Source organism: Chionomys nivalis, chromosome 1 (genome assembly GCF_950005125.1).
Source record: "Chionomys nivalis chromosome 1, mChiNiv1.1, whole genome shotgun sequence".
Lineage (NCBI taxonomy): Eukaryota > Metazoa > Chordata > Mammalia > Rodentia > Cricetidae > Chionomys > Chionomys nivalis.
In genome coordinates this window covers 186,758,581-186,902,759 of record NC_080086.1, presented here as the reverse complement: position 1 = coordinate 186,902,759, position 144,179 = coordinate 186,758,581, and the positions used below count along the sequence as shown (strand labels likewise).

The window sequence follows — 144,179 nt, the reverse complement described above, 5'->3', positions numbered from 1 at the left end:
AAGCATGGGTGATGATGTGTCTGCCACAAGCTGGGATTCTGACCAATTATGGTATGCTTTTAGGCGGTGTTTGTTAGAGGCCCAACACTAACAACTGCAGAAGAGGAGCTCCCAGCCACCAAGAATGTGGAACTAGGCTTTTTGGTGGTCTCTATTGTAGATTCTCTGAGAGAGCAGTGGGGAGAGAGAGAGAGACAGACAGAGACAGAGACAGAGACAGAGAGAGACAGAGAGAGAAATGGGAGCTTTTGCAGGAGTGAACTTGAAGTCCCAGCTGAACATAGCAGCCTTTTTGAGTATATGGGCACCAGTTCAAATCTGGCTACTTCCTGTTGGCATGGAATGATGTGGGGAGTAGGAATCAGTGGCTTCACACTCCTTGGGAGGTGTAGGTGAAGAAGCATTCAGCTAACTGCCATCCTGGAGACCTCAGTCATCCATTACAGGAGGAAGTAGAAAAGGCAAGTTGATAGGAGAAAAAAATAGATTATTAATACCAGCTGTATAAATGGAGCTAGCCATGGGAAGAGTGAGGAGTGTCAGGAAGAGTGGAATGGTAATGTGCCCTGGGTGTATTGGTGAAATTCTTCAATTTGTGGAATGACTCAATATGAATTTCCACCAGGTCAGATTCCTTGATAGAGTAGTAGCTCTCTTTCCCCAACATGCAGATGTCTGTAAACAGCTGGAAAAGATTTACACCTTTGTGTCATATCAGAGGCTATGCCTTTGGGTTAAAAAGCACGAAATTTTTCCTATGTCTAGAGAGCCTGGTTTTAGCCGATGAAGCATACCTCTTAGTCTATACTTGTTAGACAGCCATGGGAAATTTAAAAATTTTGAGCTTGTAAACAGTCAGTGCTCATTCAGTTTATCAGAACTCCGCATAGCAATGCTAAATCTCTGAACATCTGAAATAATATAATTTCAGTGTAATAATAGCGTAGAAAGGGACAAAAGTCTGAAACATTTTGTATCTTAAAACATTCTTGCGTTCCTTTAGTGTGGAGTTCCAACTGAGAACTGATTTCCTTTTCTATAAAGCCTATGAACAAGGTAAACCTGTCTGTATTTTTAATAAGAAGCAGAACTAATGAACTAATGAACTACCAAAGTGACTATAGCCTTGTGGGGAGGTGGCTGTTAAACGGGCAAAGCTAGACATCAAACGTCATCAGATCCGAGAAGGATAAATTTCACCTGAGTAAGCAGAAGTGAAGAAACCTCTAAATCTATTCAAATGACAAGGGTCACAGGCCACCTAGACAGCTATCCCAGTTTCCCCCATGGCTGTAGGGCACACACATCCCATGGAAGTATCCATCTTCAGCTGACAGTCCCAGAAGAGCTGACAGATTTTCCTGTAGACTAGGAATTTGGGGAGACTGGCTTACCTTGTCTTGACAAAGCAGGGTAATCAATTCCCCAGTGTCCTTCTTGTCCACAGTATGGACACTTTTGTCAGCATTGAGGTGAAAAACAGTTTTTTTTTTTTCTGCCCTGTGGCCAACTTTGCCACATTTGAAACAAGTTGCAGGTGGAAGTTCTTCTGTTCCCATCCCTCTTCTTTGGAGAAGATAGGGTGCTGCCAGGAGCTGCCATGTCTCTATCATGAAAAGCTTAGCTTTTTTATTAAACATTTTAAATGCCATATTCTCAGATCTCTGAAGCATTTGAGGATCAATATTTGGTAATTATATCTAAACTTGACAAATATTGTTTGTCTCTAGCTACTTGTTTTAAGCTTAATTTGAGAACATGTATGTAAGCTAAATCTGAACATACCAAAGAAGTTAATCAGTTATGAGGTGACTGATCGTTAATGCGTATGTCTTAAAAGATTATGATTTCACAGCTTTATTCATATTAAGGTTAATAACAATTTCTGAATTGAAGCTCTGTTTTTATTTAATATTAAGATGAGACTTTTAACTCATAAACACAGTCCACAAAGAGACTTGAATCTTTCATGATTCTTTTATAGTATACCACTATAGAACACAACAATTTTCCATATGACTTAGTTTCCCAGACTAGGAACAGGTTAACAATATTAGTAAAAGCAAGGAGATTAGACATACATTCCTAAGTTGGTCTTTGTTAGCCTGAAGAAAGCTGAGGTGGAGAGACCTTTTGCCAGACTGCTTAGGCTTAATGTTTTTCTACATTTTAAGATAAGAATACCCCAGTCTCTGGTATTTACCTGTGGTCCTAAGTTTTTATTTCAAGAATGAAGATATAGAGCACAATCATATTTGTAGAATGGTGTGAGAGATCCTTCTGTTTATGTGTTGCTTCTATTGGATAACGAATAAAAAAAACTGGTTTTGGCCTATAGCAGAGCTGGGCAGGGGAAACTAAGCTGAATGCGGGGAGAAAGGAGGCAGAGTCAAAGAGAAGCCATGGAGCTACCGGAGACAGATACTGGGAACTTTACTCAGTAAGCCACAGCCACTTGGTGATATACAGATTAATAGAAATGAGTTAAATTAATATGAGTTAGCCAGTAAGAAGCTAGAGCTAATGGGCCCAGCAGTGGTTTAATTAATATGGTTTCTGTGTGATTACTTTGGGGCTGAGCAACTGGGAACCAACAAGCGACTTCCTCCAAGAGTAGAAGACAAAACTAAGTTTCAACAGTGTAAACCATTCACTGTCTCTAAAATCAACAGCAAGGGAGTTACACTTGCATTACAAAATATGACTGCCAACAAGATACTTCCCTGTACATGAATGCATGGAGGTGTATCATTAATACCTCAGTAAACCAGCATTGTTTTAAATTCTATTTTTCATGAAACATGTTTTCAGGACAGAACAGAAATTATCATACAGAATTCCATCCTAATCCAAAATATCCTGGAGACCTGATGTCTCCTTGGTAGGCCCATTTCATGTGGTCACCTTTAATCATGATAGCAGTAAAGTCACATGAGCTCTCTCTTCTCCAACCTTAGTAAAATTGGAGAATTTCCATGTGACTACACTTAATTAAGGTGGTGGTAAACTATGTGTTGTTTTCCAGAGCAGTTTCAATTCAGAGTGACAAATTTTACAAGATTTAAGTTAAGATTTTTTTTACAGATTTTTTTTAACCATATCCGATTTCCTTAGCTTTTTTTTCTAAATAAGATAGAACAGCATAAAATAACTTTAATATTATTTATACCCACATGACATATGAATCTCTGTTACTGTGTCAGATTCAGGAGTCAGAAATCCCAGAGGCAAATTCTGAGCCCAGGCAGCTAATTGCAATAGTAACAGCTGAGATATTACCAAGACATACAGAAAACAGTAAAATCATGCACCCAAGACCAACAGAAACAAGCATTCAGTAGTCACATACATATTTACACACCCAACAGAGCCTGATATAATTCTGTGTGGCTCCATTGTCCACAGGAAAACATACAGTTACAGATCCACACATACTTATAAAATAGGACCTTTCTAACGGTAAGACAAACAAAACTTTCCATGGGAAACAGACATTGTTATAAATTATATAGATTTTAAACCATGCCAGGTGAGCAACTTAGAAACCTTGAAATAAAAATTTGCAGTTTGCTCTTAAGATACAGGGGAAGCATACAAAGGAGTTACAGAAAAAATGTTTTTTTAGGAGTGAGAAAGTGGTACCTTGGACACGTAGCAGAGCGAGTTTGTTTGCAGAAGCAGCAGTCAATAATTTGTGAGAATTTGGAAATCAAGTTCACTAATCTTGACCACTGATTTGTACTGAGGTCAAGATGATAAAATCTGAGTTCATGGAAGAATAGAGAGAGGGTCACAGAGTGGAACACTGTGCGAGTGTGCTTCTGTAAGTTTCAAGTGCAAGTTGAATGGAATGTGAGTTGCAGGATTACAGGTAGGAACTGAGAAATAGTGTAGTACGTCAGTAGTCTAGGTACATGGTGAAAGAAAGCCAGGAAGGAGCAGAAGGCAAGAGAGGTGTCTAGGTGAGTCTGCAGGCCACAAGAGTCAGAGCCACATGGAGAATACATCAGGCTAGAGTTTAAACTGTGAGTCTCCCAGGCTGCTGGGAGAGGGGAGTGAGCAGCAAGATGCCCATGTGGACTGTAGGAGCCAGACAAACACACATGTGTCCATATGGAAAGTCACATAGGAAAATTCAGACTCTAAATTTTGGAATTAAATTAAGTCATAGACAAATGACTTTGGTGCCTCTGAGTACCAGCCTCAGCATCCTGTTAGGGTTCAGATGGAGGCTTACAGCAAGCAGAATTGGCAAAAGGGGTCTGAGGGTGAAAGAATCAGCCATACAAGTCTCCTTTTCATGTATCTTTATTCTCCAAAAAAAGTTCTCCTTCAATGTTCTCTCTCAATTCCACAAGGTTTTCAGTTTATATGCCCACACGGGCACAATTTAGTAATTGTCTGGCAATGGCAAGCATGTTAGATGTGCATTATTCAAGGCCAAGATGAGAGATAAGACTGAAAAAGTGAGTGCCTGTTACCCTACTCCTATGAAGCACCCAGGCATATCTGAAAAGGATAGAGGAAGGATCTATGATTTATTTTTATATATTTGTTTTTTTATTTATTCATCTCTTTTTTATTGATATTTTTTATTTAGCTCTACATTTTTCTCTGCTCCCCTTCCTGCCTCTCCCCTCTACCTACAACCCTCTCCCAAGGTCCCCATGCTCCCAGTTTACTCAGGAGATCTTGTCTTTTTCTACTTCCCATGTAGATTAGATCTATGTTAGTCTTTCTTAGTGTCCTCATTGTTGTCTAAGTTCTCTGGATTGTGGTTTGTAGGCTGGTTTTCTTTGCTTTATGTTTAAAAACCACATGAGTGGTTTTGTGAGTATATGTGATATGAGTGAGTATATGTGATAATTCTCTTCCTGTGTCTGGGTTACCTCACTCAAAATGTTTTCTAGCTCCATCCATTTTCCTGCAAAATTCAAGCTGTTGTTATGTTTTCTGCTGTGTAGTACTCCCTTGTGTAAATATACCACATTTTTCTTATCCATTCCTTGGTCAAGGGGCATTTAGTTTGTTTAAAGGTTCTGACTATGACAAACAATGCTTCTATGAAATAGGTGAGCACATGACCTTGTGGCACGATTGAGCATCCTTTAGATTATATACCCAAAAGTGGTATTACTGGGTCTTGAGGAAGGTTGTTTCCTAATTTTCTGAGAAATCACCACACTGACATCCAAGGGAGCTGTACCAGCTTGCACTCGCACCAGCAATGGAGGAGTGTTCCCTTTACCCCACAACCCCTCCAGCATAAGTTGTCATCAGTGTTTTTGATCTTGGCTATTCTTACAAGTGTAAGATGGAATCTCAGAATTCTTTTGATTTTCATTTCTCTGATGACTAAGGAACATTTCCTTAAGTGTCTTTCAGCTACTTTAGATTCCTCTGTTCAAAGTTCTGTTTAGATCTGTACTCCATTTTTAAATTGGATTATTTGTTCTTTTGATGACCAGTTTCTTGAGTTCTTTGTATATTTTGGAGATCAGACCTCTGTCTGATGTGGGGTTAGTGAAGATCTTTTCCCATTCTGTAGGCTGTTATTTGTCTTGTTGACCATGTTCTTTGCTTTATTTTACAGAAGCTTCTTCAGGAGGTCCCATTTATTGTTTCTGTCAGTGTCTGTGCTGCTTGGGTTATATCTAGGAAGTGGTCTCCTGTGCCAGTGCATCCAAGTGTACTTCCTATTTTCTCCTCTATAAGGTTCAGTGTGAGTGGCTTTATGTTGAGGACTTTGATCCATTTGGACTTGAGTTTTGTTCATGGTGATAAATATGGACCTATTTTCATTCTTCTACATGTTGATATCCAGTTATGTTAGCATCATTTGTTAAATGTGCTTTCTTTTTACTATTTGATATTTTTTGCTTCTTTGTCAAAATCAGGTGTTCGAAGGAGTGGGGATTAATATCCGGGTCTTCTATTCAGTTCCATTGGTCCTCCTGTCTGTTTTTGTGCCAATACCAGGGTGTTTTCAGTACTGTAGCTCTGTAGAAGAGTTTGAAGTCAGGGATTGTGATGTCTCCAGAAGTTTTTTTATTGTACAGAATTGTTTTGGCTATCCTGGGATTTTGCTTTTCCATATGAAGTTGAGTACTCTTCTTTCGAGGTCTGTGAAGAACTTTTTCTGGGATTTTGATGGGCATTGCATTGAATCTTTAAGGTCTATGATTTCTAAGAGAGAAAGGGGAGTTTGTATGTTAACTACACATGGGTGGTTTGTTAAGCTATAAGTTTTTTGGTAATTGACAAATGTAGAAAAAGTGGAGAGAATGCAATAATGTGTACACTCTCCAAGAACTTCTTCAGCTTCTTTCCAGGGTGGCCACTGGGAATACAGTGCCGTGGTAACAATGGTAACTAGCATGAGCCTCAGAAGGGAAATGGATGGTGCTTGATTTGCGTTGGCATTTTGACCAAATGTTAGCTTATTAGAAGGAATCTCTTAGCACTAGATCAAAGTGAAAAGCTGGGGCTATGTAAAATCAAGAGACTGCCACTTCCAACCATGGGCTAAGCACTTGTATCCACTAATGCCCAGATGAGAAGGAAGTTCTTTCTCTGGGACTGGTTTACCGATCTAAGCTTTGTCCTGTATCTCTAGGGATAGAATCACAAACAACTAATTTCCTAGACTAAGATCTTGTGTCCAATGAAACTGAGCTGAAGGTAAGTACAGACTACTGGTAGCTAATTAGAGCAGGGGCCAGTAGGTTGTCCTTTCCTGAGTCAGCTGTTGGAGAATTCCAGCCTCCTCATGGTCCTGCTTCTTAGTGAGCAGGACATGCTGTGCCTCCTACTCAGTGCCTGTCTTTTGAGGTTCCAAGTACAGTCTGTTTGCAAGGCTTCTCTCCTTGTTGAATGTGCATTCAACAAGATAATTGGGGCGGGGGGCTAGCTTTATGTAGATTTGACTATGAGAACAAAGATTTCATTGACTGAGTGAATACTTTCACACCAGGGCCCATCAGTGTGTGAAAAGGTCATCCAGTTACCAGTACAGATGGGAGTTATGCTCAATAATTGATTAATACACTGCTGAGGGTTTGAGGATGGATCCTACTATGGAAAAAGAGAGCATGTTGGCTTCACAAGGATTTTACAGAAATGACAGTACCTATTCAAAAGAAAGGTATCCCCAAAGTTCTGCAAGTCAGGTTTCCTTCACTGGAATGAGTGATTCCCTTGGGTCAGTCTAAAGACTTTGTCAGCTGTGTTGTCACTGTGTAGTCCTGGGAACCACGGCAATATGTACCTTGTTGAGGACCAGATCAGCAGATTTTATAAGGAAGAACAGGCATGTGCTAGGCATGAGGCAGCTGACCTCTCTGGTTCTGACTCCCACGTAGTAACAAACATAAGGATGGGGTATTTATACAGTTTAGATGGGAGATCAGACAAAAACAGACAAAGAGCACAGATCTGTTGTATATGGGCAGAATCCCAGCATGGCCAGACTAAATGACAGGAAAGCCTATTGAGTAAAAAGGTAGTGTGAGTAGCTTTCGGCGGGCCATAACTTTTGTGTGTGCCACTAAGAGAAGACATCAGGAATTAGTGCAAGATCAGGAGTTAGTGCAAGAGATTTTCTGGGGATGAGGAGACTGAAAGTGTCAAAGATCATCTTGTAGTGGAAACAAGAGAGGCAGATACACAGCAGGAGCAAAGTGGAAACCCCAAGTGAACATGTATAAATAAATTTTACATGAAATATAGGATTATATGTTATATATACACTAAAAATTTAAGCTTAAGTTTAAAATTTTATGTATAAAAATTCTTGATTTTTTTCATTATTCTAATCATATGATATTTTGGAAAATTGGCTCAACACAAAGATAATATTTAGATATTAAAGAAATGACTGAAAGAACTTTAAAAATACTAGTTATTCTTAAGAATTAACTTTCTTGTCATACAATGTCAACCTGATCCAACTTCTCATTTGCCTAGTCAGTTTCTGCTTTCAAAGAACATTTGTCTCTGTAATTTTCAAATTTTTCTCATTCTTTATTGAGAGAGTAACCTGACAGTTTTTGTAGGAGTTAGAGCATGTGCCTCTATCTATCTGTCATTTCTACTTTCATGTCTCCCTTCATCTTTCCATTTCTATTAAAAAAGAAAGATGAAAGTAATTGATACATTAAATACTGAGAATGCAAGTGAATGATGAATTCAGAGGAAGCTATGGGGTATGTTTCTGGAGCAGTAGTTTTCTGGGTCCATATGGCCAACATACATCAACATTGTGTGATTGTTAGGAAAAGTAGTTTGGGTATGAATTTTATATTTAACTAGGAAACAGTAACATTTGAGGTTTGTCACTATATGAATTTTATTGTTGAGAAGAGCTTCAGAGTTGAAGGATTCCCTTTGGGGAGGCTTTTAGTTTATATAATGCTGGCACAAGACCCAGGGATGACAATATTCCACGGTAAAGGAAGGATTTTGGGTAGCCTATAAATTTGTGTCTTTCATCTGCATGGGAATCTTTATCTGATACCATTTTAAAATATAAAATGTACCCAACTTTCTTCTACAAATTTATTTTGTACATGTATCTATATAGTCCAACATTACTAATATGTGAGATTGTCTACACAAATTACATTAGGTAACACTAAGAATATTTGACAACATTTACTTATTTCTTTAAATCAAAATTATTTAGTGTTCCCATTACAGACCAGGAAACTTTAGAGTAAAAGAAGGAACTCCAAGGTGTAAGAACCATATGTCTCCCAACTTCTAAAAGCTGACTGTCCTGAGCCTTTTATTTCAAACTGCTTTTTTAAGCCCTCTCTCTTCATAGATGGACAATGTGAAAAACTGGCATTTTCCACAAATCAATATGACATGTCAAAAGAACTCGCTTCTTATTTATAATTTTGAAAGTATTTTATTTAAAGAGAAAACTTCTAGATGTGGTATAATAAAATTGAGTAGTATATAAAGTTACTGCATTTGTGGTAAAGGAAGAGTATGTCTCCAACCATCCATAATCACAAACACTTTCCTCACAACATAAATTCAATACCCAAACACTTCTTATTCTTTCTCTTTTTTATTTTCAACACTTATCCACAAAAGTATTTTTAGTAATCTTACCACTAGTCAGATAACTTTTCGAAGACAGAGCTACTTTCCTCAGATGTAAATGCTTTGCATGTAACAGAATAAATGTCTTCTCTTAGGATGATATCATAGTTTTATTTCACATTGATACTGTCTTAAGTTTGCCCCAGGATTAAGCATAGGCTACTTTTATATGTATTAGTCACACAAACAGAACAAGTGCCAAATGTGAAGAGTAACGGGAGCTAGGTTGTGAGATGACTTTAGAATGTTATGGTAAAGCATATGCATAGCGCAATTGATGCTCTGGGCTCAGTCACAAGCTCAAGCAAAGAAGGAGAAGACTGAAAAGAAAAAGAAGAGAAAGGAAGAAGACATAAAGAAGAAGGAAAAGGAGGAGGAGGGAGAGAAAGAGACAATGAGGCCTGTACACAATAGAGTAGGAACAGGAGGGGGAGGAGGGAGAGGAAGAGGGACAGTGAGGACTGTACACAGTGGAGTAGGAACAGGAGGGAGAGGAGGAGGAGGAGGAGAAAGAGGGACAATAAGGACTGTACACAATAGAGATGTTTTTGACTTCCTGGTCATGTTAACACACAGTCTCATACATAGAGAAGTATGTCTTTTTCAGTTCACTCTATTGGAAAATTGGTTTCATTGGTCCTATGATAAAAATTCTGCTTTTCCAGAAAGCATCTCTCTTTTTTAAAATATAAAAAAAAACCCACAAAAATGAAAATTAAAACAAATGGGTAAAAGATCAGTAAGACAAAACAAAAAACAAGCAAAGCCCAAACAAAGAAAAATGAATAGAAGCACACACAAAAATATCATTGAGCTCCTTGGTGTTGGTCAACTACTCCTGGGCTTGGAGATTGTTCTCTAATATGGCTGATAAACACAGTCACACTCTGTTGGAGAAACTTGATTTTTTTTTCTTCTGCTAGTACCTATTAATTGTAGATAACATTTTTTTTAATTAAGGCTTCAATCTCTTTGCCCAAATTCCCCTCTCAGTAATGGGACCATGTCTAGCTTAAACCTCTGCAAGACTTGTCTATGTTGTCAAAGTCAGAAATTCTCTTGTATTTCTTAATATCACCCACATTTTGTTAACTGATCTGCAATATTATCCAAGACACACAAAATAGCACAAAGACTCTTCTTTTTTTCTTAGTAAGAAACCAGTCTGCAAAATTTTCTCAGGAAATATAGACTATGTTGTGTTCATTTTGTGAGTTTAGGCCGTGTTGGAGTCTCATAGTTCATTAAACTCTGATGCTACCCACTAGGTAAAATGCCTAAAAATTCATTTATAGTTTGCAGAATGTGATAACTCTGAGAAAGTTATTCCAACTTTGATATCTGTTACAGGGCTTATAAGAATAAAGTGTTTGAATTAGTTACAATTACAATTAATTACAGTTATAATATTTTTATCTGTTATCATAACTATAGAAAACTATAATTATAACTATCTATTCTTCAACTCCGTCAAAGCCTCCAGAAGGATATGATATTACCTAAGTAAACAGGAAGTACATTGTAAACAACTTCCAGAACTCTAGAATTGACAGAGATATCTTGCTGCCTGGAAAGTCACCTAAAGATTTTCTGTAACATTGGGGCATCCATCTTCAGCCTACAAGCCATAGTATCCAGGCGACGTTTTCATGATGCAGGAAATTTCAAAAACAGTTCCACCTATATTATATTATTAGCTAATAGCAAGAATGTGTTAGTTGCAATGAAGGTTCTTAATTTTTTTATTTTTATAGAATATATTATATTTTAAAATGATAACATAATATCATAGAAACTTGGGTTTTCTGTTAATTTTTATTATAAATTTAATGAATGGTGGAATAGTCAGTTCTGTATGATTGATGCACTCATTATGTAAATGTATTCTGTTAAGAATGTTTCCACGTTATAGATGGATATTGGCTACAAAAAATTGTTGTGACACATGGTCTTAATGTGTTGGATGTTATAAAGTAGACCTCACTAGCTCAGAACTGCATATAATAAAGGGTTCTTTATTTAGGGGTAGACTGACAGTTCAACAGTCCTCTGCACAAGCGGGAAACAGGAAGAACCAAATTTAGCAGCAGCAGCAGAGAGAGAGAGAGAGAGAGAGAGAGAGAGAGAGAGAGAGAGAGAGGTTGTGCAAGCTTTATATCTGCATTTACAATACAACAGACCACACCCAAGTGGGCAGGTATATTAAAGCTATTGACTGAAGGAATTCCCACAGCATCTCCCTCTTTTATCTAAATAAGAGATTTCTAAGCCTAATATAAAACTATATGCAATAAGAACAAATACTGAGTATAAAAACTAAAAAAAAAGTATAAACAATAAACATAATCAAGCATATACAATATCAAGCAAAAAATATGCTAAGTGTTTTAATAGTTATCATATCCTAAGTCTTACATTAAAAATGGCTTGGCTAGGTTATGAGAGGAAAGTAACTAAAACTATATAGTCTTCAACCCCATCAAAGACCTGAGAAGGGAAGTAATATTACTTGAATAAACAGGAAGTAAAAACAACTTCCAAAATGTGCAAAAAATTACAGAGACTACTGACTACCTGAGCAACCACCCAATGTCTCATTTGCAACATTGGAATAATCAACTTTGGCTAAGGCCTAGAGTAATTGACAAACAACTTTCAGAGGCAGGACAATTTTCAAAACCATCTTACCCTGTCTTGTCAAGGTTTGGCAGTCTTTTTTTCTTGTATCCTGCTTGTCCTTTCCGGACACCATATATTTTGTCAGTGTTCAAGGCATGGACAGTTCTTTGTCCAAAGGCCAGTTTTGCCAAGAAGAAAACAAGTTCCAAATGGAGTGTCTTCAGTACCCAACATTCTCTCAGGAATATATCAATGCTGCCAGGGATCAACAGAACCCTAAGTTATTTAAATGCCATAGTCCATAGTTTTTTTTTTTTTTCAAAGTGGTTAAAGATTACCTGTTTATGAGGAACAAAATATCTATGCATCTAAAACACCTGACCAGTCTAAATATAAGTATGACAAATATGGATGAATATTGACTTATAATTCTTAATACCTATGTAGCTTAAAGACTAAGACTTCATATTAGAATATTAAACAATCTTTAAACATTAGTGCAGCAAACAAAGGCAATGACTTCAAAACATAAACAATGTATAAGTATCTTGATCAGAGGTAGAAATGTATAGTGCACTATGATAAACATATCCTGAAATTGTATTAATATACAAATTGTCTTAAGCAGAGGTAGAAGCATGCATTTGTATAATATGACAAAATAACTTTGCATAGGTGTATAGATATTATAAACAAAATAGAAGCATATTCAATATAAAAATACAATTTTAATATGTATTAATATATAAGAATCTATACCAATGTAAATTGTCTATAAATAATAGTTGACAAGTATTCACTTTATTACTCACTACTATTATTAGTGTGAGAAAGATCACACTAATCTACCTGTTATCACATCTAATTTCTCTTTTTCTTTTTCAAAGAGATTCCTGAGCCTACAAAATTTCCACTCCAAGTACCAACCCTACACCAGTTATAATGAATCTCTAATTGATGTCCCTAACTCTGAGGATAAACTTTGTTCAGATAAGGGACATTGTCTTCTAGAATTACTTCCAGCTGTCATGGGGGTGATCTTCTTTCTACGGGATCCTGTAAAACTAAAATGATGGTTAAGCTTCAAGATTACTGTTTGGTATAATTGCAAATAGTCTCTGAGTATTTGGTAGGGTTTTTCTGAAGTTCTTATTTGAAGTTCTGGCTAGAACGTTATAATAAGATGCACCATTTCATCTAACCAAGTTGGAATCATTTAAGTAGCTGGTACTGGTACCCAAAACTGATTTTAAAGTAGCACTATCTGCATCATTACATCATACCAATCAAGTAGAATTGTTGTTTTGTGGTCCCTTTTACCTTCTGGAAATTTCAAAGATTACTGCAGAAAAATTTATTGTTTATTGTGGAAATTTTAAACATTATTCATATAGACATATATTCAACAAAAGGTAAAATAGAGACAAAAATAAGTATGGAGAGAAGTAAAATTTTTTTTCTAAATATTTTCTTCTCTATTAACCAAACCAGATGACCCATGACATGAGATAGAAACTCTGAGTTTTCCTTTTAAGAACATACCTGGATTTAAAGAAGGATAGCTATTGTCCAACTCCAAAGCCAGATTTAATTTTTAAGTAGAGAAACGTGCATGTTCAGGTAATAAAATTTTACCCTGCAGATGATATGTAATTATAAGTCAGATTTCTTTTGGCTTGGTGATTCTTTCTGGATGGATAGCTATCTTTTCTCCTTTAGGAATCTGTTTTCAGAGGCCGCTAGTTCATTTCCTGATTACCCTGACTCAAAATAATCACTCAGAAAGTGTATTAATTAAATTACTGTTTGTCCTATTAGCTCTAGCTTCTTATTGACTAGCTTTCATATCTTACACTAATCCATCTCCATTAATCTGTGCATCAGCACGAGGTTTTAGCATACCAGCAAAGATTCAGCAGGCTCCAGTGGAGGCATTTGTCTCTGGTGACAGCTATATGGCTTCTCACTGACTCTGCCCACTCTCCAGCATTCAGTTTAGTTTCCCAACCTAGCTTTATTCTTCTATATTACAGACCAAAACGGCTTCTTTATTCATTAACCAATAAAGACAACAAATATACAGAAGGACTTCCCACACCATTTCCCCTTTTCTGTTCAAACAAAAAGGAAGGTTTTAACTTTAACATAGTAAAAATACATATAACAAAAAAGGTATCAAGCAAAAATTACAGTGGTATAGGAGGTCCTTTTGTCTTTGTGTCACTTTCATTGATTAATAAAGAAACTGCTTTGGGCCTGTTGATAGAGCAGAACTTAGGTAGGTGGGGGAAAATGGCATGCTGGGAGGAAGAAAGCAGAGAGAGAGAGAGAGAGAGAGAGAGAGAGAGAGAGACCATGGGGCCACCAGAGACAAACACTGGGAATTTTACCTGGTTAGCCACTGCCACATGGCAATACACAGATTAATAAAAATGGCTTAAATTAAGATATAAGAATTAGCCAATAAGAAACTACAACTAATGGGCCAAACAGTAATTTAATTAATACAGTTTCAGTGTGGTTATTTCAGAGCTAAGCTAGCCAGGCGCCTGGGACAAAAAAGCAACATTACAGTTACAATATTTTTATCTGTTATCATAACTAAGGAAAACTATACTTATAACTATCTATTTTTTCAGCTCCATCAAAGACTCAAGAAGGATATAATATTACCTAAGAAAACAGGAAGTACAATGTAAACAACTTCCAAAACTCTAGAATTGACAGAGATATCTTGCTGCCTGGAAAGTCACCCAGAGATTTTCTGTAACATAAGGGCACCCATCTTCAGCCTACAGGCCATAGTATCCAGGCGACGTTTTCATGATGCAGGAAATTTCAAAAACAGTTCCACATATATTGGCAGTTTGTCAGTCACTTTTTTCTATGCATCCTGCAGAATGTCTAACAGACTCTTTTTGTTCTTTCATGAAGCAGGGACCCCAAAGGACTCTTTTATCTTTAGGCAAGTTCAGCAGTCATCTCACTGTGGGTCCTGCATGTTCAGTTCATACATCATAACATCAAGCAGTCCAGTCAAGAGCAGTTTCTTGCCCAAATGGCTAACAAACTCCATAAGGATCATCTTTGATGTCCATCATCCTCTTGAAGTAGATTGGTGCTGCCAAGAGCAGATGTGTCTCATTGTCATGAAAGTCCTAAGTTCGTAAAACATTTAAATGCCATATTCTGTTAGTTTTTGAAAGATTTGAAGAATACCTATCTAACTGATACATATATATAAATATATATGTATCAATTATATATCATCACTAGCAAACTTGATGATTATAGATTCTTATCTATTAATTTGTATTTTAAATGATCTGCACAAATACAATACCTTATTCAAAATCAGAAATATATATACAATGAAATTGATCTTAAATTTGTATCAATAAACCAAGATCCACCAATGCAAATCTCTATAGCATATCCCCCTTTAAATATAATGAAACATTTATATACATTATTTGGGAATATGGGGGTAGTGCTCTCCAAACTGCTTCCTGTATTTTGTTTGGCAAAATATTTTGGGCGGTTTTCACTGTGACACTTTGGGGGCCTTTGGTCAATCAAATCACATTTGTATAGAAAAAATCCACAGGTTCTCATCCTCTATGGAAACAAAATAAGAACCTCTTTTACAAAGCAACAAATCCTTAGACCCAAATTTTGAATTCAAGATACCTTTAAAACATACATGTTGGGTTATCTTAGCAGTACCCAGAATCAAGTGTCTCTCTGCCATCAAAAAATTCAAAGAAAACATAATCCAGACTTTCTGTGTATATCCCATCTTTATGTGGTTTATTTTTTTACTCTATTACTTTTTCTACAAGTTTAATATTTATTTTCTTTTCTTTGCTACTTTAAGCTATAACTGTCTCTACTCTTTTATATTATAACTATCTACACTTTTCTCTCTCTCTCTCTCTCTCTCTCTCTCTCTCTCTCTCTCTCTCTCATACATTTATCCAACACTGTGACCCATTTAGAAGTCTTTTCCATCTGGATTTGTCTTTATTGCATATCTGTAATTATCTTTTGATGAGGAGTGCTTTAACTTTTTTAATGCTAAGCTGTCTATGACCAAGGCTGCTTTGTCTTTTGGCTCTGCCCAGTCCAACATGGTGGAGGTCTGTTTACTGCCTCTGTGAGTTGTGCACACTGCCCCAGTCTGAGGTATATAGTAAGTCTGTGTTATTCCATTAAGCAGTCTGTAATATGCTGCTCACAAACCCCATTTAAATGCTCTGTAGCTGGACCTCCCAAAAAAGTCAGAATTGTTCATGCAACTAGCATGAACCAGGAAGCCTTCTTAAAGGAACCGTGAAGTTTTTGCAGCTACTGATGAGTTGGGAAACCTTCTCTTAAAAGAATTGTGTCTCTGCTTTCTTCTAGCAAACAGAGCCCACCTGAGAAAATGCTGCTACTAAAAAGAACTCTGTTCTTTTGTGTCTAGAATTCCTTCCTGAGCTTTCTCAAGTTTTACATGAATGTAGTAAGCCCCATGTTGGTGCATGAGTTTGTAGTCAGAGGCCACTCATTCATTCCCTGCTGCTCTGACTTGAAGTAATCATTCAGAAACTATATTATTTGCAATATTGTTTGGCCAGTAGCTTAAGCATATCTTTAGATATCTCTTACATCTTAAATTAACCCATTTATATTATTTTATATTTTAATCAAGAGGCTCTTAGCCTCCTGGCAAGACTTCAGCTGTTGGATCACATCTTTCTCCTCTGGCAGCTACATGATGTCTCCCTGACTCCCTACACTTTCTCCCTGCATTCAGTTTAGTTTTTCCTAGCTCTACTCTGTCCTATCATAGGCCAAAACAGCTTCTTTATCTATTAACCAGTAAAAACAACACATATACAGAAGGAATTCTCACACCAGGCATCTAGATGTTCAAGGTCTCTCACCTCTTTGAAAATGAGTGTTTTCATGCAAAGACAAGAACAGAACCCTGTCCCAACCCTTATGAGGTTTCCTTACCACCTGTATTATTGTCATCTCTGTGGATGAGTTGTTGTCATTTCTTATAATCAAAAGGTTTCTCTTTTTCAAATAAAATCTTTATTTATTTTGATGGTAGTCATAGCTTTTCTTCTTCTGTGAAAAAACAAAACACAAAACAAAACAAAAAAAAAACAAAAAAAAAAAACCCAAAAAACAAAAACAAAAAAACTCTTTTCAGCATAGCGCATCCTCTGGTTTCTACTGTGAGGTCAACACATCCTTGAAATACACTGGCTGGTTCAGTTCAGAAATTCCTTCTATTATCAAATGTTTCTCTCTGCTGCTGGGATTCCTTGAGCCTCCTTATTCTTTATGGAAAGATGAGTGTGCTATCTGTCCATTCCTGCAACCCCATGATGCAGGACAATCAAGACAATATAGGAAGTCAAGTTAAAGCAGGAACTCAGTTTATTACTGTGAACATCCTCTTATAAAGGTTAAGTGACATCCTGTAATATAAGGGCACCTTCAGCCAATGAGAGGCAGCCAAACCTTTCCTCTGGCTGGAGGGGTACCTAGCTTTTGCTGCCTCATCCCCACTCAAACTCGAGCCAGGGTTTTGTTTTTTTGTTTGTTTGGTTTTTTTGTTTTTTGTTTTTTTTTTTTTTTTTTTTTCTGTTCTATAGGCTATGAGGTACAGGCCCTGAGATAAGTTTTGCCCAACACCTTCCTCTTTTGTTTTATATCCCACTTTCTATCCCAGTCACCAGGCCAGGATAGGCCACCAGGAAGAGAATATGGGTTAGGGCCACCCCTATCTGGAGTTTCAGCCTAGACACCTTCAAATTGAGAGTTCATCTATGGGGTGAGATGTATCAAGCTTATCATAATGTACTCAAAGGGTCATGTACCTGTTGTATCTGTTTTTGGAATGCTTGCTTCAGCCTTTGGAAATTGCATAAGCCAAAAAGATCAATAAACAACCATCAGCCCAATTAGGGAAGAGATGAGTGTGGTAAACCATGGAGACCAATTAAACCAGGTCTCATAGGGGTTCCTTGACTTAAATGAATCAATATCTTTTCTTGTAACTATCCCAGAATGATCTGCAAAGAAGCAACATTCTTCCCCAAGTGCCCTGCAAATTCCTCCCTGTTCCGTAAACAGCAAGTCCAAGCCTCTACTATTTTGTAAGGTTACCCTTGCTAAGGAATTCAAAGACTTTTGCAAATAACATGATGCAGTCTTTGTCTTTTTAAATTATGTCCAGTCCAGTCTGCTTACATCCCCAGAAAGAACAATAGTAATCAGGAGCCGCCTCCCCAACTCACCCCAGCAGTTTCTAATAGCAGAGGCAGCCTGGTTGCTACCTGGGCATACATAAAGGGTGTCTGCAGGAGGCCATTTCTCCTAAGGACATGAGAACACCCAGGCTCATTAGGATAAGATGCCTGGGGTAGGGTGCACCCCTGAGAGCCTCCACATTCAGGTCTTCCTTTGATCCCCTGAATCCAGTCTCCCACAACCCAGCTCCCATACACCAAATCGCAGAGGTCAAACATCAGGTCAGGCTGCCACGGCCAGAATGTCATCTGAGAAGTCTGGTTTAGGATCCCTCCAGTGCCAGAGCTTGCCATCTCACCTTCTGTGGCTGGTGGAGGCTTGCTACCTGGACCTTGAACCCTGTGAGAAGAATTAACATGATTATGGAGAGCCATCTGAAATAGATAAACAGGCAAAACTATCCTCAAGGGTTAAGCTACCTTGGGCAATGATTATTTTTCTTTTCTTGTGTTTGAATTTAAAATTTGTCTACCATAATCTCTTTCTTTATTTGTTGGTCATCATGGTCTTCCCCATTGCCCTGAGGGGAGGGGAGAAATTTTAAGTTATAAGTGGGTAGCCATATAGGCATTTCCTCTCTGGGAAGACACATCTATATCCTCAGTCCTGTGTCAACAAGGAATTTGGGCCCCTCCATTGATTAGTGAGAGGATCCTTTCACCTAACCTTTAGACAGAGCTTCATTGGTAGGGATCCCCAATGTTTCTGGAATCTATTTTCTTCATCTAATTTTTGAAAATTTAAAATATTGATGGTTATTAATGCCTTTTGCAGTTGTAAATGGGGGAGACTTCTCCCCCTTTTTGTTTCTTAAGGACCTCTTTGAGATATTGGTGATGTCTTTTGACAGTTGCTTGAGCCTGAGGGTTATATGGGATCCCAATGGTTTGGGATATATTCCATCTCTGGAAGAATTCCTTTAATGTTCTACTTATAAAAGCCGTCATCAGTCTTGACCTGTTGTGGTAGCCCCAGTGTAGCAAAACATTTTAAGAAGTGGCTTTTGGCATGGGTTGACTTTTCCACTGAGTGGGCAGTAACTCAGCATGCCTCAGAGTTCGTGTCTATGGTCACAAACATATATTTTAATTTGCTAAACAGAGAGTAATGTGTTACATCTGTTTGCCAGATGATATTGAGTCCTAACCCTCTTGGGTTCATCCCTGGCCCTTGTAAAGGGGGAAAGGGGATGCAGAGAAACTGTTGGCAAGTCTTACGTGTATCAGCAATTCTTTTTAATTCTTTTTCAGGAATCTGGAGATAATAGGTTTCTGAGTCCTCTCCAGTTGACATGAGTTAAGTCATGCATTTGGGTAGCATTTTGTATGGGTAGAGTTGAAACCTCCCCCTGAAGCTGCAACATCCAAGGCAGCATTCCATTGGGAAATGAGGCCAGGGAGGTTTTGGTGTCCTCTGAGATGTTGAATATATATGGGTTTTTTTCTAACTTCTGAGAGCGATATGATTTATATCATCAAGGCAGAAATAGCATTAGCACCCAATCTGATATAGGCATAAGGTAAGTGTGGCAGTAGGTTCATCACATAAGAGCTGTCTGAATAGAGGTTGCAGGGTTCTGGGACCTCTTGTAGAGCAATATATATGGCCATCAATTCCTTATATTGAGCGATCCTCCAGAAGGGAGAATTTTGGTAATCCTTGTCTTGGTCACCCCCTGCAGGGAAAACTCCAAAAGTGGCCCCATTCTTCCCACCATCTGTGCAAACAGTGAGTGCTTGGGGCAGGAGCCTAGAAGAAAAGACTAAGGGAACTCTCCAGTGTAGTTCTTGATATAGTTTCACTAACCAGGACTCCCCAAAGTAGATGTTAAGTTGGGAGTATAGCTTCCAGCTCCCCGCATCCATCCCAGCCAACCTGGTCAGGAGTTGTATTGGTCTGGACTTCAAGTTAGATTGCAATTTAAAAAGGTTTTAAGTGCCCGTGTAAGGACGTTTGAAATCGGCTAGGAATTGCAAGAAACCCACTTTAAATGCATGCCTCTGCAGCATCGAGTCAGTAGAAACATACGTTTAATCTATATGGGGTAAATGAGAAATTGGGAGGGAACGTCTTCTGGCACCCAAATCCCATCTCAGCAAGAGGCCCTGTCCCTGCCACCAGTCAGAGTTTGTGCATGGCCCATGACTCCAAGAAAAGCCTGAAAAAATGAATGGGTCACTCCAAGACCCTACCCCACATGCAGTTTAAAAAAGAAACTCACCAAGTGAAGCCCAACTTGCCTGGTGGAGCACGCGTGCAGAAAGGCCCATTCTCCTGCGTGGCCTCAAACAGCGGGCCCTGGGGCCGGGCATTGGGACACTCCATGTGATAAGTAAAGATAATAAGGAAGAGGGCAGCTCCGCCGCCGGTGCAAGAAATCCAATTAGGTCAAATCAAACCAAATCAAAATGCCCATCGTTTTATTAAGAATGATGCTCCCGGGTGGTTGAGCGCATAGTGAGGATAGCAGGGAGCCCATGAAGACCTCTGGGAGCTCACTTAAATACTCTGTGGGAGTGGTCCTGACCCCACCCCCCAAGAGGTCAGGACCTGGCATGCTGGGATTTGGAGTCCAGACCAATATAACTTCCAGGTCAGGTTGGCTGGGATGGATGCAAGAGGCCAGGGGCTATGCTCCCAATTTAATAGTGGATGTCCAAGGTCACCAGAAATCACTCAAGGGCAAGGCTTAATCAAGAACAATGTCTGGCTGTCCAATCTAAATCCTTAATTTTGAATGGAATTATTAATTTAGAGGGATCTTTTCCATAATGCTGGAGGGACATGTCCCTGATTTTTATGACCATTATCAGTTATTTGATCGACTAGAGGATGCACTCTGGGAGTTCCCCCAGGGTGGTGTGTACCCAATCTAGTGGTTGTGTCTGCTGAACAATGGCAGCCAGCATGGTCTTTTTCCCTAATAATATCCATCCTTGGATTGGAATGTTAGGATTATATCTCGCCAAAGAAGCCTGATGGAGCTTGTTGACGAATTCAGTGAGTGCCTGATGGCCCTCAGGGGCCAAGGAAATGATTTCATAATGTTGCTCCTCTTTTAGGAGATCATATAACACATCTAATCTCCCAGCCTCTACAGGCAACCAGGCCCTTACCCAGTTCATTTCCCACAGTATCTTTTGTAATCCTGATAAAATGAGTGGCTCAGGCAGGATTCATTAAGGTCTATTCACTTTGGCTTGAGTGAGTGTTAACTGGGATCCCAATATATGAAATGGGGGTACATTTTTATTTTGTTTGGGGCTATTTTAAAGTCATGTTGTTGGAGGATATCAACAATAGTAGTTGCCCAGGGAGCTAGCTCTGATTCCTCCAAATGCCCAATGATTAAATCATCCATATAAACATATAGGAGGATATTATCTTTGTCAAAATAAAGAGAGAGAATACTATACAAATATTGTTGGCAAAAGGTTAGACTATTGGCCATCTCATGTGGGAAAATAGCCCATTTATATCTCTCATCATGTCGAAAGGAGTTAAATGTAAGAATGGAAAAGGAGAACTATTCATAATCCTCCTCATGAAGAGAAATTGAGAAGAAGCATTCCTTTAGATCAATTACAGTGAGGTAAAACTGGAGGAGATTGCTGGAACCCAAAGTTAGCCCCTTAAAGTGACCCCTACTAGCTCCATACAGGCATTGATTGCACATAGGTCCTGTAACTTTCTCATGGTCATTAGACTTATGTATCACAAACACAGGGCTGTTCCAGGGGCTCATCGAGGGCCTTGTCCATCCTTCTTTAAGAGATTTCTAGAGATTTCCTTGAGAATCTTAAGTTTATATAATGGTCACTGTTCTACCCATACCAGCTTACCAAGTGCCCACCTATTGAGGGGACCCTCAGGGCAATGTCTACTTTTAAGGGTGAATCCAGGTATCAGGTGTCTTCCTGATGACACCTTTAAAGGTTTTATCAGCACCAATGGATGAATGGATCCTGCATACAATGAATGTTGAGACATTTGACTATAATACTGATGCTTGGGCAGGAGATGCAATTTCCAATGGTATGAGGAGACATCAAAATATCCAATGTTTTAATTGTGGTTGAATGGGACATCTGAGAAGGTACTATAGACAAGGCATTCTCTGTGTGAGGACAGTCCATTGATATCTCTTAGTAGGCTGAGAATTATTACAAGTAGGCACTGCAGAGGAAATTTTTTCTCTGTACTTTTCTTATAAATGTATAGTGAAGAAACAATCTTTTAAATCAATAACTATGAGGCCATCCTTTAGGCAATAGGGAAGAAAAAGGTATTCCAGATTGTAGAGGGCACATAGATTGAATCACCTTCTTGACAGCTCTTAGAACTGCCACCATTCTCCATTTTCTAGATCTTTTAACAATAAATGCAGGAGAATTCCAAGGGCTTATTGATTCTTCAATATGGTAAGCACCTCATTGCTTCTGTACAAGTTATTCTAATGCCTGCAGTTTGATTTCAATTAAAGGTCATTGTTTAACCCATATTGGTTTCTTTTCTCAGGTAACCATTTTAAAGGTAGGCATGGTACCTCTGAAGGTTTGCTAGTTGTTTTGTGTTCTTGTACAGCCTGAATGGCTGGTTACCTTTTTTTTTTATAGTACCTTATAATATCCTTCAGAGAAACATGAGTTCCTGGAACTGCAAGATGGTTGATCTGAGTAGTCCCTTGCTATAGGAGATCATAAACCCATAAATCCAGTGCAATATTAGCTACATAGGTCCTCAGCCTTCCTCACTGTTATTCTAGTCATATGCTTTCAAATCATCTCATGTTTTGTTTCCTAGGAATTGAGCATCTGTCTCTTGAAGAGGTCAATTCAGAAGCCAAGATTCTGGAGTACTGACAGTCATATCTGCACCCATGTCCAGTCATCCCTCAATTACAATGTTATTTATACACACTTTTAGTTTTCATCTTTGATCATTTATCTGTCTGTCAAAATATACATTTTCTATTTCCTATTGGAAATTTTGATTTTATCCTCCATGTTTATTTCATCATCCAGAATAATATGGGGGTTTAGAGTAGGCACTAGATATTTTAGTTTTCACAGTAAAACATGTCCTCCACAGTGAATGGGAATGACTGTACCATGACTAACCTGGGGGCCTGAGGGAAGCCCCCCCAAAGAGTTTCCCAATGGTATCAGGTTTCCTTTTTTTGCCTTTTGTTGATCTACACACATTGGTCCATTGTCAGCCTTTGCCATATCTTCTACATAATCCAAAAGATTGAGACCCTCTTTTTCCTAGTTCTTGAATCCTGTCTCAAGCATTAAGGTAAGGCTACTATGTGACATGGGGACAAGATGTGCTCATCATAGATCCTGTGGGTCAGCATAAATGACCTCATTAAGAATTTGGTCTTGGAAAGTCTCAAATTCTTTTGTTCTTCCCTGTTCTAAATTTTTTGCCTGTTCTCAGTAGTAGAATTTCCACAGTAGTTGTGGCATGTATTCCAGAACTGCTGAAACTAATCAAAGCTGTATGGGATAGGCTTATTGCTGGAAGCCAATGTCTTTACCATTCCCTTAACAAAAGGTGAATGCAAGTCATAAGATATTACTACTTTCTTGATTTCTTTTAGATCGTTCATACCCATAGGTTTCCATCTACATTCTTTAGATGCTTTTGTATATGTAGTTCTTGATAGTTTGTCAAAGGTGTTTACAGAGTAAGTAGCTAAAACTCTTGGTAAGTCATCTCTGACTCTGACAATTACTGGCAATGTTGAATCCTTTCCTTGTACCTTCTCCCTGATCATCAGTTCTGGTAATTTCCTCAATCATTTCAAAACTTTTACTACTCTCTTTTGTAAAGCCTGAATCTCCTGACCTGTGGATATTTCTAATGATTTTATGACTCACATAATCTATTGTCCTCATTCTGCATATATGATTCCAAGGTATGGAATTTTTCCATTAAGGATATCTTCTCATCTTTGGATATTGTTTGGATGACATGCAGAAGGCCTTCCTGGAGAGATACTCTATCTGCTGACTTATCATAACTTTTAACAGATTTCAATTGTCAAATTAAACAGTATGAATCTTTTCAGATAATTTCTCAGCACCCTTTGACATGGATTGAATTTTGTCTGTCAAATTAATGTTATCCTTTTCAATGGTATTAATTTTTTCAGCTAACTTTTGATTTTTGGTGGTATTAATCCTGTCAGCCAGCCGTTCATTATTAGTTGGTAAAACACTATATCATTTCTTAAAGTGCCTGGTTCTTGGCTCTGTTATCAAACCATTTTCTTAACAAGATAATATGAAAAACAAAGATAAGTTCCAGTATTAAACAAATGGATATATCAGAAAAACCAAATAAGCCTTGCAGAATACCATCCATACTATAAGCAAAAAGGTTATTGAATTCTTGGATAGTGATATCGTTTGCCATTTTATAACTTTAAAATTTGGTGATTATTAAATCAAATAAAGTTACCTCCTTTGTGACATTTCAGTAAATTCTTATAGATATAATCATCTTTATTGGCCAGCAGGCGTCATTTTTGTGGCCATGTGGCAGAAAGATGCGACAGTTGGCAGAGTATACGGTCCCACTCTGTTCTGCTTTGGCACCTGCTTTAATTCTGACAAATACGGTTGACAAATTTAGAGCAATTAAATCGATTCTATACACAGAGAGAGTTTTTTTTTTTCCGCCAGAATATCAAAGAACTCAGAGCTTGAAAGCTGGGAATACAAAGCAGAAGTTGTGCTAGTTGCCATGTGGCTGGGAAAGTGATGGAGTTGCCATGAGGTGGGCCCATCAACGGGTAGTTCCTTTGCAGTGAGGTTTTGGCAAACAAAACAAAACAAAACAAAAAAACAAAAAAGAAAATGCTTAGTGGGTCAAATCAATCTAGGTGGGTGGGGGTGGGAGATCTTCTGGGCTACAAACCTTTGGGGTTAGTCCCAGTAAGCATGGATCCATGTGGGGCTCAAGATATAGATGGATGCTATAAAGTTGTCCCACACTAGCTCAGAAGTTCTTTATTTAGGGATAGATTCACAAATCAATAGACTTTTGCACGAGTGGAGACAAGAAATGAATCCAGCACCAGCAGAGAGAGAGAGGCTACACAAACTTTATCAGACTATGCCTGAGTGGACTGGTAATGTAAAGGCTATTGACTGAAGTAGTTCCTAGAGCAATATCTATTATGCTATTATTTAAATATATGTTATGATTTAAATAACTATCCTCCAAAACTTAGAATACTTGGCTTACTTACTTACTTTCTTACTTTGATTGGTCTTGTATAAGAATTTAAGCTCTAATACAAGACCAATCAAAGTAAGAAAATGGGATACATTATGATGTAGGTCTGAGTACACATTAAATGTATACTACAAATCTAGTAGCATTTTGAAGGTTAATATGTTGTTATAGGAATATTACCTTGCTCACATAAAAAACTTCTAAAGTTTTATTGTATTATTTTTACATTATGTGTGCCCATGTAAATATGTATGAGGGTACCCATGAAGGTGAATGGAGGGTGTCAGATCCTTTGAGCTGTGATTACAGATCAACTACGTGTAGAAAAGGAAAGTTCCAAGATCACATGTGGTCTTTCTTGTTTGGAAAGTCAGAACATGTAGCTCATGATGCCTTCCAATTTCTGCTAGAGACCACCTGCCTATCCTTCCACTTAGCCACCAGTGGTTTCTTATTTAATCTACAATTGGTAATTAAGACAAGAATCAATGATTTCCATCACTATAGAAGAACATAGTGTTTGAAACTTGATTGTTTCCATTTATAAAACTTTAAATTAGTCATCTATTGCATCCTACATGATAGTTGAAAATAGAGGATCCCTGGGCCAGATCAAAAGGACTTTAGGTTTTATAGTGAAGCCTGTGGGTTTTGCATTCTGAAATTATTTAACCTTGCCCAAATCTCATAGATGGACCCTAAAAGGTGGGCAAAATATCAGAATATTGGCAATGAAGAACCCCTAGTTTCAGTATCGAGTATAAGCATGAATATGCTAACTTTCTGGAGTATATGAATCAGTATTTACCTCAAACAGTTAATAGTGCCACTATCACAAGAGATGACTAAGGTTTGTAAAAGAAACTACAAAGTTGCTGTATATCCAGCTAAATTTATGGAAAGAAGAGAATTGTAACATGAAAGAACTTGTTAATGACACAGAAAACTAGACACAATTCAAATAATCACAAAGAATATTAAAAGATTACCATAAATATAAGCAATTCATATTTTCAGAACACTATATTTTTAAAAATGAGTGTATTTTTACCAATACACAGTGTATGAAGGGCACTTAACTAATATGCAATGTGTTTAAAAGAAATGGAATAATGCAAAATTATTATAAGCTTATAAAAATAGCATATCCCGGGACAATAAACAACTGTTATATAACAGTTCACTGGCAAGCAGTTTATGAGAAATAGCAATGAAAATTGGAAAAAAAATTTAACTGAATAATATACCAATTTTCATTATAGCAAACTAAAGCACGGTTTAGAGAAAAAACAAGTGTTTTGAATCTTTATATGTAACAGATGAGCACTTGAGATGCAGAGGAAGGAGTAGGGATTTAAGGCTTGTTTTGCCTATACAGCAAGTTAGAAAACAGACTATAATGAATGCTGGGGCAGGGGTGGAATGAAAGAATGAGTATATAATTATAAAAAAAGGAGAAAGTTCTGAGGCAATGGGGCAACTTAGAAACCTAGGGAAAAAAAGAGCAAAGTAAGTCTAATACACATAGAAAAAGAAAAATAGTCAAGAAACAATGTAAACAGATAAGCATTAAGGATATTTTTAATCAAAAATTGATTCTTTGAAAACATAAAATATAGTATGATCTTAGTTAATCAGATTAAGGAAAGTATGATAGAAATGTGATGGATTCTCAAAGCATATCTTCCAGAAGTTAAAAATAATAAAGGAATTTTTTAAAAAATAATTATATGTGGAAAATGTTTAATTATTTAAAATACAACTTACTAAATTAACAGAATACAAAACAAAAACTGTGTGATCTGGGTTTGAGCAAAGATTTATTCAAAGAAATACATACAAAAGCAATTTCATTTCAATAAAGTTGCTAAGGTGCAGATTTGGAAAACTGTTATTTTCTACAAACACAGCTGTGAAGTCCTGCAGCATCTGTCACAGGCAAACAATAGGGAGTGCCACAAGGATGTTACACTGCTTAAGCTCGCTGTGTCTGTGGGGGCTTCTGATGAGCATCTCAGTGGGTGCCTGATGTTTACTCCCTGGGATAACTAATGGTGCCCAGTGCAGATTTGATCCAGTAACATGATGGATCTGTTGCACAGAGCACAGCAGTTGTGACTGATTGTACTGTCGCACTTAGGTTCCAGAAGACTGCTGTTGTGTGCTCTGTCCTCCTGACAGCCTCTCTGGCCCTCTTGCAGCCTTTTGGCACCATCCTATGACACAGCTTACAGAGAGATCCTTGGTCCAACCATCAACAAAGGACTGAATTCTCTCATCAATCTTGTAAGTTAGCAAGTGGTACTTTCCAATGATCTCGGAGATAATTGCTGATTGTTGTCATTTAAGAGACCCAGAACTGGAAGATACATGTAGGTCATGTCCAATTTCCTGGCCTACAGACACGATCCTTGTAAAAATGTTTTTAAGTCATCGAATTTAGAATAAAATCCTCATAAAGCAATAGGGAGCACATTTCAGTCCATGTTAATCTTGGAAGGTATGTAGAAAATCAAGTAGACTCTGCAATAGTAAACAAGGAGTAAATGCCACCCATACAGAAACAAGTAAACAAATAACAATAAACAAACTATATTTCAATTTTTAACAGAGAAGTTGAAGAAACGAGAAAAAAATAATCTTATGAATTAGATTTGTGTAGACAGTCAGGATCATGCTCATAAGTTGATCCTGGTAAAGTGTTAAGGAACTATTAGGCACTAAATCAAAAGCTCAATAAAGGTTTACAGTGTTTTATTTTAGAAATGGCTAGAGTATAATTTCTTAATATTTATATATTATACAAATATGAGTTAATATATACATAGGTAGGTCTAGCATACATCTTCGCTAAGTGTTAAGATATTTAGAGTCTTTTTCTTTTTTCTTTTTTCCCTCCTCCATTATTCTTTCACTCGAGTATCTTTTTTTCATGTGTTCATTTCTGTCCTCAGTAACCCAGCCTGGACATGACAATCTGTGTTTTTACATTAAAATAGTCATATTTAAATTAATCATTATCTTTGTGTATATTTACATCTGATTCTACACCTGAAATTATATTATAGTCATGTTGCAAACTATTGCACATGCATATAATACTAGCATATTGTAACTCCTTCCCATGTGTACATAGAGCCCCTGGAGTTATATAATCACAAACATGGTGTTCATTCACATCTGTACCTAATGTTCTCTTGCTTGTTTTGGTCTATGTTCTGCAAAATGCTATGCTAGATACATGTCTTTGCATTTTGTTTCTGTAGCTTAACAGCATCAATGGGAATAGTTTCAGCTGAACTTTAATTCTTTTTCTTTAGTGACTGCATACTAATATGTAATGCAGACCATGGCACAATAAATTGAATTGAATTATTAACCAAATTATTTCCATTTCTTCCCCTTAGTACAATATTGCCAAAAACAACATTATACACGTAAACTCACTTATTCATAGGGATTGTATTCCTATAAAAAGTTACAGCAGGTAGAAAGGTATAAATGAAAATATTTTAGCTTTCTGGTATAGTAAAATGTGTCTTTATGTTTCTTATGATTGAAGTCATTTATGTTGTCTTATTTTGCATTCTAAATGTTTATTTTTACAATCAAATTTAAAGTCATCACTAAGCAAGTCAGGGCAGAAACTCAAGGCAGGAACGTAGAGGCAGGAGGTGATACAGAGACCATGCAAAAAGTGTTGTTTATTAGATTACTTGTCAAGACTCGCTCAGCCTGCTTTCTTACACCATTCAGGTCTGCCAGCCCGGGGCAGAGGCACTATTGAAATGTTCTGAGCCCTCCCACATCAGTCACTAAATAAGAGAATTCACTATGGGTTTGCCCACGGGTCAGTTCAGTTGTGGGTCCTATTTCAAAATGACTCTAGCTCATGCCAATTTAACAAAACATTAATCAGCACTAATTTTTAATTTTAACAGTCTATTCTACTGTTTAAAGAATTATAACATCACTATTTTCAAAATAAAATATTGTCTTGGCTACCTTTCTCATTGCTGTGATTAAATATCTTGAAAAAAGCAACACAAGGGAGACAGGCTTTATTTTGTCTGAGAGTTGGATGGGTACCACTGAACTGGGAATTGAGGAAGCCAATTATAGTGCATCTAAAGTCCAGAAGCAGAGAAGAACTACTCATTCTCAGTTCACCTTCCCCTTTTTATGCAGTCCAGAACCTGAGCTCAGGGAATGGTGCTACTCACTTTTAATCATTTTATTACATTTTAAAGACCCTAGACATATAAAAGTATCTATGATCCATATAAATGGCTTTTGAAATTATCATATAATTATATCATTTTCCCCACTTGTACCCTCCCATGTACTCTTTCTAGCTCTTAAATTTATGGTTTCTTTTTCTTTAGTTGCTGATACTTAAATACACACATACAGTCACGTGCACATGCACGCATGTATATAATTAGATTTATATTTTTTCCTAAACACAATCTACATCTTTATTTTCTATTCCTGTGTGTAGGGGGGGCGTACACACATGACACAGCCTGCATTTATTCGGAGGACAATTTTTGGGAGTCAGTTCTCTGTTCCAACCACTTGGGTCCTGTGAATTGAACTCAAGTCCTCACTTTTGGTGGCAGGCACCTTTAATCACTGGAGCAATCTCGTGTTCCCTGGCTCACCATACACTACAGTGGATTTTCCCACCTCAGTTAACTAAATCAGATAATGCCTCACCAAAGCCTTGTCTTTAGTTGATTCCAAATCTTATCAACTTGACAACTGAGATTAATTATCATGATAGTTTACTGCAGCAGAATGATTTATTATGCCAATAATTGTATGTTTCATATTGAAGCATGAAGACATGACATACTTGAAAATATGTATGTGATTTTATACATATACACTGTTGTGGGGGCTGCGGGCCTCTTCCCACAGCCTGGCTCATGGCTGCCTGGCTAGCTTATGCCCCAAAATAACAACACACAAACTGTATTCATTTAAACACTGCTTGGCCTATGTCTATTCATGTGTGTAGCACCCCAAGGAGCGCTTACCGGGAAGATTCTAGCCTACGTCCATCCTGGGTCAGAGCTTCACCACATCTGCCTCAGAGAGCAGAGCTATGGTGTCTGTCTCTCAGAGGAGCTGCCCTGCATCTGAGCTCACTTCCTCTTCCTCCCAGCATTCTGTTCTGTTTACTCCACCCACCTATGTTCTAACCTATGAGGGCCAAGCAGTTTTTTTTTTTTTTTTTATTTTTAACCAATGACCTTCCTCCATCAATACACTTTCTTTATCTTTTGGTTCATTTCCCTGTCAATATTTTGTTTGTTTGATTATTGTGACTGTAGAGAAATATTTTGCTAACTGATAAGGCAAGTCAATATCAATCAGCACTATTGTTCTTTTTATCTTATATTGTTTTAGGGAGGGGTGAGGTAGGAGTAGCCAGGTGCAGCTTTTCTTTGGTATTTCTTCTCACACAATAATTTAAGATGATCTTGCTCCAAAATAAAGAGAAAATGAAAAAAAGAAACCAAAATTGTAACTGTTTTAACATTTGATGTATTAGTTTTTGAGAGAGAATATATTCTCCTAGTACAACTTCCCTCATAAACCCACAGTTCATATTGTCTTAGGACGTTTAAACAAAACTTCTTCATAGGTCACTTGTCTTGCTGAGTTTATTTGCAGCAACTGAACAGCCCTGGCCACTGTAGAGGAAGGAGCGATGTGTTTCTAAGGGTCTTTTCAGAGAAGTTTAAGTGAGAAAGGGAAAACTCACCTTGGATTCTAGTGGCACAGTTCCCTTGGCTGGAATCTTTGAGTGAAAAGAAGAAAAGGAAGAAATCATTAGGGCATCAGCACTTGCCTCTCTCTGCTTCCTGACAAGGATGCCATGAGAAGAAAAACCTTCTGCTCTCATTGCCACGTTCTTCCATTGTCATGGACTCTATCCCTTCTTAAGCCTCAAGCCAAAAACATATTCTTCTCTAAAGCACTGTCAGGGGTTGGCACAAAAAGGAAAAAGGGAATTGATATATTCTAATTTTCCCTTCTCATGTTTTATTGCCAATTAAGAGATAAGATACATATTTAAAACCATATTTGTCCACCCTTCTACATGACTTTGATGGAAGCTACTGTGTTATCAGTGTTGTGCTGCTTCACACAACATCTGATTACAGCAAAAAAAGGGGTGGAGTTCTACTTGTTGCCACTGATGTAATATCTGAATTATTGTGTTATATTTGCTAGGCTTTACAGACAATCATAAAAAAAATTACTAATACATTTGTTCAACTAGGTTTAGTGTTGCTATCTCAAGAAATATTTGCTTTTGAATTTTATTTAAAAGACTCCTACATCAATTCTTTTCTCAGATAATGCCTATGAAATCTTGAAACATTTTTTGACACTACTTTAGACAATAACAAGCATTTCACTCAAATTGTTTCTTCATATATTTTATTAAGTTGATACATTTCCCAATAAGGATTGATGGTTGCTCTGCTAGAGCAGGTGCTGAAGGGGGCAGCAGAGGGAGGACTCAGGGAACCCTAGAGATCAGAGTGGAGGAGGTGAAGGAGGGCTCTGGTAGCCTACTTGGGTTCCTTCTGAGCGTGATAGCTGTGAGTCCCTAGAAAAGAGCAGGCCTGGATTCAGTAAGGAAGGAGATGGGTGGGGCATAATGCCCAAGATTGAGGGCTGAAGAGGAGGAACCAGAGGAATCATGGATTTGTACCATGAGTGGTAGCCAAGCCCCAAGGGGACAGAGGTGCATAAGAATATTTTCATCTTAATACTGTTGAAAACATTTCATGATGCTACAGAGAAATATAACAAATTTTAAATAAACATTCACAACATAAGGTACATAATATAAATAAAGATTGAAAGTGGGACAAAATGACCTAACTTTGCTATGGGTTTTCTTCAGAATCACCTTAGAGTAACTAACTCTCTCTGTGTCTGTCTCTGTCTCTCTGTCTGTCTCTCTCTCTCACACACACACACAAACACACAATCTCTCTCTCATACACATGCACAAAACACAACTAGATTAAGATAATCACTCAAACATCTTTACTTAAATGATCAAATTTGCATTGTATTTTGTAAAATTGAGTTATAAAGAGAATACAACATAGAATATACAAGGTTAATTTAAAAGATTAGTTGACTGAATTATTTTTAGAAATAGAAATCTGTGCCTGTTGTATATTAATACTTTATAATACATACATGTTACTTGATTGCAGGAACAATCATTACTTCTTGGCTGGCTACTTCAATGAACAAAAATCACATAAAAATACTAAAAGTAACTTCTGAATTTTAAAGTCGTTTCTTTAAAACTATTAACATAAAGGGGTCTGGAAAGAGAAGCTCAGTGAGTCTCCTGCTGTTCTCCCAAAGGGCCTGAGTTTGTTTTCCTGCACCCACGTCTGGTATCTGAAAATCACCTGTAACTTCAGCTCCAAGATAATCAATATCCATTGCTGACCATGTGAGTACCTGAGCACATGCAGCCTTACACACACACACACACACACACACACACACACACACACACACACAAATAAAAACAGCAGAAGGAACTCAAAATCTCAGGTACCCTCTAATATGTGTCTGTCAAAAGGTAAAATATTTGCTGAGCCCTAAGAGGTTGCTTGTGGGTAGTTTTGAAAGTAGTCACATTTGTATGAATGTCCAGTGTCTGTAGCACTGAGAGGTCGCGTACGAAGTCCTCATTCACCGTGCAAGCAAAGATCACTCTGCATCTCCAGTCAAACTAAACAGACTCTTCAAAATAGGCTTTGTGGTTGGGTGTGCTGATAGGCTATCACTTGGGAGCCTGAGACAGGAGGACTATTAATAGGAGGCTAGTCTAGGCTATGTAGAAAGTCAAGGACAATGTCCCAGAAAGCCAAAAAAAGAAAAAAAAGAAAAAAAAAGGCAGCACTTTATTTATTTGCTTATTTATTTGCTTATTTATATTACTTTGCAATGGTTCATGTGAATCTTATCTTTTTCTTATTTAATCTTTGGCACCAATGGTTGCATTTTACCTGGATTCAGTATTTTATTTTTTGATTGTTCAATAATTTAATCTTTAGACATTTCAGACATTTTCATTTGCTTACAAATTATATCTTCCATTCATAAACAGGGTTTCCAGATACCATTCTGTTGAACACATAGCAACCCAGAAGTTGTTTTCTGCTCTTCAGAACCAACAAAATGAAGACTATAGAATGTAAAGAGATGTGACACCAATCTTCGTTATTCTCTGCCCAAACTGTGGGACCAAAGGAATGTGGCAATATTTCTGTGATATTTATGGTGCAGCTCATGTGGTATTTACTTATTTATTTGTTTATTTACTTTTTTTCAAGACAGGGTTTCTCTGTCATTTTGGAGTCTGTCCTGGAGCTAGCTTTTGTAGACCAGGCTGTCCTTGAACTAACAGAGATCTGCCTGCCTCTGCCCTCCAAGTGCTGGGATTAAAGGCATGAGCCACCACTGTCCAACTACATGTGGTATTTATAAAAGGGCTCTAAGCAATATCCTTTCCTACTTCATGTCCTTCTTTTCTCCCTTCTTCAAGTTGAGTATAAGATAGGTGTTTACTGATACAAAATGGCTACCAGAAGATTTGGACACATTTCAAATAGGTTGTTGTCCTGTTGAAACCAAAGAAAAGATCTTATTGTGGGAGTGAAGAAAACTTAGCACAGAAAGTCCTTCAATAGAGTTGTGGTTAACTGAAACCCTTAAAACTTATAAGCGAGGCACACATATTGTAAAAAAATACCATGGAATAAGCCTGAAGTTTGGAGTTTCCCAATGAGCCTTCTCCCATCTTCCTCTGAACCCTTCACTAGCTGATCATCTGGTCCTTCCTCTTCTTGTCGCCATGGATAACTACCTCTTATCCAGGACATCTCAAACTGGTTTCCAAGCTTCATCTTCTGTCCTGCCACAGGGATTAAATTCTATGTCCTTAGATAAATTCTATTGCGTTTCAGTTGTCTGTTCATTCGCCTTTCCTGTACTTTATTTTTAACACCTTTTAGAGTGGTGACTTTGTCTATGATTATATGCTCACATTATATCCACTCACATTATTATATAATTTTTCATCATGACTTAATATTTATACTTACATATGCTTATGTATGTTTACTAGTATTGTTTATCTGTGTAAAGACTAAACTTTATAAAAAAATACTCATTTTCTTTGCTTTCCATTTCATTTCAATGTTCACCAAATCATCTGACATCTTGTATTTGAAACATAAATTATATATTTCCAGGAAATAACATGACATCTGATTATTCCCCTCTCAATAAATATCTGGAGAATAATTATTAATTTTATTAATATTCAAGCTTTTCAACTTATAGAATATGGATAGCAATACATTAATATTTTTATATATTGATCTCAGAAATAAAATTGAAATATGAGTAGAACAAAATATGTGTATTCTAACATACTTTGTGTATATCATTTTAACTAGTGTTAAGAGTTACCAAGATGTTAGCATGGGTACCCGGCAGACTGGGAAAAGGGTTGTAGTGAAAAAGTTTGAGTCCCATCATGCATATAGTTTATTGCTTTCTTTTTTAATGGTAAGAGAACATCAAATTTTAAATAATTCAATTCAATTCAAATAATTCAAATATACCTTTCTCAAACACCTCAGCTTTATACTTCTAAAACATTGTATTCATTTCTTTGGCTGCTGTGACAAATAATCCCCTAATCAGTAGATTAAAACAACAATGTTTTACTTCCCAATTTTCACCATCAGAAGTCTAAAATGAAGGTGTCGCCAGGGCCACATGTCATTTAGGGACTCTAGGGAAATCTGCCTTTGCTTCTTTTGGTTTCCGATGGTTGCCAGATCCTTTGGCTTGCATGCATTTAGTTTCAGTCTGTATATCCATCTTCACAAATTCCTCCTTTGTCACCTCTTGTCTCTGTGTCTATTACTGGGATACTTACTTGCCAATGAAATAAGGGTCTGCATTTGTCTCAGGGTTACTATGGCTGTGATGAAACACCATGACCAGAAGCAACTGTGGAGGAAAGGGTTTGTTTGGCTCACACTTCACCTCACTGTTCATCAGTGAATACAGCCACGGCAAGAACTAAAATGGATGGGAAGGTGTAGGCAGCAGATGATGCAGAGGCCATGGAAGATTGCTTCTAATGAAACATTTCGCTTACTTTACCACCCAGGACCACCAAGGGCTGCACCACTTTCAATGGGCTGGGCCTGCCCACCTCCAACACTAAGTAAGAAAATGTTTTATAGGCCAATCTTAAGAAGGCACTCTCTGAGTTGAGGTTTCCTCCTGTCATGTGACTCTACCTTGTGTCAAGTTGACATAAGAGCCAGCATAATGTGGGTAATACAGGATCTTCTCTGTATCTCAGCATATATTTGGCTTAGCTACACTTGCAAGGACTCTTACTAAATAAGATGATATCCACCGCTAGTCATTAGGAGACTGACTACAGTGTTCTGTATAGCTTGGATAAGGGAAAATATGCTCTTTTCATAGACTGGATAATTCAATTAGGACGGTGCAGCTTGCCTGATGAGTACTGCCTGCTCTTGGCAATGTCCACTTTACTCCGGTGACTCCTCTTAACCCGTGTCGTATAAACTGTCCAATGCTCTGAATAAAACTGGCTATTGCAAGAGACTAGTTGGCCTCATTTATCTGTTCCGTTTGCCAAAGTCCTACTGCCGCTAGAGTGGTAAGCAGAAAAGAACAACTGAGAGCTCACTACTGATGTGCAAACATTAGTCAGAAAGACAGCACAGAGAATCACATGAATCTTTGGAAACCTCAACCCCGCTCACAATGACACACCTCCTCCAACAAGGCCAAATGTTTTATTCCTTTCCAAACTACTTCCTCTTCCTCAGCTGGGGACCAAGTATTCAACTAAGCGACCATTCTCTTTCAAATCACCACAGTGGGCAAAGCCGATGGTAGGTCTCCAACGACTGACCTACTTCTTCCAGCTATGCTTCATTTTCTAGTTTCTACTTCTTCCTAAGAGTGCTACCAAAAAACACATCTGCCAACCTGATCATCCACTGATATCTTAGATTCCTCTTGATCCACTCATTTTCCCAAAGCTCTGCTTCTAAACATTGTACTGAGGCCCAACCTTCAACATATGGCCTTTGGGGGAGGGGGGGTTTCATGCCTATAAACAGGCTCCAAGCATCTGGGACATACATAAGTAAAACCAGTCTCAGGAGAAGGTAAGTCATATATATAGTTTAGCTACAATCCTATGCATAGTATTTACTGTCTATTTCTTAAGTTAGAAATTTGAGAAATACTAACACAAGCTTAAATGTCAAGTATGAAATGTTTTCTCTTTCCCTGAGAATCTTACGAAGTGCAGGGGTCTCCATCTCCTATGTCTTTTACAATATGTTGTCGTGTTATAATAGCAGACTCAGCAGGCCAGGTGGCCAGCTGTCATTTTCGGGGATTACCCAGGTACCCGCCAGTCTCCCCCCAGTTCCTTTGGCTCACTTCCTCTGTATGCATCAAAGAGCTGTTTACTGTTCTGTGCATCTATTAAGCCATTTTCTTTTGATCTTCAGTCATGCTGTCCTTATATCACAAGTAGCACCATATGCTTCCTATTTTTTCCTGTACAACACAAGTAGAGACCATGAAGGCCAGTGCCCCGGGGCCGGAGAAGTCAGACAGCCAAAAGAGACTCCGAGAGCTTAGAGGGGAAGGACAAGTCACGTTAACTCAAGCACACAAGATGTTGTCCACAGTCTCTGTCCACACATTCTCAACAACAACAGAACCTTTGGAACTCCTCACAAAAACATCCAGGGAGTCCTTGTTTTTCCTTCATTTGGAAACGATGGGTTCATTTGCATGTATTCAAGGAGAACTGGAGAAGCCTTCGAGGAGAGAAGCTGGGCCCCTAGTACCAGCTCTGGTGTCTAAATGTCTTTGCTAAGTCATTTAACTTCTCTGAGGCTTCCACATGTCCATGCTTCTGCAGCTGACATCTCTTCTCTGTGGAATTCCCTGACCTCTTTGGCAGGCACGTTTGACTCATTAGAAGCACCAGACTTGGTATCTTTTCCTCTCAGAATCATCCCCTGGGCCTCCCACACCCACACATGAGCACTTAGATGCCCCTTCTGGGTCTTTCTGTGTTACCTTAACGTACTTTCCTACTCTGTTGCCTTCCTCTGCCCCTCCTCTGCCTAGAAGTTGCCAGAAATAGATATAAAAAACATTTCCTCTGCACATGTGCTTTGCTTGTGGAACTGATTGAAAAAATTTACTTCTTTGATTTTTTTTTTACAGAGGAAAACAAAGAGTTGTCAACATCAGTGGTTTCAATTTTTTAAATCCGGGAAAGCTGTTTTCCCGTTTTTTTTAAAAAAACAGTCACCGTGTGTGTGTGTGTGTGTGTGTGAGTGAGCACATGCACGGACTCGTGTGTGCATAGGTGTGAGCACTACTCACCTGTGTTTGGCCATATGGAGACGAGGGTTCACCTCTTGCTCTTCATCCTAATTGTTGAGAGTCCCTCAATGAACGTAGGGCTTACACTACATCTGTTGACCACTTATCCCTCAGGATCAACTTGTTGCTGCCTATTTCTTACAGAAATGGCTGGGCCTGGCTTATTATGGGTTCTGAGCATAGGTCCTCAAGATTGTGCAGCAAACGTTTTTTCCACTGAGCCATCTTTCTCATCTCATTGGTTAAAGATTTAGAAGACCAACACATGCAGAGAATGAGCACACAGCACTTTATTTGTGGAATGGTATTCCATCCACCTGTTCCCTGAGGTTTCCTTCTTCCATCAGGACCCTGGTGGTCAGAACAGCATAGTTAAAGCAATGTGGCCCCAAGTCAAGGTGGTTCAAGGCTGTTCAAGTTGGTTCAAAGAGGTTCATTGCCCTTGCAGCTGTAAAACTTCCATTCTGTGGAATTCCTCACTGAAAGTAAAAATGTTTTTTTTTTTTTTTTTTTTTTTTTTAGTTTTTTAATTTTTTTTAAATTTTTAATGGATTTTTCCTCAAATGTAAAGACACCAACCTGGTTCCCTGGAAAAGAGAATAGCACACTTCCCCAGCAGTGAGTCCCTTATCAATGACTCTGGTCCTCATTAGGAACACTGCCTCCACTGTACTGAATTCACTAAGGTACTGTTATGACATGTTTATTTTCCCATGTCTTTCCTGTCAGTCAGCTGCCACTTCTCCTGTGTCGTTTCACTGACCTAATAGCTCCCTTAGCTTCTCCCTCCTCCTCAAAACGCCACCTCCCCTCCCCCGTAACATGTTTTCCTCTTCCTAGATACTGTGAAAGAGAAAAATAGTTTGCTCAGTAGGGCTGTCCTCACCAAAGACTAAATACAACTTGAGAATGTTTGTGGCTCAGGCTGATGTTTTGTGGAGGCTGTGGAAAGTGTTGGAATTCATTTCTAGTTTCTATGCCTTTGGGGTTGGGGTTTCTAAAGGCATTGTTCAACATAAACCTGATATGTATGTTCTCTAGCAAAACCATCTTGATTCAATTTGAATGCTAAAATAGTTAATTCACTTTTTCTGAAAGCGTATCTCTAAAAATAATGGTGATTGATATTATAAAACAGAGGAGACTCCACACACATGCCATAGCGTGCATGCAGAGCTAGCTTTAGGGGGTCAATTCCTCCCTCCATGTTGGGTTCTAGACTCAGGTCATTAGGACTGCGTGGCAGGTATTTTTATCAGCTGAGCCTCTTACTAGCCCAAATTCATACGGTTTTTAAAGGTAACCGATGGAATATTTTAGTATGAACCCTCCATGTATCTTCACTTGTAAATTATACACAAATTCTTATAGTATGTCTTGTACCCTATAATACTAAACTCATAATTATGTGAAAACAAGCATATATGCTCATTTTAATACTTTCTGTATGTATTGCACTCCCTTGACACATACATACGCAAGCAAAATACCCTATTTATAGAACTCTGGTTTAGATATCTATGTGAGGATGTTAACTTTGATGTTAGTTGGAAAAATAAAACTCTGTGCAGACAAAAGATGATTTTCAAACATCAAATTTAGTTTCAGAGTCTAACATATAACATGATTGAGGTGCTTGAGAAATGCCTCATGAACACGTAATGAATGAGCGATGAGGATTAAGTAGTCCATAGGAAGCTTCACAATGTCCTAACTCAAGAACATGTTTTCACACATGTATATATTTCATTAGATCTTTATATCACTTATGAAGAAAGGTTACAGGGCACACTGGGATATCTATGGCGGGGCTTTGACCGAGGATTAAGGCATTCAGGTCTACTGGAAGGATGACTGTCATAGGATGTTTCCATCCATTCAAATTACTGTGTGCTACAACATGGGAAACTCAGGCGTAAGGAGATTTACAGCAGCAAGTGGGGCATTGACAGCCGTGGTGCCCAGCTTCTTGTGATTTCCTAAGCCAGGAAATATGAAGGGGGTGGAGAAACAGACAAACCAGTAGGGACACATTTGAATGGAGAGCATAGCTATGTAGGCCCTCTGGTATGAGTCGGCATACTGACCGTGGGCACTCTTGTAACCGCCCAACTGTAAAGCACCACCAATGTGCTGGTATTCCAGATGTACACCCAGCAGCCTGCTGCAAGGTTCTCCCTGTGTGCCTTGTAGGTCCTATGGCCTTCATGTGGTTAGCTAAGCCTACTTCTCTGGAGGGTTTCATCCTGTGGGCATTGTGCTGCTTACTACCCCTTAGACACAGAAATCTTTATTCCTCTAGTCTTCCTCTTTATCTCTGATTCTTTGCCTCCATTCTTACCACCGCTATTATTTATGATCTCATAATTGAACATGCCAGTGCTTCCAAAGTATTTCAATAGACAGTATTATTATGGGTGTTTTTATTTTTAAAAAACAAAACAAAACAATTTAAGACCCATGAGGTAGCTCTGAAGCTAAAAGACTTTGTCATCAAGCCTGACACGTGAATTTCATTCCATGACCCTGTGTGGTGGAAGGGGGTCTCTGCCCTCCACCCTGCTTTTCTGACATATGAATGCACACCTCCCCTTTCACCCCCAAATGTATTAAAACCCTAATTTCCAAGGTGTAAGCCTATGCTTTTGTCTGAAGGCTTGTGTGCCCCCCCCCCCCAGTTTCTTTTGCTGAATGCTGCTCTACAAGACATTAGAAAGGGAGGCTCGGGTGCGTGCTTACTTGTTGCTCTGAGAAAGCAAACTACAGTGTCGTTTTATAGGGCCACTTATGACATGACCTAATTACCTCTGCTAATACTGTCACATTGGGAATTAGGCTTTCAACACAGGAACTGGACGGGAAACATAAACACCCTATGACACGGAGCGAAAGAAGGAGATGTGGGCAGTGGGCTGCTCTCCAGGAGTCAAGCACAGTGGTCCGAATTAGCTCCTGCAGCAAGAAGGGAGGACGGCGAAGCTTGGGGAACTCTTGGGAGAACACACTTAACTCCTGAAGGGGCAGACAGGGGACTCATGACGTGGACTCCAGAGGGGAGCCTGGAGTTCACACACCTGGGCTTGAACCCCAGAAGGCTAGTGTAAGATTCATTGACACAACCGGTGTGAAGTACATGACATAATGGTTTTGAAGGTTTAGGTGCCTGGAAAACATTGTCCAGAGGCCCCATCAGCTATTTTTCGCCCCTGGTTTTGAGCCAGGGTCTCTCACTGGCCTGGATCTCCTGTAATTAGGCCGTGTTGTCTGGCCTCCCCTTCCCGTAGCATTGGGATAACAAGTGTGTGCCACCACGCCTGGCGTTTGAACATGTGCTCTGGTTAATTGAACTCACCAACTGAGCCCCAGCCTATCATCCATTATTTTGTTGTGGCCCTGGTGGTAGTCAATACCTTACACTCCACTTTATCAGGAAAATAAGTACTTCTGCTACATCACAGAGGAGCACTAATCTTGAAACTGCTTATTCTGTATTAATGCCTAGTAGTTGGCATTTCTCATTCCTTTATCTGTGAAAATGCCCTGTATGTGCTATTTTAAGTATACAAGTAACTGTGGCCAACCCTATTTGCGTTAGTGTGACACATAGCCTTTAAAGTTATTCCTCCTGTCTAGACACACTGCTAGACTCATTGGCCACCCTTTTCCATCTCCTCCCTCACCTCACCCTCTGCTACTCATTCTTCTCTCTTCTGCGATACCAATAGTTAATAACTGTAAACATTTACCACATGCCTGGCACTTTTCCAGCAGTGATAGAGCTGTAATATAACCTTATTGAGTCTCCATGGAGAACCTTAAACGACTTTCTCTTATTTTTTCTCCCTTTCTGAGGCAGCCAGAGCACAGGGTGTATGACTGACATACTCAAAGACACACAAGACCGAGACGCAGCCTTTGACCAACTTGGCGATACTACAACAGTCTTCCATTTGTTGCTAATTTTTTTTTTTTTTGGTTTTTTGAGACAGGGTTTCTCTGTGGTTTTGGAGTCTGTCCTGGAACTGGCTCTTGTAGACCAGGCTGGTCTCGAACTCACAGAGATCCGCCTGTCTCTGCCTCCCGAGTGCTGGGATTAAAGGCGTGCGCCACCACCGCCAGGCGTGTTCCTAATATTTTTATCTGAATTTTATTACTTCTCTGCCTGAGTAAGCCGCTTATATTTAATTCAAGGAGTCGTGGTGAAAAGGGATCAAGATTTCAGATGCTCAACTTCCCAGGAAAGTTAGGTATTGCATGCCATGTGTGCAAATGAAATAGGGTGTGCAATTCAACAAACAAATATTTATTGTCGAGATGGTTCTGTGGGAGAGAATGGCCTGTGCGCAAATGTAAAAGGCTGAGTGTGGAGAGTTAGCTGTACAGCCTGTAATTCTGGTGTTCCTGCAGGAAACATGCAAATAGCCACGGGTGTAAAAGTCAGCTGCCCTGCTGTATGCAGCCAGGAACAAGACATCCTGTTTCAAACAAGACAGAAGAGGTCAGACACCCGAGGTCATCTTCTGGCGTCCACTCAGGCACCATGGTGCACATGCTTGCTCAACCAAAGACAAAGGGAAAAAAAAAAGAAAAGAAAGAAAGAAATCATTAGAACTTTGTATCAGCAAGCTATCCCTTCTCCAGAACTGAACAAGGAAATACACACTAAGGGAGTAATAAGAACTTCCTAGAACTTTCTCACTAACTCTTGTAAGTAAAGATTATGTTGTAGAAAGCTCAAGTTTCTGTTTTTTTTTGTTTTGTTTTTGTTTTTTTCTTTTTTTATGCTGATGGTTTCTTCCTCACAGCTGACCTGCTCTGGACGAATGGATTCCTCGTAGTCTAGACCCTTGACACACTCTCAAGAGAGTTAGGGCACCTTTTACAACGTGAATCTCCAAGTTGAATTACAAAGGAGGGGGGGCATGCTTGTTAGCTGTAGGTCACTGAGTAAAATGTCATTTATCTTTCTGGGAACATAATCCAAATATCTGTCTTCAGAACCTTTGAAAGCTGATTTCTCAGGGTAATTGAATTCAAGTTTGAACACACTGGTTCTTTATAGGGGAGAAATGGATTTTTTCAGTCCGTTGAAAAGACCTTGAACATGGGGGACTCGTCTTGTCCTAGACAGTCCATCCATAGGCGTGCTCTTTTGAGAGTTCCTCAACAGAATTCTGCATTTAAACTCAATGAAAAAAGCCAGCATTAGTCAGATAAAGTACTTTATACTTAATTACCCTTGTTCATGGCCCGTTGGAGGCCGCTACAATCAGGACATTTCCTTTATAAACCCACAGCTCACAAACTCTTCACTTGTGACCACAGTTTAACTTTTCACAGAGGACCTGAATCCAGGGAGGCATTCAGCCTGTAGTGGGACTGATGTTCTCAAATATGTCACCCTTCCACAGCTGGGTGCCGCCAGTGGCTGTGTGTAAGGCAACTAACTGGTTTTACCGGACCAGGAATCCTGTTTGACTGCAGCAAAGAAGTCAAAAGTAGAGGGAAGATGAGGAGATTAAACAAGTACCTGGAACAAGGATTTAAATACATTTAAAAACAAATGGGTTTTCATATTACTAGAAAAGTCTGAGTGAGTGCAAGCATTACCACACACACATACACACACACACACACACACACACACACACTTTCTTGGTTTCAAAGGTTGTTTCCTTGGGGCATTCCTGTAGATTCAATAGTCCTTTGGTGGGCAGGATTGAAAATGAAATTGGGGGAACTTTCTCAGCATTGTAGGGGATTTCACAACTGCCAAGGCCAGCTCCCTCCCTGTTTTCCCAAAGCACCATGGACCTGGAGTGCAGCGCTTACACACCAGGCCTGTCCAGCTCTGGCCTCCTGACCCAGACAGATCCCTTCACAAGGGAGTGCAGGGCCAAGCCCAGGTCGAGCCGCCCCCAGTCGCGAGGCCTCCTGCCAAGAGTTCGAGGCCATTCCCATCCGGATATGATGAAAGGGAACCACAGAGAGAGAAGTGTTTGAAGAGTGCAGGAGTGGCAGCTTGAGGGTGAAAGAGAGGCACGAGTGGATCCTAAAGTCCTCCCAGAGCGGGGCTGGCCGAACTGAGCTGGCTGGAGGGAGGGGGCGGAGTGCGCGGAGTCAGCGCCGGCGGCTGCCACTGTCGCGGCCACTGCTGCGTCTGGCCTTAGCCCGGGGCGGCGGGACGTGGTCAGGCAGCCCGGACACGATGGGACCGCTTCCCGAGCTTTGCTGACTACCGGCGGCGGGAAGAAGGGGTTCAGATCGGCCTCGGAGGGGATGCCGAGGTAGGTGGAAGTAGCGCGTGGGGGAGAGGGGTCGGGTCCCCTCCCTAGGGTCGCTCTGCCTCCATGGTCCCGGAGCGTCCCCTCCCGCCCCGCGCGTCCCGCTCGCACCGTCCCCTAAGCTGCTTTCAAATCCTAACTTCCCCGGGGTGGAGTTGGAGGAGGGACACAGAGGGGGAGGGAATGGCCCGCCGCGGCAGCGTGCTGCTCTCTCTAAAAACAGTTCGTCCTTCTGTCCCTTTTGCTTTTCCCGCCAGAAGCAGTCAGTTTCCTGCCCCCAGCACCTAAGCAGCCCGGGTCGGTGTGCCCCGCGGGCGGCTGGAGGCGGCGGCGGCGCGGCGCGGGCTCGGAGCACGGCTCATGTCCGGTGCGGGCGAAGCCCTCGCTCCCGGGCCCGCGGGGCAGCAGTGCTCGGCCGAGGCGGGCGGCGGCCGGCTGGGCTCCCCGGCCCTCGGTGAGTGAGCGCTTGAGAATGGAGAGCTTCTGGGCTGGGGTTGAACGCATACCTACGGAAGGGGTGGTGGTGGTAGTGGTGGTGCTCGGGGGACGGGGGTCCAGCCTCGCAGTTGTGAACTTTTGCACACTACAAGTGACTTAAACGAGTTTGCCCAAGGATCCCTGCCCCAGATCAACAACCGGATAGGAGGGCGGGGTCCCTGGTCCCTCCACTCCCCCTTCCTTGTGAGAAACAAGATGACTAGATGGCTTCTACCTTCTGCCTGTGCATTTCTTGGTCTTCCTCTGGGGCTGGGGTGCGTGTAGAGGGAGCGAGGTCTCGAACCCTTAGTTCTTTTAAGTTCTTATGGCCTTTTCTCATTCAGGGCTGTCTATGCTCTCTAAACTAGCATGGGCTCTTCTCATCTTTCTGGTTCTTGTGGAGTACTCAGCCACCAGGTTAACCATTTGGGTTTCTGGGACCACTTGCTTTTGGAATGGCTCCTGCATATGCTTTTAATAACTTTTGTTTTGAAATAAACATGTTTTAAATGAATTGTGTTCCAGGAATGAATTAGCTCTTTTGTGTTCTTCCAAAGGGAAAAGGGTAATTTTGCTTCTGGGGAACTTCCATAACATTTTAAAACTTTGACTGTATCTTATTTGAAGGTTATAAACTTCAGTTACTCACTGGTGGCAGAACCAGACTCATGTTTCTCTTACTTTTTCCTGTAAGAATAATTCAGATGAGGAGATTTCTGACTGGCATGCACCAGTTAACTTTTCCATGTCTTCAAAACTGCATACTCTTGATTTTAAGCATAACTAAAATCTGTCTCTCTCCCCCAGGACTCCAATATATATTGAGTGTGTTAAGGGTTTTTGTTGTTGTTGTTGCTATTGTTGTTTTAGAAGTTGCTGTTCTAGCCACAGTAGATGAAATGGAGATGATCTGGCATCTGGGCTGTTAAACTGAGTTATGTTTATCATTTTGTTTTAGAAGAGTGACTCATTTCTTTTCCTAAACAGACAGAATTCAAATGATTAGCTGCAGAAAAGCAAAGAACTAGAAAATGGTAAACATATGTTTTCTCAGAAGCAGTCTATTTTACACGCATTGTATTGTCAACGCGTTCGTTTTGCTGTCATGAGGCATGCCCTCAGTAGTCATATTGACTCGCTGATAGGCTGTTTATACTCCCCCTCCGGGCCATTCATCACTATTGTTAAACAATGCTGAGGCAAAACATCAACCTGAAGCACCCACGGAAAACAGTTTGACTTGGAAACAGTTAATATGCACAGTTTGCAGTGTTAATGCTATGGAGTTTTTAAATCAGCTAAAAGAAGTTGCCATGATACCTACAAATCTGCTTGGCATCACGTGATCCGAGTACAAGAAGCAGGGCATTTAAAAGGGCCTGAGGTTAAGTGCTGGCAAGGTGCAACATGCATATTGTCTCTGGACAATCAGTGTCCTGTTGTAGCTTTCCCAAATTTTCCTACCTTTCTTAGTTTTAAAATTCTGAACATTAAATTTAGTGAGGAAAATATAATACTTTAAGGAATACACAGAAGATAATTTTGTAAAAAAAAAAAACAAAAACAAAAACAAAAAACCAACATGTCTTCTGCAGAATTAAACATATGTATTATATGCACACTGTGGTTATATATATATATATATATATATATATATATATATATAATACCACACTTCATGTGTGGCAATGAACTATGCATTAAGTTAACCCAAGGAATAACTCTTAAAAATTGGGATTTTTTTTTTTAGTCTGGCTTGAACCCCTTAATTAAATTTTGGAATCAGTTTTATATTCTTCAAGATGGGTGTTGTTTGGAAATTTAGCAGAGTAACCCACTCTGCTTTTCAACGTCAAGTTGGAAAGATTTTCGTTACTGAGAGAACAGCCATGGACAGTTACCTTTCTGTTGTGCCTCCGTGTGCTTTTCTATTGCTTTGGCAGCGTTATTGGTATCAGAACTCTTTCTGGTATATTCTGCAAGGCGGTCCAGAGTAAGGAGCTTGCCTGTTGGTGGCCTTAACTGTGAACCAGGACAGGTGGCCGATGAATCAGTAGGATTCAGTGACCAGGAGAGTTTGTGGGGCAGGAGATAGCCCTGCTTAGGTGGAGCTAAGTATTGACACATGGGTTCCTGTCTTCTGATGTCCCAAGGACTACTGAATCCTACATGTGTATGTGTATTGTTTCATCATTTTATAGGAAGTAACTGAGCACCTTTGTTTGTGATAAAGTAACTGCCATGCCTGGAGACTGGATGCTGCCCCTGGTTTGTTGTCCTGCTTTTGAAAAGAGAAAGTTAATGTGTTTTAAAATGATTTTCCTGTTTACAACTGACCACATTGAGTTATGTTCTCATGCAAAATTCCTGTAGAAATGCCTCCGTAGGTGACAGGCAATTTGGGCCATACTTGCTCTTGTTTTAAGAGAAAATGGGTTTGTATATATGATTCTTCTCATTGGCATTTCGTTTTCTTTTCAATTAAGCATTTAATGCTCTTGCAGTATTGTAAATGAAAGGGCCTTTTAATTTCAAGTATTTCCTTCATAAATTTGTGGTCTATGCATAGAAGTATCTTTAGAAATAATTCATTTCATTCTGCTTACTTTTAGGTGAGGGAAAGGACTTTCAAAGAATTTAAGGGACTTGCTCCATACAGCGATTGCTCCACATACAGAGATTAACAAGAAATCGGGTGGAGCACCAATTGTAGAATGTATGCCACTGTGATAAATGTGGTTGAAGTAGAGAATCAATACAACCTTTTCACAGGGGGCAGATGCACAGAAGTTAATAGACTCTGGATATTGCGAATCACTTGAGTGTGTTTCCATCCCAACCCCCACCTGCTTCACTTGCCAAGATGTAGACCATTGGACTCAGTGCTGGTATATACTTTAATGTGATAATGTGTGATTTAATGTACTCTTCTCTCTAGGGAGAGTCCTCTGAGACTATTAGGCGGACTTTTCATAGCAGGATGCAAAATGCCAGTGAAGTTAATTAAAAATAATCTAAAATAGAAGCCAGGGAGAGTCTCTTCAAGTAGAAACTGCGTAAGAAGGGCTCTGACTTAGACGCTTAGCTGAGTTGTCGGGAGTTCGTGAAGCTAATCAGATTTCCTCTGGAGGAAGCCTGTTTATTTCAATTTATATAATGTGAGTTTGTACATATCTGTACATGTTGCTTTATCTCTTTTAAAGATGCTGTTTCTCAAAATGTGTTATCTTTGGACAGATTCTGTCACTGGCCTCCACAGAGCGATGATTTTTGCCCCCAGAGAGGCATTTGACAATATCTTGTTAGTTGGTCCAAATGTGGCAGTGTATGTTACCAACACTTGGTGAGCCGAGGCCAGGGATCCGGATCCTGACCTGCATCCTACAGGGCCCTGGATAGCACATTCTCGCAATAATGAGTGACCTGGCCCAATGTCAATAATGGCTTAGACAGAAAAATCTCTGTCCTTATTTCTTGGGCGCCAGCAAGGATTTTGTCTTTACTCTAGTGCATAATCAGATTCTCCAGGCAGAAAACCACCAAATCTGCCCCTACATGACTTCTCGGTGCTGTTAGATTGTACCCAAGGCGAAGGTCTATTAATTTACTCCCCCACCCCCATCAGCCAAAAGACACATTATATTTACTTTTTGGATGAAAACAGTCTTTTCTTTTATACCCAGGGTGTGGGGATGGGCTATGGGGAGTGGAATATAGACTTCAAAAAACTATAAAAACAAATCCAAAATCTAAAGTTTGTTACTCCATGCAAACTCTCTACTGATGTTCCAAATTTTGTTTCAGTTTCTCAGTTCATTCTCAGAGTACTTTTGAGCTTCAGAATCATTTATTCTAAAATAAAGGAGGTCATAAGTATTATAAAAAGAGATAGAAGAGGAAAATTAAAAGCCTGCCATGATCAATAGGATTCCATTTGCCACCTCAGTAGATATCCTGACTTGCATGCCTTCAGAACTTCTTGGAGAAACTGCGCCAAGACACAGAAGATAGCCCTCAGCATTCACATAGAGTCCTGTTCATTTGGATGCTGGACTCTTGGAATCTGTGCTCTATTTTTTTTCCCTAGAAGTAGTGATAAATTATATTTAGCTCCCTAATAAATCTCCAAAAATTGTTGGAAATAAATTTTATTAAAACTTCCACACTTTTTATGATGAACCCCAGACAACTTAGTATTACAACGCTGGCAGCCACAGGCAAACAATGAAGAATAAAAGTAAACCCAGTAGAAGCTGTCTTAAAACGCGTCTCACGTATATATGCTTGAAGAAGGACAGAGAAAAGGAGGGAAGTGGATGGAGACTTGTCTGGATTTAAAGGGGATGTGGGGACGTTTTTAGGCACCTTGAAATCCAAAGTCCTAATTCTTTCATATGTATGAAGGGAGTAATGTTCAATTTATAAATTTAGTTCTAGGAGGGCAAGGCTTGTCAGCATTGCGTTGTCTTCCCCTTTGCCAAAAAGAAGTAAATGCGTCAAAGAATGAAAATTGGGGAACAAAAATCTAAGAACAAAGGGACAGAAAAGAAGGGAAGGAAGGAGTGAGTTCAAAGTGATAGATCTATTTGTCAATTAAAGTATTTGGAGGGTTTGAATTGCCTGCATTGAACAGTAGGAAAAACACATTTTATGGTTTAGCCTCGTATGAACTAGACAAGTGGCTATCATGTTAAAAAAAAAAAAAGATAGGTACTGTAACAGAGGCACAAAGAAAGTCCAGCAATGGAAATTGGAATACAGAAAACATCTCTAGTTGGGGATTTGGCAAAATCGTCAAGAAAGTTTACTGTAACTTGGGCTCAAAGGCGTGGTGATAGGACTCAGTGTTGGGATGGTAGGCTGTGTGACTCACTCGGGAGGGCTGATCACAGAGTGTTGGTTACTCCAGACAGATAATTGCATGGGCTTTGTGCAGGAGCAGAAAATGATAGAGAAAACAGCAAGGAAAACTGGGTACTGTCTGTGTTGAGGAACATGTATATTTTTCTTGTTGGCATTAGTGAGTCATTGAATATAATTTGGATTTTTAGGGGAACAAACCTGATGGCAGTTCAAAGGGTGGTTCTGAAGATAGGGGCAAGAGTAGAAGTGACAATTATCTAGGAGGTCACTACAACAGCCGGGAAAAGAGTGGAAGACCTTGGACACTGAGGAAGCTGATTTAAGAATAGCAGTAGAAACAGGATGACTCGCGCTGACCTTTGAGAGCCTCTTGACCTTGATTCTTTTGAGTTCAGGTGCATTTTTCAGACATGTTAATAAGTTAAATTCATCTTATTGTTATATTTATGCTATATGTAGTGTGGAAGCTATTGAAGAGGTAGGAATTTAAGGCGGTCTATAGGTTTGCTCTGTCACTAGCATGACAACATGCAGGAACGTTGAAGTCTTGTTTTGTTTATGTTGCATCCAGGGAACATAGCATTGGTCATAGTCACCAATAAGTAGATAGGAGCCGGTTTTGTAACTAGGTGGAGGTGATGGTCAGATTCACAGATGAAGAGTTCTCTATCAGGGAGGTAGTTCATGGGCTCTGGAGTCAGAATCTTGAGGAAGAGCTGCACCTTGGATGGAAGTTGAAAAAGAAGAAAAAGAGCACATGATGATCCTCCAGAAGTATTGAACATTTAGTGGTATTTAGTGGTTACAGGAGATAAACATTGTCATTTATAAAGGACAAAGGACATGCATAGAATGTTTCCCGAGGGTTGAGAATTCTCAGGACACCTTTCTAGGAAGAAAGCTCAGGACAGAGGGATGGAAAGATAACTCGGGTTGGTTTTGGTGTGTGTTGCGGTAAGCACTTGCTGCTGAAAGAGCCAAATTCTAGAGACACTTTAGAGAGTAGGGAATGTTTTCCTTTGAAATGGTGTGGGAGAAAAGGATTAAGCTATAATCTGGAGAAAATTTGATATAGAGACTATTGAAAGCCTAGATCTTCTCATTAAAGTAGATGGTAATATTTTTATGGAGGCTAGGATGAGTCAAGAAACTTGAGATTTGTGGGAAATTTTGAAAGCAGGAAGTATTCAAAAGGGAATCAATCTGATGTAACCCCCAGGCTGCTCAATAAGACCGAGGGCTTAACTAAGAATGGCTGGCATGAATTCTACTGGACATGGATCAACATAGCATGGCTGATTGCCCTTCTCAGAAGGGGACTGGTGGGGGCTTGGGAATAGAAGCAGAGAGAATCGATTTTGGAATTGGCATAGGACTCGAAGTTGTTGGGATTTCATATACAAAGGGAAGGAAGGAGATGGGAAAAGGACAAATATCTCTAAAATAAATGTGGGGGAGTGTGTTTGTCCTCACTGATCTCCACTCCAGGCTGGGAGACGAGAAGGGCAGAGAATGGGAGGGAGAGGAAAATAACTAGAGAGAACTTCAGAGCTAGCAAGAACCACACAGGCAGGTGACGACTGCAGCTAAGTGACGGCTGCTTTGTTTGGTCAGTCCGAATTCAAGGAGTTGATATATATGATCCAGTGACCTTTACAGAGATGTGAGGGAAGCTGTGGAATTTTGGGGCGTGTTAGGACTTTTCCTGTTTCTTTCAACCTTATTTCCTGGATCTGGGAGAGATGATTTCACGGAAAGAAAGCCAAATAACAGTGCACTTTACCAGTGTTTTATTTTTATAGTAATAAAAGGCTGGGAAAAAAAACTGAGGAAACATCAGCTGACATTGTCTAAAGTTACACCATTTGAAAATGGAAACTTGTTTAGAACAATAACAAACAACAGGGAAAAATTCCATCGAACTGCATGAGATTCTATCACCATTCTCTTGTATGAAGGCCGAAGCTAAATCAGGTGATTTCTGTTTCTATCCTTAAGTATTTGTGTTCAGCTTTTGTAAAGAAAACCACTGCTTGTGGACTGCCTGTTTCTAGACATTGGGACATTTTCTAAAGTTGGTGTTTCATTGGAGACAGACTGAAGAAGTAGTAGGCTTTCTATTTCAGGCAGATATTGTATATATGAACCAGTATCTTAGATCTGTCCCCCTCCTTTTTTCCCCCTCCTTCCCTCTCCCTTCCCACTCTGTCCCTCTTCCCGACAGTAGCTCCACAGGAAGGGATTTAAAGGTCCAGCTGTCCTTTCTCCTTAGGTGAACATCCTGAAGGGGAATAACTCATCAACCCTAAGCTTCTGAAGTAGTTATGAGCTCTAGTTTGTAGATTCTATTTCTGATCACTCAATATCCAGTAAGCCGGAAGTGCTACGAAAAGAGTTAATTTTAACCCGATTTCCATTTTGCTTGTGGTTTCTACTTGCAGTCTACTTCTGGTTTTCAGATTCACACCCACATGATCTGGAGAAAGATGATTCATGTACATGTGCCCTTCTGCTCGCTCGGTCTTTCTGTAGTCGCAGGCATGAAGGTGGAAATGACTGCTTTACGCTAGCACATACATTTTAGTATTGACATTTGAACGGGGGAAAACCCTTACTCCAGGTGTTTTGTGTGCCTGCCATGCACAAGATCCCATGAAAATGAAGGATGCTCATGTGCAGAGTTGCACGCAGAAGGCATACGCACGCTGGTGAAGGAACAGGAGAAGTATGCCGAAAGGAACTGCACTCCTCATTTACATATCTTTTAAATCTGACAGCAAGAACATATGACAGATTATCTGCCACCTGGGTGGTCTCATTTTGGAGTTTATTTTATTTTATTTTTTTTATTTTTTGCAGTTTGAAGAGACTCTCAAGATGGCAGGAAGGGTTTGGTTTTGTTTGGGTTGTGTTGCTAGTGACCTCAGTTGAAGAATGAACAACTCAGGCCTTGGGATTTATTTATTTACTCATTTATTTTGGCTTGAATTGTGAAGAGCTGCCACTCAAAATAAGGCAACTGGTGGTGGAGCAGTTGTCAGGCACTCTGAGCCCGGAAGGTGACCTGTCCAGCAGCCAGCTTGCCTCTGCTTGCCCTACCCAAAGCATAGCTTTCCCAATCCTTCCTCAAGATGGAGCAACATCTGACCTTTAGATCGTTTATGAACATAGACCTGCATCTTGTTTTATTACCTGAATTATAAGTTTTCTTTTGAATAGTTTCACACAATTTCTCAGTAAGAAGTAAGGTAAGTTATCAAGTATGAGAAAACAGCATAGGATTTGACAACATTAAAGTAGGCAAGATGTTAAAATAACTCTCTGGCCGTGGGGTCGATACGAAGTGTGGAAAGCAATCCTTTTTGTTGGGGTTGTTGTTATTTGTTTGTTTAGCAAACAAATGTTTAACTTTTTTGTGAGGCATTTTAAAACGAACAGCATAATCTAAGAACAGAAAATACAGCTTCTTGATTGAGGAACAGTGTGTTGAGTTTGTCTGAGAGGAAAGTTCTTGTGGTTGGGAATGAACGAGATGGATGGCTTGTGCGTCTATATTTGTGAGAAGTTGGGGAATTGTCACTGTCAGGAATGACAACTGATTCATGTTTAAGGCAAGAGGAAAACTGGGAAGTAAAATGTTGCTGATGTTTCTGTTCCTACCATTGCCCAAGACTGCAGACTTCAGGAGACAAACAGACAGGAAGAGATGAGATGCTGAGGGATTTAGGATAATTTAGGATGATAAGCTCACAGGTGTCTAGGATAAAAGAGCCAGACAGTGTCACCATCTGGTAGCAGCTGATGGTGTGAAAGGTAAAGATATGATGAAGGTTGCAGAGCTGGATGAAAATGGGTGGGTGGCCTTAAAGGAAGGAACAATGTAGCATCCCATGGTTAGGGCTAAGAGGGACCCAAAGGTGGGTTAGTGAATTATTGGAGAGGCTTCTGGTTTAGGTGTTAATGAGAATCAGCAGAAACTATACCTTCTGACTTTAAGTCAAGTCCCTATCAATTCTTCTGAAGTGGAAGAAATTCATTTCAGTATCCGTTTAACTCATGCATCATAATTTTATTTGTGTCTTTACCAAACTTGAAATGGCCAACCCTGTTGCCCTGTCTTCTCTGACTTATTTACTTCAAAGTCAGGCTCTTCAGCTTTGACATGCTGTTACAGATTAAACAACCCCTTTGGCTCATTGTTGAGTTCCAGTGGCCTTCATTCTTGTAAAAGTGCCAAATAAGGGTTCATTGCTTAGCCAGAGAGCCAGAAAAGGAATGTGGTCCTGATCAAATAATCTGGAGCTAACAGAAAAGTTTTGAAAACTTAGACCACTGAACGAGTGACTCTAAAGTACATTATGTGCGTGAATAAAATGTCACAATGACACTCACTATTTTGTACAAGGAGTACTCAGTAATAATAATTTAAAAAGGAGAAACAAAGAAAAGAAAGGCGATCTTGCCAAGATGAAAGATGAGTTTGTTTCATCATGGTGACACAGGGGAAGATGGCCAGGTTTTATTTCATAGTGTTCATGGACTCCTAAGGAAGGGAGCTACTGTGGACACCATGTCTGTGGATTTCAGCAGCCAGCTACATGGAGTGTTTCCTGACAGGAGGGCTTTTAGGTAAGGTTAACAGTGCTGTGTCCAAAAGGACACCTTGACTGCAAAGCCAGTGAATGAACTCTAGGTGTTTATCATAGGGGAGAGAGACCAAGAAACAGTCTTAAAACTACAGCAGTCACAAAAGGCAACGCTAAAAATTTACCTAGATTTATTTATTAGTCAATTTTACAAACCACACAATAAAGCAAATGAGTGAAAGTTGTATGGGAGATGACATGTAGGAGGTCTTTGAGGAACAAGATTCCTGGCTGTAGGGCGCTGCTTCTGCTTTGGCTGGTTTCTTTCTCCTGAAAGACCAGTGCCTGCATTGTTTGCCAGTTGTTGGGGATGCTGGGTATTGAATGCTTTCATCTGAAGTTGTGTTGTGAGTCACTCTGGAGACCTCTAAGACAGTAATGCTACATTCCATGAACCTTGAATGTCTGGCTATAGTGTGACTGTTCTTGGTCCAGTAAGCATCATTAAGCTTGAGAATTTGGGAAAGCAGGAATTTCTATGTTTCAGGCAGGGTGAGGCTTTAAAAGTTCCTTCATTGGATTAGAAGTGTGAAGGTACTGGAGAATAAGATAACAGAGGTAATATATTCTCTTCTCCTTATCAAATTTCTTTCTAACCCATCTCCTTTTAAGAGTGGATGGTGTGGTATCCTTCCCTCCGTCCCTCATTTATTGAGATGCATCTTAAACTCCTGGTGAATTTTATACCTTTCTTTAATGTTCATATATAATCACAATTCCCACTTTTTCTGTAAATATTTTTTATTTCGCTTATGCATATCCTCCTTTGGCCACAGCAATAGGTAAGCTGTGTACGTTGATGTACGTTGATGTCATTTACTTTTGCTTTGTTTTGCTTTTTCCGTTTTGAATATAACCACACATTCAGCTTCTGGATCCCTAAGAAGCTTTTTATTTATTTATTTATTTATTTATTTATTTATTTATTTATTTATTTTGGTTTTTCGAGACAGGGTTTCTCTGTGGTTTTGGAGCCTGTCCTGGAACTAGCTCTTGTAGACCAGGCTGGTCTTGAACTCACAGAGATCCGCCTGCCTCTGCCTCCCAAGTGCTGGGATTAAAGGCGTGCGCCACCACTGCCCGGCCCTAAGAAGCTTTTTAAAGGAATGTATTTTAGATCATGCCGAAAAGTCTTGCCAGTTTGCAAAACGCTGGAAATGACAAATTTATTGAATTGACTGAAACATTTGATTCATTCCATAAACACTCATAATTTATCTGTGATTATATGTTTTTCTTTTGTGTTTATAAAATAATGGAAGTTTATGTGTATACTTGTTTACGTGCTGAAATGTGTACGTGACCTTGATGTGGTTTTTGGATAAGGAGATTGTAATCCATTGAGAAGATGATTAGACAAAGAAGGTTGAATTTGCATTTCTCTAAGGTCCGTAGGTTGGACAGGTTTTTTTCTCCACATGCACTAGCGCGTGTTTGTTTGTTTAGATCAGTGAGCAAGTGAAATTCCAGGCCCCAGGTTTTCCTGAGAACCACCTTATCTTTGTTTTTTGTTTTGAAAAGTCACATGCTTCTGGGAAAACTATAGTCACAGAATTTTTCACTTTTCTTAGGGATTTTTGTATCAGATTTTTTATAATTTTTGTCAACTAGAATACACATATGTTATCTGGGTTTTGAGTGGAAAATCAAATAAATCTAGTTGTATAAAACAAGTTTTATAGATAAACTACATGGGAATATAGGTTTGTAAATGGTGACAACATAGATATTTTGGTAACTGTCTCTGTTATAGACTATAAAGTGCTTAATTGAAGTATATGAGGCCTAACATGCAAAAGTTCCTGAATTTAATCACAGAGGTTTGTATTCTCTTTTCTGAAAAACTATAAGTACTTTGAACACTTATTAAGGTCTAGAGGGGTTTGGAAAGATAGTTTCCAAGCTCTGTCATTATTTAGACTTTCACTAAGTAAGTAGATAGCATGCAGATATCAAGAGGAAAGCATACTTGATGTTGGCTTTGGGAGTTTGCACATACCTTTGCCTAGCTTGGCAGAATACTTGAGATGACATGATAGAATAATCAAAGAAAAAATGAAAACAGAATAATAGAAACGGCTGAGGAAGACCCAGACTGCGTGGCTACAGACTGCTAAGTCTGATACACGGATCCGGATTTGTCCGTGAAATGGACTTGACATTTTTTCTCTTCTTAGAACTGCCTTATCCACAAATAGCACAGTTTAAAGCTGACACAACTTGTTACAGAGCAGTGCTTTTCCTAATTCAGCCTACAGTCACGCAGTTTGTATGGTGCTTCCTGAAGGGACTGCGGGGTGGGTATTGTCCTCAACCGCTTCCTCAGGATAGTTTCATAGCAGGATTTTGAAAGATGGTTATGTAAAAATAACAACAACAAACAGCAAAACAAAACCGTGATTACTACTGTGAATGAGCCATTACTATACACAAGACAGGAGTCTGTATAGGTTGACACCACCTTATGTTCTAGGTACCATGATTGTTCTCAGTTTAAAGATGAAGGATGTTAACAAAGAATAGCTTTCATAGGATTGACCACCTTAGCGCTGGTCCTCGTGGTGTGGCACACTGATCTCAGACCTGTGTTCCCGAGCGTCTCTCTAGTGCAGAGTTCACATTAGGGAAATTATGTTTGTTCTAGAGACCCTAAAGATAACCTTTTTTCTTGACAGGGAAGTATGCAGATATCTAAGATTGAAAAAGATGGCATTGTTCTTAGTTCTTGGAAGGTTGTGTATGTCCAGAACATTATTGTGTCTTAAAGTTTAATCAAGCACTGTTGTACAATAACTTTACTAAGCCTGATTCCTTGTGAAGCAGCATTCTGATTTCTTTTGTTTGTATTCTTTTGTTACTGTTTATTGAAAACATTCAGTTATTAGGACCAGAGAGATGGCTTGGCGGATAAAATGCTTGCTAGAAGCGTAAGATTCTGAGTTTTGATGCTTAGAACTTACATTAAAGCTAGACATGGGGACCCAGCACTGCTGGGTGGTAGACACAGGAGGGTTCCTGGTATCACTGGCCAGCCATTGATGCCAAAATAGTGAACGTTGGGTTCCATGAGAGACTCTGTCTCCAATAATAAACAAATAGTGGAAGAATGATATAAGAACAATGTCATCAGCCGGGCGGTGGTGGTGCACGCCTTTAATCCCAGCACTTGGGAGGCAGAGGCAGGCGGATCTCTGTGAGTTCGAGACCAGCCTGGTCTACAAGAGCTAGTTCCAGGACAGGCTCCAAAACCACAAGAGAAACCCTGTCTCGAAAAACCAAAAAAAAAAAAAAAAAAAAAAAAAAGAACAATGTCATCTTCCTGTGTCTATACCCACACACATGGGTGAGCACACACACACACACGGGTAAGATAAACTAGTGGAATAATATATTTGCTTGTTTCCACACTGGTGGAAACATTCCTGTTTAATAGTTTGGGTAATCGTCTAATAGAAGCAGTTGAGCTCGCTAGTTCTGTCTACAAAGACAGAAGGAAAATTAGATATGGATTACCTGATGACGTATTTGTGTTCAAAAATAAAGGGCAAGTAACTCATCTGCCAGATTAAGAGCAGACCGTGTTCCATGTGGAGTCACTCCATACATTCTGGGAGAAGGGCTGAGTGAGCAATGCGCTTTCTCTGATGGAATCAGCTGAGTACAAGATCATCTCTGCCTCTGCCATTATCCTGTTTGACTTCAGTATCTGACTTTGAGACATGCTGTTTTCTCATCAGTAGAACTGATGTTTTCTTCCTAATTATATCACTGAGGGGTGTGAAGATCAACCAAATATTATATGTTAAAGTCCCCTGGAAATTCCCAGGACAGTTCTGTAATTGCAAAAATTCATTAAATTTTTTTTCAATAAAGCAAAGCATTTTTATTTTTCTCTTAAAAAAATACCGAACCACATATCAAGTAAGTGACTGTCATGAATTTTACCTAAATTATTATCTAATTCATTTAATATTCTTAGATTTTTCTTTTCTGTTATTAACATTTCTTTCTTGTAACTAACCAATTATTTGATTTCCCCAACTGTCTGAAATAAGTAGCACTATCAAGATTTGAAATTTGGGTAATGCCAGCTAGGTAAAATATTATAGAATTTTAAGTTAAATATAAATTCTATTTACTTGAATTTTTCCCATGCTCCCTCAGCAAAAACAATTAAGATTGGAAGGGCTTTTCTATCACTATTCATGCTGAACTTTAGAAAAAAAAACAAAGCCACCAAAGGGAATCGATCATGCTATATAGCTAGTCATTTTGGAGGAAGAGATAGTGTGTTTAAATCGATCATTTAGAACTTATTTTACCCTTTTGACCTTTTCTTTAACTTAATTCATACTTGTTGCTTTTCCTAAGAATTAAGTCAAATCCAGTGTCTGTGAATTCTTCTCTGTCATCCGTTCCAGTATGAACACCCTTCAGCGTGGATGGGATATTAGGGCGCCATTCAGAGTCAAACAGCCTGAGTGTGAGAAGGTCTTAGCAACACAGCACCTGCATTTCCCCACATCGAGGAGGAGGAGACTAGGGCCCTGCCCTGCGCGTACAGCTGTCAGCCTTGCAGCCGGAAGTGTGACCCTGGGCAGTTTCCATTGCCTTCTGTTTTTTGGGCCTTGATTACTTCTGTCTCACGGGCTGAGAGATTTGTTGTCAGGACATGGTCTCCTTGCTTATCCAAAGATTGTTTTTCATTTCCCTGTGCAGAGGAGGGACACTAAAAAGCTGGGCACACCCAGAAGTACACCTCAATCCTTTGGCTCACAGTAGTTTTAAAAGGCTTTCAATTTATGGTACCTAAAATATATTTATGTTATCCCACACATCCGTAGAACTGATTAATATTTTAAGTCATTCACATTTGTATTTTCATACAAGTCTTTTCATGGAATTATGACTGTATACAGATGTGTTAATTAGATGATGAGATCAACTTTGATGTTCTGATCCCTTGGAATCCTGTGATGAGGAGATGAGTAATAAGATACGGATGGACATTCTTTCATTTTGACATCAACATTCCACCCACCAAAGTCACCTGGACTAGATGCTCGAAGGTTGGGCGTCTGTGCATCTGTCTGCGGCCAGAGTTCTCTACATGCTTCTAACTCAGTACCAAAATGAAAGCCATGGCTTAGGAGAATAATCCTCTACACAGAGGAGAAGAGTCATCGACTGTCTTTCTTACACCTTACAGCCAGGTACAAACTGATGTCCTATGCTAGGGAAATCCCTTGGTGCTGGGGAGCTACACACTAGGCCCACAATAGTAGCCGAATGGCGACCACAAATCTTCGTATGTCCAGAAGCAGAGGTTGAACCCTTGACTTTCCAGTGCGGAGTGACAGAGCAACCTAAACGGGTAGCGGTCATCGGCTCTCAGACATTTCATCATCTTCAGGAGGAGTGACCGAGACAGCCAGGTGAAGAGTGTTGCAAGGTTGATTTGGTTAACTGTTGCGAGGTTGATTTGGTTAACTGTTGCGAGGTTGATTTGGTTAACTGTTCTTGCCCCCAACACATGACTGATGTCAGTAAATCTCTCTCGCATCCTTCCATTTCTTCAGTGATGCCTGCAAGTTTCCGCTATTGGTGAGGCTGCTATCTAGCATTCCATTAGGCTAAGGCAATGGAAAACGATAGAGATAAACGGTGTACATGCCTTGGCTGGGCCCGGAGTTTAGTTTATCCAAGTAAAGAATTAGCGGAAGACAATTTAAGTTTTTACAGGGAACCTTTCCTGGGCCTTGTCTTGGTGTGGGGTGAAATGGATCATCACAGGACACATGAGGGACCAGCTTTCAAGCCAAGACATTTAGTTTTCAAAGGAGGCGAAGTGGAATACGCTGGTGATTGTGATGTTGTAGGAACTGCGCAGAATTTATTACCTGTATCATTCGTTACACAGAGTGGTAGTTTTCCTTTTTTGACTTCAGTCAATTTGGGATCAACTCATTCTAGAATTTCCAGATATGAAAGCTCCTTTTAAAAAAGCATGATAAACAGTCTCTTAATAAGAATTTGGGGGTAGGAAGAACTCTGACCTCCCCACTCGGAAGAAGGTTGCATCATTGTAAATCCCCTTGTCTATGGACCACGTGGCATTGTCATTTATGCTGTGAGGAGTCGAGAGGGTCTGTGCTTAGCACTCCAATATTGGACATGATTCAAATATGCGTCAAGTGTGTCTGGAGGCTTTATTCATACCTATTTTCTTTTAGTCAGCAATGCTTCATAATGCCTTGGTTTCATGAATTAATTTTAATGGAATTAAACTTGAACAGCTCAAAATTATATAATTAATTTCATTCAGCTTCAATTAAAGTTACTAATTGAATCAAGCCTACTAGCATGACACCTGGCGGCAGTCAGCTACGTAACAGTTTGAGTATGTGCGACTGCTGATGAGACAGTTCACATACACCAGCGATATTGCAGACAATCGTTCCTACTGATAATCTCAGGGTTGACGACAGCAGTCAAGAATTCTGGAATTGTTTAAGAAAGTTCAGATTTTAATTGAAAGTAACACATCTCATGAAGGTTACATTTTTCCTGTGATAATGCTGAGTAAATGTTACAAAAATCTAGGACATACTGGTTTAACATGCTTCTAATTTATATTTTACTGATGTTTGAATATGGTTTTGCAGTCTAAAAATGTTTAGCATTGAAGGCCCATTTTTTTTTTTTTTGGAGCAATCTTAACCTCTGGTTTTAGTCCTGTGTTTATATTCATCAATTTTTCATGTATTGAAATATGTTTTGCAGCCGAATTGTTAATTTGTTGTGAAATCTCTATGATACATGACAGTTTTTTTTGCACGTGCATAAATTTTTCCTTGTACTGGAAATGTTAAAAAGATGGGCTAACAATTCCTGTATGAGTCTCTTTCGTATCTCTTCCTCCATGGCTTGGCATCATACTTCCTAATGGCACATACTCTTTTAAATACATTCTCTCTTGTGACAAGCTCGGTGATTGGGAATGCTTCAACAGTGAACGTTGAGGATGCCTAATGTGTGTCCAGCACACATGCTCCAGGGATTAACCTAACAGGGGCATCAAGGGAATGGAGAGAAGACACGGGCACACAGAACAGCCAGGAATCTGCGGCACTGGGCTCTTTAATGAAGAAGCCACAGTACCCTGGAAGCGCGTGTTTACTATAGATAGTTGTGCATGGAAGCAGGGTTTATGGTGTACAGTTGAATCATGAAGGTTTCATGTATACAGGCGAATCAAGGTGGCAGACTTAGCCAATCTAACCAGAAGCAGCTTTATAGGAGGGCCGTTTTTCAGGTTGTAAAGGGGGAGGATATGACACATATTTCTGCAGACACTATGAACATTCACTCTTGGGACAGAGGAAGGCTTGGCCATCTCTCTGAGCCTCATCTCGTGTGGAATGTGCCAGTTCCTTGTGTGGTTGAGGCTTTGGTTCTTGACATGGCTGGCTCAGGTCCCCACAATACACATTTACTCTGGACTTCATTCGTTTCCGGCAGACTAGCTATACTTTTCTTTCTGGTTTGCACATGCACAAACTCAGTATTGAACTCATCACCTAGACTATTAACTGTGTGAAGGCTCGATACTGTGTTATCTATCAAGGTACAAGCATCTCCCAGTGAAATGAATAAACATTTGGGTACACCATATGTATTCTATGTATGTAATGACTAAGTTGTTTTTTTCTCATTCTTCCAAATTTTTACCATCAGGTCCAGATTACAAATTTGGTCATTACCAACTATGCAAGCCTTATTTAGTCTCTCGCATCTGCCACCTTTTTATTATAGCATCCAGTTCAACTCTCTTTTTCTTTTTGTTTTGCTTTTTTGTTTTTATTTGTTTTTGTTTTTTGAGACAGGGTTTCTCTGTGTAACAGTTCTGGCTGTCCTGGAACTAGCTCTTGTATACCAGGCTGGCCTCGAACTCACAGAGATCCACCTGCCTCTTCCTCCTGATTGCTGGGATTAGAGGTGTGCACCACCACCAGTTAAACTCTGATCAGTGTCTATTTGAACTTTGCTAAGTCTCCATTTCGGAGCCTGTATTAGTCCCTTTTCTGTTGTTATGATAAAACACCCCAACAAAGATATCTTAGGGAGAAAAGGTTTATTTTGGACAAATATAGTCCCACCTGGCATGGCAGAAACAGGAAGCTGCCTAGTTACATTTTGTCTGCACTCCAGGGGAATGGTAGGTGGGGCATGCTGTGAAGCCTCAAGTTACCCATTTCCTCCATCGAGGCTCGACCTCATAACATTTCCAGAACCTTTTCAATTAGTTCCATCTGTTCCCATCTTCACCTCCGTGAACCTACGAGGGCAGTAAACATTCAAATGCAACAGTCTCTGTCTCTGTCTTCCCCCTTTGTTCTCCTTCTCTTCTTCTTCATCTTCTTCTTATCCCCCTCCTCAGACATTAAGTGAATACTTAAAGGACATAGGAACAGTAGATCATCCCAAGGATGGCTCCTTATCTCTCAAATGAAATAGAATTATTCATGAGGGTCTATGAATTTGCTTTTTCAGAATTGTTCTCCAGCCAATGAGGATTGAGAAACACAAATGTACCTGCTTACTACTGTAGCTTTTCTTAGCCATTTCACAAAATTTCAATATTTACTTTGATTTGTTCATCTTATTTTTTATTTAAGTCTAGATTTCCCACGTTGGCATTCAAATATCCACATTATGACTTCATGAGAACTTTATAGTGTTGCCTCCTGTCCCTCTGAAAGCACTTCATAGCCTGGATCTGGGACATTTGTCCAAGCGTCTGCTTTTGGAGTTTTCCCATGCTGTTCTTCCACCTTTCTCCCATGTGACTTTTGAAGTTCTTCTAATCTTTTAGCAACCATCCAATGTGCTTCTTTCTCCAAAGTGTCTTTCTTGATCTTTGAATCCTGATGAGGTTTTTTTCCCCCTTTCTTTTGAGCCCCTTTGGTGCTCTGGACCTTTCATAGCGTGCAGGCTACCTCGTGTTATAGGTTGTGTGTTGTTTGACTTAGGCTCTCAACAAGACATTCCATTTCCTTACATGTTATCTTTCCACCTAAGAACTCATAATCCTACACACCAACCTCTCATCCTTAATACTTCCATCTCTGAGAACGCATCGTGCACTCTTTGACTTTTCCGCCAGTTTCTACAGAGAGAACTCTGAACTGGTTTCCTGTATCCTGACTGCCCAGTCACTCCTCATTCAGCTGTGGTCTGGCTTTCATCTCGATCAATCATTTGTAGTCTCTTCTCCTTTGATGCTTTTTCTGTCTCACCTGCCCCCTATCTGGATGGACTCATTCACCCTCATCCTTGATGTAACCTTTCTACATTTCTCTATGATGACAGACCACTTGCCATGCTAAAATTCATTTACCACAATCTTGATAGATTTTATTTTATTGTGAACCTCTTTCTTTAATGATGAAAAGATAGTAAGTATTCAACAAATGTTATTGAGCCAATAACATATGCAACAGTCAATAATGATATAATTCTATTTCCTTAAGCTATGACCGACTTGGAAGCAGTAGGAAAAATGTAAACCATATTTGGTGGTGCATACCTCTGATTCCAGCAGTTGGGAGGTAGTGATAGGACCATCAGAAGTTCAAGGTCCTCATCAACTACATCATGAGTTCCAGGCCTTTGTTCTATGAAGTACCGTCTCAAACGTACAAACAAAAACTAAAAGCAAAAAAATATATGAACACACACACACATATATAGCATTCATCAAATGACAGTAAATGTTTAATTTTTTTTTTCCAGAGAAATGCAATGAAGACAATAGTGAGAAAGACGTGAGTCAAGCTAGCAGTAATCATTCCAAGTATGGACTGATGCAGGACCAGTCCATCTGGGGAAATCCTGCAGATGGGGAACTTGTCAGAAGTAAGTATTTTTTAAGAGAAAATTTGAGTGATTGAGGAGTATGACGGTGATAAACTTTCGGTTACCTTCCCAAGTAATTTTGCTACACGTCTATAAATCTGAAAGTGTTTTTGTTGGTGCTAAAATATCAGAGCTAAAACTAGGATGTAAATACTTCATAAACTCCCATACTTTCTTTAGAATAGAACAAATGACCTATAAATGTTAAACTCTACTGTTAGATTTAGTCAAAGTTAGCTCTTTCGTCAGTGAGGACTCAGTCAAAATCAGGTATCTTTAAGTAACATGTTGGACTGTGAGAGTAAGAAAACAAATTCAGATCTATCTAAAGGACAAGTACTTGTGGTCTCTATTCATTTGACAAGTGTTGCCAAACCTGTTTTGTATTGCTATTTGTATCTTTTTGATGCCCTTCCCAGGTTCTTTCATAGTGCATTTGTAAAGCATTGGTGTATTTATTTACTCTGAGACTGTCCTGAAATGCTGGGATCTTCTGGGTGGTGCTCAGAATGTGACCTTTATGTGAGGTTTTGCTTTAGATCTTCTGGAACTTATGCCCAATCCCTGAGTCCCCCTAGATTGTTCAGACTGAGCTTGCCATAAAAAGGATTTAGCAAACGAGTGAGCATAAGGGGACACAGCTGAAAAAGCATAGCAGGAAATCTTTTGAATTCTTGTTCATGGTTCATTGCATCTCGTTATTAGTATGATAGAGTGGACAGAGAACACATTTCTCAGATTCAGGTGCTGTACTATCTAATTTAAATTCAATATACTTAGACAATTCAAAATATAGATTCTTTCTTTTAAATTTTTTTCTTCAAAATTTTTGACTTTCGTTTCTTCTCTAGAATGCTCAGTGCCCAGCCCTCACAGAATACTAAAAAAAAAGATGAACTTGGCAGAAAATTAACAATAATAGTAAAAATGTTGTTGAAGGACATTTATAGGTTTCTTAAAATGAGCTTTTGTTCATTTAAATTTATAGTTGAGATACTTTTATCTTGGGGAAGGGAATAGGAAGGAAGGAAATGACAGTCAGAAACTAATGACAAACAGGATTTATATAGCCGTTTCCAAAAATTCAGCAGTCACTATTTCAAGTAAACAGCTATTCTTCAACATATATTGACCATTTTTTATTGAAACACCGACTTTTTAAACGTGAAACAGAAGGTCTGGTGAGATGCTGGTGTATTTTGCCTGAGATTTCCTAGCAACTAGACTTTGTACTAAGGTACATAGGAGAGAATTCAAACTCGACTTATTGAGGACGTGTGCAGTCCCCCACTTTTTTTTTCTCTTTGTGTAGAAACAGAATTGTAAGTGTTCCATTTAATTGCTTGATTTCTCTAATCTTCTTTCCCAGAGCCCACACAGGAAAAGGTAAATAAGATCACTAAAGACAAAACCCAAAATACAGTGTTGCATAAGGATTTGGAGAATTGGATTAAGGTGTCAAAGTTGTTTGCAACTTGGTAGAGCTCATTTTAGACACAGAATTCATGCTGTTAAAAAAAAAGGCAGGATTTAAAGTGAAGTACTCTTTCCATTGTCTTTACTGGTGAAGTCGACATACTGCAGGAAATAGTTTCCTTACGGAGATAATGAAGCGGTGTGTGCCATGGGACACCGGAGCATCTGGGAACAAATGTTTAGGTTGCTAATAATGTTCACAGAAAGAATGTAGAGATCCGGAGATCTGTCATCTCCTATGAGAGTGCTGCTGGGGCCTTTGGCAGATAAATAGATATATGTGAAAATGACGGCCGTAGCCTGCGACGCCACTGGAAACCCAAGCTGGCAAGCATTTCCAAATACTTGGGGGTGAACATCTGACCCTGGATGAGGATGAACATTTCCCAAACCTCTTATTTCTGCTATTCTCCCAGTGACACTTTCTAAACGAAGGCTGTCTGGTTGGATGTATAATAAGCATTGATAGTGGAATAACGTATAGCATTTTAAACACGACTCCATTTAAACACGACAGCATCGAGAAATTTGCTTTGGTGGCAGTATCTGCTGGTCCATGCTGATACTGAACTCCATGTAGCTGTCTGTCTGCCTTCCCTTCTTGGCCTTCCACGGTAGAGTCCTCAGCCATTTCTGCCTGCTTCAAAGTCTGCTTCCCACATTAGGTGAGGAGGGTGCTTTCTTCTTGCTTTTCTGTTCAGCACATTTTGGCGGCTCAGCACGTCTTTTGTAATAACAATAGGCCTTGGAAAGGGAGACTGTGGCTCAGAACTCCGTGGGGCTGGAAGGGAGCAGCTGCGGTGAGTCAGCTTGGCTGGGTCCTGTTCCAGGAGTCCTGTGTGGCTCCCTGAGCACTGCAGAACAGGACAGCTGGCTCCCACAGAACTGGTGTGAGATGTCCCACTACGGTGTTAGGGTGGCTGGTTGGAGAGGTCATCAGGAAAAAAAAAGTGGGCGGCTGGGGTGTGGGAACGGTTTCAAACCACAACCCACTCGTTTTTCCAATCTTCCATGGGCTACCTCAGCTGCAGAAGTCAAAAGTGCAGAGAGTGGCTGTTGCATCTGAGTTCTCTTTATCTGTTCTTGAGGGTGGTTCCTGAGGGCTGATGGTTCACGCATTGTCTCCATTGCCCGGGATGCCGGCCGCCTTCCTTATTGGCTATTTAAGGCCTAATTTATAATGGACTGTTATCTGGAAATGTGAAGAGGGCTGTTTTTACTTTTCTTTGCTGAGAGTGAAATTTAGCCCAGGAAAATCGAGGGAGTGGCTGCTTTGGAAATTGCATTTTAATTAGAGGGTGTATTCTCAGGCATCATAAATGAGATCCCAGCAGAGAACCGTTTCTAGTTTATTCCATGAACTTTAACCTTGACCTCTGTGGATCGCCTGCTTGTGGCTCACGCAGAGTTGGTACCTGTGTCACGTGGAATTTGAGCTTTTCTGTTTTCTTTGGTGCTTGTAGAAGATACAGGGTAGGTGACAGGTGTGGTCTTGTGATTTGAAGGTTTGTAATTCAAATCTGTTGCCCCTGAGTTGTTAACTCATTAGAGAAAATCCTTTCTGGAAGTAATAAATAAAAGAGAAGAAATCCATACGGAATGAAGCATTGCGAATAAATAGGCCACACGGAAGCTAGTCTAGTGAGAGAATGTGCCTTGTGAATCTCTTTCTTATGAAATTCAAATGAAAAAAAAATGGCAGTTGTAGCCACTTAAGCTTGTTAAAAAATCCGTAAATTAGAAAAGAATTAAAAGCATAATTGTGGTTTTCTGAGGATATTTTATAATTGGTTTCTATTTTATATTTTTTTAAAAAGGATACCCTTTACAATGATTAAAAAGCATTTATATTCTCAGAAAATATTTTGGTTTTAATTCAATTTCTGGGATATATTTTAAATTTCAGACTTTATGAAAACTTTTCTTTTTCTGAGAGCATGGGCTGAGAATCCAGGTCCCCCACCCCCCGAAGAGCATGTTTGGTGTGGAGTGTAATTAGAAACTATACCTTTTCATAGTGCTTTTTTTTTCTAATAATCACCATTTTTTCTGACTTCATGAAATATACATTTCAGTGAAGTGACATGCCAGTTAATATTAATTTTTCTCTTCCAATCCATAACACGCACAAATCCATAACAGGTATTGAGCAACATTGTATGTTTTAATTATACTAAAAAAGGAATGCTCTTGGGATGATTTCTGAGGTAGGAAGGAGTGTGTATGTGTGTATACATATAGATGCCCGTGTGTACATGTGTATATTTGTGCGTATATGTGTGTATGAACTTATATGTGAATACATGTATATACATATGTTCCTTTACTGACAGGCAGTCAGTGTGTGTAAGTAATGTTTTGATTCAATTTGGGTCAAATTCTACTATCCTAGTTATTTCCTGTAAAGAGCTTACATTTTTCTTTGTTCCTCTGTACAAAGTGCCTGAGGTCTCTATTGCAGATTTTTCTAGGTCTTTCTGAGCATTCTTATTGCTTAACTTTATCCGTGGACACTGTTCTGTACACACAGGCCTCTAATTCTAACTGTCACTACTTAACTCCAGAAATTTTCCTCAGCTTCTCTTCTGAAATAAATTTCCCATTAAACTGTTTGGTTCGGCTAATTCTCTCCTTTGTGATTTTGCAGAATTCCCAGGATCTGAAGCAAAGTTAGAATGCTCTACTTAAATGGTAATCCCCGTTCTCTTTAACCCATTTATTCATTTTGAAGAGTTTTTCACTCTCATAATAGTAAGCACTTAATTGGCAGGAGAATGCGAACCGCTCTCTTAATTCACACTCCCCCGCCCTGTGGAGCTTCAGCAACAGCTCCTCGCCTTTCCACTCACCTCCTACTTGAAGCCTTCCTCTTGGCATCATCCGAATCTCCTCTCTATATCAACAGGCTGTGCTGTGAGGAACTCTATTATTTCTTTTCTGAGCCTCTGCCAGCTTTGAGCTGATCGCCCTTAATGAACACCGTTCCATCACTCAAGGGGATTCTGCCCGTATGTAAAACACCGACCGAAAGGCAGGTACTCGGGCGCACTGTCAAATACTCAGAGCACTCCTTATTTCCATGGCAAAGAGGAGCATGAAGAGGTTTTGATTTAAGTGTTTTCCACAGCTCTCTTGCTTGAATGCACATTTCAGCAACTATTATTTGGCTTTCTTTAGAGTTCAGTTTACACGAAACTAAAAATTATCCCCCATTAACGTAGCACCTAGCAAGGACTGGTGGATGTAGCTTTTTAAAAAGGCCTGTTGATAATCATGGGAAACCCGCCCTTTCCTAAAAGGAAACAGAGGAGGAGTGGCTTGGGGGTGTGGGAACAGAGAGGGGATGGGGGATGAACTTGAAGGAGAGGAGGGAGGGGACACTGTGGCTGGGATGTATATTAATTGAATTTATTAAACAAGTAAACAAATAAATAAATCATGCTTCTTAGTATCCTCAGACATTGCCTAACACTTTACACTCCTTCATGTCTTTGAGAAGTACTGGTCTTAAGTCCTTCTGACTTTTGAGTTGCTCCCTGTCCCTTCCCCCTCTATTCGGGCTCTCAGCAGGCAAATTCTTTGTTATCCACTCTGCTGACTAAGTGTTTACACCCATCAGCACAGCTGCTTTTCTTATTGTCCTGGAGCAAAACATTTAATCATCATCTTTTGCAAAATCAAGGGAAAGGTTAGGTTTCCGGGTGGGGTGTGTGATTGCCATTCATTTGTTGATGTTCTACTGTGGTTACCCCTTCTGTTAACAGTGGTCTGTCTAGTTTGCTACTCTAGAGAAAAGCTGAAGTTTCCTGACATAATTCACTTTCCCAGTAGGCTGTTCCATTCTCAACCTGGGTTCTTCCCCTGAGCTGGAGGGAAATATTTCCAATCTTTTTGTTGAACGGCTTAATATTACGTATGGGGAGGCCAGTAGAAATGAACTGGAGGGACGGGGTCTTGATTGTGTGGCTGACAATGGTGCAGAGTCGGTTATATCACATCTGTCAACTCGAGTTTCTCCTTTTCCCAATGGAACTGCTGATAATGGGAACCTCATTGTGTTATTTTGAGGATGACTTCAGAGAAGATGTGGTCCATTGCAGGGTTAATACCTAGGTAAGTGACGAACTGATGGTGTGAGTTTATCAGTGTGAGTTAGTATTATCCTTGAGCTGAGCTATGAATTTTTAGATATTTTTCCTGTTCAGCATGATTCTATTGAACTAAACGCTTGGAAGCACCAAGATACAGAGACAAAGTTTTCTGAGACTTGTGGTATCCATGGCTACAGTTGGTTGCATTCAGTTGCTTATGAATTTTAATGTGTTATATAACAGCAAGATGTTTATGAGCCATTACACAAAGCATGAAAAAGATTGTCCTGCGCTTACGTGATGTGGAATCTCCTCCGTATGGTGCGAATATGTGTTGCCTTTATTGGTTAATGAGTAAAGCTACTTTGGCCTATGGCAGGGCAGAATATATCTAGGCAAGAAATCTAAGCAGAGAGACAAGGAGAAAGAAGGCAGGATCAGGGAGATGCCAGCAGTCATTGTGGAAGCAAGGTGTGAGGTAGCAAGTCATGAGACTAGTAGTAAAATATAGACTATTGAAAATGGGTTAGTTAACTTAGTTGTAAGAGCTAGTTAATAATAAGCCTAAGCTAACAGGTCAAACAGTAATTAATATCACGCCTCTGAGTGATTCTTTAGAAACGGCTGTGGGAACCGGCGGGTGGGAGAGAAATCCCTGTACTGGGACCAGGAAGGACAGAAAAAAGTCTCTAGTTACACTTATGGAAATACATGTTTGTATATATGCCTCTTTGTCTTTCCCCAAACCATGTTTTTTTTTTTTTTCTTTTTTCTATATCAGTGGTTCTCAACCTTTGAGTTACAACCCTTTGGGGACTCAAGCCTTTTATAGGAATTGCATATTAGATATCCTGCATATCAGATATTTACATTATGGTTCATAACAGTGTCAAAATTGCAATTATGAAGTCGCAACAAAATAATTTTATGGTTGGGGGTTACCACAACATGAAGAACTGTATTAAAGGGTCACAGAATTAGGGAGGTTGAAAATCACTGTTTTAGAAAATTCTAGTCTAAGAACTCAAGGTTGTTTCTATGAAAACTGTCTGGCTATACTTTAAAGTTCCTTGTGTTATGAAAACTACAACAAATGTTGTCATTGCTCTTATACTGATACATTTGGTCTAATTTATTTATATATGTTCCTTATCATGTAGTAGGGCATTTGGCTATTATATATTTTAGGGGGTGAGGGTGCGGAGAGTTTATTTGACTTGCAGTTTGAGGTTACAGTAGAATGTTGTAGGGAAGTCACATCTATAGTCAGGAGCAGAGGTGAATTAATGTCTGTGTTCAGTTCTTCAATCACTTTCTGAACTCTTGCACAATACCTGGCCTAGAGAATGATGCCACCCATAGTGGGTAGGTCCTACCGTCTCACTTAAAGCAACCATGACATCCCCAATCCAGACTTGTCCACAGGTCAACATATCATAGACAATCTTTCATTGACACTACCTTCTTAGGTGATTCTAGACTGTGCCAAGGTATCAATCAAAACTGACCATCACAGAGGTTCTAGTTATCAGGATGAAAAGAATGTTCAAAGATTCCTGTCACTAGCATCCAGTGTTCTCCTTGGATGTTACTTACTGTGGGTCAAATTTGCCACCAATCATGTGAGAGGGTGAAGTATGGAAGTATGGAGACAAACTAGAAACCTTTTGGTTAAATCCAACATGTATTTTATTAAGAAATATAAAATTCTTGATTTTCTTTAAAAATTAAAATTCTACTAACTGATCTAGTTTGGCAGATTCAACACACTTTTATCAGCCAGACATTTTCAAGTCCTTACTGATATTTCAATAGTCTTTTGATCCTCCTTGACCCGAGATAGGTTGAACTGGAGTGTAGGTGAGGGATAAGGACTCACCAAGGGCAGTAGATTTAGTTCCTTCTCATTTGTAAACTTTTCTAGCCTCTAAGAAGAACTGAGGCCTGGGAATTATCATAGAGATCATTTAAAAAATGTTAACCTCTGAAGAAATAAATAACATTTAATTATCAAGACTGCAGATGCTGTGGTCTAGATAATTTTAGTTCTCCAACCTCAAACTTCCTGGATCTGAACATTCTGAGAATTTGTACAGAAACTATTTACTTTTTTTATGTGGGGGGTAGACTGTGTTTTATATTAGACTTCCATGATTAGGAATTGAAGCTTAGAAAACTGGGCAAATGATGAATTATGACTGAGTATTTAGTTTCCTACTGGATTATATTGAGGATTAAGTCATGATCAATGTAGGTATGGTTTCTGCATGTGAAATTTGTGATCTTATGGGAGAGGCAGACATTTTTCCTGAGATGATTGCTTGCATTAGCAGTGCCCCAGGGAAAAGTGCAGGGCTACTGTATGTTCACACGGGACAAATCCAAGTCCTCACATGGGAGAGGGCATCAGAGAGAGCTTTCCAGAGGAAGTCGTGTCTGTGATTCTACCAAAAAGCTTCAAGGATCTCTCTTTTTCTCATTCTCCCTCCCACCCCCTTGCCGTGGTGTGTGTGTGTGTGTGTGTGTGTGCGCGCGTGCATGTGTGTGTTACAAGCCCAAAGCATAGCACATCTTTGGACCTAGAAATAAGAGAGGAAATGGTTGAATGGAGTTGAAGTTTTGCACAAAGCAGGATATAAAGTGTTGATTTAGAGAGAGATGAGAGGAAAAGAATTTAAGTGAAGGCTGATGATGGAGTTGTGACCTGATCAGGTTTATGCTTTTTTTTAATATGGATTTATTTTTGAATGATTGTTTTTTTAATACTTTGGAAAATAAGTGGAAATGAGAAGGACTAAAGTCAATAGCAGACTTATGATAAGACTGTTGTGCTAATCAAGACAAGAAAGAAAGGTGTTTGGTCTAGATTATGTGTGCTAAGATTGCAGGAAGGAAGAAGGAGGAAGTGGATTTCTCTGAATCTTCCCTCCCATCTCCCAATAGGGTTTCACTTTAGGCAAGATTGGTTTGGAACTCACTATGTAACCCAGGCTAGCTCCAAGCTCACAGCAACCCTCCTGCCTCAGTTTCTCGAGTTCTGAGTTTACAGATGCAAACCACTTGACATCCACTGGATTCATTATTGTGTGAGGTGCAATCTGCCAGATGGATGGGATGAAACAAGGGCCGGGAATGACTCCAAGGGTTTTAGATTTGATCAAAAGTCATCTGTTATACAACGACAATGAGACAAAACATTTAAGAGGCAGACATTCCTCCTGAGATGATTTTTTGCATTAGCAGTGCCCCAGGGAAATGTCCCATTTCTTGCAACTAGTCCTCAGGAGTCAGGAGCAAATCATTGCTTCACAGTTCTCCACTAAAGCCAAAGTCTTCTATCAACAGAGGGTTTACAAAATGAGGAGCTGGGTGTAGGGGAAAGAAGACATGAAGAGGCTTACAACTAAAAGAACAAAGGGTAATATTCCAGAAATGTTTCTCCTCCTTAAGGATCAGGAAAGAACCAGCTGTTGTAGATGGATAGGAAATGTGGGAGGATAAGGATGGATCTAATGGAAAATGTGGATTTAAGGTGTTTAGTTGGAACCATCTTAGGTGAGATCAGAGCCTAAATGTGGCCATGAGGATAAACAACAGAAATGGTTCATGTCAAACATAGAGGGATAGCTTCAATAAAAGCTTTGGGGGCTTTTTGCAAGATTGCCATGCTACTTAACAGGGAAGCAGAGATACCGGTGTTTGTTCCTGTCAACACACCCAGTAAAGGGCAAAGAAAGAGCTGGGGCTTTAGCTGTTTGTAAGTTCCATCTGGGTTCCGTGTTGAAGCTTCCTGCAATAGTGCGTTGTATTGTGTAGATTGTATCTGGTGTTTGTTGCTTTGTGCTTGCATCTTTCTGTGTGTAGATAGTAGCTTGAAATCCCCAAATCACAGCCTCTGAAACTGTGGGAAATGATACAGGTCATTTTGAGCTACTGGTCTTCATTATCGTAAGACTCTAAGGAGGTTTTTTTTTTTTATATACTATAGTAAATACACAATTGGAGTGGAAATATATGAGTATATATAAATATATATATATCATGATGAGTATTACCTTCATGATAGATATATTTATATTTACCTGCATCTGTATCTATAACATTACATATATATTTCCTTGCTACATGATATATGGTCACCCATTTAGAGTCGTTTCCCCGGAGAGTACTGTGAAACTGAGTGGAGACGTATGGTTGCAGAGGGTATCCTCTGAATATTCTTTGTGCTCTAGTCTGCCTTTCTGATCAGCTCCTTGAGTTTATCGTAGTACATTAAACACAACACAATAATATTTTTAAAAGAACGTTTTCCCACAAAGCAAAAATGTTAGAGTAAGGACCAGCTTCCCGAGACATCGGAGAACCCACTGAAGCCTGCGTAGGCCAGTGTAAAGTCAGTAAGTAGACTAGGAAATTTAAATTCTTTCAGGGTCTGAAAAAGGCAGGAACCCTCACACAATTTGGGGGGTGATGGGGTGTGGTGGTGGGCTAACTCTTATTAAGAGACAACTGCTAATTCAAGAAAATAGAGGCAGAGCACTAAACCCAGTGCTGGGCCATTTTAAGAACTGGCCTTTCTGCCTCTATCCACAGAGGTCACAGGTCGGTAAAGCTGGGTGTAGATGGAGCAGTTGCCATGAAGGAGCCCAGATCTAGTGTCCCTAAGCACGAAACACAGCTGCATCCCACCTTTATAATACACTTCTCGTTGAGTTCTTGCAATTCAGGGAGAAGGAGTTTTTCTGGGCTTAGGCAAATCTGTCGTTCTCTTAGTCACACCCAGTAGTGGCTTGTCGACCGCCTCGATGGGTCACTCTGTCTAGGGTCTGTAACCGCCTGGCTGGTCAGTTAATTCCAGAGTCATGAAGAGGTACCACCTGAAAGACATGGGTTGATAAGAGGAAGAAGGCCAAGCATAGTTCTTGTCAAAGCCTCCATTTATTAGAGTCATGGTTACAGCTCTTATAGCCCCTGGATGAGTAGCTTGGGGGGCTGGGGCACGGGATCTTGCCACGTGGTCCACACCGTCACGTAGGCCAAGAGGTTACGATCGGTCAGGTCACGATTCCTTGGTCAGGAAGTCACAAGTTGACACACCTAGTTCTCTAGATAGTTTGGAATGTGAGGCGGGTTCCGTTAACAGATAGCTCTCTATTAACAGTTAATTTGGGTGTGGGATAGGCTTTGTCAATAAAACTATTCTCAATACAATTGGGAAGTGGAGTCCTCTGCAAAACTCCTCACGGCGGTGATTCCTATAATAATTTTGGGGGGACATGGCTCCTGACAGTGGCTCTGGCTGAGGGAGCAGGAACTAGGACTATCTCTGCACCGGCGGCAGCCTCCGCCTAGAAGAGGGTGAGACTTGCAGCTCAGTCCATAGCCCGGAACAGATGGCGAGGTTGTACAGAATGAGAGAGGTTGTGGAAGCCTCTTTTCATCCCTTTCAGAAGCTCTGCTCTCCTCTCGACACAGCAGAGGGAAGAATCAATGCTGTTCTTGTCCCGTTTCTTTCAACTAGTCCTCAGGAGTCAGGAGCAAATCATTGCTTCACAGTTCTCCACTGAAAGCCGAAGTCTTCCCAAGTTTCTTGGGTTCAGCAGCAAGATGCACAAAACCCAGGGGGACCACCTTTAAAGCACTGGAGAGGCGCTATTAGAGGGCGAAAATTACATTAAGTGAAACAGAGACGGGAGCGGATACAGAAATGTGTTCCGCTTTGGAGCATTATTTAATTAAATACATTTGCCATGGTTCTTGAGAACTTGTGAGAACTTGGCCTGGAAAATTTAAGAAATGGAGATTCTCACCATCTCAAATTGTCATGAATAATTGATTCATGCCAGGGTAACCAGCAAGTAGCCATTCAGCGCGTCTCTGGATGCTGCCTGCCATTTCTTGTCCCCTGTTCCACTTAGTGTCGGCCCACCATTGCAGGTTGTCCCTCTCATTAGTCCTCTGACCCAACAAAGCTGCTGCTATGGTCATGGAGAGTGACAAGAACAATAACACATACAGTTTCTTAAAAGATTCTGTATACAAAAATTCATTATTGGCACCAAAGTTAAGTCAATTGTCCTAGATATTCAAGTTTTCAGTACTTGAGCTAAGTGAAAGTGGCTATTGTTTGTTCTGACTATCTCTTCTAAAGATTTATAATTTTTACTTACATTCATACAACTAACATTTTAAATAACTTGGTTAATTTTAAATGATTTAAATTTCAAGACTTATGACCCAATGAAATAAAATATATATAATTGTTAAAAATATCCTTTTTAAAGGTGAGTTGTATAATATTGACTTTTCTCTAAATTCCAAATTTGTTTAAAATTATTTAGGCGAGAGATAGGAACCTTGGCATGTGCCATTCTTTTTCTTAAATGACTTTCCATTTTCAGTGAGAAGAAGTCTTGAAGACTGAAGCTGACTACATAGGTGGGCAGGGACAAGGTTCTGTGGTCACATCTTTCTGTGGGGAGCAGTGACTCCCACTCTTCGCATTAGCTGAACAGACAGCTTTCTAGGTCCCGCCCAAACCAATTAACTTGGAATCATGTGGGAGTGGAACTTAGGCATCCAGGATTCCCCCAGGATAATTCCACCTTGCAGAGAAACCAGTAAGCTTTGCATTGGAACATACTGCCCCATCTGAGCGTTACTTATCAGCTTGATCATTTGCCTTTAAAAAAAAGAGAGAGAGAGAAAAGAAAAGAAAAAGCAGTTTTCTTGTGATTGCTAAAACCACTAAAACCCCATCGGTGTGGCTGTTGGGTAGAGTTGGTACCGGCTTTTATCCCCCCATAGTCCTTTGGGGGAGTTGTTTTCTTGGTTGGTACCGGCTTTTTTCCCCCGTAGTCCTTTGGGGGAGTTGTTTTCTTGAACGTCGTTCAGATGTTTCTTACTGTTAGTTTCACTGTGCATGGCTCATCAGTCCTGTCATATTGAGGAAGAGCTATTTAGTTTGCACAGGTAGTCTTGTTAAATGGTGCAAAGAAAGGACTCTGGAGTCTCTTAGACGTATCTTAACGAATTATTTGATTGTCTTGGTATCCTTGATACATTAAATAAAAATCAAAGTTTACCTTACATGTGAGTGAGATTTTGAAGATGAAAATCGTTTTGTCTAATTTTCTGAAGAATTACGCACACCTGCCTCTTTCATCCTCCTTTGATTCTGTGTCTTGAATTGGACTAAGTGTTCTCTTTCACTTAAAAGTGCCTGGAATACGCAGCCTCTAATCAACTGTTTGTAGATAAATTGGAAAGAATATCATCTTAACTATTACATCTAGGGCTTGTTCTTGGAGGAAAGTGAGGTCTTTCATAATACAGATACAGTTTACCTAAGAGTCATATTAATAACAGGAAAATCAGCTTTTTGAATAATATATGAATCCATATGGTATCAGTGGAATCTAGGCATTTGGGACAATACATAATTAGTTTCAATTCCCTTTGTGAGGGAGATGTGGATGTTAAAATAAATTGCTGATGAAGCATATACTTTGGAGAACAGTGTATTTCAAAACTTTGTGCAATATCAGCTATTTCTTTCAGTGGTATGGAAATACAGTAGGAGACAGAGAAGATTTATTAGGCACAATTTTAAACCATTCTTATGATGTATAGGTTCGTAGTTTGCTTATTTAAGACAGTGACTAAAACAAGAATTGTAGGCAGTGTTTGTAGAGCCGTTGGGAAAACACTGTTTCTATACAGCGCCTGGTGCCATTGTTTTGAGTCGGCGAGCTAATAATCATTTGTTTGTACGGGAGTTATGGTATGACAATGTTTAGCACTGAATAGGGATGGACCGTTTAAATGATGATTTTTTATGATAATGAATAATGGACTACTGCAGAAATGCCAGCATCTAGAGATTAAGAAACTGTGAGTCGTGAAATGAACCATGGTGTAGAAGGGGAAGAATAGAGGTTGTAATACATTGAATGTCTTAAGTGAAAGAGAAGGAAGTGCCTCTCTGGAAGGAACTGATTTGTTGCAGGGAATACATATTCTAAACTAGAATTTGCTTGTCTGGTAGGACTTCCAGTCATCCTTGTGTGGAGGAGAAGTCTGAACATTGCATGTTCACCATGGAAGTGAGATTATGTCATACATAACACAGAGGACTACATGCATGCATAGTTTTCATTTGCCCCCCTCTTAAGGCTCCCAAGTAAAATATCATTTCTACTCACCTTTGCTGTAGCTTTTATTATATGCATTCAAAGTATCACCTTTGTGACTGACCAAACCTTAAAATGACTGAAAGGCACATTAGGGTAAAATAGATAAATAAATCATGATATAGTCATGGATGATATATAACAATAAATATCAAATAGTAAAGGAATAAGCAAGATATAACATTTTCATGAAGAGTCATATAATTTGGAATTTTCCACAGAAATAATAAAAACCCACAAAAATAAACTCTCTCTGTTTTTTTCTTTTCTGACAGTATATAGCCCTGACTGTCCTGGAACTTGCTATGTAGACAAAGCTTTGCGTTCATGGAGATCCGCCTGCCTCTACCTCCTAAGAGCTGGGATTAAAGGTGTGCCAGCATGTTGAACTTTTATCCTCTGACATTTTGAAATTTATACTTTGCAGCCAATGAGTATAGTTATCAGGATCTTTAGTTAAAGATCATTTATTAAAACCCAACCTTCCGCCGGGCGGAATCCCAGCATTCAGGAGGCAGAGGCAGGCGGATCTCTGGGAGTTCGAGGCCAGCCTGGTCTACAAGAGCTAGTTCCGGGACAGGCTCCAAAGCCACAGAGAAACCCTGTCTCGAAAAAACCAAAACCAAAAATAAAACAAAACAAAACAAAAAACCCCAAAACAACCTTCCTTCCTGAGAAACGGAGCCCATAGCATTGCTCTACCATTCATGCCGTGGTTTTCCTCTTTCCCAAGTTTATCTGCTTTTGTAAGTCTTTAGTTCACGGTCATTGCCTTCTCCTCCATAAGCTTAAAGAAAACAGTGGCTTCGTATAAAAGTGCCTGGGAAGAAGTCTTTAATAACTTGTATTCTTCCTGATGTCCACTAATCTACCATGTTAAGGTCTGGATGGTACATATTTAATGTAAAAGCCCATTTGGATTTGCTCATTTTCTGCAGTTACTTTAAAAAAAAAAATAACTAAAAACAAAAGCTAACCACGCCACATTTTGAGTCTGCATATCTAAGCTCTCGGAGTCAGAATCTAGAGCTTTGGCAGGACTGAGTGGGAGCGATTACAGGCTGGGCAGTAATAATGACAGATTTCAGTGTCCATTTTAGTGTATGAAACACTAAATTACAGTGGACTGAAAAGTGGGCAGTTTGTAGTTTTAAAATAGCGTGCCTTGGGGTTAGGGTCATCCTTTAGGGATGACTTTATCCTCCTCCCTCTTAACTGATACTGTCATCTTTGCTTCTTGGCATGGGGGAGTAAGAAAAGTGACAATGTGTGTGGATAGTCTCTTTGGAAGATCAGCTTGTTGCCGCATGAATCCTCACCATAAATCCACCTCTGTGATAGCCTTTGGCGCAGCACGTTACAACTCAGTCCTTTGTAACGTGTTGCAGTGATGCTTCCCTATTCACAGGCCCTGCTCTTCACCTCCGATAGTTTCCATCGCTTCCCACTGCGGTAGTGGCGGTAGTCCACCGGATGAGTGCTCGAAGGGCCCCTAAGGATAACGAAGGAAGACTTTGAAAGAACTGCAGGAGCCACCATAAATAAGTGCAGCATAGGATTTACATCAAAAGAGGAAGTACAGATGCCATTAGCCAATTAGCTTGAAAATGAAGTAATGGCCTGAAATTTAATTTGCTGGTAGCAAGCTCTATTTTTGACAGAATTTAGACACAGCAAGGGTGCGGGTGGCGCACAACAGCAAGATGCCGAAATTTTTATGTGCATGGAGAAGGTGAAGCTTAGGGTCATAGGGCTTAGGTTCTACTTCTAAATGAGATTCACTTAGTATGGGACAGTGGACAAGTCACTATGTCTTTCAGCTGTAAGTTCTGCCAACTTTGAGATATGCTTAGAGGTATATATTCTCTCATCATACAGTTGGGAAAGAAGATCTAAATAGACTCATCACCAGCCAAATCCTCAGTGATGGGGTGTTCCCTAACAGGGCTGGAGGAAGAAGTGTGGACCTACCATATGCGATGTTGTAGAAATACTACCTTTTCAGGCCTGTGTGGAGATTTGGAGTCTAGTCAAAGGAGTCTGACTGCACATCTCATTGGTTACTCAGCACTCTGGGAGAAGCAACCAGAAGGTCTAGTGAGGTTTTTCTTATATGATCTTAAAATACTCAAAACTGTATCTGACCAGATTATCTGCCAAGTGTGAGGCGAGAAGCCACTGCAGTGAGCAGAGTCTACTGAAGGTTAACATTGAGTTTGAAATCATAACCTGCTTTTATCAGATGGAAAAGGGGGGGGGCAACACTAGCACCATTGTGTTATGTATTGCCATTTAATGTGGGTTATTATTTCATATTATCACATGAACTTAAAAAAATAAATAAAAAGCTTAGCCAGGCGGTGGTGACTCATTCCCCTAATCCCAGCATCGAGGAGGCAGAGGCAGGTGGATCTTTGTGAGTTTCAGGGCAGCCTGGTCTACAGAGTGAGTTCTAGGACAGCCAGGAAGACACATAAAAATTCTGTCTTAAAAAACCAACCCAAACCAAACAAACAAATGAAAAACAAACTATGTATCTGGGTATGGTTGGTGCTAGCTTTTAATTCTAGCCCTTGGGAGACAAAGCCAGGTGGAGCTCTGTGAGTTTCAAGGCAGCCTGTCTCTGTCTGTAACAGATCAGAATATCCAGGCAGGCAGAACAAGACAATGAGACCCTGGGGGGAGTGAGAGAGAGAGAGAGAGAGAGAGAGAGAGAGAGAGAGAGAAGAAACCTCTTCCTTCTCATCTCTGACACATAAGTACATATAGTGTTCTTACTCTCATGGACCATATCATGTGAAAAGCAGATACAGAAAATGTTTATTTTCATATTCCCATTTGTTCAGTGTTTTTCCATTTGGCAAAGTAACAACAATACAAACGCAGAGATGTAATCTTCCCGACTGCTGATGGCTATTGTCACTGTAGCGGCCTTGAGAACAAACAAGGGCCCTGGCACTGTTTCAGTTAATATCTGTTGTAAGCGTTTAGGAAAGCACCCAGTAGCTTCCATTACTCCTGCAGGTTGATTTGGTTCCCAAACACTTTTTCTAGAGAAGATGTTACTCTTTACATCCCTTTGCATTCGTTTTTCTAGGAAAAGCCATATAATATCATTGATAGATATTCTTTGCTTTTAGGTTTATTTTATTGTTTTATGTGCATGAGTGTATTGCTTGCATTTATGTGTGTGCCACATCCTGCCTGGTGTCCGAGGGGGTCAGGAAAGGGCATTGATCCCCTAGGATTGGAGTCCCAGGCTGTTGGAAGCTGCCATGTGTGTGATGAGAACCGAACCCTGGTTCTTGGCAAAGCACAGGTGTTTTAAGTGCTGAGACAACTCTCCAACAAGATGGATATTATTTGGAATAGTTTTCAAAATCCCAAGTCCCAAGAGAAATAAGTATACTCTTTATTCTTATTTTTTTTTACTAGATTTCTAGATAGTAAGGCATATGTATATTATGAACCTACTTCTTAACAATGCTCTTTAGACCTCTGCTTTAGGAATGTTATAGATCAGGTTGATGCCATAAAGAATTGATATGTTTAACCTGTGCTTCCCAGTTGACAGACTGAGCTTGAATGCGGTAAATAATTGCCCAAGGATGTCTGGAATGGGGCTGTATGTAATTTTTGATTATGAGTTTTGTTTATGGTTAAGAACATGCTTGCAATTTGAAATTGACATGTGGGATTTTAAAAAGCTATATTAAGCGTGGTGGTGGTGGCGCATGCCTTTAATCCCAGCACTCGGGGGGCAGAGGCAGGCGGATCTCTGAGAGTTCGAGGCCAGCCTGGTCTACAAGAGTTAGTTCCAGGACAGGAACCAAAAGCTACGGAGAAACCCTGACTTGAAAATCAAAAATAAAAAAAAAAAAAAATGATAAAGCCCCATGCAGACAAACCTATTCAGTTCACTGTCAAATTGCTATGTGTTTTCTGGGAGTTTGACTTTTTATAAAGTGCTCCTAGTCAGCACTCGTTATAACCATCTATGGGCATGTCTTCTGTTTGTCCTTCTGGAGCATGGTCCATGCTGGAAGAGAGGAGACAGTTCCCGGAGAAGGGATAACATGAGGTAAATATGTTGTTCAACTCTCTGGAGTTGGACAAAGTTTGAGAACAAGTATCAGAGATTTATGCCCATTAACTGATAATGGAGGCTTGTTTAGAAAAATACAAGATAAAAACAAACCAGAGTAATAATCTCACTCCTAAATCTGAGAAAACAGCTTAATTCTCTTAAATCTTCTTTTCACTGTTGAAAACCCATCATACCGTCCATGCTCTTCTTTGGAGCTTGAGCTCACATTTCACCGAATGGAGGCATAAATTGGTTAGTCCATTTCAGAGGCATGGCTATACGTCTTTTGTTCTTGGAAGGTAATTAAAGTCTAAGATTCCTGTAAATGTTTTCTAATAATCCGAGTTGTGGCTTCGTGTTACATTTGTATATAGTGGCCGACTGTGTTCGGTAACTTCCTAAGAGCCCTTTTGTTGGGAGTGTCTTGAATCAAATCAAAGTATTTATGCCAACTTCTGGTCAGTGGAAATTGAGAGTGATCTTGTAAACGAATTATTTATTGTAGTAATGGACTTATGGTAAAGAAGCACAATATCCAGAAAAATATTGCCAGGAACAATTTTGGAGGCATATCCTGTGTTTCTTGTTCCAGTATATTCATTAATGTTTATAGTTTTAATTAGGTGATAAATAGACTGTCCAAAGGGCAGCGTGTGAATTCCCTAGCCATGCTGGCTTCCTCTCATGTCAGCGAAAGTCCTGAGGTCTCTTGTGCCTCAAGGCTTTGGCAGCTCTAGTCTGGCCCAATTTCTCTTTCTCCTTGTGAGACCTTCTCGGCTCAGCTGTTTGTTGAGGTGCCCTTTGTACCTTTCAGAAGTGAAGCTTGTCTTCTTCTTACTGGGAGAAAACTGCTTCCAGTGGTGTTTGTTACTTTGTAACAGCTACTACAAGTTTCAATTGTACAGACTTTTCTTTGTTTCTCATCACTGTTTCAATAGCCTTTGCCTTGTGTCCATACTTAAAATATATTTGGTCAGGGCTTGGTGAAAGAATGCATAGCATCGAAAACAAAACGAAGAATCAACAATTCCTCAAATCCCACTTCTCTGTAAACAGCCATTTCTATCAGCTGTCTATCTGAAGTGCTAAAGTCTTTTGTTTCAGTTTTTTTATTATGTTTAATTATTTTTGATTTCTTGTCCACTGTTGGACTAGATGGTAATATTACTCTAATGTGAAATTAATATAAAGCTCATGGTAATACATAATTTTGACAGTTTTTTTCCCCTAATTTATTTGAATAAGAAATAATGATAGGCCTAATGAATTACAGGCTATGCTGAGTGGTTGGGGATTCAGAGGATTCAGCTACGTTCTAATCTTCACCAAGGAATGGAAGAAGAAGGCAGATTCTGTTAGGGAGCACAGGAAAAAGCAGTTCTGCCCAGACTTTTCATGAGAGCACTCTATACTTATATGTTAGGCTTTGTTTAAAGAATTCAAATTGGGGAGCGGTGGAAGAATGCAATTTTTTTCTACCTTGACATTTGTGTTATTTTTGCCTAGCGTCCATTGTTCTAGGTGCTGTATATTCTGCCCCACTTTGTAGGCACAGGACACATGCATATCACGCTAAGCAGACGCTTACTGAGTGACACCAGAAATCCACTAATGACATGATGCTTGCTGTGGAGGAATGTAGACTTTCCAATAAGGTTTTCTCCTAATCTCAAGAGGAGGGAGTCACTTATACCTCAGAGGGAGCATTTACAAGGACATGAAATGGGATGTAGGTTTGAAGTAAGATGCAGTGGAACATCCTAAGTGAACAGATAGAAAAGACTCACACAGTATCCTGGACCCTGTGAGAAGCAGGGCCAGTGTCACACGGCCGCAGCCCAGGAAAACGGTGGGGAGGGGAAGGAAAGGTTTCTGAAAAGTACTGATTTTACCTTAACGATCAATAAACCTAGAATTTTTCACCGAGACAGCAAGGCAAACAGCTTCTGGGTTTGTCCTGGTTCGTTAGTGACGTGAAAGGGAGCCAGAGTTAGAGAGCTCTGTTTAAAAGGCCATGATAAAGAACCGACAATGATTCTAAACTGTTGCTGTCAAGGCAGAAGGAGGAGTGTTAGGCACAGGTATGGTGTGCAAGACTCAGCTCTAGGGGCAAGCGGTTCAGAGCCTCAGGGAAGGCTGCCTGTGCCATTGTGCTGTCTTTCAGACTGCTGTCTCAAACCTCACCCCACTTCCATCGCTCTGTTTTCCTCTCTCATCTCTCATTCTGTTGCATTTTCCTTCACCGTTCCATTTTTCCTACTATTTTATCCTTGTTTTCTGACATTGTATCTCAGTTTTGTCTTTGTTTTTCCTTTTCAAGAACACTGTGACTTAAACATGTTACATGCAAATAAAATAACATGTGTCTCCACAGCGTGCTTCTGAAGTGTGTTTATACACACGCTTGCAGAGGATGCTGTCTCTCGGCAGAGTGTGCCAAATTGTACATCGGAAAGTGTTTCTGTTTTTTTGTTTTTCTTCCCATAATGAAAGCAAACTCAGCTTTCTGTGAAAGTGAAGCTAGTATGTTCTTGGGCATGGGGCAGTAGAAATGTAGACGATGTGACCACTGAAACCTCGCAGATAGCTAGAGGGCACCGCATGTTGTCCACCCCGATGTCTCGCAGATGGGAAAACTGTGACGTCATTTTGATAGCTATTTTTCCTACAGTTGAATCCTTTCCTCTAATGACATTAAGATGTGAAATTAACACTACTCAGGATGCCCTCTGAATTTATTGTTACTCGACATTATAAATATCCATAAGCTCTACAGTGAATGAGTTCTTTGTAAATCTGTTCCCTGTAAGGTCCCTTGTCCCTAGAATAGTACATAACAAATATTTTACAATGACTTATTTCAGCCATTTTGCAGCCAAAGTGACCTTGACAGATTTAGTATATTTTAATGGAGAAATTAGGAGAGGAACCATTTATGTAAATGGTCCCAGTCTGTGACTCTTCAAGCATGATTAATGGTTTTGTCCCTCTCTGCGTAGCCACTTGTTGATGCCTGTGTTTTAAGTAGTATTTTATTCTGTCAAGCCGTACTGTAATTTGATGGATACCGTAATCTAAATCAGGATCCAAAAAGTTAAAGCAGCCCTGTAATAGAGGAATTAAGACTGTAACCTGGGGGATAAGAATGAGGAAGCACTGTTGTGTTTCCTTATGCATTTTCACAATTGTTTCCCCCATTGTGCATCCGTTAGAATACCCTATATACATATATTTGCTCAATTGTGCATATGAGAATGGACTTGTGCCTGGACAAACTTCTGCATCGTTACCTTGAATATCGCCAGCAGTTCCATAGTATAGCAAGTTATGCAGTCGTTCCTTTATGAAGGGATGTTGCCAGGGTCTCTGTAGGAGTCGAACACGATCGTTAAGACCCAATTAAACTTTGAGTCAATTCTGTAACTTTGCTCTCATTCTTGAATTTTCAAATTATCTGGGCAGATGCATCTTTTATAACAAGGGCTAAAGCACAGAGGATCCCTAGTCTCAGGCCATATTTTAAGGGGATTTGTAGAAGTTCTTGCCATTGCCACCACTCACCAACGAACTTGGGGATTATGAAGTTGGTTAAAGCTGGTGATTCTTTTTTTTTTTGGTTTTTCGAGACAGGGTTTCTCTGTGGTTTTGGAGCCTGTCCTGGAACTAGCTCTTGTAGACCAGGCTGGTCTCGAACTCACAGAGATCCACCTGCCTCTGCCTCCTGAGTGCTGGGATTAAAGGCGTGCGCCACCACTGCCCGGCTAAGCTGGTGATTCTTTCTGAATTTGTTATTCTTTTGGTTTATGTCACATAAGCCATTAAGAAATGGGTTTTTCTTCTTAAATATTGAATTGCTTAGTTAGCATCTCAGGTTCTTCGACCTGACCTCACATCCTTAGCTATGACTTCATTTGTACGTCCGTTGGCCTGTGCTTAAGGAAATACCAGCTTTACTTGCACACTAAGTTGGGTTTGCTTTTTTTATGGGAAGGATCTTTTAGAGAGATAATTTGGCAGTGACTTTTTTTTTTTATGCTCCTCTTTGGAAAGGTTATTTCGTGAACATTTCTTGATGCATTTCTCCACACATTCTATGATATCTGTAACTGAATCTTTAATTCCCTTGTTATAACAGAGAGAGTTTCTTGAATTCTTGCAACAGTCCTACCATCCTTATATTATGCTCTTACAGCAATTCCCTAGGCTCGGGAAGGTGAAGGATGAAGTTTATAATGGTATTGAATACCAAACTGTTGCTTGATTTATTCGGGAAGGTTATTATATTCTGGGATCAAGTGACAGCTTAAAAGCTAGGATAATTCATCATCATCAGTTAATTTCCACTGGGTGTCCACTGGGTGCTGAACATCACACAAGGCTCTTTGTCAGCGTGTATGTGCTGATAAGGTTGATGGAATCCAAGGAATATGGGATCTTGTCCTTTAGGAACACTGCTGTCAATGCAAGTCAGCGAAGACCCAGGATTGTCAAGTTCTGTGTACAAATGCCTGAAACTAAAAACACTTCGTGACTGCAGAAGTTGCTGTCAGTGAATCTAGTTCCATTCTCATTAATATCTATATTGTCACCGGGACAACAGTGATGATGTTGAATCGATAGGCATAAATGTCTGTTACAGTGACCTTAGCTCACAGTGTACATACAGTTATACAGCAGATTGTTTTTGTCCTGTTCATGCAATTCCACATTGTGTTTACTTGATGAGATCTGATTGCCCTTTCTCGCGAACACCTACGCACTTCATCTTTCCTCATGAGGAGTCAGTCATGGAGATGATACATCTAGATCTAGCACATTCTCTTTTTCAGCCCCTCTGGGTGACGTGTAACCCTCCTCTGAAATTGGAAGACCGCCCTAGATTAAACTTGATATAACTTGTTTTCATCCTGTCTGTGGCTGAAGACACAGTGAAGGGGATGCAGGGTGGGTCAAGGGATGCAGGGTGGTGAGGACGGTATGAGTATTCCATGTACAGCATAACCTATAGTTTCTTCCCCGACTTTGGCCTGTGCTCTGTGTGTAGTGAGTGTGTTTACTGGAAGACTCTGTTAAGATTTCCCTGTTTAGTATCTGTCAAAGCCATTTCAGAGAAGATTCCCGTGGAGGAGACTTAGCAGTGCTTCTTCAGTTTCTAACAAATATTTAGATTCAGTGGGAAAGTCCCAAGGGATTTATTTTATTTTTTATTTTTGGTAGCAGTCCAATTTTTTCTCTCTGTTTCCGTCTCTCCTCTTTCTTCTCTTTTCCTTGTGGAGGACCTCATTTGGTGGCATGTTTTGAGATCTGCCCCCCTGATTTCATTTATTCACCATTCAAAAGCTTCTTGTCCCCAGCCTTCCCTCTGGTGGTAGTGAGGCTTGCTGCAGGTAGTCCCTGTGCCTATATCTCAATGTGTCTTCACTGGAGAATTATCCATCTTGATAGAACTCCTAGGCTGGGCTCAGATGTTTCCAGATTCCACTGTTGCTCTTCATAGCATTTTAATTAGATCACTAAATTGAGAAAGTAACAATGGATTTGCCTACTGTGACTTAGCTAGTGTGCATGCTTCTCTGAACCCCAAGCGGGTCTAGCTCATTGGCTATCCAGACCATTCGTTTCTTATAATCCTATCTTTAGGGATGGCCAAAAGGTACCTGGAGGCTGAATACTAACCTTTCATCTACTCCACCAAGCCTTCACCTCTGGGTCAGTGGCTGTTTGAAATTTGTCTATATAGAGGAGTACACAGTTTTAGATTTATATAGTGACTAATTTATTTGTATATTGCTAGCAATGGTTGTTTTGCCAACAAGAAAATCATCTTTTAGTAAAATCGCCTGCTTTTTCTAGTAGATGTCCATATCACAAGATCGTTTTAGTGTTTTAACTATAGAAGGCCCAGTGTCCAGGATGTCCGTATCCATTATGTTCCTTACTACTGAAAAACCTGCTACATTTCCTACAGAATGCCCTAACACTCCAGCCTTAATCAACACAAGCTTTTCCTCCCAAGAACTGATGGAAACTTGTGTAGCTTACCCTTCATTAATATTTATTACTGACTGCTTAGTTTTAACAAGGATGACTGATATCCCTTCTCCCAGATTTACCTCTACTTAGCCAGACTTATGTGTCAACAAGTCAGTCTTCCTCCTCATGCAGGTTTTTACTCTGGATCAGATTCTTGCTTTAAAGCATTTTGATTTGTGTTCATTCCTTATCTACAAGTCTATTAGACACCAAGAAGGCTAAATGACCCAGAGACAGAGCTTGGGTCTAGGGTGTGTAAGCCATATAAGTTCTACATCTGTCTGAGTCTTTGTGGGTTTATTAGAGTGAAACCTAGATTTCTCCAGGCTTCCTGAAGGTTGCTATGTGAGGTCCCTGGATATTTTCTTTAGTGTGGAGAGCCTCTAGGTGAATTCTGAGGTTTTAGTCGTTTGGTGTTATGCTCTATGATTGCCTACTAAATGTCATTCATTGTTCACTTGAATTTCACTGTAGCATGTGTCACATGTTTGTAGGAGATGAAAAGTTTGGTTCAGTGATGTGATTTCAAAGCATTAATAAAAGAAGAATATATTTAAATACATCCTGTCCTGTTGTATAGACCATAGGGTGCCTTTTAAACAATCATGTTTCATTGTTTGCTTGCTTGTTTGTTTTTGTTTTTTTAAAACCTTCAAATAATAATTTGAAAGCCATTTCTCTGAATCCTTTGTGGAGGAAGATGAACAAAAGTGGAGAAAAGCTTCACTTTTAATTGTGGTGAAAGTACTAAGCAGCAGCCTTCCCATAGTTACCGTCTTACTGTTGGAAGATTTGCTAGCAAAGCTTCTGTCTGGTGATACAGAATGAAGGCACCAGTAGGGCTTTTTGCATGCCTACTTGTCTGTTAATTGATTCTTTATAAAACATGAAAGAAATGTGTCTTACGTCTTAGGAACATCACAGATATATTGATTCCAAATGTGCCCGTTATTGCCTCTTAGAAAACACAGGGGTGTTTCCTTTAAGAAATGAATACATTGCCTCTCATAAATCTGTCTGCCATTTTATACAACGTATTTAAAAATAGTTTTTTTCGAAAACTCATACCTTTATGATAATTGTTTTATTGAGGTATTGTTTTGATAATGTAAAGCAGTGTTTGTGTGATTTCTTTTCTACAAATTGTGTATAGATGAATATGCATTTATTTTCTTAAGTATATTCACAACGTATTTATTAGTAATATATTTTAATAACTATAGGTTGTAGTCAACTTTATTAGTTGACTCAGTGGTAGAGGTATCTAATGATTGGGTCTGGGAGCAAAAGGGATATCACAGCAAATACCATACTGCTATGAGGTTTTCCAGGAAGAATAATTGTAGTGGGAGCTGCGGGCTGTGTTCCTGCCGCCCCAGCTCCTGGTCGCCTAGCTAGCTTATGCCCCAAAATAACAATACACAAACTGTATTCATTTATACACTGCTTGGCCCATTTCTATTCATGTGTGTAGCACCCCAAGGTGCACTTACCGGGAAGATTCTAGCATATGTCCATCCTGGGTTAGAGCTTCATCCCATCTGCTCTGGAGAGGAGAGCATGGCGTCTGTCTCTCAGAGGAGCTGCCCTGCATCTGAGCTCACTTCCTCTTCCTCCCAGCATTCTGTTCTGATTACTCCACCCACCTATGTTCTAACCTATGAGGGCCAAGCAGTTTCTTTATTTTTTAATCAATGACCTTCCTCCATCAATTCCCCTTTTTCTGTTTAAACAAAAAAAAGAAGGCTTTAACTTTAACATAGCAAAATTACATATAACAAAACAGTTATCAAGTAAAAATTACAATATTTACATCTATTTTATCTTTATCATAACTAAGGAAAACTATAACTAACTATTCTTCAACTCCATCAAAGACTCCAGAAAGATACAATATTACCTAAGCAAACAAGAAATAAGCAACTTTCAAACTCTAGAAATGACAGAGACATCTCGCTACCTGGACAGTCACTCAAAGTTCCTCTGTACCGTTGGGGCATCCATCTTCGGCCTACAGGTCCATAGTATCCAGCAGACTTTTCCATGAAGCAGGAAATTTCAAAGGCAGTTTAGTCACTATCTGCTGTGTCCTGCAGAATGTCTTGCAGACTCTTTCATGAATCAGGAACCCCAAAAGATTATCTCACCTTTAAGCAAGTTCAGTAGTCCTCTCTCTGCGGGTTCTCTGTGTCCAGTTTATGCAACAGTCCAGGCAAGAGCAGTTTCTTGCCCAAATGGCTATCAAACTCCATAAGGTGCCTCTTCGATGCCCATCTTCTTTCTTCTTGAAGTAGATTGGTGCTGCCAGGAGCAGACGTGTCTCATTGTCATGAAAAACCCTAAGTTATTAAAACATTAAATAGCATATTCTGTAGTCCTATCTAAAATATATCTATGTACATCTAGAAAATCTAACTAACATGACTACAAGCTTGACTATTATTGATAATTATCCATTAACAACCTATATCCATTACATTTTTAAGTGAACTACACAATCACAATACCTTAATCAATATCAGAAATACATAAACATATAATAAAATATACCATAAATTAATATCAGTGAACCAAGATTCATATCAATGCAAATTATTCACATCTGTATCATCTCCCCTTTTAAATGTAAAAGAACATTTATAAACAATATATGGGAACATGGGCGCAGTTTTTTCTTTCCAAACTGCTTCCTGCTGAATGGGGGCGCTAATATTTGGGTCTTTTATGGGATAACCTGTCTGCTAGGTTCATCTCAGTTGGCAGTTGAGCGAAGCAATTTTTTAAGGGTGTTCACAGCAACCCTTCAGGAGGGCGTGATCTATCATACCATATTGGGATCGAAGAAGTAATCTATAGAGTCTCATTCTCTGTGAAAACAAAAGAAGAATCTCTTTTCCAAAGCATCATATCCTTAGATCCAAATTCTGAAGTCAAGGTATTTTGAAAATATCTATTTGGATTAGTTCAGCAACATTTATAAACAAATATCTTTTAGCAGCTGTTGCTCCTTCCTCAGCATTCAAACAATTCAAACAGAGCATAATAGCATATAGTATCAAGATTCTCATTGTATTTTCCATCTTTGTGCGGCTTTATTTTAACCTCTATTTCGTTTACTTTTATTTTATATTTTCTGTATATCTTCATCCTGGAATAACTCTTTAGACCAGGCTGTCCTTGAACTCTCAGAGATCAGTCTGTCTCTGCCTCCCAGGCATTGGGATAAAGGCTTGTGCTACCACACCTTGAAGTCACAGAGGTCAATCTCCCTCTGCCTCCAAAGTGTTGGGATTAAAGGTGTGTACTACCACACCCAACTACTTTCTTTCTTCTTTCTTTCTTTCTTTCTTTCTTTCTTTCTTTCTTTCTTTCTTTCTTTCTTTCTTTCTTTATTTTTTTTACTTTTAAGAACTTTAACATTTAGCCTGCATATATTTTTAAGTACAATGTAAATCATTTAAACATTTTCTTTGACTTTGAATCTTTCTTTTACTGTATATCTCTCTTTTTCTGACCACATGAGTCTTTAATTTACTGAGCAATATGGGTAGCATTAAAGCCGTGGCTTTGCCAGCTGTATCCAGCCCATTCCTTACCTTTCCAGCCTCATGGCGGAGGTACTACTGGAGCCATCTTTATTGCCACAACTCTATGGCATTTCAAGGTCCTTGCCAGTAAACAAGCTAAGACACTCAAATGCTTTCTCTGTAGTCGGCCCTGCCTCAAACAGTCACAGTTTGCCCTGGCAGGACGGCCCAGAAAGCCCGCATTTTAAAACAACACAACTTTTTTCCTGCTTCAGCTGAAAATAAACAAGCATGCAGTCAGTTTTTATCAATACCATTTAAGTGTTTCATGGCAGGACCTCTTAAAAGAGCTGCAAGCTTTGCAGCTAAAGCTGAGTCAGGAAGCCTCTCTTAGATGAGAGCGCTTGCTTGCCTCTAGCAAGCACAGCAGACCCAAGAAATTGCTGCTAACAAGAAAACATACTTTATTCTATTCTTTCCCAAGCTTTCTCAGGCTTTCTGTGGATATAGTCGTCCACACGTTGGGGGCCATTTTGTAGTGGGAGCTGTGGGCTGTGTTCCTGCCGCCCCAGCTCCTGGTCGCCTGGCTAGCTCATGCCCCAAAATAACAACACACAAACTATATTCTTTTAAACACTGCTTGGCCCATTTCTATTCATGTGTGTATCACCCCAAGTTGCGCTTACCGGGAAGATTCTAGCCTACGTCCATCCTGGGTCGGAGCTTCATCGCGCCTGCTCTGGAGGGGAGAGCATGGCGTCTGTCTCTCAGAGGAGCTGCCCTGCATCTGAGCTCACTTCCTCTTCCTCCCAGCATTCTGTTCGGTTTACTCCACCCACTTATGTTCTACCCTATGAGGGCCAAGCAGTTTCTTTATTTTTTAACCAATGACCTTCCTCCATCATTGGATGATGTCGTAAGTCATAAACAATCCCACATGAGTTTGTAATTATGATTAATAGGGTGGTATTTATTTAAAGGGGAAAAAACTTACAGATCACCATCCCAGACAACAGCCCTCTGTGCAATTAGGAAGAAGTCTAGTCGACGGAACCGGAGCAGGAAGTAAAGAGAGCGAGGAGGGAAGTAGCCGCTTTTTTAAAAGGAAAGAGACCACGCCCCAGTGGGCTGGTATCTCAGCGGCTATTGGCTAAAGGAGTGGAAGGACCTCCCGCAAAACCTCCCCCTTTTGTTTAAGTAAGAGAGTTCTAAACCTACTATGAAATTATATACAATAAGTACAAATATCCTATTCTAACTAGATTAGGTCTTATATAATAAATAGCTTGGATAAGTCATGAGTCGAAAGTAACTACATTTATATAGTCTTCAACCCCATTGAAGATCTGAGAAGGGAAATAATGTTACCTGAGTAATTAGGAAGTGCAATCAAACAACTTCCAAAACATGCAACAAATCACAGAGACAACTAGCTACTTGGGCAATCACCCAAGGTCACGTTTGCAGCGTTGAAGCAACCAACTTTGACTAAGGCCTAACATAACTGACATACCATTTTCAAAGGCAAGAAACTTGTCAAAACTATCTTACCCTGTCTTGGCAGAATATGACAGTCCTTTTTTTTTGCATTCACAGATACTCTGTATTTCTGTCAGTGGTTGAGATATGGGCATTTCTTTGCCCAAAGGCCAGTTCAACCAAGAAGAACACTCCAGGTGGAGTGTCTTTGATGCTCAACATTCTCTCGGGAATAGAGCGGTGTTGCCAGGAGCAATTGTGTCTCACTACCACAAAACTCTGAGTTAAAGGCCATTTTCTACAGCTCTTTGAAGAGGTTGAAGATTATCTATCTATACTGAGTATAATCTCTATGTATCTAAAGAACCTGATTAGTCTAATTATAAATGACAAACTTAGAATACTATTGATCTATATAATTCTCAATACCTATCTAACTTAAAGACTAAGACAATAAATGACTGTGAAACAAATGAGGACAATGACCTCCAAATATAAACAATGTACAAATATACATTGCAGTATGGTAAATATATATCAATACACAAACAATATGTAAGTATCTTAATCAGAGGTAGAAATGTACACTGCGATATGGTAAATATATAGAATATATATATATATCAATACAATATATGTGAATACATAAAAAATGTTTTTAAACAGAGGTAGAAACATGCACGCATACAATAGTCAATATAATTTCACTTTGTATCAATATATAAGAATCGATACCAATACATTTGTCTCAAAACAATAACGCACACGTACCAACAAGTACCAATCTATTATCCCTCTTTTTCTTTTTCAAATGATCCCTGAGCTTATAAAATTCCTTCCCCAACCCTCAACCATATACCAATTATAATCAACCCCTAAATGATGTCCCTAAACCCAAGGGCAAACTTTACTGGGAGAGGGGACGTCGTCCTCTAGAGTTACTTCCAGCTGTCATGGGGTCGACGTTCTTTCTGGGGGATCCTGTGAAAGTAAAATGATGGTTAAATTTCAAGATCAATGTCTTTTAAAATTGCAAATAGTCTCTGAGTATTTTGTGCAGGTCTGGCCAGAATGTTGTATAAGATGTACACTGTTTCAGCTAACCAAGTTGGAACTGTCTTGTGCAGCTGGTACCCAAAACAGGTCTTGTAGTAGCGCTATCAGTATCATGACGTCATATCAACCAGGTGGAGTTGTTGTTATGGGGCCCCATCTTCTTCCTGGAAACTTCAAATGTCACTTCAGGAAACACTCATTGTTCATTGTGAAAAACTTAAACATTAATCATATAGACATATATATATATATGTATATATATATATACATTCAATGAAAGACATGATAGATATATTCAATGAAAAGTATGATAGATATGAAGAAAAGCAAAGATGTTTTCTAAACTCATATTTCTTTCTGTCCCCTATCATGGCTCTTGACATGAGACAGAATCTCCAGAAACTCTGGGTTTTTCTCTTACCAACAGGCTTGGAATTGGAGAGGGACTGAGCCAGAGTCCAACTTCAAAACCAGCTCTATAAATTTAGAAATATGGTTTAGTATATTTTACTTACACAACGTATTCAGTTTTCTTGATAGTTCCTATTGGGCAGGTATTTTTCCATCTGTCAGTATCCAAACATCCAGGATCCCTTGAATTTTTCAAAGATGTGTGTTTTCCTGTGGAGATAAGAACAGAACCCTGCTCCCATTCTATATGTTTTTCTTACCACCTGTAGGAATACCATCATTGTGGATGAGTTGTCATTTCTCCTTTCCAAGAGGTTTCTCCTCTTCAAATCGAACCTTTATTAATTTTGATGTATCCACAATTTTTCTTCTCCTGTGGAAACAAGAGCAAAACCCCTTCCCCAACGTAGCACATCTCCTGGCTTCCATTGAGAGGTCAGCACATCTTTGAAATAAATTGGTTGATTTAGTTCAGCAGACTTTTCCATTATCCAATGTCTTTCTGCTGCTGTTGTTCCTTTCTCATTAGTGTTAAGAAATTTCAAGGTCAATAAAGCATTATGTAATCTATTTCTGGGGGTATTTTCGGTCCCTTTCTGTTTGTTCAGCATATCCTTTATAGTACGATTTGATCTTCCTATAACTGCCTGACCTGTGGGATTATGTGGTATACCTGTAATGTGTTTTATATTATAATAAGCAAAAAAGCGTTTCATTTTCTTAGATACATATGCTGGACCATTGTCTATCTTTATTTGTGCAGGTATTCCCACGATGGCCATAACTTCCAATAGATGTGTGATTACTGAATCAGCCTTCTCTGAGCTCAGGGCAGTAGCCCATTGAAAACCTGAATACGTGTCTATGGTGTGGTGTACATATTTTAATTTACCAAATTCCATAAAGTGGAACACATACATCTGCCAGATTTCATTTCTCTTAGTACCCTTTGGGTTACTCCCTGCAGGCAACGGTGTTTGATTATAGAAAGAACAAGTTTGTTGCCATGTAATGGAAAATTCTTTCTTTAGGCCTTTACTATTGACATGATGCTTCTTATGAAATTCTGAGGCCTGCAACATGCTTCCAATCAATAATTGATCAATGTCAGCGTTGCGTTGTGCTAGAGGACCAGGCAGACCTGTATAGGACCGGATGTGTGTTATGTACATTAGACAAAGCCTGTTCCTGATTATGTCTTGTACCTGGATAAACAATGAAGTCAACTCTGTGTCATCTGGTATAAATTCAGCGGTTTCAATATGCAAGGTAACTCTTTCTGCATATTGTGAATCTGTAACTATATTAAGAGGTTGTTTAAAATCCCTTAGCACCATAAGAATGGCATATAATTCTGCCTTTTGGACAGAATTATAAGGGCTTTGTTCCACCTTATTCAATTCATCTGACTTATAACCTGCTTTCCCTGATTTATTTGCATCAGTAAAGAACATACGGGCTCCAGTTATTGGAGCATCACGTACAATTCTAGGAAGAATCCAAGAAGTTCTCTTTATGAGGTTAAGTCTACCACTTTTGGGATAGCTCAGTCGGTAGAGCATGAGACTCTTAATCTCAGGGTCGTGGGTTCGAGCCCCACGTTGGGCGCCAGATGATGTCGTAAGTCATAAACAATCCCACACCATTTTGTAATCATGATTAATAGGGTGGTATTTATTTAAAGGGGAAAAAACTTACAGATCACCGTCCCAGACAACAGCCCTCTGCGCAATTAGGAAGAAGTCTAGTCGCCGGAACCGGAGCAGGAAGTAAAGAAAGCAAGGAGGGAAGTAGCCGCTTTTTTAAAGGGAAAGAGACCACGCCCCAATGGGCTGGTATCTCAGCGGCTATTGGCTGGAGGAGCGGAAGGACCTCCTGCAACAAATAATATCTTAAACACAAACATAAATCCTATAGTTGGCATTCTATAACCAAACCTGACAATTTAAACTTTCTAAAGTCACAAATGGGAGACTCTTTACTCATACAAGTTAGCTAGAGACTGTAATGCAAGGTAAGATGTCATTCATTTGAGTATAAAATCAAACAGTAGATACGAAAGTTTGTTTGTTCTTTAATGACTTATGGTTTAAGGGCCATATATATAATACATACAAATATGCACACATACACATGTATATCTTAAGTGAAAATATGCTTTATGTTCCTTAAAATTCTTATTTTAAATTTATTTTTATTGCATTTTTTCCTAGAAAATACAAGATCATTTTTTTTATATTTACTTGATACGTGTTTTTCAATGGCTGTTAGGGAAATAAGTAATTATTAGCACTATCACAGAATTTAAAGATGAAGGCAAACAGAGAACTTTTAAAGTGTAGGGAATCTATGTAGGTGAGGTTAAGGGACGGAACCAACACGGGCATGATGAGACTGGGAGTCAGTCTTCTCTGCTTCCAGGAGGATCCCTAGTGTTTGGTTCCTTTAGATTTCTGAAGTATGCTCTTTACTGTGGTTGAAGCTCGGTGGCCGCCAGCCACATTACAGAGCGGACACACCCAGTCCCTCATGGCCAAGCATGGAAAGAGTGTGTAGAAACAAGTGTGTCTCCGAGAACATGGATGAATGGCTGAATCTACCTGCAAGAGAAGGTTGGAACACAGGAGTAAATAGCTACTTGGGACAACCCAGAAATAGATTTTCAGGAAGCTACCAGTCACCCTCTCTGGACATTAAATATGTTTAATTATATTCTAAATATTCTTTATGAAATTTGGCAATATCAATAAACCAGTTGCTTTTCCGAACAATTTTTAACATTTTGCCTTTTTTATTTTGAATAGTAATACTTCCTATTGAAATCTGATGATTTATTTCACAATAATTACAATTGAATTAATTTTTTTTAAGAAAATACAATGTGTAAGAATGTGAACACTAGGGAGACATAGTGTCTGATTGGTATCAAAAATCATGAATGTTCCAAAAGAGCATAAGAATTCCAAAATATAATTTAATATGCTAAATATATATCTTAGAGACAGTGAAGAGAGAAAATAGAATATATGACCAAAAGACTCCAGAAACTCCACAGATAAATAAGGCATTACCAAAAGCCCTGGGAGGAGAAAAACGAAAAGCAATATAGAGTCTACCAGGAGCCTCCAACTGGGCAGGATTTAAAGGCTTGTGCACCCAGACTTTGCACATGGAGAAAGTCTTGGCACTGGCTCATGAAAAAGAGAGAACTTTCATGTTGATTCTAAGTGATTTTTAACTAAATTCACACTACATAGCAATAAAAGGCAGTATACATTAATAATTATGAGTCATGTTATAAAACATCTCATCTCCCATTTAACAACACTATTGAATATAGATTGGTAGGATGAATGGTGTCTTTTAATAACATTTAATATGCTAAACTGTTTATATATTCATATATAGTATTGCATATACAATATCGTTATCATTACACAGTGTGTGTGTGTGTCCTATAGTGACCATGTAGTACTGCATGCCCAGTGAGAACCTTATAATTATCTCTGAGGAAAGCAATGGGATTTAGTGTGATTTTAAATGTGTATAGCTATCATTTAAATTAACTAAGTGCCTGAGAACCCTCGCAGTTTTATTGAATATGAGTTATGTGGACATCAGCAATGAAGATAGATTATCTGCTCCCACTAATAGATTATATGCTGGAGTAAAACATGGCTTTCTGTTGCTGCTCCAGCAACTGCAGCTTCATGTATGCTTATTACTAGTTACAATATCACCTAGTTTTTTTTTTAATTATCAGAAGAAGTTCATGCTATTGACTCATTTATTCCCATGTTTATTATTCCCAATGAAAACTGTTAGACCTAATCCTCCCTGATTGAAAACATTTGAACCTAGAAAGAGCAGTATTTCTTAAGACTTTTGTAACTATTCATTATGGATATTAAAATTACAATCATGCGGCATTGTGTGAGCTGTGGTTTAGAAAAAAATCTCTACACATATGGTGATCAGGTGACCAACGCTATCCAGGTCTGGAGATGCTGAATGCTCTAGTACTAGGTGTTTGAAATTTTGACAAGTATTGCATTCACTTCTGAATATCGAGAATACATTTTTTGCTCTTAGAGAGTAAATTTAAAATGGGGTCTTTTGTAGCGGCACCCGTCCTGTTTGGAGTGATATAACAGATGCTGAATGTTCACATATCAAACAAAACGCCAGCCTTCTGTAGAAAAGAGGTGTCAAAAAGTTTCTTTGTACCTTTAACGCATGTGATTATGTCGTACAAAATGCAGAGTTTGTAAAAATTTCTTGAATATACAGGCAAAAAAAATGAATAATTCAAAACAAGCCCTAAGTTCTACATTCTATTGTCCCTTTATAACACAGGCGGAAGATAGCAGCGCACTCCCAATAGAGCTGAACTTGCACCAGTTACACCTCGGAAAATGCCAGATGGTCTATGGTCTACTTTTGAGAGCTGTCACATATGTAAAGATTTGAAAAAAAGCAAGACAGCTGAATGAGAACAGTGCATCATTAAAGCGGGAGCGAGGGTCCCCAGGCGTCGCCTGTGTTTTAAGAAGCCTTGTGTCACCCCCATATTAGCATGCTGGTTTAGAGCTCTCCATGAGTTCTACACAATAAGAAGAAATCTATTTTAAGCTAAATAGTTGTGGTTTAATCAGGTAGGCAGTTTCATTCTTCACTGGAAAATAAAGTCATGTTTCCTGTTTAGTTTTAATTGCAACTTGACCATAAGATTAAAATCATACCCTTGAAAAAAGATCAATGAAGCTATACTTTTCCTATCCATTGAGATGACTAAGATAAAGTGTATTCAGTTTTGATTTGATGGGCTGCACGCATATGGCAGAATCATTCAACTAAAAAAAAGTGTTTTAATATTTGCAAAATATAAAACCTGAAGTGAAGAGGTAATATTTGGTTACTTAATTATAATTCAAAAACTCAGAAAAATAATTAGGTGACAGTGAAACAAAAAATAAAAGTGCCATCATTTATCTGCCCCCAGAAATATATATGGTTTGAAGATTGAAGCGCAGATAAATCGTTAAGTATGCGTTAAACTAACGCTCCAGCTCTAACCCATAATTTGCAGTCTGTTCTGTTAGGAGAAAGAAAAAACAGGTCAAATTTATCATTGTTTGAATTTGGAGGCAGGACACGACCATCTTTTACCACTTGCATTTTTTTTAATTATTTATTGAGACTGTTTAACTATTGCACAGTAATTCTCAGACTAGAGTATGAGAAGATATTTTTGACTGATTGGTGAAGATTGGCCCAGCATTGGTCAGTGACATTTCAACTTCACCAAGCTCTGAGATTGCTTGAATTTTTCATTTTAGAGAAGAAGTAGCTCAAACGTTCCATTTCTCTGGAGAGATTTCTAGAAAGTGCTCTGGGAAGAGCAGTAAATTAGGTTGAGCTGTCTTCTTTGGCATCTTTCGAAATGTATAAACCTACCCAGCTGAGGGCTCAATGGCAGTCATTAGGATGTCATTCTGGATGCTCCGGGAAGCAGGAGCATAGGATTTTCTAAATCAAGTGTTGCACATTCCTAAGAAACGGATCTTCTGTTGAAGATGCTGGGCTGTAATAGTGGTCCTGAGGTCACATGGAGCTGCTCCATAGTGCCGATCAACACAAATTGTCATTGCTTACCCAGTTGTTCAATGATGTGGTGTCCAGGGAATTAAATTCATTAGCCTCCTGAGCACCAAGCCATTAAAATAGTCCCTCTTTCCACTTTAGTAAACTAAAGAGTTTCTTTTCATAATAGACATGTGGATGGTCTGGAATTTATTTGTATGTCATAGACATGTTATATGTGTGCATACGTCTACATACCTGCAAGTCTGCTGTTCCACTGGTTATGTGTCTGTGTATGGCCGAATGCCACAGTGCAAGAGCTGCTGGAATTTGGTAACACAACTTCACATCTAATTAAAGTTCCATCAACCCTTACTTTTCTTTCCCAAAATGCCTTTGGTAATATTTATTCCTCTTTCTTATTTTGGGATCAGCTTCTTAAGTACCAATAAAAAAAATACCCAAAGAAATGTTAGTGGGAACTACACTAACTAAAGTAGGACAGAATTACCAAACAAGTAGAGTGAACATCCTGATGCCCACTCCTCTGAAGGCGAAGGCGTAAGTCACAAACAATCCCACGCTAGTTTGGAATTATGATTAATATAATGGTTATTTATTTAAAGGGGAAAAAGCTTACAGATCACCATCCCAGACAACAGCCCTCTGCGCAATCAGGAAGGGAGTCTAGTCACCAGAAGCGGAGCAGGAAGTAAGAGAGAGCAAGGAGGGAAGTAGCCGCTTTTTTAAAGGGAGAGAGACCACGCCCCAATGGGCTGGTATCTCAGCGGCTATTGGCTGGAGGAGTGGAAGGACCTCCCGCAGCACTCCTCGGACATCTTCATGCTTTTCAATAGTGTTTTGTCATTTTCTTGATTCCTGAAACTACATCTACCCATTTTTCCTGCTCTTTCACTGGATCTTTATTCGTGTCTTTAAGGGGTTGGTTTGGAATTTCGTTTTTCTCCCTATGATGAGAAGCTAATTCTTCTTTTGTTCACTTGCGAATTGCCTACTATTAGCGTTGCATACTGTAATACTATTTATTTTGTACAGTTTACCTTAGATACATTTTTCTTAATTTTTAACTTTTCATTCATCCTAAGAGTGCACGATGCCACAAGCTTGTGTTCTCCTTTCTAGAGCTGTGATGTTCGTTCTTTTTCTAACTCATTTCTTTTGTTGGGACGTGTGGTGAAGGAGAGGAATGAAGGTGGTCTGCTTTGCTTGGTCCAGTCTCAGACAGGAGTTCTCCTGAAGTGCTTACATGTGCTTTTGGTAGCTGCACCATATCGGATTCAACTAGTTTTTTCTTTAAAATGGAGCTAAAGAAATAAACAAGAAAAGATTTTCACTCAGATTTAGAATTGCCTGGGAAAAAAAACTAAGTTTGACTATTGTCCAAATTTAAGTGTCTGAATTCATCGTTCCTTTCATTTCAATGGAATTGTGAGTTTAGTACTGAGACCATGCTGATGTATGTGTAGTTAGGAGACCAACAAGCAAGAGCAGCCTTCCATAAGCCAGTGTTCAATTACCTGTTTTGTAAAACAGAGTTGTTGTTTTTTTTTTAAATTCTCTAAAATTATATCTTGGTATAGTGATATTTGTTGAATATACTTTTACTTTACTTTCTAGTCCTTCCTTCCTTCCTTGTTCTTTTCTTCTTCTTCCTTCTTCCTCCCTCCCATCCTCTTCATTTCATTCTTTTCTTCCTTCTTTTTAGAACATTCCTCTTCTTCCTGATTCACCTTTTCTTTCTTCCTCTCCTCTATAACCCTTCTGTCTCTTCTGTTTATTATCATTGGTTAGACCTCCAGTCTGTTTTTGAATTTGTATTTTTGAATATATCTTTTCATTATTGTAAAATAATAGCTTCCTAACTTAAGTTCTTGCTTAACTAGATGAACTTTGTTGTTTTTTTTTTTTTTTACTCAGCCCAACCTCAGCGCCTGCCTCGACTGCAGACAACAACACAGGAGTCTAGCAAGGAGGAAACAGGCAAGATAAAGAATGGGGGCCCCACGAGTCTGAGCAATGGAAACGGAATTCATCACGGAGCCAAACATGCACCCACAGATAATCACAAAATTTCAGCTCCTGTTTCTCAGAAAATGCATAGGAAAATCCAGTCCAGCTTGTCTGTAAACAATGATAGTAGTAAGAAAAGCAAAGTCAATGCTCTCTTTTCCCAAAAATCTGCCTCCTCCCCGGAAGGTAAGTGGGGATACATTAGATGTGCATTTTTTCTTTCTTTCTTTCTTTCTTTTTTTTAAATCTCATGTAAAATTATTCAGAAGCAGTAAATTGATCCGGAAAACATGAGTAACATTTTTGCCCTTCCATCAGACAAACATAAATTTTGGTAAAATCCACTTAACTTTTTCCAATAAAAGTCCAGGATAAAAAAGGAAGACCCGACAGCCAGCCTTCTGCTTTTAGATTACCATCCTAGAGTGACTAGTCATTACTTTAAATATAGCAGGTGCACTTTTTTTTTTGAAATGCCACAGTTAAAAATATGAATATACCATTTTGGGGCATATCAGAGTGCCGGTATTCTTTCCCTCCGTGGTGCAGTGTGTGATGCTGTGCAGTGGAGATAAGATTACCTGCTTACATATTTGTCTTGCAAATTCATTCTTAATATGCAGAGCTGAAATAGGAAAAAGATCGTGTAATTTTCCCGGTCTTGCTGGAAAACAGACCAGGCAAGGAGTGTCTGTGTGCTGTCTTCCAACTCCCTTGCTGCCAGCACATAACACACACTCACTCTAGCCCCGCCCAGCCCTTTTGGTCTTCTCTCATACACTTGCCAATGTTCTTTGACCTCAGGGCAACTGGTTATGATTTCTTTTACAGTGCTATTTCATTGGGCCTTAGCTGAGTTAAAGTCAGGTAAACTATGGACCAGGGTAGTTTTTCTCTATTACAAACTCACTTGATGACAACCTGCAGAATCTCTCAATATGGTCCATTAGAGGAAGCAAAAACCCAGTCTGTGTAGTCAAACTTGCGAATTACTCCCATGTGCATTGCTTTCTGTTCTTCCTCCTTTCCTCATCTGCAATTATCTATCTGAAATCCAAAATCTACTGTATATATTTGGTACTAATAAAATATGTTTGTATGCATATATATGTATATAGTCACTATCCATATATTTTTTTCCTTACCTTTCTGTTTTAATTGACCTGAAATATTAAAGAGGATTCTGTGGAAGGTCTCCATAAAGCTAGCCATGCGTACTCACAGTGATAAATTGAGCTGTAAATAGGGAATTGTGTTGAGAGTTCCCAGTAATGAGTAGGAAAAAGGATATTACATTTTGGCTACAGGTGTCTTAAACTCAACTGAGGCAAAGTATTGGGTTGATCAAATGATATGATAATAAATGGTCTGTATAGTTCCAGGTCAGTGACACTACTTTCCAAACTAATTAGATTGAAAAGGACATGATTGACATTTGAAAATGAGTTTGACATGTAAGCTGCATGGTCATCTCTGAAGTGTAGGTAGGCTGTTAACTAAACTGGCTCTCCAAGGAGTTGGGAAGGCAATGCAATTTTCTTTAGAGGATCTTCCCTTCGAGGTGATTGGCTGAAATAATTGAATGCAATTGAAATCTACTTGTTTTATACATATGAATTTACTTGTTATGTTCTTCGGCTCTTGTTTTCCATTTTACTTATTTTAATATTAAAAAGTGATACCACTGGCATATAAGTCTAACCTGAAATAGCTTATATGGCTTTACAATAGTTCTTGCTTTTAATTGTGTTTGGATTTATTTGGAATGCAAGAATGCAGCTTTGGTAGTGATATGGAGGAGAAAAGGAAGCAGGGTGTGAATGAAACACATCCCTTCTCTCTGTCTTTTTCTCCTCTATTTCTTTGTTTTGTCCTCATCTTCTTCTCTGCCCTCCGATCTCCTTTTAGGATTGACCACAAATATTTGGATGCAGGAGTTCCTTATAGGCTACAATGATCATAAAATAGCATTTAAGATCAAGTTTTGGAGGCAAGAAGAGTATGAAACACAAGGAAAAGCATCCAAACAGATTGTCGAGTTCTGGCCATGGCTTCACTTTTAGTTTCTAGAATTTTTTTTTTTGCATACTTTGTGATTTTTATTTTGAATCTAGACTAAAATTTCACTGTTCTACTTCATACATTCTCAAAGTTAGCTATCTCCATGAATTTGGCTCTTGTTTAAGGTTGTGTCTTTAACATTTGCCTCAGGATTACAGACAATCACCTCCTCATTTGACCTCTAAGAACTTTAAACAGGCAAATAGCATACAGTGGTCAAACCAAGAACACAGAGCATCTGCTTTGGACGTTGAATTTTACCTTGACCCTGTTGACTGTGGTGGCTTCTCTGAGACCCTCAATACCGGTTTCCTCATTTATGTTTTGATAATTGCATGCAATTCACAGGACAGTAGTGTGGCTGAGCAGAATAGCAGCCCCCATGAAGAAAGCAGGCAGACAGTTTCTGTTACAGAGGGGGCATTCATTGCCCAGATGAGACAACACAGCTTAAAAGAGGCTGCTCGAGTGTCTTCTGTTGGCAGTCAGCCCTGTCTCAGCACTCTACACGCTCAGCCATGCTGAAGTCCAGTCCTCACCTTAGGACACACAATGCCTCCCAACTCTAAAACTGTTTCCCATATTTGATCAGCAGAGGCCCTTCATCGTCATAATGAAACACTGTGAATTAACTGTGTATTACTTTTGTCATTTGAGCCAGAAATATGTCTCTCAAGTTGTCAGTGTTATTTGCATTCAATATGCAGTATAAAAACCACAACCAAAAAGGGAGTACAATGTCCAAGAGGGTAGCTGTTTTTGAAGTTTTCATGTAATATTATATTGTACTTTTTTGTTAGTTGCGTGTAGAATAATTATACATGATGAAGGCTTAAGAAAATATGAAACAGAAACAAAATAATGTAGGCAAACATCACAAGCCTGACGTTAACTGGATTCACAGAGTCAATTTTAGACAAGCCAGGGCTACATGGTAGTAAAACCCTGTCTGCCAGAATCAAAAAAGCAAAGATCCTCAAAGAACGAAACAGAAACAGTTTTCTAAGTCTATCCATTAAAATATCCCATTACAATTGCTTTACAAAAACAAATCCCATCCATGTTTATTCACACAAAACAAAAAGCCACTGCAAGGGCCCCTGCTCCAGCATGTAACACAAATCTCTGCAGCCAGGGACCATTCCAGCAGAGGAAAGCCATTTTGCTGTGGCCCTGGCTGCTGGGAAGGCCACAGCTCTCTCCACATTTCATGAGGAGAGGAGAGGACTGTCCTGAGTGTGAGGAAGCTGGGCTGTAAGAAGGAAATTAAAATCTTGAAGACAAATCTGCTTTGAAAATGATCTAATCAGAGGGTCAGAGATGAGGTTCAGCAGTTAAGAGCCTTGGCTGCTGTTCCAGAGGACCTGAGTTCAGTTCACAGCATCCATATATTGGCTTACAACTGTCTAGAGCTCCAGTTCCAGAGAATCCAGTGCCCTCTTCTGACCTCTCTGGAGTCCTGACATAATTCAAGGCCGTTTTTCTCCTCAGAGTAAGATACTGCCTCGAAGAATCAAGCTAACTCCGGGCAGTGGTGGCACATGTCTTTAATCCCAACCCACGGGAGGCAGAGGCAGGCGGATCTCTGTGAGTTTGAGGTCAGTCTGGTCTACAAGAGCTAGTTCCAGGACAGGCTCCAAAGCTACACAGAGAAACCCTATCTCAAAAAACTAGGGGGGAAAAAAAAGAATCACGCTAACTAATGAAATAATTAATTAATCTGAGCTAAGGATAATTCACAACATCACTTCAGTGTGGATGGCAGTCCAGCTCTGGTGGAGGCATGGACTTTCATCTCAGTGTGCATTTCTCTGCTTAAATTCCTTCCTCTGGAGATTTCAGGAGCAGCTCTTACACTTGTGCTGTGTTGGCTTTTTCCCCCTAAGCGACTGGATTCCTAAAAATTTTGGGTATTTCTCTGTCGTATTTTTAATGGTACCCTGTAGTCTTACAGTTTCCCAAGTATTCGTACATGATGTGTTGGTTTATTTCAAACCATCGTGTCTCACTCTTCCTTGAAACTAACATAGTTCACATATTCTTCTAAAATGTTCGTTTTGCAGCACAGGAGAAAATACTTATGGGGGAAGATAGCACGTTTTACTTAAAGGTTATTAAATTAGTAGATTTCTTCCTGTTTTGTATAATTAAATATTTTCATACATACTTAAATTTTCTGATTGCATCACCCAGGTGGAGAGTTTTAAGACAAAATGTGTAAGATTCTTGACCTTTGAAATAATTATAGTGTAATTTAGTATCATCTAATATTCAAATTGCCAAGGGTTTTCATTAGTCTTGAAGACACTCTTCTTATCATAGGGATGGTAAATGCTAATATATTTTAGGTCTACTCTTTATAGCTATATTTTTTGTAAAAAATTGGTTTCAACAACAATATTGTTAAAGAGGTTTTTTTTTCTTTTCGTTTCACTGATGTTTAATAATATATTTGTACTCCACACTTGATCCTTTAGAGTCAGTGTTTGTAAGAGGTGCACCTTGAATTTCAGCATCTCATTGAGTATCTCTGCTTGGAAAGACAGTGTAAAGCAGTAACTGGGGAATCTTCCTGTTAATCATATAGAGGTGGCCTGGCCTGATGTTTAGAATACAGACTATCAGTTCACCCCTGACCACGATGCGTCTGGAGGTGAGTTTTCAGCCTGTTCATGTTGTTGTATCTTACCTGGAAAACAGGGATGTTATACATCCCTACGTCATAGATTTGCTGTCAGTTCCTAGTGAACTTTGCCTGCTTGGCAATAATCATTTCTAAGATGCATGGGGGTGGGTGTCAGGAAGGTATGCTATGCTTCCTGGTTAAGTTGCTGGGTGGGGCCTTGAAAGAAAGGTAGAGTCGATTTAGAGAGTTGAAGGTAGACTGTCCTTGTTTCTCTTTCTGTTGAGGTGATAAAATTCGTCGACAAAAAAGCAACTTCTGGGGAGGAATTTATTTTAACTCACAGTTTCTATTAGAGTTCATCATAGTAAGAAAGTCAAGGCAAGTGGAACCTTAAAAAACAGTCACATGACATCAACAGTCAGTGACAAAGAGAAATGGATGTGCACATGCATACACGCATGCTTACTGTTCAGACCACTTCTCTACAACTATATGATCTGCAACTGTATGAGAACTCAGACCCAGGGAACGTCATTGCCCATTTGGGTTGGTTTTCCCACATCTACGAAGCTAATAAGAGTGTCTCCAACAAATACCCCTACAATCTGATCTGAACATTTCCTCATTAAGACTCTCTTCTCAGTTGATTTTATACTGTATGAAGCTAAGAATTAAAGCCAGCCATCAAATAGAAGGATCCAAGGGTACAGGAAATTTTATCAATTAGTACTATGTACATGTTGCATAAATAATTTAACCTTGTGAATAAGCTGATGTAACAAAGATGATGGTGAAGTGAACAGGAAAGGGTCACTGCCCAGGCTGCCAAGATGTCTGATTTGAAGATGTATCCCCACTCTGTGTGATTTGCTGAAGGACATCATTGCGTAGGCTCTATTCTTTCAGACTGTGTTTTATTCTATCATTTGGAACTCCCTTGGTTGCTCTTGTGTAGGTCTGGATACCTTCATACTTGCAGTATGTGCAGTGGTCTTCACTGTGATTCTCCTACAGCCTCCTGTGCTCTAGTGATGACCAGCTGCTGTAAGTCAAATAATAAGTGGTTTGAGACTTGTCGCCTTTCAGAAGCTAACAAGCTCCAGTGAAGGTATCTGGATGTGTGGGTGGATTGAAGCCCAGTCTCTGGTTTTGGCTTCTGCCCTTCTTTACATTCTTCTTGGAGATGCTGACTCTATGATCTTATTTTTGTTCCTTCTTAGAGCCCCCCTCATCCTTTTTTTTGTACGTTTCTCTGGGCATTTATATTGTGACAGCTTTTCATAATATACTAGAGGGTTGAGCATCCTCTTGCCAACAGCAAGTTTTCCAGGAAATTCCTGCCAACCTCATCAGTTATTATTATTTATTATTATTATCATTTTAGTTTAGTCCATATAGTTTTGCACAACTTACACATTCCAAAATTTAAAACCCGGAATAAAATGTCAAAATTGAGGTTAAGTTCCTCACTCTAAGTTTTATAACACTTTAAAACCACCACGATTTTTCTCTCATACAAAAGGCATCGCCTGTGATTGTAGGTGTAGCAGACCAGTGTCTCAGTGGGATGGATAATAATGGGGTTTTATGATGTCTACACAGTGCTACAGTCAGAGCGTCCAGAAACAGATTTTCTATGACTTGGAAAAGATATGTCATGGTGTTCCTCAATTTGCCTGGATGACGTTTCGCTTGGTTGTGTTCTGTTTTCTGAGGCACGGTGTTTTCCAGCGCATGTCAGAATAACACTCGGGGAACATGGTTTAGATTGTGAGTTCTGGGGCAATATTGACCAGTGCTTTGGAGACTAGAAGTTTAACCAGTTTCACTGCTCATTCAGTACACTAAGTAGAATAACAAATACTCTGTGAGTATGTGTGTGTGTGTGTGTGTGCATGCGCGCATGCGTATGCATGTGTGGTACAAGGCAAGTCATCGTTTTTTTTTTTTTTTTAATTTACTTGAAATATTTAAATGTTTACGAAATTATAACAATTATTGAGAACTTTACAAGAAGTATTTCTGTAAAGGCCCAAATAGGAAAAATAGAAATGATTTCACAAAGTTCTGAAACTCGAAAGTATACCACACACACACGCCAACATAAAGATATTGAAAACATGCCTCAATTCTCAGAGTCCCTCCACCCACCCTTTGTTATAAGAATCCACATCTTTGCAGGCTATCTGGAGTGATGTTAAAAGCTGCCGGCTGTGTGTGAACGCCATCATCGGAATTTCTGGCTTTTGGTTTTGTACTCAGTTTGTCTAAGGCAACTGATCTAGCATTTAAATGAGCACAGCATCCACTCAGGACATGGGTGGGGAGGAAATCAAACAATGATGATACAGATAGATCAGCCAGGAAGCTTTAGGGGTGGGGTGCTTGGGAGCAGAGAGCATTCAGAGCCAAGCGAAATGGAAAAAGCTGAGGAAACCTATGGCCCTATTTGCACACTGTGCTTTTTAGTATAATCTTTAATACAGTGTTAGGAACTGTAGGGTGTTTGTGTGTGTGTGTGTGTGTGTGTTTTAATTTTTGCTTTGAGACCAATATGCTTGCTATAGGCACAGTAGGCAAGTGTAGAGGAATATTTGCTCTCAAACCCAAGTCATGCCGTGTCTAGACAAAAGAAGGCCTGGAGGTCATCACATGGGTTCCAGATATATGGAGAAGTCTTGGTGCATGAATAATTCTAAGTTGAAAATGATTGAAGGTCACTTGCTCATTCTAAGCTGCACTGCCATTACTTTCCCAGTTCCAGTCATTGAGGAAATGACTAGAAATTACAAAATCAAGAGGAATAGCTGAATGTAGTTGGCAGCTGATTGTGACTAGTCTTATATCTGGTCAGTCTGAAATAATTCAAGTGGAAAGTTCCAAAGCGCATTTGGAAACACATTCATGAGGCTTGGAAGAAAGTTTAGAACTAAGCATGCTTATCGATATTGGTTCTCACGGAGCAGATATTTGAACCTGTGCTCAGTTCGTTCTCTAAGTAGAGATTTCTAAGAATGTCTCAGGTCCCTGGAGACTGGCCAGTTTTCTGCCATAGAAGTGTTAAGTGTTGGAGCCATTGGAGACAAACACACAGCAATGTCATACTTTTCTCCAGAAACAAAATCAGATGGAAAGTAAGACTGAGTAATGACATACTGACAGGGTACAGTGGAAGGATTCAGAGTCAGAGAGAATTGAACGACCACTTGGGTGGAGGAAATAAGAAACCAAGAAGAAACTAGATAGCCTATTATCAGGAGTACAGGGAAAAAAAGATCTAAGATCATGAAGGGGACCATACCCAATTGTACCAAGTTTTCTTGGCAAATAAAGATTAGCTCTGAAATAATTCTATTGGATATAGTAACTTGGATATTATTTAATGCTCTTCTAAGAACCATTTTCATGTAGTAGCCAGAATGATGTGGATCAATAGTATGAGGAAACACGTCAGTAGAACCCTTGTTAAAAAAAGAAAGAAAGAAAGAAAGAAATAAAAAAAAAAAAAACATAGACTAGGCTGAAGTACAGAACCAGAGAACTACTTTTCTCAGGTTTACATTGTTTTGTTTCAAAATGATAAAGATTTGAGTATGTTTACATGAGAGAGAAAAAGGCTGAAGATTCAAAAAGGTAATTGCATACATTTTTTTACAAACCAGCACATAGTTTCCTTGTCGTTTAGGTCTTGAGTTCATCACACTAGACCAAATGAATACACAAACATTACCAAAGCAAGAGAATTGAGCAACCAGAGAAGCATTTAGTGAGTCACTGACCTCTGTATGTGATGTCAACTTACTTTGTTGATCTTAGAAGACTTCTGAGTAACTTCTTTGGAATGACATGGTGGGAAGGTTTGCTGACTAAAACTCCCCTCTTCTCAAGGCCCCATTCCTGTTCTATTGTAAGGGTACCAGTCCCATTTGAATGGAGGCCTTGAAAGAGTCATCATCGTGAGTATCACATTTCTAACTTTTGTGTCTTGGTTCACAGCTCTGTGGGATTTGATAGCTGCTTGTAATTGATGTTCACAAGGCCCTGAGTTGAATTCAATCACAAGTTTTACACAAAGAATAGTTAACAATAAAGCAAGACTTGAAGTGTTGAACAAATGGTTGCAGCTTTAGAGCGTGTGCGTAGGAAAGATGAGTCAGGAAACCACTGTGAAATTCAGACAAATAGAACACAATATGTTGACTGTAATATATGTTAAGAATGTTGTAAAGTGTTATTCCTGGGGAGATGTGAACAAATATTACTCACCCCAGGTAAGAAATAATGACAGAATGAAGTGTGTGTGCCACCAAAGTTCCACTTAGTGAGTGAATGGTTAGTTTCATTGAGATTACTTATAGGTATTTGTATGAAGGGTTACTTATAGGATCACAAATAATTCAAAACCAGCTGCAGCACCAAATCCCGTCCCAGCATGGGTGACAGCTCACAAAAGATGGAAGCCTAGAGCATATTCCACAACGCATAAACAGCTCAAAAGGCTAAAGTGTCTTTTCTAAGCAACTTAGTTTGGTCTTTGCCTTTCCAGCTACTTCCAGGCAGTTCAGCTTGTCTGAGAGTGTTTCTCAGCCATCCCTATAACTTATATATGTTTGAGAAGGAGGGCCCTAGTGAATCTGGTCAGTTTCAGAGACTCCCATAAGCTATCATATATTTTATGAGTTTTAGTATCTTCCTAGAAGTGAGGGTGTTTTAATTTTTGAGAAACTGTTATACAATAAAAGCAAAGATGTGTTTTAGTATGATCTACTCTTCATTCAATTAGTATCATAGCATAGACTTGAAAAGATTGCTATTTAAACTATAATTATGAATTGTGATTAATTGTGATTGTGTCTTACAGAGTAACTGATCATATTTGGTTTAATAAATTAATTTGAGAATCTGATAAAATTTATTCTTTTTCTTCTAAGATTTAAAGACAGGTAATAAAATCTTGTTAGCGCTTTTGGTATTCTTGCGGTAACTAAAGAGATTAGATCTAAGAAGATATCATATTTAAAAATCAAATATTTCTAAGAACTGAACTGATCATGGGACTTAATGAACCATGGTGGCAGGTTTTAATTTTGAAACAGAATCCCTGCTGTAGTATTGAGGAAATTGTGCCAACATGATCTGATTTAGTGCTCTTAAAAATTACCTTATTTGCTGAGAGTAGGTTACAAAACAGCCAAATAAGTGCTCTTTGTAAGAGCCCTTGCCATGATTCAGAGGATGAGTGATGGGTGAGCATCGCTGTGGCATTGCTGGAGGCCATGAGATGCTGTTGCTATGGATATACCATTGATTGTAGAATATACTTCGGTGAAGAACACACTTTCAGCAAAAGAAATGAGAGGATGAAGGATGACTCCCAGCATTTTGGTCAGAAGAAGAGTGGCGTTTCCTCTAATATGTGATACTGGAAATAGAAAAAACTTGGTTCTTAGGGTAAGGGCAACTTTGATTTTGTTGAATGTGGACTGCTATAATTTCTATGGCTGTTGCTTTTCAATGTTTGGTATGATGGGGAGCTGGAGTCTGTAGTCTGAGATATTTTCTATGGGATGTGAGGGTGTACTGTATATAATGGCTGAGTCATTGTAGTTCAGGATGAGGGGAACAGGAAATAAAGTCTAAATGCTTTCCTTTGGACATTTTCCATATAATTCTAATATGGATTCAGAGTTAAGAACTGGGGCCAAGAAAGAATGCAGAAATATCTTAAGAACAGAACCCTAAAACCAGTCAGTAGTGAAACCCTGTCTCAAAAATCCAAAGAGAGAGGGAGAGAGAGAGAGAGAGAGAGAACAGAACCCTGAGCCACTATTTCATTGATTAGAGGATAGCAAACAAAAAAACTGGGGGAAAGTACAGGTGAGTAGACATTCATAAAAAAGAAATAGAGAGCCATCTGGGAAATCAAATGAAGAAAGTGTTTTAAATTGGAATGAGTGTTTACATGTCACATGTTTCTAAAAGTTCAATAAGATGAATGAGATTTATTCATGGAGGTCTTTAGTGGGTGGGTATTTCTGTTCCTCTTCTTATAGCTATGGCAAAATACCTGACAAAAGCAACTAAGGAAGGGTCGATTTTGGTTCACAACTCAAGGGTAGGGTCAATAATGAGGCATAATGATGAGGCTGGGTGAGTGAGAGGGGAGGTAATTCATAGCAGGGTACTGTGTTGTCAGTGTGTGTGTGTGTGTGTGTGTGTGTGTGTGTGAATACGTATCAGATTTCAGATTGTTACAATAAAATGACCATTTTTTTTTGAGAACAGAAGTCATGATGACAGGAATCTTTGGCAGTGGGCACAGTCTTCAGTCTGTAAGTGAAGAGATTCATGCTGATTGGTGTTCAGCTAGGTTTCTACTTGTATTCAGCCCACTATCTCCATTGCTGTGAGTCTCTTCTCTTCAAACCTCTCTTGAAACATCCTTTTTGGCACAATCAGTGTGTTTTCTCAATGATTATAGATGCACTCTGGTTTTCCTTTTGTACTACAGTTGTAGATATCATGAATGCTACTTATAATAATTACTCTGGGGTTACAGAAGCTATCTGACCGCTATTAGATCTTTCTAGTATACTTGCAAAGAAACACATTTACTAAACCTTAACTTTTAATAGTATACATGATTTGACATCATTGATTATCTCTTAAATTCTGTGTGCTTATTTCACATATTTAAGTTTTTAGCCATGGCACATCAAAATAAAAATAAAAAAGAAACAATATAGAGACACTTACTCTTATCCCCTTAATGTCCTAATTATTCCATGCAATAAAAATAATTTGTTTTATATCATGTATGTATTTCAAATTTGTATACACTTATTTTTTTTTTATATACTGCAGGAAAAGACTTTTCAAATAGCTTTTGCGGAGATTCCCAGTAAATTGAAATGATAATAAATGGCATATGCAGATGGTCACCTTAGAAAAATCTACAGTAGCCAGGCAGTGGTGGCACATGCCTTTAGTCACACCACTCAGAAAGTAGAGGCAGATGATTCTCAAAAACCAGCGTGGTCAACAAAGCAAGTTCCAGGACAGCCAGGGCTCTACCAGAGAGAAACCCTGTCTAAAAATAAAAACTCAAAAACAAACAAACAAACAAAAAACCTATAGTACATAGTAAATTTCTAAGTCTTATTTTAATGCTTTTATTTCCAAGCCATATTTTTATTAACATATACTCAGCAATGACAGGCTATAGCAGAAGGGAGAAATTGTGTACGTGACTTTTATATGATATGTTTTGAGCTATCATTATTTAAATCCCTCTAGATAAGTACAAGAGAAAACAGAGGAAAAACTTTGAGTCAATCACAATCTGATGATGCCTTTATTTCAGGGCTGTTAAGCCAATCTTCACATGTGATTTCCAACTGATGTGTAGTGAGTGTGGCCTCAGGCCCCTGCAGAGCATGGGGACGTTGGTATTGGTGTCCCTTCCTCTTGTAGAGTTCGCTGAGGGGACACTGAGAAGGTGATCAGCTTCAGCCGATCAAGCGGATGTGGGAGGCAATCAGAGGAGTGGGGCAGAATAATCAGAAAACAGATTGCTTGAGGAAGTTAACCCTGTTCCTGAGTTGGAAGGAGAAGGAAAACAGACAAGCAAATCGTAGTTGTTGCTTAGAAGACTTAGACATCAAGAGTTTGGGGAAATGTGAAGATAATTGAAAGAAAAGAGTACACTAGATTAATGCAGTTTTCCAGAGACATATTAAGCCTGCCTATGTTTCTTCTGTGGCTTCTCTGGGGAAATCAGTCTAGAGCAAGTGGACCTCCCGGGGAATAATATCTTCATAGCATGGCATCATTTAAACTTGACACAAGAAGTTGAAGTTTATTTTTTTTTTAATAATTATGCTCAGTGAGTGATGTGGAAATTGCATTTGGAGCGACAAAAAAAGTGACGGTTTTAGCAAGAGCATTTCAGTAGCCAAGGTAGATTCTCCCGGGGGCAGATGTCTGCCACTCGGCAAGAGATGTTCCGGAGAAAGTGCAAGTCAATGTTACTGGAGACCATGCAGGTGACTGACATTGAGTCACGGGTACTTACCAAAGGTCAGCCTGCCTCTGTACTACACTCTAAAGGGGGAGTCCCAATCTGTTTTTTAATCAAGTACAAGTAATCTATGTTGCCTAAAAAAGAAAAACAAAGAGAGAAGCTTTTAGAAATACATCTGAAGGTAGAAGGAATGGTTCAGTCATTAAGAACAGTTCCTAGCTGGGCACACTGGTTCACACCTTTAATCCGAACACTCAGGAAGCAGAGGCAGGCGGATCTCTGGGAGTTTGAGGCTAGCCTGCTCTACAAAGTGAGCTCTAGGACAACGAGGGCTGTTACACTGAGAAATCTGTCAAAGAAGAAGGAGGCAGAGGAGGAGGAGGAGGAGAAGGGGGGAGGAGGAGGAGGACAATGTTCTTTGCTCTTTGTTCATGTAGAGGGCAGGAGTTCAAATCCCTGTACCCATGTTGGGTAGCTTCAACCATCTGTAACTCCAGCTCAAGGGTATCTGACACTTTCTTCTGGTCTCCAAGGGGATTCTTGCATACCTGCAAATACACTAGTACAAAGACACACATATGCACTTAAATAAAATTAAGAACTAAATCCTAAGCGTATAAATCTGAAACTTGGCTCTTGAAGCCCAATTACCTATGAATATGAAAATCTATCAACTATTTATATAGCATTTATTGATCATCATTATCTATGTATCTAATGTCGTTCATCATCCATATGCCTGTCATCTGTCTGTCATCATCATTGTGCCATCTATCACCTACCTATCAACCATACCCGTATCTATCTACTTACCTGTTTATCACTGTCCTATATGCTTCGTGTTCCCTATTCACAATAGCGAAACTCCAATTTTCCTTGTGACTCTGGCATTACCTGACGTAGCTACTTTCTGAACCAGTAATCCATATTGCACTTCCACCTTCTGACTATTCTGGGGAGTAACACTATTGAAGAAATCTAAATGACCTTAAAATCACCCTCCCTATACTCACACAATCCTCAATCTGAAGAGGATTTTCGAGTCTCTCTGCAGAGGGTGTGTGCCCCAAACTCATCTAACATCATTTTTCAGTACTTGTTCCTTGGAGTACAGCGTTCCTCTCAGTGAGCTAGGGAGACAAGCACAGCTGTCTGCTCTCATTTTGCACAGGGGCTGTCTCATTCTGTCTTTTTACGAGGACTGAAAAGGCCACCAGATTTTCCTCAAAGTCTCTCTACTCCATATCCCCTTCAGGTTCACCTAAACCTCATCCTCACCTTGTTACCTCTACTTCAAAGGAGGAGTTGCCTGTCTCCCTGTGGCAGGGCACTTCCTGTCAGTGGACGGTTTTCCACATATGTCTCTGCCTAGAAATGTGTGTGTGTGTGTTTGTGCGTGTGAGTTAGAAATGTGTGTGTGCATTCTAGCATGTGTGTTGTGTTATGTGTATGTGCATGCATGTGAGCATGTGTGTGTTATGCATGTGCATGTATGCATGTGTATATGTTGTGTGTGTGCACATGCATGTGAGTTGTGTTCTTTTCTAAGTTGCTCATTCTTTTGCATTTCTAGTTCTGGTTCTCCATGATAGGCAGATTTCTTGCATTTGTGACCTCTTCTTTGTCCCTTTCAGTCACTCCCTACCTCTCAGCTTTTCACCTGCATTCTTACCCTATCCCTGGAATTTCTCTGGCCTGAAGAGGTACCTGACATACCTCTTCAAACATTTTTTTTTCTTTCTCGTCCTTTCATGGTACCTCCCTTCCCCAGGTTTTCATTCTTTGTTAACTCCTATTGTGTGAGCTTCCCTGGGGAGACTTAAACAAATGTCTGTTCATTCCAGATAGGGTATCATAACAGACCAAAGAAATGATTCCATTCAGGTTACCTTGGTGAGCAGTGAGTTTCTTTGGGGTTGCTTACAGGACCTCCAGGGAGGATTATGGGCAACTTCTAGGTGGCTACATGTAGGAAGAGCCCCCTCCTAGATATTAACTGTTCACGGCCCACCAGAACCGCCTCATACGCCTCTCTCCTCAAGGGGATGTTAGTGGGCTTGTTCTCGTGAGTGTTTTATGCGTATAATCACAGCTATTCTAGTTTCAAGACCTGAACAGCCATGCCATATGAAGTAGAAAGTGTTCCACAACCACTTCCCGTCTCTGCTAGCTCAGCGCTTCCTCTCAAACTCTTTTTCTCTCTTCAATCTTCTCTCTTGTCGTCCTATACTTTTTTTCCTGGGAACTGCAGAAAGTCTCACTATGAAGTGGCAGCCCCGCCCACTCCCTACAGCTCTTTACTCCACCCCTACCCCCAGGCTGCAGCCCCTCCCACTCCCTACAGCTCTTTACTCCACCCCCACCCCCAGGCTGCAGCCCCTCCCACTCCCTACAGCTCTTTACTCCACCCCTACCCCTAGGCTGCAGCCCCTCCCTCTCCCTACAGCTCTTTACTCCACCCCCACCCTCAGGCTGCAGCCCCTCCCACTCCCTACAGCTCTTTACCCCACCCCTACCCCCAGGCTGCATCCCCTCCCACTCCCTACAGCTCTTTACTCCACCCCTACCCCCAGGCTGCAGCCCCTCCCACTCCCTACTGCTCTTTACTCCACCCCCACCCCCAGGCTGCAGCCCCTCCCACTCCCTACAGCTCTTTACCCCCCACGCCACCCCAGGATCCAGGTCTGGCATCAGCTCCACTTGAATATCCCCATTTGAGTGAATTCAGATATAATGTGTCTCACGTCGATGCCAGGTCATACTGCGAATCAGTTTTATACCAAATCTGGAGTTCCTCTTTGGTAAATGTCTCCAGAGGTCAGGAAGTGATGCAAAACTGTTCTCTTTTCTTTGTTTCCTCCACCAGTGTTGTGTCAAGGTCTGTCGTTCTAATGCCTTACATCTCTTTAAAGTCACCTGTTTGACCCACTGATCCTGTGATTGTGACTGTGTGTTCTGTGTGATTCGTTGGTTCTGACGTAGAAAACTGAAGGGTCTCTTCCTAATTAACCCCCCTCAAACAAAACTGATCCATGATACCATTTGCAAAACAGCATACTTTCTGTATTCCTTTGCTTAACTTTCCCTTTCCTTATTTTTGTCTCAGTTAGCATGTCCTTCTTCAGGGCATAACTCATAAATCTCTGACTTTCTCTGTCAGCCCTGTGCTCATGGCTCTCATCCTGTGCAGCTCTTGCAAATCTGAATTGACAGTAAATCTTCTATTCATTTCTCCTTTAAGGATAATCAAGTCAACTATTTTATACAATCTTGCATTTAAAGAAGATGTATTTGTAAACTATGTCCAGCCCTTCTTCTAGGAAGGCCAGTGTATCGACAGCATGGCAGACTGCTTTGCCGGAGCTCCCTAGTGCTCCAGCCTCATCTGTCGTAGCAGCTGTTGTACTATATCGGCACTATGCTCTCTTTAACATTGTGTTCCTGAGATTTGTCTGTCGACCTAGAGCAGTGTCTGCCTCATAACCCAGTTCTCAGTAAGTTTGGTTGAATTTAACCATCAAGGCCTTGTTTTTGGTTTCCTCTGCTGACAAATTTTGCCATTCAGTTTTTCTGTTTGTTTTTGTTTGTTCGTTTTCCTGTTTTTTACTATCTTGCCAGTTTCAAAAGTTTTCTCTGGCTAATGCTACCTGATGTGTATGTCTTCTGTGAACAAAAGAATATAGTTTATATGTTGGCCTTTGTCCAATATTTTCATGAAGCCTACGTTCTCTGCCTGAAGACTCTGGTACATCACGGTCCGTGCACATTGTGGCCATCCCGTCCTCAGGCTCATCTTAAATTTAGTCTGCTATTATTCAGCATTAGTTAGCTTTCTGTTGTGCTCAAACTATTTCAGTAAGAGTAGGGGCAGAGATTAGTGGGTGAAAGTGTTTTGGGGACAAGGATCAGTGTTTGCTGAACAAACACAAGACTTGAGTTTGAGTCACTAACACCCATGCAAGCCCTGAGTGTTGAATGCAGAAACCTGTTGCCCAGCAGTTCAAGGGGTGGGGTAAGAGGCTCCCTAGTGCTTCCTGACCAACCCTAGCAGCTCAGAAACTCTGAGCTCCAAGCTCAGTGAGAGCCTCTGGCGTGAAAGGTCACCCAACAACTGCACACTTGTGTACATACACAGACACACACACACACACACACACACACAGAGAGAGAGAGAGAGAGAGAGAGAGAGAGAGAGAGAGAGAGAGAGATAATATTGGTATTGGAGACTGATTAAAAACATAGTTCAAAGATTACAAACTTGCTGCTCTTGTAAAGGAACTGAGTTTAGCTCTTAGCACCTACATCAGGTGACTCTTTTCCATCTGTAAGTCTAGCTCTAGGGGATCTGGCACTCGTATGGACTTCCTGAGTACCTGCACACTTGAGGCATATTCTCTGTGTGTGTGTCCTCTCTCTCTCTCTCTCTCTCTCTCTCTCTCTATATATATATATATATATATATATATATATATATATATATATATTATAGGATTTATATATATAATAAATCCTTTTTAAAAAGAGAATTGACTATTGCAATAAGCATAATAATGGCTCTAGAAGGCCAGGAGAAGAACCTAAGCTAGACTGACAAATCTGTTCTTATAGATGTCATGGTGCTGGGACTTTAGCTCCTCAGAAGAGCTTGGCAGTTGTTAGCCTTCCACTATGCCTGCCCACCAATACAGAGTCACCTGAGTTGCTCAAGGGTTCTTAATGCGTTAGTGAGGCAGCCGCACTGGAGAGCCCGCCGTAGCTTCCCAGCGTCACAGTCTTCTAAAAAGCATGACATTTCCCAGCTGTGCCACTTGGGGAGGACAGGATGATCACTCACTGAGGGCCTTTTGTCTGTGTGCCCCCAAGTATGTTTCTTCCTGTTTGCTGAAAGTCTCGTTCAAACAAACACAAACAGCCTTCAGCGCCTGGAAACTTATAGCATTTCCTTTTGTTGTCTGAAGGGGAGTCGCAAGAAATGAGCTGTGACCTAGGGAAGGCTCAGTTGGCGGCTGGCAGGAATGGAGTGTGGAGGGGACTGAGAGGCAGCTCACTGAGAGGATTTTTATCTTGTCTTCCACAGTTTAGAGCAATCAGCGCAGCTACAATAGGTCTTGTTTAAGAGGCCAGGTCCCAAGGCTTCTGCCACGTTTAGGACACTTGCAAACACGCCTGTAAGTTACTTTGGCTTCAGAATTGTTGGGATACTAAATTCAGATAGAGATATGTACACCTTATAATCTTTGTGTCATGCTGTCTTGTTCATCAGAGACTGGTGATTGTGCCTTTGAAAAAACATCACGTCACATTAAGAGATGAGATGGCGTGAGACAGGGTGATGTCGAAAGCCTAGCAACTATGCTTGATTCACAAATTAGTTCCATAAATAATACAATTTACTTCCCTTGCACCGCTTTGAATCAGGCTTTGGTGTCTTACCCCATGATAGCTTTTCACTCTGCTCGTCTCTTCATCTTGCTAGTGTGTGAGTTAGAGTGCTGTGCCTCTTTGGTTGGGGCCCGTCCCTTCTGTCAAGGCTAGGGAACACATTCTGGGCCCTCCCTAGACCAGTCATCTCCTGCCTGTGGGACATAGTACTCCTGCTGGACAAGCTGTAGTGCCTCTGCAGGAGAGGACCAGGCTGTGCAGCAGTAGCCTTGTTGGGATATTTATGTAATTTGGATGGCAAAGGTGCCCTTTGTATTCCTGTTGAGCCCTGACCAGGCAAGTGCCTAGAGAAGTGTGCCTGATCCGTGCCCTGTGAAATCCTTAGTCTAAGTGACCCAAGCCTCTCTTGTCCTGCTTGTGCCCTTCCATCTGCCGTGGGGACTTGGGACATAAGCAAGCTGGCCAAGTCATGGGTCTTCGTAATACACGACTTCCATTGACTGGCTTGTGTGTTAATTTACTTTTTTTCCCCATGGCCCTCACTTCACAGTTATGGTATAATGGGTCCACTATCGCGTGTCTTCTGCCACTGAAAAAACTCCTTTCTTTCAAAGTATGCCTTGCACAATTCTTAAACCAAAGATATAAGTAACAAGAGGCAAGCCAAAATTTTAGCTATGAAATCAATGCAGTTTGGAAAATCAAATTGGGGAAATTATTAAGCTTAGCATCTGGAAAGAACGTTTCCGTCATTTATTTCAAATACTTATTTTCATTAAAACTGGAGAACTTACTCTCATTTGGTTTGTCCTATCCCTAAGAGGCTTTATTACCACCTTTAGAAGATGGTTCGACACTGCTCTTTCAAGGAAAGCAATGATTTATTAATTTGTATTTATATTTGTTTGGTGTGTGCGTGCTCCTGTTTGTTACGACATGTAAAGTACAGGATAACTTTTAAGAGCCAATTTTCCTACCATGGAGTCCTGGGACTCGAACTTGGTGGCAAGTACCTTTCACTTTTGAACTCTTTAGCCAGCCTTTCAAATGCTTTTTTTTTTGGCGATTAAATAAAGTATTATAGATTTTCTTATCCAAGATTTATGCTCGGTCTTTTTTATATTTTTTTATTATTTTATTTTCTTTTATTTTTTTAATTTTTATCTTATTTATTTATTTATTTATTTTACGCTCAGTCTTACATTAGACATATTTCAGCTGGCTGTCTAAGGAATAGCACCGAGTGCATTCAAGCAAAGCATAATATTCCCTTTCCTCCCTGCTTTCCAGCTTCTGAGGGAAATAGATAATGATTGAAATATGGAAAACTAGACTATTATTTTTAAATCTTCTGCTGCAGCCAGACACAGATTACTAATTTTTTGGCTAGCTTGTTGCTTCCCTCTTCTTCAGTATCTGTCTCTTGGAATTACTTTTTGGTACTTTTTCTGCTTTTGTGTCTGAACTATGAGCAGACTTTTCCCCAAGCCTTCTTGGCTTTGAGGAGAATGGCCCCATGTTGGTATAACAGTACTGAGGCTGGCTGGACATAGGAGGAGGGTTGCAGTCTTCCTAGATTCAATACTCTGACGCCATCACCGCCACTGCCACTGCCTCCACCACTGTTTCCACTGTTAGAATTCAGGCATCTGTGCTGGGCTGTCCTTGGGGTCCTGACAGGGCAACCTGAAGCACTTCCAATGCACATTGACTATGGTCCTTTTCTAAAGGTGGGCCTTGCCCAACTCCGATCTCTTTTTGTTTCCCTCTCTCTGTCTGTTCCTTTCTCTCTCTCTCTCTCTCTCTCTCTCTCTCTCTCTCTCTCTCCCTCCCTCCCTCCCTTCCTCCCCCTCCCTCCCTCCCTCCCTCCCTTCCTCCCTCTCTCTCTCTCTCTCTCCCTCTCTCCTTCTCTGACTTTGTCTCTGTCTCTCCCTATCTCTCTCTTCCTGGCTCTCTCTTCTCTTCTGATTCTCCTGTCCTCAGAGGCTGGTCTCCCCTTTCCCTCCCCCTTTTAATGTTTCCTTTCCCCTAATAAAACCCCCTCCACGTGAACTCTGTGAACTCTGTTGCCTGGCGTCTTTGTCTGGCATGCCGTTTTTAAATTACAATATCCACTGCCACCACCTCCACCAGCACAGCTGTCACTGCTGGCAACTGCCGACCTGTTAACTCAGTAAACATATGCTTTTAGCCACTTTCTGCTCATTTCTGATTTCATTTTATGTGTAAAATGTGCTAGGCAAGTTCCTCTGACCCAGCAAGATGGCTCAGGAGGTAAATGTGGTTGCTCCAAGCAGGGTGACCTGAGTTCAATCCCCAGGACCCACACAGTAAAAGGAGAGAATGATTAGAATTAAGTTGTTCTCTGACCTCCATGCATACTGTGGCAAGCAAGAGCCTGCATTCCATACACATCACATACACAGAATAAATAATTTAAAAATGTAATGATTTTTTGGGTGGGGTTTTTCTGAGACAGGGTTTCTCTGTATAACAGCTCTAGCTGGCCTGGAACTCACTTTGTAGCTCAGGCTAAGCCTCTGCCTCCCGAGTTCTGGGATTAAAGGCTGCATCGCCATAGCCATAGACTGGAGAAAATGTAATAATTCTTAAAAGACACATAGCTAATACTCAAAGCTCCATCACTCTTTAGCTTTCTGTGTTAAACTTCTATTGAACAATAATTCCTCTGATCCTAATGTTATCTTCCTAGACTGTAAACCCTATCTTTAGACAGACGTCTTGACCTGTTGCTATAGTTGAGACCAAGTTCTGGATCAAATCCCAGAGAGTTTGAAACGCCTGCTGCCTTAGCTGCATACAATGCTGCCCAGAGAATAAAGACCAGAGAGCAACAGTACAGGGCCAGGATATCTGCCTGTAACCTGCAGTAACCCCTGCATTAGACCCAGTGAGTCCCAGTATTTGGATATGGGGTAGGGAAGTTTTTGAGGAGTCCCTTGGTGGGGTGCAAGAGGACACAATGGGGCTCTAATATTCTTCTGAATTTGTTTAGGAGAAGGACGATAATAAAGACCATTGTTCATTTCCCCAAAGTCTCTCTGCATGGAAAATATAACTCTCCTCTAACTTTCTTTTTAGAAACCTCCTGACCTAGCTCACTTTCCTCTCCATTAGGAAAATGTTGCCTCTGTTTTTTCGCCATGGCCCAGAGCCCTAGGGACTGCCATGTGCCAGAGGGCTCTGCGTAGGTGGAGCAGTCCAGGCCTGCTCTCTCAGGCAGGTGGTCACTCTAGGGCTGGTGGCCAAGTATCCTCAGCCCTCATCTTGAGTCAGGCATTTGCTTACAGCCGACCTACTGTGCAGAGTTTGTAAATATGCCCCACCCACATACCCTCCACACACTCGAAAACCAGAACTCCCTGGAGATGTTTGTGTCTGGGCTCTACCAGCTGTATTTTTGCCAAGGCTAGACACTCAACCATCATGGCTGTCACTTGGGATCACTCAAACCTCCTTCCAGACTGTTTTCCCTATTAAGAAACAACAAACACAGGAGTGTAATATCTGGGAACGGTGATGCACTATCTGGGAACAGTGATGCAATACCTGGGACCAGGAATGCCTTCCATCAGTCAGAGGCCAGCCCCTGTGTGGGTTGCACCACCCCTCAGCAGGTGGATGGGCAACTCTGGATGGTAAAACTAGAGTCAGGCCCGATCTCAAAGCAGTTTTCTCCGTCACTAACCATGTGTCACTCTTCAGGTGACATTTCCTCCTTGGCTTGCAAACTGCTGAAGCATCTCGCTTACATACATGTCAGTTACCCAGAAAGGAAAGTATTTTCAAGCTCTTAAAGTTACAGGAAACTTTATTAATCAAGATAAGGCGCATATACAAACCTTCCTTCACTCAAAAATGGGTTGTGGGTGATTCTGAGAATTCTTTGCTTTTTGCCAGTTCCTGTATTCCACTTCTGCAGCTGGGTGTCTTTGTTCCAAGAAATTAAGAGTACCTACCATACATCTTATGAGGACAAAATGAAAAAATGAAAAAAAAGACTTGTCTAAAGTAGACCTTAGTTTATCAACCAAAACGTTTTTTGATGGCTCTTGATCAACTGTTTGCTCTTTGATACCATTTTTTCCTAGTGTATTTGGTCACATACTGCTCAGATAACTCAATCTGAGATACTTTCGTTATAAAGTGGCTGCTCTCCCAAACAGAAGCTTCAGTTTCATTTTAAACAGAACTGAACTCCTGAGATCAGTCACAAACAATTCCCTCCAGTAGCTAAGAAACTGTTTATGGTCTTGGTTGTTACCTTAGGGGTGATGTGGGGCTGTAAGCCGTGCAGATGTGTAAGGTAAGCACATGTTTGCCAGTAGTGACCTTGGCTTGGGAATGTGACAGCAGTAATTCTTAACAGTATGTTTTTGTTTTATTTGCTGATGCTTTTTAACTCAGAAGTCCTGCTAAAGATCTCCTTTTGTGCTTTCTTCTTAGTGCCTTAGTGCCTTTGTTTTTGCTAAATTCACAGTAACTGCCAGTCTTCTGCTGAGCTCTCTCCTCTCAGTACACTGAATTGCGCAATTCTTGCTTGGCCCAGTTTAGGATAGGCAAACTTCCCAGAACCCAGTTGGCTTCTTAAAGGTTAAACAGTTTTGGCAAAACCTGCAAATCATGACTGAATAAAACCATAAAAACTGAAAACCTCAAGGATTCAGGGAAAAGGAATTTTTTTTTTGACAGTGAACCACATGTAGACAGAGACCTCATTTTTTTTAAACTTTGTTTCTCTACTCATCTTCCCGAATTCTATTTATTTATTTTGTTCTTCCAGATAGATCCACTCTATGTAGCCCAGGCTGTCCTCAAATTCATGAGGCTGCTACCTTGGCATTATAATATACATTGCCTCGTCTGGCATTTTCTTCCTCTTTTCTTGTTGATTTTGTTTGTTGTTTGGAGGTATTTTTCTCCTAAAGCCAAGGTTGCTCTGGAACCCCTGATCTTTCTGCCTCCACCTCCCTAGTATGGTGCTTTCTGGCAAGCTCTACCACACTGAAATGCTAATTCTTACAATCCATTTTTGCTTCATAAATCCCCACCATGTTAATATCTTGTGTGGCCTGACTCCTATAGACAGTCATAAAAATTGATAACAACAGTTTGTTTCAATGTCTGTGTACTTTTTCATTATACTGTGTATAATTCCGGAAAATCAAAACTATCTCAGCGAGTAATAAATATGACTGTGTAGTTGATGTGATAAAGTTTAGGGATCCATTTTCCTACTTCTCCATGGAAAGCAGAAGATGAAGGCACTTGTGTAGATGTCTTATCTGATATCTCTGTAATCATTACAAGTTTTGGTTTGTGGCTTCTCTAGGTGCTCCTTAGTGCCTGGCTTTCTTCGTTTGTGGTGTAGAGGTATCCAAAGGGCTTGCAGTATTTTGTTTTAGTTTGTTTTCTTAGTTCTGATGGCTCTCTAGTAAACTATGTAGGATCCAAGTCTATCAGGTGATGATGTATTTCTGTGAACTGAAATTTTCCTGTAAATAACTTCATCTTCTGAGGTGTCTGTCTTGTCTTCCCCTGCAGTTCTTTCAAAATGTCTCTGCTCTCGTTCATATAGGTGGACATGAATTTCTATAGTTTTGGATTTGCAAATTCATTTCTTTAAGCGAGGCATCATCTCTAAGACACCCACTCTCTTCCACCTGTTTCAGCAATGTGGCTGTCAGTTTATCGGCCGGCCAACTCAGTGTGGCTTGAAGGTTCATCTTGACTGTCAACTCTTTTTTTTTCCAATGTAATATTTTTGATTATTTAGGAATTTCACATTATACACCCCGATCATATATACTTCACAGTCCTCCCAGGTCTGCCTTACCCTTGTGACCACTCTCCCCCCCCTTAAAAGAAGAAAGAGGAGGTGGAGTAGGAGGAGGAGGAAGATGAGGAGAAGAAAGAAGAAGAAGGAAAAGGAGGGAGAGGGTAGAGGAGGAAGAGGAAGAGGAAGAAGAAGAAGAAGAAAAGAAGAAGAAGAAGAAGAAGAAGAAGAAGAAGAAGAAGAAGAAGAAGAAGAAGAAGAAGAAGAAGAAGAAGAAGAAGAAGAAGAAGAAGAAGAAGAAAACGACTCACTGGACTTTAGTAAAGCAGAAACACTAAAACTGATCATTTTCATTCCTCTGCCAAGTCTTGGTAATGATTCCTATTTGCCTGTCCATTCTTTATTTTCTCATTTTGTCTGGTTACTTTACCTCCTTCACCATGTCGTCCTGTATGGCTAACTACTCTGAGATTTGATTGGCATTTGTTCCCATCACCCCAAACTCTCAAAGTCTAAAGATTAGGTCAGCTGTTCATTTTGTTGCATTGTTTTAGCCAAAGCTTGTCATACACTGAGAAGTCAATCTCATTTCACAATGGGCTTGTAGTTTGAACATCTAAAACATGTATACTGGCCAATAAGAAATAAATACAAAGTGAGGAACAGCATGAACCCATTGAAAATGCGTTTCCATGAAGAAGCAGCTTGAATAGCCAACAAAAATTATAATAAGGGGAACTATGTTCAACTCAACCACTTGTCATATGGTAAAGTGAGACAGTTTCAACAAGTTAATGAAAATGTGGGTGATCCCTTGCTTTTTTAGTGGGAATGGAGCAATTGCTTAGGGAAAAATTATTTTTTAATATACTTCCCCAAACTGTTTAATATAAGGAATTCCACAATCCCAATATCCTACAGCTACTTATTTAGTATGTCTCTTTTGAGGAACTTGCATGCAGTTTTCTCCAAAAGCAATGTTTAGTCTAGCAGAGCTATAAGAGCAAACAAAATATTTACAGACTTGCATCAGTAAATCCATTGGGTGTTAACTGAATAGGTTGACACACAAGAGGAAAATGTGCCATGTGAGTCAAGGTGGATGTATCTCAAGTGCTCTGAGAAAAACATGCTGCTCCTTGGCGTCTATGCAGGATGACGTTGATTCTGACAGAATATTCACAGGTCAATAGTATAGCCATTTTTTTTTTAAGAGGTCAGTGTTTTTTCTTTTGTTTCATTTTGCTTTCTGATTGAAAATGGGCTTTATTCTATAGCCCATGTTGGCCCAAAACCCATTGCCACCAGCCTACCGCAGTCTTCTAACTACTAGGGTTCCAGGCATGGTCCCATCATGTTTGGCATAACTCTCTAGCTATAATGTTCAATGGAACAAACACACTTTTCCTCCTTATATTTGATAGATTTAGTGCTATGTATGATCTATTCTATGATTCATAAATAAGGAATCTATATGTCCACACAGTATTCTAGTATTTAGGACTACCCAGTGATATATTTATAAATTTCCTTTCTCGTTCTTGAAACTTAAGCATTCTGTAGAACAAAAAAATTAAATTCTCAATGAAACGTTGTTGAAATTGATCAGTGTAGGTCATTGTTTGGGTCACTGAGTAGGGCTGAAATACTGCCAATTAAACACCATGTCAGTTCTTGAAACAGTTTTTCATGGTGCAACAGGAACTGTCCTTAACTCATGATCCTCCCCTGACAGATGTGGGATTATAGGCAGTCACCTGAACTCTCAGCACTATTTTCTTAATGATAAAGTCGTTCTCTATAATGTCTCTGATATTACACAAATCATAATGATAATATCGTCCTGAAAAAACTGAAATGAACAAAGAGCTATCAAATGGAAACTGGGATGGAGATGTTCAGGAGGAACCAAAGGGCAGGAGCTACATCAGGCCATGGACTTAAGACTCAAAACGTTCACACTGAGGGTTTTTCTTTAAATGTTTTGTTACAACAAAAAAAGTTTTGTTTTTTTTTTTTTTTTTTTGAAATGTTTGGATGCTACAACAAAATCATGTTAGGGGAAGATGGGGGAGATCTAAATTCTCACAATTCTAGTCTATTTTCAATTTCTCTCTGAGCTTTGTGTGTGGGAGTGGCTTTGGCATTTTAAAGCTAGGAAAGAGGAAGTGGTGTGCAGTGTCTCCAGTACCACATCCAGCTCCGGAGTTCACCTTCTGAGTGTCCTGAGCCCTCCTCCCGCAAGACATTTGGTGCATGGAAAAGAACTTTGTGTTTCAACCCTTTTTTCAGGTGCCGTCCAAAGTCTCCACTGCAGAGACACTGACATGTTGCGGGGTTTAGGGACGTACTGATGGGATGTTAATGACAGATGCATGGAAGTGAAGTGTTCCCGTTGGCTTCTTAGCAGAAACACTTGTAGCACTGGCAATGGAATAGTTCTGTCAGGCCACAGCTACTTGGAGAATAACGCCTTGCAGAGTAAGGAGTGGTTTTCCCTATGACAGCGCAAAGTCAACTGCTCAGCAACCTTTCTGTGTCTGGGGGGAGTCCCTGTATCCTTTTGTTCTGATACAATTTGCTGAATCTCTGTTGAGGGTTTCTGGTATAGCACAGTGGTAGAGCCCTTTCGCAGCAATCATGAAGTTGTGGGTTTAATTCCCAGTATGGTACAACTTAATACAACTTATACAAACTAATGAACAAAAAATACCTAAAATAACCCAAAATGTATACTGTAAAAAAGTATAAGTATCCCTGATTTAAGGCAGAAAACTGAAATATTAGTCATACGATCCTATTCCATGTGTTAAAGAATTGAAAAATAAGCATTTCCACGAATTAATCTTCCCATTTGTCCCAAATTTTTAAAGAAAACATTTTGCAGTATGTATAATATAAAAATGAAAGTGAGTTGATGGGAAAAGAAAGCTTGTGAATCTTGGTTTAATGACCCTCGTTTGAAGTATTAAATTAATGATTAATATTTATAATATTTCCTATTTTTTCTTTCTAATTTTGAAGCCTATGTGTAGTACAAAGGAATAAACTTTCTATTTAAAAAATTTATTTCAGCTGAGTGTTACTGAGAGCACTAGGTTGTAGGAACAATTGATAAGATACACAGAAAAGTGATACCTGGGACCAAGATCCATGTCACAGCGGGTCAGAGTGATAATCCAACACACATGCACAGACGTGCACACAACCGTAGCTTGTTTTTCTAGCCCAGTGTCTACATCTAGAGGTCACTTGTCTGGAATTTAGTTTGAGTCCTTGTACATCTAGCTCACAATGCATAACAGAAATCTAGGACTGCAAATTGTTTGAGCTGTGACTTGGACCAGTTTTTCCCAGGCTCTGGCTGACATACGTATTTTGTGTCTCTTCTTTCTCCTCTGTATGCTCTCCTCTGGCCTGTGACTGAAGACTGTTGTGTCCACTGTATCCTGGCCTGCTTGTTCTGTGAATTCCTGACCCTCTGCAATATTGTCCTGGGACAAGCTTCCTGTGGCGTCTGCACCTCCGAAGCCTGCTGCTGTTGCTGTGGCGACGAGATGGGTGATGACTGCAACTGCCCTTGCGACATGGACTGTGGCATCATGGATGCCTGTTGTGAATCCTCAGACTGTCTAGAAATCTGTATGGAATGCTGTGGCATCTGTTTTCCTTCATAAAGATGTATCTTTCATTTGTGTTAAAACTGGAGACCATTTTCCAATATTCCTTGTAGGGGAGATAAAAGGCACATGGTAAGAGTCTCATGAAGCAATCAGTGTTTGCACTGCTAACTTGTAATGTTTAAGTAATTGCTGAAATTCTTTCTCGTTCACTAGATCTATGTGGTTTAATATGTGAAGTCTTGACTAACTGGTTTTGAAGCTTCTTCATAGACAATAATAATTGGAAGACATCTCGACACACCCACCCAGCAATGTTGTATGTCTTCTTTCTGCTGACATATCTGTTTCTCCTGATCATTCTCACAACTCTTTGCTCAGTAGGTATTTAAACGAGATCACTTATCTTTGATGTTTATCTATTAGAGGTTAAAAGTGAACATTCATTTTTCTAAAGAAGCACACATATTGGGCAGAGCCGTAAACAGATGTCGGACTCTCCATGTTGGCCTCCTCTGTGTGCTTTCCACCACCAGTATTCTACCCAGAAGGCACAGAGGAGATCATTCTGCTCTCATCAGAGCAGCATGCAGGGTAGTAGAGGAGGGCAGGAGACGAGCAGTAAACAGTGAACCAGCTCACATGCATGCTCACTTCTGGACAGGAAAGGAAAAAAGTCATAGGAACAAACAGAAGCCAAGTACAGGTTACGGAGGCAGACTTGAAGGAGGATGTGGCATTGCATATGCCTTAGAATGAGCTACTTAAATTTAGGGAAAGTTGAAGGTGGGTGGCCTAAACTGTCTATGGTTCTGAACAAGTGAAAAGAATGTGCCTTCATGCACATTTCAGCAACACAGCTTTCTGAAAGCTATAAAATCGGAACTAATGCAAATATGCACTTTGCTACACATAATTTAAGTGTTATAAATTTTAATGAAAACATAATACCTTGTTAACATAACTATATTTTACCAAAAATGTAGAACACTTTTTAACAACTATCATTTAAATGAGTTTTTTTCTTCTTTCTCTTTCTTTCTATTTTTTTTAAGATTAAAAAAAAAAAATCCCAGTTTTTTGATTTGGGGTTTTTCCAAAGCTTACTTATATTTGAAAGATTTGGTTCTTTATGGAGGAGCTGCTAGGGAATCTATTTATTTTGGTTGGCTTGTAGCCATAGTCTTGTGTTTCACGAGCATGTGTATCTTGGATCCACTACAGGAGGAGGTCAGATGTCCAACACCATCACCAGAGATCAGTGTTCCAATTGTGTGTTAAATTCTGCCAATGTGTCAGGTTACAAAGATACTAAAAGTATAAAGAAATATGTCTGGGATGAGACTAACTAGAGAGTGAAGGAGTCTGCTCTCATGAAGGAGAGTGTTTGGTTTTACACACATCCTCCCACAGAGATTTTATTTCTCTTCAGATTTAAAATTTGAATCCATTGACTAATTCATTGTGTGCTTTTGAAAGTGTGTTTGGTTTAGTTGTTAAAATCAATGCATTTTTAGGAAGCCTTTAGACAACCTAGATTTTCAGGACACCTGAGGTTCTTCTTGTTGTTGTTATTTTTGGCTTTTTTTTTTCACATGAAGAATGAGAACATCTCCAATGTTTTTCCTTTGAGAGTAAGCCTATCTTAAAATTAAATTATTATTTTAAATACTCTTTGAGAAAAGAAAGCAAGTGAATCTCCTGTCTAGTGCAATTTAATCACTTTTAAGATGTTGGTTTAAATACAATGCTAATGTACGACTGCCTTCTTCATTTGTTATGTCAATTATAATGGGAACCTTAATATTTTCACGTACCCAGCGTTGGCTTGTGCTTGTGTCGTAGGATGAAGATGAGCATCTGTTGACAGATAAGCCTCCTAATGATTGTTAGAATATCTGACTCATTATCCTGTAAGACTGTTTAACTGGTAGGTTTGTCTGATGCTCCATATACCCTGCTATGATTTGCAATGAAAATATTAGTGCAATGAAATATTTTTTTCCATAGTAGAGAGCACTTGTGAATACCAGAATTTAATTTCCATACTTGTACATGTAGGACTTTTCTCCAGTTCTCTACTCCAGGCAAGCCATTCCTTAAGGCATCTTGTATAATTCAAAAGAAAACTAGGCAAATGTGAAAACTGTTTCAATATGTTTTAGAATTTTGGTATATAGTGTTTTGTTGAATCCTCTGGCCATCAAGACTAATTGCAATAGTTGACAGTTAGACATTCAGTGTTCTCTTAAACGTGACGTATTTTCAAACTGGAGCTGTATTATCCTGGACATTTTCAAATTAAAAAAAATGAATTCTTTATTGTGCTTTAAGATTCTTTGTATATCTGATTAATATGTTAGTTGCTTTATATTTAAATGATTTTAATGATAATGCAAACCCTGAATAATTTATTTATCCTTTTATATCTCATCATGAAAATTTTCCTAGTCTCCATTTCTCATTATTTCTATGTAGATCACAAGGTTCATGCCCACTTATAAAGTGAGAAATGTATGGGATATTTTATCCGTAAGTCATTGCTGCCCTATGTTATCAAAATACAGTGTTCTTTTGAGATAAATGTAAAATAAGCTTATTTTTTCCTGCTCTTCCTTCCTTCATTCACTCCATTCTTTCTCTCCCTTCCTTATATTTTTCCTTTTTTTCCCTCCTATCTCCTTTTTCCATCTTTCTGTCTCTGTTTTCTTTCTTTTTTGAGATAAGATTTCATACAGTAACCAAGGCTGACTTGTCCTTCACCATATAACCCTCAGTGACTTCAGCTTCACACCAATCCCCCTCCTCAACCTCAAAAGCACTGGATGTCATTATGACAGGCACTAGTATTCACTATTTGATATCATTTATTTGTCTAAGGAATTTGTTTTAATTTTAAGGAACTTTTTAACTTGGCTATATTCTGTTAGGTCATTGGCTGAAAGCAACTTCTTTATTTATTAACCAATAAAAGCAACACATATAAAGAAGGACTTCCCATACCATTTTCCCTTTTCTGTTTAATTAAAAGGAAGGTTTTAACTTTAACATAATAAAATTACATATAACAAAACAGGTTACAAGCAAGAATTACAGTGAAAATATTTATATCTACTTTATCTTTTATCATAACTAAGTAAAACTATAATTCTCTATTTTTAACTCCATCAAAAACTCCAGACGGATATAATATTACCTAAGAAAACAGGAAGTGCATGGTAAGCAACTTCCAAAACTCTAGAACTGACAGAGACATTTCACTGCCTGGACAGTCATCCAAAGTCTTTTATAATATTGTGGGCACCCATCTTCAGCCTACTGGCCCATAGTATACTGTAGACTTTCCCATGAAGCAGGAAATTTCAAAGACAGTATTTTTTATGTTGGCAGTTTGTCAGTTACTTTTTTTGTGTGTCCTGCAAAATTACTGGCAGACTCTTTTATGAAGCAGGAACCTGAAAGGAACCTCTCACCTGTAGGCAAGTTTAGCAGTCATTTCTCTGTGGCTCCTGTATGTACAGTTTACACAACATACCTTCAAGCAGTCAAGGCAAGAGTAGTTTCTTGATCAAATGGCTAACAAATTCCATGAGAAGCCTATTCAATGCCCATGGTCTTCTTGAAGTAGATTACTGCTGCCAGGAGCAGAGGTGTCTCATTGTCATGAAAAATTATAAGTTCTTCAAGCATTTAAATGTCATATTTTATAGGTCTCTGAAAGATTTGAATAGGTATCTAACTGAAATATATCTTTATATATAAAAAAATCTAACATGACTAGAAACTTGATTATTATAGATGACTTTCTATTAACATTTGTTTTTAATTACACATTGCATTTTCAAATGAGTCACACAAATGAAATACCTTAGTCAAGAGCAGAAACATATGTATATATAACAAAATTAATCTTAAATTTGTATCAATAAACCAAGATCCATATCAATGCAAAGTATCCATCTCTATAGCATATCCCCTTTTAAATGTAAATAAACATTTATAAACAATACTTGGGAATTTGGGCTTAGTTTTTTTTTAAACTGTTTTTTGTTGGGTGAAGTAATTTTTGCCTTTTGGGGGGTATTGGTCCATTAAATAACATTAGTTTGGAAGGATTTTATAGGTTTTTGTTTCTTTTGTGGAAACAAAAAAAGAACCTTTTTTTTTAAAACAGCAAATCCTTAAACCCAAAATTTGAAGTCAAGATACCTTTAAAATATATATGTTGATTTAGCTAAGCAGTCCGTACAATGAAATGTTTCTCTGTATTTAGCCCCTTTATAGTCAAAATATTTAAAGAAAACACAATAATATACATAGTCTAGACTCTCTGTGTATATTTTATCTTTTTATTACTTTTTTATAAGTTTAATATTTATTTTATAATCTTTAGTCTTTGACTATATCTATTTTTATATTACATTTACTGGTTTTTTTTTACTTTTTTATGTCTGTATATTTTTTAAATACACTGTGTTTTTTTTAGAAGTCTTTTATGTCTGAATCTCTTTTATTTTGTATTTGTAATTTTTTTTTTTTTTGTCCAGGAGCGCTTTTTAAAATTTTAAGCCATGGCATGACTAGGACTAAGGCTGTTTTGTCTTTTGGCTCCTCTCAGTCCCACATGGTGGAGGTCCATTTACTGCCTCTGAGACTGTCAGGTGGGAACCACACTCACCACCTCAACTCTGGTAACCAGTTAGCCCATTCTGTCACCAAGTAATTCGCAGCACACTGCCCACAAGCCCCATTTAAGTATTTGGCCTCCTGAAAGAGCCAGAATGAGTGTACACACACACACACACACACACACACACGCACATCTTTTAGCATGGCTGAATTCTGCTAAGTCATTGGCCAAAAGCAGCTTCTTTATTTACTAACCAATAAAAGCAACACATATACAGAAGGACTTCCCACAGCAGGCTTGGTTTAAAATAGAAAATAGTTATGGAATCAATGGCAATATAGTATGGAATATATAGGCAATGTGAAATAATATGGAAGTTGGTTTAGCAGAAATGGTCACTGGTTACTAAATTTATTGTGTATCTTCCCATTGCAAAATTTCCAGTGAACACTTTCTGCACCATTTACTTTAAAAATTTGTGCCTCTGAGGCTGGAGAAATGGCTTAATGTTGAGAGCACTTCTTGCTCTTTCAGAGAGTCCACATTTAAAAAGATCTAGATTTGGTGATTAGCTCCCACGACGGGGTACTGACAAACACCTTTATAACTCCAGTTCCAGGGGATCTGACACCCTCTTCTGGCTTCCCTTGGGACCCACATGCACATGGTGCATAGAAACTCATGTTGCCTCTCTCCATCATACACACATATAAAAAGTAAATAAATTAATAAATCTTTTTTAAAAAAATAAAGGATGATGTCTCAAAATACTACCCATAAGATTAAATTTTAGTTACAATTAAATGATAATTAATGCAGCTAATCTGGAGGTGAAGGTCAGAGTCATAATCAGACTCCAGCTAAAAACCAGAGTCCTTCAGGGCAGAGACCTGTTCCTCACTGTTCTTACCATACAGGGACAGAGTACAACTAAAGCTCAGACACAGTCAGTTGTCAAATAAGTAGTCCCATGTGTCCTGGTTGGACAATAGGTCACATCTTTAGTCCTGTTGTTTGTTTGCTTGTGCATTATTTCTATCTGGGACATTTCCCTTATCCTATTTGATAAATACAAACTAAGTATCATTTGTCTGGCTGTAAAAAAAAAAAAATCATTTTAGGAAACCCATCCTTTGACACATTAGCCACCTGGAGCCAAAGATACATCTGCTGAGGACAAAGACAAAGCAGAGATCGACAATTAGATATTGACTTCCAGGCAGCCCCTTTGGTGAAATTTAGTTGAAAAAGTAATTATTCTTTAAAAAAAAAATAGCAGAAACCAAATTCAAACACAGACATTCTGAGTTTAACTTGAAAAATCAAAACGGTTCTTAAGTTCTGTCTGATGCATAAAGGGGTAGAAGCAAAGGAATTACATTCCAAAGCCAAGAAAGAGGGTGGACAAAAGCATCCGAGCCACTTGACATAGTTCATAGCCTTTTCCAAAGGAATAAAAGTCTGTTGAGCAGGGAACCAAAAGATCTCATTATAGGATGAAGCCAAGCCATATTAAAGCTTGTGCACTAGTAACTATGTCTAAAAACAGCCTGCTGTTTTATATTGAACCAATACATTTCTTAACTTGGTAGGTTGCAGTGTAAAGATGTACAGAGCCTGTCTGCTGGATGCTATGCCAATTACAGATGTGGCTGAGTAGTGTCAAACACCTACAAACAGTACTGAAAGCAATCTTAGAGTGAAACAAAAGAGGTTTTGAAATGTCACCTCAAAACCCAGAAAGCACAGTTCATCATGTGCCTGACTCTTAGAGTTTTAAAATCTCCTTTATTATATAATTTAATGTGGCCGTCATATGATCCCTCAATCAGAGTGCACAGTTCTTTCAAGGACATGAATAGTGCCCGAGAGATACAGAGAATATCTTAGAAGTAACACTTTCAGGTGACAAGTCAGCTCTGATCAGCTCTGCAGAAAAGTGTGTTTTATCAGCATCAGGGTAAGAGACAAGTGAAATATCCCAGAATGCTCACGACATTAGATTTTGTTAGATCATCAGAAAGAATAATTGGGCATATTTACACAATTACCTTCTAGTAAACTGTTATGTGAGTTTAACTATATAATATATATTCTGGTAAAAGTACATTAAATTGCAATCCAAAAGCAATTTAGCTGCTGAGCACATTATTTCTTTTTATCTAATTATTCACAAATTAATGAATAAAATTAAATTCCAATCACTGAAGAAAATGAAGCAATGGGGAGAAACAGAAACACAGATTAGTTAAAGCAAAGATATGCAATGCATTTCTTTTATTCAAACTTGGTGCTTAAAAAAGAACAAATCCATCATCTTGGAATCTGACTTGTAGCTTGACATTCAAAATAATCTGAGGAGAATTTTCAGTGAGGTAAGCACAAAACCAGTTCAGGTCGTGTCACTCTCAATCACGGTATGAGGTGGTGTGCCCATTAAAATTCCCACTCGTGGGCTCCGCTCACTATGCAAATGGGGTCATTACCTGGAGAATTTAATTGGTTATGACACTGGGAGTAGGACTTTTCCTTTCAAAATAAACCCACTTACACATATTCTCACTAGAAATTTGATTGCTATGGAGACTTTAGATTATTTTGCTTTATAAATATTTACTAAAGTTAGCCTCTTCTTATTTATTTGTTATGGATAATTCAAGATGGACCATATTTACTTTGATGCATTTTTATTTGTTGGTCTGTAAGGTGGGCGGAGAATTTTTATAACTAGTTGCTTATCAAAGTTTTGTTATCTATCAGAGATACAAATATCATACATAGAAGCATTTGTATCTACCAATCCTCCAATTACATGTGAATATATTTCAGTAGAGATATTTTCATCATGGAATTATAACATCTTCTCATAGTGATTTAACATATTTAATTTGAAAGGTTCATTTTTCTCTCCATGTGACACTTTAAAAAGAATGTACAGTTGGATATTAACTTGAACTCTTTGATAAACTCATAAACACACGAACACACACCCACAGTGCTGCTGAGGCCAACGACTGTAGCATTTACAGGATCTTTATATTTACTGATAGAACATAATGAGAACATTAAGTTATTTGTCACAGTCAGTCTTGAAGACACTTCCATTACAATCTGAGAGACTCCTGAATATAGAGCGAATAAAGAGCAAATTGCTCTAAAAGGCAGGCACGACGATCTGTACACACCAAGGGGTTTCCACTGATTTAAGAGATTCCTCTCAGAGAAAGTTCACTGTCTAACAAGAATATTGATAATGCCTGAATTTACAAAGAACCCTGGAATCACAGTGTAGTCTAGGGGATGGAACCATAAACTGATATCCTGGATGCTCATTTAGATACTAGGCAGGGACTCTGATAGCAATTCTCAGGTGATACGGACGTAAGAACATAGCTGCTGTGTTTGTGGAATAATCTTAGGGAGGCACTAACAGTTTCTTGAGACAGGGACAATGCAATGTAAATTTGTATTATTAGACTAAGTTGTACATCAGTCAAAATCCTATCACCACACTAGATATATATAAAGAGAATAAGCTTCCTTCATTGTAAGAAGAACATTCTAAAACCACAGGGAAAAAAAATAACTCCAAGGCTATAAAAGAGTGAATACTATAAATTCATAGCTGAACTTGGGCAGGATTTTTAACATCTGTAACGATGGGAAATTTCCTATAGAATATCAAATATGGATCCAAGTCTCTACCACTCACTTTCTATGATATTTCTAATTGTGCCCGGAGGATAAGAAGGAGTTGGCGCATCCAATAAATATAATCATTTACATGCACGGAGCTCCCTTTGAAGTTAATAGAACCTATGGAAGGAGGAGTTAGGCATAGCAGAAACGAAGTTCAACGTGAACCTCGTTCTTTCTTTTTAACATGCAGTAGTAGTATTGCCAACACATTTGGATTTCCTCCCTGCTTATCTTCCCTTTGTGTGTGATGTTTCAGTTGGAGTTGAGTGAAGTGTTCCATGTGTTAAGCAAAGATAGTCGGTGATGATTGGCAAGCACGTACCCAGGGACCAGCTTTGTGAGATAGCATCCAGAAGGGATAGGGCCTGACATTTGTAGAGCTTGTTAAGCTTTTCAAAAGGAAACCAAATCCATTTTCCTATTTGATCTTCTCAACACTACAATTCTACCTCCATTTTACATGTGAAAAACCTGAAATGTAAAACTGGAGTTTCCTTCCCAAAGTCATGCTCACTGTGCAGATAAATTAAGGAAACTTAATTCGTATTCTTGGGTAATGTCTTTATATCAGCCCATGTCTTATGAAATCTCACACATTGTTTAGTAGGATTAATAGATTTGATCGCCACTGTTCTGCTTCAACCTGGAATGGGGATATGAAATCTTACCTGTCATGTTTCTTATCTCCCATCTTTCCTAACTTGAATGGTTTATCTGGATTAGATTTTCAAGAACATATAAAATCAGCTGCTTATGGTAGTTAACTGTTATTGCATGTACGGATCTTTAACTGAGTCAGTCAGCCTAACGTAGGTTACTGACGTGATTATGATCGATGCTCTTTATCCTGGTCAAGTGTCATTCACGTCATTCATCCTCTGTTTACCCTTCTACGTCCCTAACACCTCTGCCTTTTTATGAGCTTTGCTTTCTGTTAGGCATCTGTGTATGGTTGACACTGGTAGAAACCCCCAAAGGCGGGAAAATCATTGTTAATAACTTCCATCCTGCATGTTGGCTCTTTTCTAATTTGCAGTGAATTGACCTCCTCCATACAGAAGCCTTCTGCCCAGGGCTTCTCCTACTGTGGATGCCTGATACCTCATCCTCCCTCTCCAGGCTTTGGAACTAATCATTTCGGATTAGCTGGTTTCTAACACTCGAGTCCCCTTGCTCATGTGCTTCCAACTGGTTGTTCTTCTGCAAACGGTTTTTTTTTAAAAAATAAATAAATAAATAAAAGTCCCTTTGCTTAAACCCTATGAGTGAGCCATTTATTTATTGCCATTATCCTGACTAATAAGGCTGCAAGTTTGCATGTGTGCAAAACCACATGTCTAAATCAGTCACTTTATTGTGTATTTCTAAAATTCTTTCAAAACATAAATACTGAGAATCCTGTTGGTGTTTGTGGGTCTTCATCATGGACAGCTAGTCGAATATTCTAGAACAAGTGTGGGACTGGACACTTCAGAAAGCTCCTCAACATGTTTTGACCATCACTCATCTTTCACACTGTCATTTGATACTATTAAAAATTAGTTAGAGGAAGGGGAGAAAAGAGTATCACTCCTCAGAAGGTTCCAGTTTTCATCTGGGTTTATGAAGAAAGTTGTAGGGTTCCTAATTGTAATGGAGTTTTACTTCCCCCCCAAACTGAAATGATTCTGTATCAACACACATAAGCAGATTTATAACAGAAATCCTAGTTTAGAAATGAATCATACCTGTCTTTTTGAGGGTATTTAAATACACTTAACAATGGAAATAAAATAATTTGTATGTATTTTCCTTTAGAGATTATATCACTTTTGAACTAAAAGAGGTCCAGTACCAGGCTTAGATATCAGTTCACTCGGAGACAGGTAAACTGTAACAGTTTTATTGCCACTCTAGTTATTCACAAAGTTAAAAAATATCTATCAAGTATCTTTGTGACTCCCTTTGTAGAAAAGTGACATGATAGCCCAGACATTTGTGCTAGGGAAGCAGAGACAAGTGATCCTTAAGTCAATGGCTTTCAAGTCTAGCCTACTTAGCAAGTTCTATGCCAATAAGAGACCCTGTCTAAAAACGACAGTGGATTGTGCATGAGAAATGGCGACAGAGGTTGTCCTCTGCCTCCAAACACATGGATGTACAGGTGCACAGATTATGGTGTTGTCGACAGAGTTTAGAGAAAGTGAGTGAGCTTTAATATAGAGAAGAGCAGACTGTACGCAACAGGAGAAGGATGAGAGTGGTAGGCTCCTTTTGATAACCTGGATCTTTTTCCAAAAGTGGAAAGAATTCTCCTGCGATTCGGAGAAAGTTCAGGTCATCAGTATATTCTGAAATTGTGCTAATGGTCAAGATGGAGAAGTAGCAGCCATGAGAAGCAGAGCTGAGCCACACTAGGCAATATTGAGAATCCTTTTTGGAAATGTTTGGACTCCTTCCTGCATGCGTATGAAGCTTCTGAGGATGCTAAATGAGGACAAGATGAGATAGATTAAATTCATATTTTGCTGCTTTATATCCAGGAAACAATATGGATGGTGGACTGGAGGTAATGAAGCACAACTTGGAAAGATTATGCATTGATTTACTTATCCAAATGATGGTGCAAACCTGTGCCAAGACTTTAATTAACCCATTTAAAAATCGTGATAATTGAAAGCATGTCCCAGATGGATGGATTTGTGAAGTATGTCCTGTATTCTCATATGAACTATATGAATGTAAAATAAAATCAAGTTCATCAAAGTTTGAAAGAACCTTTGTATTTCAAAACATAAAAGCTATGTTTTCCTCACCATGATGTTTCATTTGAAGGTGCTTAAAGCAGTCTCACTTTTGCCAAAATTCCTAGAAGTTTGTATGGTAACCATGGCTGTACATGTGAGGTCTGTACATGGTGGTTGGTCTTAAGAGACAAACTGGATTGAAATGTTCCAATTCTCTAGTCTACTAATGCTCCCTGTAAGTCAAACTGCAGGGGTGGGGTGACTTTAGGGATAGGATGAATGCTGGGCAAAATGAGTAGAGATGGAGTGAATGTAAAAGGAAGAAAATGAGCAGGGGACATGGACAAAGGTGTCCAGAGGCCCTGGCAGGGGAGAGATGCTCAAGCATCTGCTCTTGGTGTTTAGGCTTACACAGTGGAAATATAAATGTTCCGAGTCAGATACTGGCTAAGCAGCTTACAAGACAGGTGCATATTAACAGGAGAGGTCTCTGCTGGATTATTCACACCTCTAACTGGACCTCTGAAAACAAAATCAGTCAATCCCTAACCATTCACATACTGGTAACTAATCAATTGACCAATTGAATAATTCTAGTAGGTCCAGGTCCAGGCACCAGTCTGACTTAGGTACTTGATGACTCAAATCTCTGCTTGGCCTCCAGCAGCAAGACAATTAGTGAGTAAAGTTTCCAAAGCCATAGTCTTGCCAGTCTTTGTATTTTGCACCTCCTAATTTAAATTCCCAATTGGAAATGTTCCAATTTTGTGTTCTGAGAGGCTGTTTACTACCCTAGAGAGGTTGACTAACCTGCCTTGAGTTCTAGGTGTCATATCTTATTTTTCTATAATCCTAATAGTAAGCACCAAACCTGTTTTAAAAATTCAATTTTCATGCTAAATTATAAAAGAGACATTGAATGAATTACTGTTTTTTAATAATTAACTTCAAATGTAAATATCAAAATTTTGAGTTGCAAATGCATAAGGACATTCAAGGAAGTCTTTGGAGAAAACAAATAATAAGAGCAAAAGAAGGAAAGCTACCTAAGCAAAAGAATAGCACTTGGTGAGTTTTTCTCAGGGAGATGAGGTGTCAGGAGTTTTTTCTATTGTGAGATGTAGATACCTAAAGGGAGTGAGAATGCAGCTCTCTTGGCAGAAACTCAATTTATCCCTGGCAACTGGGTCATCAAATAGGAACTGGCAGCTTATTCTTCATGCAAATACATACTTTAAAATAAAGTATCAGAAGCAAGGAAACAGGTATTGCTGTCTGAACACTGTAACACGAAGAGCTACATGCAACGGACACTTAAAATGTGTTTCCATCCCAAGAGTGCCGTTGTTTGGAGTGAGCGTGCCATAGACCAGAAGTCACATACTGAGCTTTTGAATTTATTAAGAAGTCAAAGGGGTGTCATTCATTTGGATGACACCTTGTTTTAAACAAAATATGTTTTAGGTGCTTGGAGCTAAAATACAATAAATTATACTGAAGTATATAGATGGTGTCCATATTCAGGTTGTGCGAAAACTACCCACTTTAAAGAGTTCACTGCTTACTGTTGGCATTTTAATAATTTCTTTTCTGAAGAAGAGCATTCATCTGGGACAAATGACTTTTTCCATGGAGAACAAAGGTTAATATTTAATAAGAGAAAACATTTCAGTTTTATGCTTTCTTAAATTTCAGCAGGCATATGATTTTGAAACGTATCAAAATGTCTGAATATCTTTGAAATGTAAAGGTTACAGTTTCTTTTTCATCCTGTACTCATTTAAAAATTTCCATTGTTTGTAAGTTAGCACCCTGTCTGCAAAAAATTTTCTAAATGAAAAAACATGGTGGGACAATGCATTGTGTAATTGCATTCCAGGTTTGCATTAATAAAGTATTATACTTGTAAGTTTTACCACTAAAGGTAATACGGTGGTTGTCATATATTACAGTACACTCAATTTGATTGTTACAGAGTAGACATCTGCCAGAAACATTTCAGTTTAGCATGATGAATTTACCTTACCCTGTCAAGAATCACATTACAATGCCAAAGTGTTGCTTTGAGTATATGTTGAAAAACAGAAATAAATTTGTTGAGGTAGGGTTTCAAATCCCCTCAGGATCTTGTCATTACTGGCATTGTGGCGTGGCACATGCAAGCTCAGGTTACTCTGTTAGGGGATTTACCAACACTGAATGTCACTCATTGAATCAGGACGGCTAAAGCAAAGATATTGTTGACTGAGGGTGCTACAAGTTTATCAGCATTGCAGCACGGAACCTGGCATGCTTGATTCACATAAAAGTGAAGCATATTTGAGAATTATCTCTTTCCAAGTCACTTCAGCATTCACAAGAGAAGTTGGCTTATCGGCAGAGGCTTTTTTTTTCTTTATAGAAAGTCACTGCTGCTATGAAAGGCTTCCTGTTGCCATATTTACCTAAAAATTTGAATGATAGTCTTCATTCACCAAGAAAATTCGCACATGGTGTGTGAAATATGAAGCTCTAAGGTAGACAGCAAGCAAGACAAGCAACAAGTAGAGCGGCAAACTCACTAAAGCTTGCCTTGGAAATGCCAGGCAATTTTTACTGCAGTCTCTTGAAAGGCCTGTGAATTCCATTAAGAATTTACTGCATACATTTTCCGGTATATACATGGCTGCATGCTAGGCTTCTTATATCCATAGCAACTTTGAAAGTCTAAGATGAAGAATAAAGACTACTGCCTTAATAATACCATAGGGCACAGCCACAGAGGCAAGCTTGTGAGCCAGGTTCACAGTTTAACTACCATAAAAATTAGCTGCCACTTTCATTTGAGAATCATGGCAGATAAAAGTGGCTTCAATATTCCACCATTGCGTTAATGTAGATATCACATAGTTATATTAATTTTTTCCCTCTCAACACCATGCACTAAGAAAATCGTAAAAATATTATGTTTGCATGCAACAGATTTGACGGGTAGTCTGGGAAATATACGAAATGTTATATTTTTAAAGGAATTGGCTTATGAGAAGTCATATTTGAGGGAGTGTGGAATCAATTCTCAGGAATAGTTTATGGTCCAGGAACTCCTACAAGGTAATGGGAGAAACTTGTATGTATGTGAGCATATACATAGAAATATGAAATATTAATATCTTACATTAAATTTCATCAAGAGAAATTTCAAAAAGCATGCTATCCAAGGTCGCAATATGTCAATTCACTTATTTTAAAAGTTATGCTTATAACATTTTCTAACTTGCATCATGAATCTTTTTTCCACTTAATTAGACAAAATTCCATCTCTCTCAGGTGAGCAAAATGTGTATGTGCGCACACATATGTCTATATCTTCGTTTCATTACAACCACCTGTATCACCCAGGCCCCTCCCTGGATGGCAGATATGAAGAAAGTTTGCTGATATTTCTGTAGAAATGTGAGTATAATATTGTTGTGAGAAATTTCATTTTTTCTTCCCAAGAGATGAAATCTGTGTTAAAGCAGCTCCGTTCTGCATAGAACATGGACAGATAGAGAACAGATCATAAACATTCATACTGTGCTCAGCAAATATTGTCAGAGGCCACTGGCAGTGTCCTGGGGGTGGAGAAAGCCACAGAACATCAAATGTATCACGGTAGGACTAGTAAACA

At 39.4% G+C, this 144,179-nt stretch overlaps 1 protein-coding gene across 2 annotated transcripts; it reads left to right on the top strand.

Moving 5' to 3' along the window:
* The first annotated feature begins 43,798 nt into the window (after positions 1–43,798).
* Positions 43,799–133,582, top strand: Mdfic (MyoD family inhibitor domain containing). Of its 2 annotated transcripts, none has more exons than XM_057789370.1 (5): positions 43,799–44,099; positions 44,354–44,550; positions 63,878–64,000; positions 101,874–102,152; positions 129,285–133,582. In XM_057789370.1, exons 2-5 carry the CDS (start codon positions 44,457–44,459, stop codon positions 129,530–129,532), a joined length of 744 nt encoding a protein of 247 aa, XP_057645353.1. In that variant the 5' UTR covers positions 43,799–44,099; positions 44,354–44,456; the 3' UTR covers positions 129,533–133,582. The 2 variants fall into 2 exon arrangements, with proteins under 2 accessions (XP_057645353.1, XP_057645361.1); XM_057789378.1 differs by having other exon boundaries at positions 44,043–44,099; positions 44,357–44,550.
* Positions 133,583–144,179: the final 10,597 nt, after the last annotated feature.

What these genes read in the sequence shown, in the direction of transcription:
- Mdfic (XM_057789370.1), top strand. Translation starts at nt 44,457, where the DNA reads ATGTCCGGTGCGGGCGAAGCCCTCGCTCCCGGGCCCGCGGGGCAGCAG. An exon ending in GCTGGGCTCCCCGGCCCTCG is followed by an intron (nt 44,551 to 63,877) that starts GTGAGTGAGCGC and finishes TTTTTTTTCCAG; the next exon opens with AGAAATGCAATGAAGACAAT. An exon ending in AGATGGGGAACTTGTCAGAA is followed by an intron (nt 64,001 to 101,873) that starts GTAAGTATTTTT and finishes TTTTTTACTCAG; the next exon opens with CCCAACCTCAGCGCCTGCCT.